General features: G+C 30.9%; 9 protein-coding genes across 12 annotated transcripts; 4 read left to right on the top strand and 5 right to left on the bottom strand.

Moving 5' to 3' along the window:
- Positions 1–1495: 1495 nt before the first annotated feature.
- On the bottom strand, positions 1496–7418 carry LOC126770538 (nucleolin). Its single transcript, XM_050489978.1, has 8 exons — positions 7322–7418; positions 6951–7171; positions 5738–5851; positions 5259–5657; positions 2625–2832; positions 2006–2486; positions 1801–1935; positions 1496–1677 (listed from the first exon to the last, which is right to left on the bottom strand). Exons 2-8 carry the CDS (start codon positions 7162–7164, stop codon positions 1540–1542), a joined length of 1689 nt encoding a protein of 562 aa, XP_050345935.1. The 5' UTR covers positions 7165–7171; positions 7322–7418; the 3' UTR covers positions 1496–1539.
- Positions 7419–42592: 35174 nt separating this feature from the next.
- On the top strand, positions 42593–82519 carry LOC126770484 (heme peroxidase 2). Its single transcript, XM_050489876.1, has 24 exons — positions 42593–42819; positions 67833–67997; positions 68589–68749; positions 70649–70815; positions 73229–73298; positions 73563–73692; positions 74665–74857; positions 74969–75106; positions 75185–75414; positions 76014–76139; positions 76247–76399; positions 76495–76670; positions 76774–76909; positions 77430–77701; positions 77805–77978; positions 78052–78228; positions 78444–78647; positions 78779–79021; positions 79340–79524; positions 79629–79897; positions 80257–80406; positions 80718–80864; positions 80990–81146; positions 81516–82519. Exons 1-24 carry the CDS (start codon positions 42803–42805, stop codon positions 81699–81701), a joined length of 4026 nt encoding a protein of 1341 aa, XP_050345833.1. The 5' UTR covers positions 42593–42802; the 3' UTR covers positions 81702–82519.
- A 1318-nt stretch (positions 82520–83837) lies between these two features.
- On the bottom strand, positions 83838–92115 carry LOC126770614 (serine-threonine kinase receptor-associated protein). The gene is made up of 8 exons (XM_050490100.1): positions 91903–92115; positions 90422–90556; positions 90119–90277; positions 89805–89926; positions 89061–89142; positions 88446–88613; positions 85646–85857; positions 83838–84122 (listed from the first exon to the last, which is right to left on the bottom strand). The coding sequence occupies exons 1-7, from the start codon at positions 92015–92017 to the stop codon at positions 85664–85666; spliced, it is 975 nt and encodes a 324-aa protein (XP_050346057.1). The 5' UTR covers positions 92018–92115; the 3' UTR covers positions 83838–84122; positions 85646–85663.
- A 301-nt stretch (positions 92116–92416) lies between these two features.
- LOC126770685 (signal peptidase complex subunit 1) lies at positions 92417–92838 on the top strand. The gene has a single exon (XM_050490196.1). It carries the CDS (start codon positions 92494–92496, stop codon positions 92773–92775), a length of 282 nt encoding a protein of 93 aa, XP_050346153.1. The 5' UTR covers positions 92417–92493; the 3' UTR covers positions 92776–92838.
- Positions 92839–92961: 123 nt separating this feature from the next.
- Positions 92962–109320, bottom strand: LOC126770487 (GPI inositol-deacylase). 2 transcript variants are annotated; one of them, XM_050489882.1, is made up of 17 exons: positions 108994–109320; positions 108821–108912; positions 108618–108748; positions 108201–108358; positions 105018–105296; positions 104567–104737; positions 103575–103696; positions 101849–101983; positions 100338–100494; positions 99107–99378; positions 98773–98901; positions 97952–98173; positions 96592–96780; positions 96315–96468; positions 95867–96177; positions 94685–94790; positions 92962–94391 (listed from the first exon to the last, which is right to left on the bottom strand). In XM_050489882.1, exons 1-17 carry the CDS (start codon positions 109144–109146, stop codon positions 93888–93890), a joined length of 3285 nt encoding a protein of 1094 aa, XP_050345839.1. In that variant the 5' UTR covers positions 109147–109320; the 3' UTR covers positions 92962–93887. The 2 variants fall into 2 exon arrangements, with proteins under 2 accessions (XP_050345839.1, XP_050345838.1); XM_050489881.1 differs by having other exon boundaries at positions 92962–94395; positions 94689–94790.
- A 2513-nt stretch (positions 109321–111833) lies between these two features.
- LOC126770656 (UDP-N-acetylglucosamine transferase subunit ALG14 homolog) lies at positions 111834–112686 on the top strand. Its single transcript, XM_050490164.1, has one exon. It carries the CDS (start codon positions 111957–111959, stop codon positions 112590–112592), a length of 636 nt encoding a protein of 211 aa, XP_050346121.1. The 5' UTR covers positions 111834–111956; the 3' UTR covers positions 112593–112686.
- Positions 112687–113761: 1075 nt separating this feature from the next.
- Positions 113762–115955, bottom strand: LOC126770660 (uncharacterized). Its single transcript, XM_050490168.1, has 2 exons — positions 115455–115955; positions 113762–114643 (listed from the first exon to the last, which is right to left on the bottom strand). Exons 1-2 carry the CDS (start codon positions 115788–115790, stop codon positions 114368–114370), a joined length of 612 nt encoding a protein of 203 aa, XP_050346125.1. The 5' UTR covers positions 115791–115955; the 3' UTR covers positions 113762–114367.
- A 441-nt stretch (positions 115956–116396) lies between these two features.
- On the top strand, positions 116397–126224 carry LOC126770554 (uncharacterized). Of its 3 annotated transcripts, XM_050490008.1 has the most exons (8): positions 116414–116635; positions 116758–116906; positions 117157–117310; positions 119275–119856; positions 121810–122100; positions 122368–122473; positions 123396–123563; positions 123750–126224. In XM_050490008.1, exons 1-7 carry the CDS (start codon positions 116587–116589, stop codon positions 123559–123561), a joined length of 1497 nt encoding a protein of 498 aa, XP_050345965.1. In that variant the 5' UTR covers positions 116414–116586; the 3' UTR covers positions 123562–123563; positions 123750–126224. The 3 variants fall into 3 exon arrangements, with proteins under 3 accessions (XP_050345966.1, XP_050345965.1, XP_050345964.1); XM_050490009.1 differs by having other exon boundaries at positions 116397–116635; positions 116761–116906; positions 123396–126224; XM_050490007.1 differs by having other exon boundaries at positions 123396–126224.
- Positions 126225–131685: 5461 nt separating this feature from the next.
- LOC126770592 (cathepsin B) lies at positions 131686–133266 on the bottom strand. The gene has a single exon (XM_050490065.1). It carries the CDS (start codon positions 133264–133266, stop codon positions 132157–132159), a length of 1110 nt encoding a protein of 369 aa, XP_050346022.1. The 3' UTR covers positions 131686–132156.
- Between the last annotated feature and the right edge of the window lie 3046 nt (positions 133267–136312).

The following is a 136312-nucleotide window of genomic DNA, read 5'->3' as shown; positions in this document are numbered from 1 at the left end:
TCATCAAAATCAATTTCGTATTCAACAAAGTTAAAATATACAGAATGACCGCGATATGAAAATTAATTATTCTATTGTATTCTCTATAATTTCAAATTTGCATTTTTCACAATGATAATTATTTAAATGGGAACAAGATATAATAATAATGCTACTTTTTATATAATTAACGGATAAAGTATAAAAATGTAATGTAATGTTTATATGTAAAGTCGTATACTTTTGAAACGGGAATGTAATAATAATAACAATATATTATTAAATACACCAGTAGAAGTAATAAATTTTATTATTTGTTAATTTTAATATCCTTAATATAATAACTTATGAGATAATTTAAATTTAATTATAACAAAATATCATATATTGTTAATTCGGTGACAATCGTTCAGTTCCCCGTTTTTTATATATGCGCGGGGAAAATTATTTTTTTTTTAACTTTATTTTACTAAACAATACCAATGACGTTCTGAAACCGATTATATTTTTATTAAATCAAATACAATATAGAAATATGTAATTATTAAATATATCAAATGAAGTACATAAATAAGAATTTCTAACAATATCTTTTTGTACAAAAACGAATGACATTCCGAAATAAGCCGATCGGGTATTAAGTTCTGTTGTCACTCGAATGTGACGCCAGTAATGATTACAGACGGGCTTGGTGGACAGTACCGGCTTTAACTATAGTGGCATGGCATGGCTTGGCTTGGCTTGGCTTGGCTTGGCTTGGCATGGTTTGGCATGGTTTGGCTTGGCTTGGCTTGACGTGGCTTGTCTCGGCCTGTGGCGTGGCGACATTTAGCGCAGCGTTGTTACATGACGTTAGACTTTACATATAAACTTTGCATAGTGAATGTTTAGTTTATTGGTTTCGCTCTTTCTGTCGTTATTGATTTGACATTCGAAAGAAAAAGATATTACGCAGCATTGTTTAACTAATCACTCGTTAAGCAACGTTTATAAATACAGTCGAAAATTTTTTTTTCAAACGATACACCAATTTACTTTGATGGGCGTAACACGATCAAAACTTCATAGCACACGTCATCTTATAACTCATTTGAGTCACAAAGTATGAAAAATGAATACCCAGTACATAAAAATAAAAAACTCGATAGCGTTGATAATAAATTAAATGGAAATATGGGGTAAAGAAAACACATATTTTAATTTAAATAATATAAATATATTCGATGATATATCTTAGCACCATTAAGTTACAATAATAAATGCAAGTTCTGACTATTCAGTTATGAGTATCATAAAATCTCATTCTGACGCACTTTGCGCAAGCCATCATAAACCCACCTAAAAAACTACAATATCCTAGTCCAGTCATTTTATATCCTAAATTCTTAGCGTTTTTTAATCATAAAAATGATTCTTAATATTAATAAAAAAGACAATTATTTGATTGTTTTGAAAATTGCATTTTTTAATACCCCATCAATTTCAATAAGGGTTCGGTTGTATGTTCATATTTTTTTTCGTATATTTTTATATAGTTGGATAAATTTCTTTACTTGTTATCTAGTGCCTTTCAACACTCTGATGAACAAACATTGGTTTGGATGCCGTTCTTAATTTCTCGGAAACGACATGAGCAATTCTTGCACTGCGTTGCCATGCCAACTCCCGCGTTCTTTCGTGATTGCTGTCCACACGAACCTAAAGTAATATATTCTAAGTAAATTGTTAAAATAAACATAAATAACATTTGAAGTTTACCACTAATTTTATTTTATAACTTTCAAATAATTGATAATAAATGACCATATTAATGTTGTTTACCTGTTTAGGTTGCAAAACTTTTATCGAATGCAATGACGCAACTCCTTGGTTGTTCACTCGTAATGTAAGTTTTCCCATCATTTCTGCAGTCGTTGCTGTGGCTGACTTAAGTTCCTTCTTAGCACCACGTCCAATCTGGCAAAAAAATACTATTTAATATTTGGTTTTACCTTATTTTAAACATTTTCGTATAAATTTGTTGTACCTCTTTTTCCACTCGTAATATTAGAGGGCCGACGACGAAATTTCCTTTAACAGTTGTTAGATTAGACATTATGCTGACTGCAACATCGCCGCTTCTCCTTAGGGATGACAGTCCGTACAATGTTCCTTTAGCTCTGGGCTTACTTTTCTCACTGGTCTTTGTTTTATTTTTGTTTGTTGGTGGTTTCTTAGTCGTAGACTTAGTAGGCGGTTTAGGTTTTGGTTTAGCTGCCTTAGTGGGTTTTGGTTTTACTGTAGTAGTTTTAGCTTTGGTACTTGCTTTCTCTTTGACAGCCCTCGACTCGGTTGTAAAATGCTTTCCAGCAATATCATTAATGACCTCGTCTTTTGCGACAATGTTTTGTTCGATTTTATTATTTTCTTCCAATTTATCAGTTATAGAAACTTTTAAGTTATTGATTTCGCTTTTCGTATTAGTCATTCCTCTACGTGCGGAAGTTTTCTTTTTATTAGATGTTTTTCTAAAAATAAAATTCTCACAATTTACAGGTTGTAAGTACGTTTAAATTTTCCTCGTTATAAGTATTGACATTTTATTATCACTAAAAAGTTTATGAAACAGGGTCGGAAATGTGCTTTCATGATTACTTATTTCTTACCTTTTATTAGTCTTGGGCTTATTTTTTTGCGGCTTGGAGGTCTTCTTGTTCGCATCAATCGGTTGCAGTTTGACGTTGACAGGATCATATGAGCGTCGCAATATTTCGTTCATTTTTTCGAGAATATTGTCCACAAATTTATTATATTTAACTATGTAAATTGCAGGAACAGTCGCTTGCTTCTTTGCTGGCTCCTCGTTTAACGCACCTGTTTTGAATATGTAATTAGATAACACACTTTGTTCAAATATAATCACAGCTTTTATAAAAGTACAAAATAATAGAAACAGTCTGCTACATCTTTGGCAACCATGAATTCATATTTTTACGAACAAGATTTAATAAAAAAAAAGTTATATTTTTATAAATGAATAATTCATATATTCATATTAGATTTTCAATACCGCTTCATTTTGTCATCACCTTTTTGTATGTTATGTAAAATTTTTATGTATATGCCTATTATTTTTTTTAAATTATACTTTTAACAATTAAACTATCAATTTCTTTATTCCATTCAATGATAAAATGATGATTATTGAATCGTAAACCACTCTACTACTGAACTGTTATACAAAATTGTACATATATGTTATGTTGTCCATAATAGTCTCATTTCTAATATTTCAATTCCAAATTTAAAGGATTATAATTATACCTCTAATCATGTTGTGTGCCAATTTTTATTTTTAATTTAATTACTTCCTTTAAAAAGAAATTGACTATTTTTAGAACAAGACAATCATATTATTAATTACAAATAGTCACGAAGAGACTAACTAGCAAAACTTTATAATACTTTTTTAAATCCAATGCATCTTAACAAATATTTACTCGTCCGTTCATGTTATCACGCACTTCAATTAGTGTCTATAATTAGGTATGCATTGGACTAATAATTCATACGGCAACGTGTTTAATGTTATTCACGTCAATGGGCACGCCAACAGCTAACTGTTTCTCTATCTGCGAGCCCGGTTGAATTCTAATCGCCAATAACAATTAATAGGACCAGTCAACAGTGGATTTTCTATTTTCCACACGTAAAAGAAACTGCGTGCCGAGTCTCGTACATTCAAAGAAATCTAATTATGGCATACATATTAAAGTTACTAAAACTTATGACTCGTAGCCTGTACGAGCCTTTTAGAATGTCGGAATCATATTTACATTTTACTCAAATGTTATATATCTATAACGAGTTAGCTTTATATGGGTCTTTAAAAAATTTCTTTCCCATGAAAGGGAACTGAGATTGAGTGCGCCATCAAGTTGCTTTAGGTATCGCTGGCAATAAACGAGTTTCATTTAGGTCGAATATGGCTCCTCACGACTCTCCCAGAATTTCTCGACAGCAAACATTTAAGAATTTCTCTTTTACCATCTCATTATGTTGTTTTCACTCGACACGCAAAATTTTACGGCTATTTCGTCATTTAGTGAGAGTAAATATTCGATTAAATTTACTTTCTACTGATAGCTTAACTGATTGTTTAGTTAGTCAAGGTCATTTCCTGAGATCTATCCGAGCAAGGTCAAAGAAAGTGTCAAGGTTGTAGAAGAAATCGGGTAAGTTCAACGAACTAGCTCCGGATGGGAAAGTACGCAGGCAACAGACGCGCTCCTCGTCGCCGACCCCTTAACATACATCGGTACTACAAGAAACTAGTTCCTCCTTAATAGTCTCTATGGCACACTACTCGTCCTTAAAATATATGCGCAAGATTTCTAGATTGTAATCGGGGGACACTCGCCACTATCTTTGATGGAACGCTTAACATTCATTTGGTTTTAGATGTTGTGGATATTACTTAGACATTAAAGGTGTAGGAAATGGGAGCAGAGGTTTCTTTGTGCGTTATACTACATAAATAAATCGGTCAAAAAGCTAGTTACTTTTGTGTTACATTAAAGTTTTATATGCAATATTAATGTATAACCAATATAGAAGAATTATAAAATAATATATAGTTATGAAAGTTAAGCAGTATACAAATAACGAGGATAATTTTGTTATTCTTGAGGAGGGAAATTTTATATAAATACATATAGGATTTTGACTAGTATACGTTTATTTTTTTACAAATAAAATTAAATTAATACAACTAGATAATGTCACTGTTATCTGACAATAAGAACTAGAGTTCTGACCGATAATTTTCTCTCCTACTCGTTAACATTATAAATTTTCCAGACGCACGATTCGCAACAAAGGTTATATTATATATGAAAGTATAATAAAATTTACACAGAAATTAGAACAAACAGATTTATTTCAAAAAACTGCCACGGAACTGTTGTGACATGATCTAGACATTAATTTAATTTTTAACTTTTGCCCCATACTTACACTTTCACACATCAAGCACGCACACTTAATAAATAAAATAAATAGAGTAAATAAATAGTCAATAAATAGTTAAGCTAAGGAGGGGACCGCGGGGGTCTCTCAGGTGGATGGTAGGGCGAGTCTCGCCCGATCTCCGGCGCCTTCTAACTATCTGAACTTTTTATGCTCGACGGCTGCAGCCGCGGCGGATGTCGCTTTGGTTTTCTTTACTTTGATGTGGCTGGTTTTTTTCCCGCTCTTTTTCGCATACGCCGCGACGTTCGCCTTCAGTTTTTTTGACTCACGTGCTTGCTTTTTCCTTCCAAGAGCATCAGAAATGTCATCGTCATCGTCATCATCATCGTCCTCCTCTTCGTCTTCATCATCATCATCATCTTCAGGGTCAAGTGCGTCAGTTATGTCATCATCTTCTTCGTCGTCATCATCATCAGCAGCGGCAGCAACTTCAGAACTTGCAGCAACAGGAGACTCTACTTCAGCGCTAGCTGGCTCTTTTTGTCCGGCTTCAGGTTCATCGCCATCAACGACACCTTCAGCGGCTTCGGAAGCTTCTACTTCCTCAGAAGCTGCAGCAACTTCCTCAACTGGGGCTGCAGGCGCTGGTGCAGCAGCAACAGTGTCAGCTGATGCTACTACAGGTTGTACTCCAGTAGATTCGTCATCGTCGTCATCGTCGTCTCCGCCTAGACAAAGCAAATTAAATTAGTAAATATACAACATGAAAACCTTGTAAAAGTCTCTTTTTACTTTCAACAAGTTTTACCTCCTAAGATATCATCGAAAAATCTTTCTAAATAATCGTCATCTTCATCATCATCAGCTTCATCCTCTTCTTCATCATCATCATCGTCATCGTCGTCGTCATCATCGTCGTCATCTCCTAGAAAAGGAAAAATTAAAACATGAGTATTATATATACCGTTTAACAGTCAAACACAATATTACTATGTTTACATATTTTACAAAATCATGAATAAATAATAATTATCACTCGCTCCCAAATATGATCTGAACATACATGTGACACTTTAAGGTAACGGAAACTATTTGCTTTTAGTTTGAAGATGTTTACTTGAAACTGTTAAATAAATTTGCTAATTTATTACTATTTACTGCATTATATCTTTGTACAAATGGTCTATTCAAACAGTTAATCAGATTCCGTGCTGGGGATTGGTGCGTGACGTCCTGAGCAAGGCTTTCGACTGTGGAAAGCAGAGTAGCTTCAATTTCTCTGATTGAGTTTTTATGTTTAAATTAATTAGCAAATGAGAGCACCTGTCACGCTGTTCGATTCACATTCCGTTGGTCCGCGTCCTGATTCATTGGAATTTTTATCGAGTGCACGTAACACTTTTAATAGTTGTAGCAGTAATAGTAGAAGTAATAATAACTAGTAACTATCATAAATGAAATAAATAACTTTTAAGTTATGCATTTTAAACAAATCTTTTTAAATTAAAACATAATTCAAAATAGCTAAAAGTTTGAAAACTGTTATTATAAAGAGTGAAATTACGTTAATTTACCGTAAAATAATAATAATAATGACTTGAATGCACTCATTATGGACTAGATTCTCAGGTGTTCATAAAATTTAAATATATCATAAATGATATATCGGTACAATAATTACTACCTCGTTTCAAAAAGATTGATTAATGTTCCTTTTTTAATAATTCTTCCGTTATTATTTTACTTCCATAAATGGGTATTAGTTAGACGTATAATTATTATTATTAATGATTACAACAATAAGAAATATGATTTATTTATTGCATATTTCGAAACGAACACGTTAATTATTTTAGAAAATAATTATGTCGGTCCAAATAACGTTTAATTATTGATTATTTTCTAAAGACAATTTACTTTTAATATAAATTTTTTAAATAAATTTTAAGAATAAGAAAAATGTCGTCCTTCCTTTAATTATTAATGTCATGCTATCGCTGATTTTTAGTTGCCTAACATACCTGATAAGGCATCGAGGCCAACGTCATCATCATCATCGTCGTCATCATCGTCATCATCATCGTCGTCAGAGGAAGCCGCTTGAGCAGGCGCAGCTGCACCTGCAGACTGCCTACCTACTTCTTTCTCCTGTACATCATCAGGCCGTGAAATGGGACTTCCATAAGTTGACAACACTAAGCAGCACAACGCCGCCAATAACAACAACGACCTCATCTCGTATCTGAAACAAACACAGGCCTTTAATCATCACCGCCAACATGACCGCGATTGCGACAGTGCCGATAAGTCCCGCCACTATCACGGTCACTGCTATCACGATAACACAGCACTAACACAAACACATGATCACTAAGTCCAAAGGGCACTTCACCTTTGACTTTCACTGTTGAGTCCTTTGTGGCTCTAGCGGAAGAGGTTCCGCTCGCGTCCTTCTATGTCGGTGAACGGGACGCTATGACCGAGGTTGGCGATCGGAAACGATATAGCGGCGGCGTCTTCACGGCACTCTCTTTTATAGCGTTACGTCACTCGCGGGGAAGGAAAGTGGTGATGGTATTCACACTGGACATAGATCAGCGACCGTGAAGACTTTCACCGCCCATTGACTTTACTTGCTTATCTAGCAATATGTTTACCTTTGAAACGTAACTAAAAAATGCTTACACAATTTCTGATAATTTGGATAATGCTCACATGTTTCTTTCCAAAGTTTATGTTAAGAACAAATAAGTTTTTATTTTTAAATAAGCATATTAAGTTAATCTAAAAGTATACATAAAATGCCACCTCTGTTTCCAAACTCTTCTATTATTTAGAATCGAAGAGGGGTTGGTTAAGTTTAATTGACTAATTTATTCAACTTATTTGCCGACTCGGTATGTCTGGTTAGAGAAAAGTGCGGTGGCGTGTGGTTTCGGAATCTTAAAACAGTTTTAAGCCATTAGTATGTGGGGACCAGCCCCATACTTTCACTTAAGGTTATGTATATAAACGCGTCCAAAGTGTAATTGATAACGTGACGTAAAATTGGAGGCAATCGATTGGGAAATATTGCCACTTTTACTCAGCTGTTATGATAATTTATTGGCCGATTGATCTTAATAGAATACCATCAACTTAAATTGGCTAGATTTTTAAAATAATATTTAAAATATGGAAATATCTTAATTTAACTAACATGGAAAGTTCAGCTGTAAATATTTGAGTTATATTCATATTTTTTGGCACTTTCTTTTCTTATATTTTTGAAATACATTACATAAACACGCAGTTGAGCTCATTAGTCTTGCCAACGTTTAAAATTTTAAAATGTTTTTGTATAAAGTTTTGAATCCGTTGATTTTAAATTTGTAACTTCCTGAATCCGATAATCCTAATACACATTAAACAGATGGACACATACATAAATATGTACATATCGATTACTTTATAACAGTCGTTTCAATTTTTATCTTATAAGCCTTACATTATTTGCAAGCAAAAAAGGCTAAGCTAGTATATACAAAAATCTGCAACTTATAATAAGTTCATGAAAAATCTGACAAGAAACTATCATTTTATAATAAAGAATAATAAAAATCAAATATTCCATCAAAACAACATTAATAAATAAGGCATATAGTAGTTGATGACGTAATTTCAATTTTGAAGAAGAGCAATTAATGAGTTTATTTTCTATTTCAGTTTTTCTATATAGAATTTTCATTTCGAACTGATTGAAGGTTTCCATTCAAATTTTTTTAAAAATAACGATGGAACCTGCTAAGAAGAGCCTATTACTTGCACAAAATATTTTTATGACATTTATATAAATAATTTCAAACTTAGAAATATATAAAAACGCGTACGTTTAAAAATTCTTGTATATTTAAATAATTGCAAAGTTTTATAATCGAACTGATAACAACATATATTGAAATAATCTTAGTATTTAGAAGTTATTAAAGGTTTTTCGGCGTATTCTGTGCTTTTCTTGAAATATTAAACACTATTTAAATAAAAATAAGATTTTTCAAATTATAATTATAAAATATGTTTTCGTTTAAAATTTTTATTTATAATATACCTGATTTTTACGTATATTCCCTATAACAATGCACAAAGTCGTATGATGTTGAACATATAAAAATTGTGAATATTACAATCGATAGACAAGATAAAAACTACAAATTAATATTATCTGTCTCTCATTGTTGGTTTTTACACGGAACCCATAGAATCCCAAATTTTATCGAACCTGGTTATTTAACTAAACCAAAACCATCATAAATTATCGACGTTCAATATAAAATAGCTATACATGAGGCATTGGATCAATTCAACAGGTTGATATCGCGATAGCTTCTAAACCGAGAAAGGTCTAAACCCGTTTTCGGTATTGTAGGCGGCTACAAATATTTGTATGCGGCTTGAGAATGGACCTCGAAGACTTTCTCTCGCACTGACTGAGTCTCTAACACTCACACATGCAAACCTTCCTGTAAACATTGTTATTTGTTTCGTAAATTAAAAAAAAAAGACTTTTTATAAAATTTCCATATTATAATTATTATAAAAAGCAGTTCCTAATAAACTTCATACATAATAATGATCACAGATTATACTCGTAATGTTTATATGCTTCTATTGGATGCACGCCAATGCACTGTGCGAATTAACAGTATTATCGGATAAAACATTGATAATAATCAATCAACGTTTATTTTTTAGAATTTATTTGAAGTTAAATGAAGGTTTTGTTTTAATCATTAACCATATTCGAAAGACCAAGCGCTATATTTTTTATAACCAAATGTAAAATATCGATTGTAATATTTTTTAATAAGCAGTGAGTTTACTGGTGGTAGAGCTTTGTGCAAGCTCGTCTGGGTAGGTACCACCCACTCATCAGATATTCTACCGCAAAACAGCAATACTTGATATTGTTGTGTTCCGGTTTGAAGGGTGAGTGAGCCAGTGTAATTACAGGCACAAGGGACATAAAATCTTAGTTCCCAAGGTTGGTGGCGCATTGGATATGTAAGCGATGGTTGACATTTCTTACAATGCCAATGTCTAAGAGCGTTGGTGACCACTTACCATCAGGTGGCCCATATGCTCGTCCGCCTTCCTATTCTATAAAAAAAAAAAAAAAGTGATTAAAGATTATAAAGGTTTTTTAGCAATTAATCTTGAACATAAAATACTGACAAATAGTCAAATACCTTATTTTCCAGTCGCACTATGTCTTCAAAGCGACGTCATAATCACACAAAAGAAAACCACGGATGCGGCCGTAAGGTCAACGTATTTGCAATACTGTACGGTTACTCTAAATATTTGTGTTACTCATTAACCTTTTCAAATTTTCGTAGACTGATTTAATTGTGATAAATATTGAAAACATTATTTATATAAATAATAAGTACCTGAACGAACGAGCTTCGAGCTCTTATTAAATTGGGTATATATATTTTTTAAAGTGCAAAACCTATAAATACCAAATTTGATCATTATATATAATAAAACATGAGGATTGTGGTTGTCTGGTAATTGGGTTCAGTCTAGGTTCACTTATTATAATAACGACAATTTTTCTTAATTAATTAATTCAATAAATGACACACTGCGTAAATACACATAAGTGCGTAAATGACATTACATAATGTAACTTACGTCATTTAGGATATATAGGGATCTCTTTCAGAAAACCTAGAGAAATTGGACACATTTACTAAAGATTGATCGTAGATCAATATTAATAAAACAAAACACCATCAATAATTAATTTAAGATAAAAATAATATCATATTTAAATAAACGAAATCAATAAAATATATCTGCATATTACAATGAAGTCTATACATATACTTGTTTTCTATTTCACTTTAGTGTTGTGTTAAAAATAAGAGAAATACATAACTCAACAAACAGTATAAAACCAGATGCCGACGTAATGGTTATTCGGTATCAAAAGATTTGCCAACAAAACAATTTCAAAAAATTGAAATTGTACACGAATATTATTGATGTTTATGAAAATTTTTTTTTTTTAGAACATCGAATGAAACTTGCGGTTTTAAGATATTAAGGTACATTACGTTTGTATGTTCCAGTGATACTATTAAATATACATTATCTAAACAGCTTTCATAAAACCATTTGAAATAAAAGTAATTTCTGAGAAAGAAAGCCAACATAACAGCGTCATTCTTATGTAACCAAAAAAATTTCTTAAAAGTAAAATTTCAAAAGACATAATATTCTCGATTCTTTCTTCGCGGATATTAAACGAAAGTCGTTCACGTTTCATTTATAATCTAGATAATAAATACGTTGAACGTTTTGTTTTTTGATGTCAGTCTATTACAATTTTAAAAGATAATATATTTTTTTAAATTAAGTTTAAATTAATTGAAGTATCACTTGTTACTAAGATTGAAAGTATTATGTATTGTAATTTTACAAATAAATTTTATTTATAATAATAAAACAAGACAAGTAACTGTGTCCTAGTGATAACGGATTAGCGTATATTTCTCTCACAAAATAAACTATATTTAATACCGTCAACTTAAAAGAACTTTAGGAATTTTAATATAGAACACGTTGCCCAAGGATATATTTAAGGTAACTTTGTGTGATAAGATTATATCTAGGTACATATTTCCTTTATACAATGATTATTATTTATTATACAAGTTTCTATCAAAATAAAATACATTCATAAGTTGCATTTCTAAGTTTCTACTAGCCATGTCATTAATTTACTGACATTAATACCAAAAACAACTAGTTTCTTCGTAAGTAATTGTAAAATATTACCATCGGGTCTATTCAAAAGACTTAAAAAAATGGCAATATGTTTCCCTAATTATATAATAAAATATTTACATATATATGCATAGTATTAATTTTGTGTTTTATTTTCTAATATAACATATAGCTTTGATTATATCTATTTGTTTTCTTATAAAAGTTGCTGATCTTGGAAGAAATATATATTTTTAAGGGATAAGGAAGCCTTGTATTTTTTTAGTTTTCTTTCATTAAGTTGTATTTCGATATTGTTTCTGGTGCACAATTAATTTTAAAATAAACAAATTATATATTACCTTGTTAGAAAATAAGAGTATACTAAATTCATTTCATATTAACTTTCAACATTATTATAATTAATTTACATTGAAAATTTAATCGTGTAAATAGTAAAATATTTAATTTCATAAACAAACAACAAAAAATAACTACTAGTAAGTTGTCAAGTATTGTACTATTGTAATAAATCAATTTCATCAAGGAACAATTTCAGTTCTCGTTTTTACGAAACCTATTACTTATTGAAAAACCGATTGAATGGAATACATTTAATTGTTAAAATTATGCTAATCATACGTTGTCTATATGCATTTCAAACACCCTTAATCTTAATTCTGCATTTCTATAATTGTAAATGTGTAATGTGATTCTCTCATTAAATGCAAGTACAGTTATCAGACTGTAATGGATGCGATTATTGCAGGCTTGTATTTATATATAATAACAATAGTCAGAAAAAAGTTGTAAATGGATTTTTTTTTTTATTTCAAGGAATATTTATATGTCTTATTTAGTTAAAATTAATTAGTAACAATCCATAAAAATAACAGCAGTATCTTTCTAATAAAGCAATGATGTCATGATGGAATTTTCAAATAAATTCGCAAAAGGATATGACCATTTATGGTTTCAATCCCAAATAAAAATACTGATAATTATAATGAAACAAAGGTTGTGTACTAAATACTATCATTATGTAAGACATAATAATATTAGATAAAACGTAATTTAAATACACTTTTTTCAGAAATGAGTTAAAATTACATGAGCGGATACGCGGATTTAAGTCAGTTGCTAATATGCGGTTATAACTAGAGCTCAAGTAAGACGTATAGTGTAATGCGTTATGTCAAGCTAACGTCATGTATCATCAGAAACATGTGTCAGTTCAATAGTGGTCAAGTTAACAGTAACGGTCTCGACGTGACTCGTTATGTACCAACACTGTACATACAGCTCACCCGTTTTAGTAATATGATTTCTAATATATATTCTCGTATAAAATACACGTTCGTGTTTTCTATTTAAAGAAAGCTCCCGCAAATTACGAATTATAGGATATTAATCATTTTTATTTATTTTAGAAAACTGAATAATTCATCTCTTCCAAAAATTTTGTTTTTTAAATAAATAAATACAAATTCGATTCTAATAGTAAAACAATATAAATTATATAATTAAAAATAAGTAAAAAAGAAATTGGGAGAAATATTGAAAACAGCTTTTGGGCTACTCCGAAAACTGGGAATCTGAAAGTTAGGGGATGATATAAAAGCATTCGATATTCGGCGAAAAATCGTCGGCATAATGGCCGAATACACCAAACAGAAGCCAAATATACATGGCATCTCTACTATTAATACAGTTTTTGTATGTCAAATATGGTATTGGTTCTTATAAAATCGTACTTTTTAAGATTTTAAATGTTATGAAGTATGATTATTACTAATATATATATGTATCAAGATTGTCCGTCGGTATTATGTACGACCTGATATTTCTGACTGACATGTATAAATGCGACCTTGATGTCAGGTACGTGAACTAACGGGGCCAAGAACTAGTATACCATAGACACAGACTATATGAAATCAAAAATATATATTTTTATTTAACAATTTTTACTGTTTAATATTTAATAGTAAATTTTATTTATAAAATAGTATTTACTATAAAGTAGTAGTTAGATTGTAAGGTAGCCTAACTCACAGCGCCGATGGCTCAGTGGTTAGAACACGTCTCGTTAGTGCTACTACATGTGTATCCATCAACTCGAGTTGAAGCAGCTTGGTTGAATGAAATCCAAGCCTTCTCAAAACAGAAGAGGAGGCCTAAGCCCAGCATTAAGACCTTTACAGACTATTATTTTCTACTTACTTGCATATTGACTTTATGAATAATAGTTTATGCTTCCTAACATATTGTTTATTTATTATTGAAGTAAGTTGTGAACATCGAACCTGTAATTCTTTACATTTTTGCACTTCATCTTCATACTTCTCAGTATAATTGTCGAGATTGACTTGTTTTTCTCCCATTTCGCTGACACATGCGAACAACATATTCGACGGGCCGGTTGGCGTGGTTGGTAGATAGTTGCCTTTCACGCCGAATGTTTTATTCGATTTCCACACAGGACTTTTTTAATAATTGTGATCATTATAGAACTGAGTCCAAAGTTATAATTAGTATGCTTTTTTACTAGGAAAAGTTTGGACTGTAATGGGGAAAAATCTGATTCGATAGAGACAAACCATATTTTAATAAAGTTTTTCTTCCAAAACTGACTATACATACATCATTTGATGACGTATGTACAAACCTGTACCTGCTTATCAAACGTAATCAAGTTCTCTCCTGAAGAATGAAAAGAAGTATGTTTAAAAATGAATGAAAAGAAGTATGTTTAATTTTCTGTTTATTTAAGTAAATAATATACATTTCGAGATTGTATATGCTTATAAAAAGAGGCAGGTTTTTCTAAAAATAATATTTTTAAATAAATAAGCTGGATTTTTTAATCTGTGGTGACACTGGCGCGGACCTGCCGTTGGCCCACTAACGACCGGTTGTGAGTACTTTCTTTCTGGGCTTCTCACTTCCGCCTGCGCGCCTCCACGCGCAAGGACTTGACCTAACATTTATATAAAGATGTAGGTACAAATGTTCACTTTAATCTAACAAAATATAATAAAAAGTTTTTTTTTCATAGATACAATCATTTAATTTAATTCAAAAATAGAATATATTTAATAATATTTATTAGATTTATTTAAAAGACTTGGGTAATGTAACGGCTTAGTAATGTCATACTTGAAATACACAGTCACAACTTAAAAAAAAAAATTATTTAAACGTACTAAACTTGAAACTTTTTCAAGTCCAACGTTGGCCCAACATTAAGGTTTCAGTACAACTTTAGTATACTTACGGCAACTCCTAATACATTAGGAGGTAAATAGGTTAATATGACATTGTTATATATTTCAATGTTTATCATTCACAACCATACACTATTATAAATAAATTCCGCACATGCTATTCGTTTATGGATTATTCCTCAGCTAATACCAAACTAAAAAGTAATAATATATAAACAAAATTACTATTAAGTCTTGTCATCATTATAAATAAATATTTAACCACAAAAAACTACTTTTTTACAGGACATATTATGGCGCACAAGTGTATGCACTCTGTTCCCTCACTCTCAAAATCCGATGGGCAATCTATCACGACCGGAAAATGTTCAGGACCAACGGCTTAACGTGCTTTCCAAAGCAGGAAAGGATGTACACTCTCGTACATCCTTCCGACTTCCAGATACCTACTGACACAGGGTACAAAAAAAACAATATTTTTTTATTGACCCGACTAATTAGGGTTTCAACCCAAGATTAAATCAATATTATTATATTATATATTTAATTTTGTACAAATGAATAGAAAATATTAAAATTGATTATATGATGATTATGAAAAAGTAATTGTTTTATAAAGTTTTAGAAAAAGTAAAATGAAAATATTTATAATAATATAAAAGCTGTTGATGATTCAATGTATTTTCTCAGATGATTCTGAGAAAATCACTCTCTTATATACAAAAGTACGAGGGAAACACAGAAACCTCCATATGTAAAGTAGGTTTAAATGTTTGAGTAGAAATTTCTTACCGAATTGAGTAGAAAAACGGATGACTTTCGTAAATATAAATTCGAATTTTGTATTTTTAAAGATATTTTCTATACCTGTATATTTAATTTATAATTAAATACCAGCTTCATGCTCGCGGTTTCACCCACGTAGTTTTCGTTCCCGTGTGAATACGGGAACAAAATGTAGCCTTTATTACTCACTGATAATGTAGCTTGCATTGGTAAAAGAATTTTGAAATCGGTTTAGTGGCGTAAAAGTGTAACAAACGACCAAACACACATTTGATTTTATAATATTATTTAGGATACATAAATAATAATAATCTTAAACCGCCATCTTCCGGCTATATTCAGCACTTTTAAAGCTCCATATTTAGAAGTTACAATCATTTACAGAATATCTAAAGGCAAAACATCGTACATAATCGTTCCGTCTACGTATCACAGATGGCGCTAATCAAGTATTACGTATTTTAAATTATGCTAACAGTTTTTGCCTTATGTACTTTTACACTGTTATATGAGGTAATAGACGTAGATGTAGCTATGATATTACATAGCTACATAATCAATTACATCTATGAACCGATATTATTAGTAATTTAATTATTATTGATGTTCTAGGATAATCGTAAGCTATTTAGTAATAATTAACAGAAGAAGGATAATTTCAAAGGCAACATTATCCCATTATTTAATAGAAGAAAGAAACAATCAATCAATAGCAACTAATCAATAAAATAACAAATTCAACCTGCAACAAAAGTATCTATATAAGTATTAATATGTAACACGAAAATTCAATCAACTATTTAAAATACGTAGGTGTACCTGTCGCAATCAATGATATTGCAATATAAAATAAAATTAATGCTAAATTTAATAATTTATAATCCTCAATGCACATTATTCCAAAAAACAATTTAACAAAATTATGATTTTTTTTTTATAAAATAATCCATATATCATATTTAATTTCTTCAACTAGAAAAACTTAAAATGCCAATGATATAAGAAGATTAAAGAAGTATTTTTGTCGTTGCAATAAGCAAATGATGCAATGAAGCATTTTTATTTAAAAATAGTCTATTAAGCAAACGGTACAAATGCCGAGATCTACATATTTGTCTATATCTTATTTACTCATCGCAAAACAATGACACCTCACGTAATAAAAACAAGGATGTGTGCGAATCTTTTTCATCGAAATTATCGGAATGTGGCGGTCGTTCCGAGTAATCGGAACAACATAAATATTTGTTAAACGTCGCTAGACTGAATTCATCTTTAATGTACTACTTGAATTGAACCTTATTATACAGACATTTGACAGTTGCTCGGGGTCCTACTTGGCACAGAGGTTGTCCATTGCCGAACAGCGCGGAAATGCAGCCTGCATTATGGGCAGCTTTGCGTCGGGTGGGAATCGGGAGAGACGATTTTAAATTTGACTAAAACAAAAATAAAATAAATTAAATTGACATAGTTATATTTCTGTGTTAACGTGTAAAATATTTTAACTTAGATATAATATTTATTTTTCAATGTAATATTAATTTATATTTATATTTATATATATATATATATATATAAATGAAATAATTCAAAACGTGGTGTACAATAAAAAGGACTGTCGATAAATTAACTTGTACCTGAGTACTGGCGTATATCAAATTCTAGCCCCTTAATAATTTTTTAAAGGTTGTATAGTTAAACAATGTTTTGTTTTTTTTTTCGGATGTCAAATGCAGATGGCAGCGATTGAAATCACTGTTGCTATTCACACTTATACGTGTATTAGGAAAGCATTTATTTGTAATTAATTCTGTTTGAGTGGATAAAAGTTTTGTGTGATTTTTCTAGTGACAATTACTGAGAAAAATTGAATCAATATAACTCAAATGAAGTAACTTCACGTATATGAATGCCTTAAGAGGAGACCTTAACTCAACGTATGACATTTGCTGTCACTTTATTACTGATTGTATATACAATACGCTCACTTACGAGCACAATATAAATAAAAGAAGTTACAAAGTATATAATATGTGATTTTTAACTTGTGACTAAATACTTAAGAAATATTATTAAACAAACATTTTTTTTAAATATAATAATAATCTTAATTTCATTTATTAAGCTTCATCTCAAGTTAGACAAGGAAACATTAGCGCACAGTAGCTTATCTAAATCTTTTATTATTATTGTTATAAGAATACAATAATTTGGAAGCATTCTAGCGGATCAAATCTGTATAAACCTCCAGCTCATGTGATTCAGTCATGTGACGGCGAGACAATGACAGCCTTGACATTTTCAAAGAGGACGATACCGAGCTTAAAGTTATTGCCATGCCTCATCAAAATAACTAATAGACCTTAATACTTTAATAATAAAGTCTACTTTTGTATAAAATCTAAATTTTTATGTACTTTATAAAACATGTTGATTACCTGTTCGTAATATAAAGAAAATCTTTTGTTTCCAAGTGAAGCGCCTGTGGATAAATGGGCTTACCTAAACACCTTATACGTTTAATACCGGATCTGCCTCAAACAGATACTGAATTGTTTTTTCGCACATAACATAAAGAAACATTTTTTTTACTATAGAATGAGTAAGTAATGTAACATTAAAACTTTTAATAATATAATTAATAATGAAATTGAAAAGTTGAATTAATAATTCAAGATTTTTTTTCAAGCCAATATGACCTATAGAATCAAAAATGTAAAAACTTTGCTGAAGGTTGTAAATTTATATCCGGGCATAAACTTCTAAGTTAAAAGTTTTTTAATTCCTACATACCAATTATTTACATGTTGATTTCCAAAGCAACATTGTGGTAAATTTTCAAATCCATCACAAGTGAAATATTTACCTTTACCTAACAATGACTTTGTTGAATATTCATTTTATATTTTAGTAATGGATATATTCTTAAGACTAGGTAGATATGTGTTATAATTGGTCACTCTTAAGAAAGACAATGCTGATCAATAAGGTGATTAAGTGGGACCGGACTGCCCTACGCAGGACACTATCGATGGTATTCCTTGCGCAATCATTAATAAACTATGTCAATGAAACTATTGTAACTTGTTTTTACAAATGAGTTAGTGTATGCAATTTTATGTTAACGACAGCTTAAATAAAACATTTATCTCATTTAAAATTTACAACTAATCTGTATTCTTAATGCAAATTTCTGTTCCGATTTCGAATTTGATGTCTAAATTTTAAATCTAAATTATTAAAGTCAGTAAATATTTTTCAGTTAGAATCACGATGATGATGTCCTGGCTGTTTTTGGCCACGGCTGTCATTCTCAAGAGGCACTAATCATTTGCGCATATTATAATGCACAAGTGTATGTGCAAACACAAGAAAGCGCTCTATTCCCGCACTGACTTTTTTTTTTATAAAACAGGTAGGTGGACGGACAAATGGGTCACAGGGGTCACCTACGGCCATAGAAATTGGAGCTGAAAAAAATATTAACCATTCCTTACATAGCAACCGTGCCACCAACCTTGCACCCTTTTTTTCGCTGGAAAAACGCAACCCCACATGAAGTGGGGGTGGTATGTGGGGCTCGCCGACGCTGAAGGTGCCGTAATACTCACTAAAAAACCAGCGGTACCCACACCGTCTTTTTGGGGGACGCCACGGGATCACTTGCGCATACTACCGTGACGTCCCGACGGTAGGCCCGCCTCTGCAGGCATCCAAATTCTAAGGGGTTCTCGGATTACAGACACCCCCTAGCCCCAGCGACACTTACGGTGGGAGGAGATAGGTATATAAGATGACATAAAGTGGCCCAAGGTGGCAACGGCGTTGATGAGCTTCGGGCAGCTGCCCGACGCTCCATCTTCCATCCAGAATCAGACCCAGATACCTCATCTGGGCCTGCACCTTAATCACCGTCCCGGATGGTGAAAGACGCTCCTCGAGGGAACCTTTTAACCTAAGATGTTATGTCCTATATATATACTATGTCTGTTGTTAAACTGGCTCACTCACCCTTCAAACCAGAACACAACGATACATATATTGCTTTGTTCTGGTTTGATGGGTGGCGTTAAAACCATAATCCGATGGGATGGGAATCCGAAGATGGATCAGATGCAGGACATTAAAATGCATTGCGAAGCATGGGAGTGTTCCAACGTCCTTGACTCAATAACTTTTTATGGCACCGGCTTAGGATTCAAATTTAAAAATTCGGAGGTTCGGAAGCTGCAGTTTATAAGCTAGGCACTGTCTATCACGAGCCAGGGTAATAACGGAACAAGGGATACGACAGTAACAGTCTGTTAATGTCCCACTGCTGAAAGTCGTTCATCAACAACGATAACATACATGCTTCCATAATGTATTATCATTATTAATAATTTTTTAGTGCAAATCATATGAATAATTTTGCGAGAGGCAACTTCTTACTCGTAGTCTTAGATACTTCTTTTATCTACATCTATGTTTGTCTTCAAGTTACAAATAAATACGCTATGATTAAATGTATATAATTTTATAATTGTATTACATAAAAAATCAACGATTGCGTTAAATTAAGTTACAAAATATTTTTGCAGAAACTCATTTTAGAAACAATTATATTAAAAATCGATATAAAATATTTGATATTAATTAAATATGCTAAATTATGTCACAAATTTTTAATAGCGATCGTTTCAAAACCATCTTCAATGTCTTTCCATTCGCGTGACGTGGACAAATATTATCTCTTTATTTCATAATCAATACAATGTCATTTGACTTCAGAATCATGATGCTACCCTTCCCAGCTTCGCACGTGCAGAATCAGGGTATACATATAACTTTTATATCGTAATACATGTAACTTTGTTGGTTTACACTGCTCACGTTGGTAAAACTCCAAGTTATCATGATTTCCCGATATTTTTAACAATTACCTTCATATTTCAGCCAACTTACACAAAACCTTAATGTATTATATACTTAAACCTTTCTCATTAATCACTCCGTTGGATATGAACATAAAACACCATGAAAATCAGTTCGATAGTTTTTGAGTTTATAGCATTAAGACAGTCAGACAAGGCGGGGGTCTTTGTTTTATAAGATGTAATTATTGCAGAGGATGAAATAAAATATGATTATTATTTTAATACATAATGTAATTCATTCAAAATATTACATAATTCTTTTTTTTAAATGCTTGTAGATTTCACAGTGCTGTGCAAAGGTGTCTAAGGTTTTAAGAGTATTTTATTTTGAAACTTAAACCACTGAGATGCACTGTTGCAAGAAAGAAAATATTTTAATTAGTAACCACTTTTTTTTGTTATTTTGTTTCATATGTAACTACTTCTTACTAATAAAATTACAAACTAAGATATTTAAGAACTCATTAATTTCGTAAATACAATTCGTTTAAACATTTTGAGTTATATTCTAAGTATTTATTTATTGGCCTATTTTAATAAAACAAGAATTCTAATAAATAATTTTACTATAATAATTAGAAATAATAAGCCGTTATGCCCATTACCTACCGACATTTACACAAGCCACCACTTTGTTACTATATTTTATCGCATAGAAACAGCGATGCGTGATCAACGTATTAAAACAAGCATTTACTCAAATCAATTAAATACAATATCTATTTTATGTTACTTCTTTATTAATTAAAAAAAAATATGGACTGAAATATTATTAGAGATAATGACGTATTAACAAGCCATAAATTTTATTTATCATTGCTTTAACCTGGTACCTTGATAAACCTGTATACATTCTCGTAAAAGCGTCTAAAAATAAATAAAACAATAATTGAATACTAAAATATTGGCTTAAATAATATAATTTGGACCCTTACAAGTTACGTAACAGTATCAGCCTGTGAATGCCCCACTGCTGAGCTAAGGCGTCCTCTCCTTTTTGAGGAGAAGATTTGAAGCTTATTACACGACGCACCAATGCGGGTTGTTGAAATGCACTTGTGGCAGAATTTCTCTGAAATAGACCCATAAAAGTGTAAATATTACTTTATTCGTGATTATAAAATAAATATTATTTTTCATAACATAACATTTGACACACATGAGTATGTATTAATTTCTATACCATATTATATTTATAAAAATTCTTATATATAAATATAATATAGGATGGTTTATTTACTTATTGTTTTCTTATAACGAATTTATTTGTGATATTTGTTACTTGATGTTATCCTTCATGAAATCGCCAGCAATTATACTATATTTTTGTATCGAGTGTTGCAGTAAAATATTGTTCTCTAAAAAGTCTCTGTAACTTTTGTCAGATTTCAAAATGCTCATTGTCAACATAAAATTTACTAAATTCCTAATGTGGAGAAGCACAGCTTTATTTTCCGTGTAAAAATACGTATCTGCTACTACGTTGCTCAAAGTCACTACGTATGTTTATGTTAATAACAAAATTTGGTTCAAGTCATACGGAAATATCTTAAACGTAGCGGATCTTCCTGCTACAAGCGACGAGCCTCCTTCTAGTATGATGCAATAACACGTACATTTGCAATGGATCTAATTATAATCGTGCGTTAAGTGTATTCCAAATATCAGTATTACGGAAAAAGAAACGATTTTCATTTACTTATCATAAAAATATTTTTACGAACAATGATAAGTTATTTTAATATTTACAAAACATTTGACTTATTTAACAAATAAGTTTGGCCAAGGTCAAGGCCAAAAATAGAGACTACCCCTAATAACGTAGTGTAGGCTAATTAAGCAATTCCCAAAGAAGTTAAGACCTTCAAGAAAAATAACTTTTATAAATTAAAGAATATACAACTAAAATATGTGCTATTAACTCGAAAAAAGCATAAATCACTTTAATTAATTGATTAAATGTGAGCACAAAGAAAGCCTTGTCTGGTGTTTTTGCTAAGTGTAAAATGAGCACAATAATTATAATCATCCATCAAAATATCTTAATTCTAAAATCTACATTGCTTGGTTTCTAAAACTAATTAAAAAACTTACGTATATTTTTTCACTGTAGGTATTTAAAAATAACATGCTAAGCTATAGCGTAATTATTAAGGTATCAATTTACAGTTACAAACATATGTTTATGCAGAAAATATTATTTAATATCTATTATATCATATTATTTACTATTATAATATCTATTATATATACAATAAAAAAATCTGTTTGTTCGAACATCACGCAAAAACTATACCGATTTGGTGAAACTTTGTATGATTAAAAACATGATCAGGCTTAAAAACTAGCTTGGGAGCTAGACAACTATAGAAACACTTATGATGTAGGGAATAAGCTGTACACTTAGTAAAACCGTGGTAGCTTGTTAATAATAAATGTAGATAAATAGAATAGGAGAAAAAATATTTCTTTAATGTATTAGCAAGTAACTAACAAAGGATATGCGCGGTCTAATCTCAACACCGCACACCGTGAGTGTGTTATCGACCATTAAAAGTTTTTTTTTTTTATTTCCATACGCGTCATGCGGGTTCGTATCGTCAATTACAATAATACTTAAATTGTAGTATGTTAATATAAGATATAAACAAGTAATTGAATATTTTTCAGCGGATTTAGAATATATAGATCAATACAAGCCCCTATAATAATAATATAATATATAATAATAAATGTTTATAAAATATCTACATAACACATGTATATTATTATTATTAAAATTTATATAATATATTATTATGCATAATAAAAAATGTGTAAATGAGATGCTTCGCTCTAAATTCGTACAAAAGAGTTCAACGCGCCTTCTACGAATTAATTCGAAAAATATTTAGTTGAATATTATTGTAAAGCTAAGTTATTTACCGCACGATACATACTATTACATATTAAAACGATTTTATATTAAACAAACTTTTTCAAATAATGAAATTTTGAATGTATCACATTATATTATATAAGCGAAAAGGATTCACTAAAATTAAAAAAAATACGATATTATATATCTAGAAACAACTTTTAGCTATACCACCTCTTTTTATATATTTCGTTGTCTTTAATTATTATTGCACTTTTATTTTTTATCTGGATCGATTAATAAAAACAACGATATTCTCGACGGTACATATAAGATTGATCCGGCTTGATTTGCACGTGCAAGGTTTCCTCGACATTAACATCACATGACTAAACTCCAACATCTATAAGTAATACACGCCTATATTATGTAAAATATGTAATTCGTAGAATGATTACTAGGCATGTTTCATCACGAATGCTTGATATGTAAATATAATCCCGGAAGAACTGTTGTATGGTTTTTTTATGAATGAAACAAACTCGTATTATTGATTTAAACTTCCTCTTGTTAGGTGCTATCTCCGACATTGACTTTGCTAATGTCAATATAAGCGAGAATCTATAATTGCAAACAATGTCAACCGCGAGATAAATAAACTCTCGTGCTCTTGTATTAAAAGTAAAGACTAATATTTTTTTTAAAGTTATTGGTAGAACGGGCAAATGATGTTAAGCAGTCACCACCACCCATAGACAAAAATATTAACTGCTTTTTACCAATGAGCCACCAACCTTGGGTAATAAAATGTTATGTCCTTTGTTCCTGTAGTTACACTGGCTTACTTACCAGATGGGCTTGCATAAAGCTCTACCCCAAATTTTATAGTAATAATGAGAAAATAGTAAATTAAAAACAAAAACTTAAGTTTATTAATATCCTTATTTTTTAAATTTATGATTATTGTGTCATAAACTCTTTGGTGTAATTACAATGACTAATTTTGATTATTGGATATTACAATTATATATATTTTAAGAATTTTATTTAACTATAATTTGTTACCGTTACCGTTTTTTAAATTAATTCGCTATTATAAACACACTCACATACATATTTTTTTCGAACAACAATTTAGAAGGAATATTATGGTGCCTAAGTTGAAATGAGACGCTAATTCTGTTTCACAGTCACGTCTTATATAGGACTCGTTGAGTTCATTATCTTATTTTACGTTTGTTTTATTTCTATTATTGCCCTATAATAGAAATAAAACATACTTTGTATTTGTATTTTTACTTTGCTATATTAATTAAGACATAAGCGCTACGCTTCTTTTTGATTTTATTTGGTCACATGCCGTGGTAACAGGCATAAGCATTACCTTGACTCTAGTATATTAATAACTATTTTTAATTATATATGTACATGTATAAAATATAAGACAATAGAACTAAATGATTACTCAATAAGGGCCAGCTGCCTCGTAAATTCAAAGGGTAAATATTAGACAATGTTATATAAAAGTCAAAAACGTTTGTAAGCCACATTATTCTCATGAATGTAAACACTTTAATTAGTATTGTGAAACCATTTTGTATGTCAATAAAGCACATGTTAGAAATACAAAATAACACGTAACGCGAACGTAACGTTAGCCCAGTTTACGTATAGTTTTCGCAAGAGTATACTACACCGGTGGTGTTATAAAAACAAAAGGTACACAGAAAAACGACACCTATTGTATTCGTCGTACGTATATGAAATCCGTATGCATATTCTGTTATTAGTAATCCGCCGTGTATACATGAGAAGCATTGTGTACCTCTCGCCCGCAGTCACATGAGCGGAGTCACATGCTCCCGCGCCGGTTGCATTTGCGGAAGCGTCGACTTTCTCCCGCCATTTTACATATTTGAAGGCCCCCCGCTCCTTGTAAAGGGCAAACGATTAGTCTGACAAAAATAACACTCGAATATATTTTGTTCAAATGTACTAATTAATTCTGTTTCATAAAACATAATCTAATCTACTGTAATCTACACATACACCCACCTACACATACACAAACACATACACAAACACATACACACACACAAACACACAAGTAAAATTCATTTTGATATAATGTTAGTTTACCTACTGATTGTGAGTTTTAGTATATAGTAAGATATTGTTTATTCTTTTTAAGAACATGGACAGAATTGTATGTTATGGAAGAGCGGGTCCTTCTGTCACGAGTATTATATTATACTCACTAGAGGGTCCCAACCTTTATTTGCTATGTACAACTTGATAAAGAATAAACTATTATTCATTTTCATTTTCATTTTTCATTTTCACTCGATGTTTATCATTTTTACGCACACTGAAACTAATATTATAACGTGCTATATATCTGATTCTTTGTCTCTCAGATTAGATCTCGGCGTTCTTAGCAAGTTTCTTTGTATTAAAACTTAAATAAATAAAAATGACTATTTCAAGATCCATGTTACAAAATAAATAAGGATTAATCTTTTTAAATATGTTATCATATATATAACATTATTATTATATTTAATACTATTTTGTTACGTTATTTATCGTAACCAATTTTAATATTGTTTTATTTTTAGCATAAACATGAAATTACATTTGACACTTCAACAGTCTACATTTAAAGTGGGTGAAACTGCAAATATATTTCTTAAATAATATAATATTATATATACTTCTCCAAAACGTACTGTTTTTTCTGATATAAGTTTTATGTATATTGATTGAGTCGTTTTTTAGTTAGGCATTACAAAATAAAGAACGTCTCGTCATTAAAGCGTTTGAGGTAAATCAGGTAATTAGCTAACTACTACTAACTAACTAACGAACGAAGTGAAAAATATTTAATAAAAAATTTAATTATTTAATCTAAAAGTTCGATAGAACCGAATTCGAGGAACAAAAATTGGTTATCACTGGACGTCCGGCAGTTGTGAAACGACGAAATTGACGGTTATTGAATATCACGTCACGTTATACGAGGCGGTTGCCAAAGCGCGTCATAAATTATCACATTAATAAAATAATACTATTGAAACAACAAGTGGATAGCTAAATAAAATAAATACAAATTATATTTCCTACAAATAATTATAAATTAGTTAGCTGGGCACTATTGCTCCTAGTCACTGGCACTGCTAGAAGCACATATAAACCACTCATTATTATTATCAATTCGGTCAACCTCGGGACCTTTATACTTATAAATACACTGGCTTACAGTTTAAACTTGGACTCAACAATGAAGTAGCTATATAAAAGAATATAGACCGAAAACGCGAATTTACTGTATAACTTAAATACAAAAAAAAACTTTAAAACAGTAGCAGTCAGTTACACGTCCGTTATTCTTAGTAGAGTCAAAATGTGTGTAACTTTACGTTGAAATAAGACGTAAACAACTATTCAAAAATAGCACAAGTATTATGAATACGAAATATTCTAAAACATTATTTTATTTTATAACTACAATAAATAAACTCAATAATTAAACGCATTTGAACTTCAAACTTTGTGATTGGTATTGAAAGGAAATATAGATATTTAATCTCACTCCCTTTAAGATGTTTTAACAAAGTTGGTATACTTACGGTAGCATCACAATATATTTCTAATGATATTATTTTTATCCATGATAATAATTTTCACATAAACATTAACAAACATCGTATAAACACATGAAGTAAGAAAAAACTTTTAGCACCAGGTTTCCGTCTCCGCAAAGTCAATCCTTCTTCAGTCATCCTTTATTGTGCAAGTGTTTGATTCTATAATGAAATTCCTCAAATACTTTTATTTTTATAAATTAATACATTCAAATCACACGATAAGAAAACTTTGATTAATAAAGAGTATTATTACTCGATAAAGGAGTGCATATACGATAAAAATGTTTCGAGTTAGTATTCGTCGATTTGAATTGTATTTTATTAAGTGTGTTTCTTTTGATGCCTACACCTGAACTCTTCCGTTCGTGTCGTATTGCCGTCCCATCGGATTATGAGAGTTATGGAATAGAGAGTGAACCTTTGTTTGCGCACATACTTGTGCACTATAATATGTCCTGCGCAGTTGGCTAATATCTCTTGAGATTGGCCACCGTGGCCGAAATCGGTCTGGAGGACTAACTTTTGATTGTCGCAAAAAGAATATGTACTAAGTTTCTTCTTTCTATCTGAAATTTAATCTTGTAAAATGACGATTCTAAGGCGCTGACAAGAGCCTACTTGAATAAAGTATAATTTGATTTTATTTTTCTAATTGTTTTTTTTTTTATTCAAATGTCTTCTAACTTTTCAACAAGACAATTTTCAATCTGCTAAAGAAAAGAATCAATTATTATTCAATTATTCGTTAAACAAGAATCATTAGACTATTATAAGCTTAGAACTATTATCTCTTACAATTCACATACCTAGAATGTGTTAAGATTAATAATAAACCTACTTACTTACTCGTCCGCGTCTCTTAATTGCTGTCTTAGCTTGCGTCGACTCGAATAATTTTATAACATCCAATTTGCATTGCAGTTATTTTGAACCGCGTGGTCTAAGTTACGTAAGAAATTTTTATCGTCACCTGGGAACCGGTCGAAATAGGACTCGCGCACATAATACATAAAATATAAATTGATTATTATTTACAATGATTAAGATATATATATTCTGATCAAATATTTTAATGTGCATATATTACCTTTATGTGACTTTATTTTTTTTATAATGAAAAAAATTATTAATCGAAAACAAAAAAATAGTACTGTTGTTTTTGATCGTTGAAAATAGATAGGCAGAGTTGCAGCTGGGCCACTTGACAAGTTGCTACTATCAGGTGGTCTAGTTGCATGTCCCCTGTTCATATATTATAAAAAAATATGTAAAATACCGTAAAATGAATACAAAAAATATTATTAAAACTAGGCAAGCACAAAGGAATTTGCACGATATACGAATTGTACCGAATTTGCATGTAAGATAACCTTACCTCTATTCAACCGCTGCTATGTGTTTACATTTGGCTGCTTTATAACAAATTTCTTCTCTCTCTCTGTTACAGAGCACTATTAGTGCTCTGTAACAAATCTTCTTACACGATATTATTTGGTCATTCTATTGACAGTATTATTTTATTTCGTCAAATATTACGAAAATTTTCCAAATTTTTTTGGCGGTCAACAAATCAGTCTTATTCGTGTAGGAGACCTTATTACGAGTCATAATAGAATCACATGGCTTGGGAAAAGCCGTTGCAAAAATTCTAGTTGTAACATTTCAAAAATATCTTCGAATTAAGCGTTAATATAAAACTCGTATCGGTCATCGATCGCTATTAATGTTTACCCGTTGAAGATTATTATTAAGAATAATAAATACCAATATCATCACATGACGGGTTTTTTAATAATCAGTAAGAAATCAAGTTTCAACTATAGCAAGATGTTGTTGTAAGCAAAACATTTATATTGAAAAAAGAATAAAGAACATATTGATTATGAGTGTTAGTAATTTATTTAAAATAAAAATTATATATTATTATTGCGTAATACATAGTTTTTGTGCATCAATATGATGACCGATTTTGGTCACTGCAGCGTAGCCAACTGGGCAGGAGATATTATAATGCACAAGTTTGAGCAAGCAATCATGCCTGATGGGAAGCCAAGAGTTCAATGGGGACCAATAGTTTTAGATGTCTTCCATTGATCTTTAAAGGCCTTTACAGATTTGATCATTATATGAAACTTAAATATATCTATTTAACAACAATGCTATTTTCCTTGAGCATACGCAAAAACTACGAGAGCGATTAACTTGACGTTTAAATTTAAAACATTTGATTATAACTCAGTGATTACCATTCATTGCCACCAATTAAGTACAAATACCTTATTCATTAATGTAGATAATATTTCTAACATAAGATTAAAATTTATTAATTTGCAGAGCTAAAAATATCTGCACAATTTTATTATAGAAGCAAACACCTTGTTCATGGAAGAATTTAGTAGCTTTGTGAAGACGGACTAGATGGCACGGTTCAATATTTGTCACTATTTATATCAAAAATAATCACTATTGATGTACATATATGTTCATTGAAAATGACACTTTCGTACAGAATGTATTATATCGAACTGATATATTAAAAGCTTTGCATTGTGTTGGCATTCTAATATGACCGGAGATAGATCAGCCGCAGAACCAATGCCTCATAATCATTTAACTAGGGTGTAACTGAAAAATTATTTACAATAAAACTCAATTACTTATATTGAACAACCCGGGATTTATAAGAAGAAATCTGCAAGCTTAGCAGTCAGTAATATAAACGTCATTTTAACCTATTTTAATGCTTGTATTAATATTAAAAATAATTCTCAGGATCTGTATACTCATTTTTAACTTTCATTAGTGTTAATTATCATCAATAGCGTAAGTAGTTTGACTAGAGTTCGAAGAGTGCTCACTTATTCCGTGACAATTGTAGTAAGAAGTGTAAGGTACTTTAATATTACTAAAATACCGACATGGCGTAGTGAATAGAACACGTGCATTTTAACCAAAGAAAGCGGATACGACTAAGGAAAAACACCATAGAGGTTCCTTGGTAATTATAATCATGTTTATAATTCAACGCTATTAATATGTAATATTTGGCGGTGAATGAAAATATTGTGATCACAATGACAACAGTCTGCCTGTATCGAATGAAGTCCGAGACATTAGAAAAAACATGTTTCCATAAACCCGCATTGGAGCAGTGTGGTGGAATGAACTCCAAACCTTACGAAGAGAAAGGCCAGCCATATTACTTTACTTTTACTTAAAGGACATTCTAAACCAGACATGGTTTCTTTTTAGGTGTTAAATAGCTTTTTTTGCCTCATACGCAAAATCTACTTACTACTATTTCGCAGAAAAACGTATACATATTCATATGTAAATTCCTGACAGTTGTGTGTGACTAGTCGAATATTTATATAATTAATTATCGTTACGTCAACATACTATAAGAAAAAAAAAATTGAGCCTAACAGTATTACATAATGTAGGCAAACAATTTTTAAATAAAAATTGTAGACTGCAAAATATCTCCAGAAAATAATGCAACAGTATTATCGCTATATCGGAAGGTTATTTTTTTTTTATTCTGCTGTTATTAATATTAATTATTAATTACCAAAATAAATTATCACCAATATTATTACAAATTTTAGTAGGTACATATTTCATATTAGGTAAAATTATTTATTATTTGTGGGAAATATACAATTTTTGTTTTAATTATATAATACATGATTAAATTACATATGTCAGTTAAAAATAATATAAAAAACATCATATTTATTTTTAAAATAAACTTATTCAGAGATCTCAATAAGTATTATATGATTTTTAATGCTTATAATTTTAATAGAAAAATCTGTTAGAAACAGAAGAAATTTCCAATGTTGGAAATACATATAATAATCATAGTTACGCGTATTCCTTGAGCATTATTATCGTAGAAGGCTTAACGATACTATCTCTAGAATCGGCCCGGGTTTTTGGTAATAGTAAACGAAAAACGCGATGCTAGCTACAAAGGACGTAAAATATCCGGGTTGATGAACCCGGTATGATGGCTAGTGAATGTTGTAAAATCATCAAAACTGGAATTTAAGCTGAAGTAAGGAGAGTATCGAGGTCGACCTTAAGAAAGAATGAAAACAATAAACTCTGTAGTTAAAAAGACAATCACTTATTTCTTTTGTGTTATTTAAAATTAATTGAATCAGTATTTTGAAAAAAAAAAGTAATGGCATAAATATAGTGTTAGTAAAAACACTTCTGTTATAAATTTACAATAATTGAAATGCATAAATCGTTTTACCCCCAGTAGGCTTTTGTGAAGGCCCATTTGGTATTATAGTATTTTGGTACTCATTTAACGGTCATTCCACTGCCAAAAAGTAATACATTGCTGTGTTCCAATTTATATGAAGTGAGCCAGTGTTTTTACAGTGACATAACACTCGATTTCTAACGTAAAATCTAAATCTATATACTTGGTTAGCAGATCTTTGACACGTGAATACAAAAAAAAAATACTTCCTACAAAGCTGTTAGATGCGCTTCGACAATAAATAGCTTACATTTTTTAAAGAAATGCTATCTCTTACAGTGCCAGCATCATTTTTTAACTAGATCCAATTTGCACAATAATAAATCAAATAAAAAAATGCGGAACCGTATTAAAGACAGACAGACATTTATCCTTCTAAATACTTCTAGCGTTATTTCTATTGTCATCCTTAATCCTTTATTTTAATATAATATATCATTAACAAGCCTGGCCTCGTCATAGTTTCATTATAATTATGATTATAAATAAAATGAATTTTATGTTTTGTATTATCTCTAAACAAACCTTAGTCACCTTATAATATAATATCTTCACTCGTATATTATAACACATCCCACATAATTACTAAGAAACCAAAGTATCTATATCGCAATGAGCCTTTACTACTTATTATATATCAGTAAATCATTTAGGAGCATTGATGCTGCGATCACGAATGCACGCATATCCTTCGTTATATAGCCCATTCTCCTATTGCCTGACCCTGAAGAATTACTTATTGCCACTTTGATTTTATTGCTAGGTCACATAATAAGAATAAGTACATACGAGTTCATCAACTCGTTGCCCTAGTAGTCTTTCTTTGTTCAATTCTATAAGTATCAATAAATATTAGCCTATATAAACAGATATTATCTAATTTTATTTTTGTTATATTAATATAAGTTTTTACAACAGGAATGATGACACGGTGCTGTTGAATATGTCAAGAACATTCTTTTAGACAAAGATTTATATTATATATTGTATGATTTTTTTTATATATATATTATATGATTTCTGACGCCGTTAAATTGTGATACTTAATGGTAACGGATGGTACCGTTCTGGAGAGACAGATCGAATTTAAATACTGGTTAGCGCCGACCTTAAAGACGATCACTTTCGTCTTATTCGTCTTTGCGGATAAGAGCGTGTATGATAGCTCACAGATTTTCGCGAACTTCGTTAGTATAATATTTTTATTAAAAACAGCCTAGAGGCGACCGATTCATTCTCAAAGTAAATTAGTTTTGTTTCAGTTCATTAGTAATAAGAAAGTAATGGACCCATAAAAGATACATACATCACTACATATTATATAACAAAATTCTCACGCCGCGTTTGTCTGTTTGTACGCGATAATCTCAAAAACTACCAAACGGATTTTTATACGGTTTTCACAAATAGATAGAGTGATTCATGAGGATAGCTTATGCGTATAATTCATTAAAGTTTTGCATACATTTGGATAAAATAGAACGACGCTTGTTGAAGATGTTGCTGCTTTACTGGTATGCGCCGTGTAAACTATATAGAGTGTATATTATAGAGTTATATGTATTACCATACTAACTTTTTAAATAGATCTTTATTTTAGCCGTGTAAAGCTAGAACGGGTAGCTAGTACAATACAAAAACAAAAGACACACATACCAAAGTCGGTAATGAACGAAAAAAAAAACGTGATTATATACGACAGTATACATATAGCCAAAAATACATTGTAAATGTCTGTTTTTTATGCTCTATACATTTAAAATATTTTTTAAATTGACATTCAATTATTTTAAAATCGTATATACATCCTACGTATAATCAAATAGCGTTTTTAAAATATGCGGAAATAGTTATAAGCTAACACGATCTATTACAACACAGAATAGTAAACTATAATGCTATAAACACAGCTTGTAACCGTAACGAGTTGTTTGATAACAGTTATTTTTTATTCACATTCAAAAATATAATCTGTTTAATGTTGATGATTTATTGTATGCAAAGGTATAATTTGAAGTTCCATATTGCTTACGAAGGCGTATTTCGAAGATAAAGGAGCCTTAATTCCCTTTCACCGGCCGTTGATACCTCGTGAGTACAGCGCTTCCAATTTTGTTGTTCTTTAATGGTTTCTACTCTGTTCACCTATATATTATTTGTGTAACAATCTTTCCATACATTAATGGATTTATTTTTAAGTACAGCAGGTTTGTTGTGTTAAAAGTTATTTATTTATAAGTTATATATTTCGATATACACGAAAAATATATAAAGATATTAAATCGAATCTATAGAATAACAGAAACGTCCATTACAGTGAAAAATAGATCAATGAAATATGCAACCTTCAACCTTCTTGAACCATTTAATCAATTGAGTAGAAAGTTTGTACAATTTCTGCATTAAGGTTGCAAGCATAGAACCATCAACGTAAAATAGGTGGCGCCTGAGTCGTATCAGATAAAAAGCCGATAAAAAATATTTTATATAAAATAGTCTTGTTAAAAGAAATGTCATTGAAGTTATAATTATTATTAACACAAAATAAAAAAATAAAATAAATACGAAATACGTTCTTAATATGAAATATAGGCAACAGTATATTTGTATTTATAAAAGGACAATATACAATACAAATAAAAAGAATAAAAACAGATGTACGGGAAATACACCAAAACATTATTTATAGTATGGGTCAAGAATTTTAATAATAATTTACCTGCCCACTAAACTGGAATGGACTATATTTATTTTTATATTACTATTTTAATTATAAATACTTGAGATGATGCAATGACTTTGTCATTTATGTAAAGTTTTTCTAAAGCAGTTTGAGAAGTTGTTAGTTCGCCTTTGTCTTCGGAAAGCACGTAAAACCGTTGGTCCTGCGCCTGATCTCTTTCCTTTCGTGTCCGATTTCCATCCTATCACAGTGTGAGGACATTATAATTGATAGTTTTAAAATATTTATTAATTCAGCATCTTTATTTGTTTAATTTTTTAAGATACCGTTAAGTATTACGAAACAATTGTATACTCGTATTTTAACTTATTCGTTGCTTTAAAATACCACTTGAGTTAAAAGTAAAGCTTATGTAAGGAGTGAATACCAAAATATCCCAAGTTAGGATCGAACGTCTGACATTTATATCGCTAGGCAGCCCGTATACCGTTGCTATTCTTGTTGTGTTGACTCGATTCTACTTAATTTTATAATCTTCATTTATACTATTTTAAAAAACATTAACATTGAGATATTTTAATGGAATGTTGAAAATATTTGAATATAGACAAACTTTGTTACGATGGAAACACGATAATACTTTCAAGGATACACACATTTAACTTGAAACATGAAAATTAATAAAATAAACAATAAATGTATATTTCATAATATTTCTTTTAGTATCATTGTTGTAATACTTGGCTAGCTTATAGTTTAAACAGATAATATGAACTTTAAATACTTTACACAGTTTTCTGGTTTAGTGGCAGATGAATTTTTATTTTATTTTTAATTTATTTAAGTGACGTAGTTTTATATTTTTATCACAAAAGATAATTACGCAATTATTATTATTACAAAAGATAACTATGTAAATTTTTTTTTTAATCAAATTTAAAATAGTTAGTCCCGATTCCCACCCGACGCAAAGTTGCCTATTACGCAGGCCGCATTTCCACGCTGTATTTATTTTGCTATTTTTAAATAGCATTTAATATTTTAATATCAAATTAGTCAACGAGTCGAACTATTCAACGGATTTTAAAAGAATATCAATAATTATGTTTTATTATTTCCTACAAATTACACATAAAATACATTTAAGGTCGAGATCCTCATCTAAGAAACAACACTTGTGTTGATTCGCTCCTTCATAGCGAAAAATTAAAATAATTTAAATTTTTACTCGACTTAAAATAAATGCGGTTTTGTGTTTGTTATTCGGTCAGTCAATTACTAATTAAGTATATTTAATATTTAATTAACTTTCTTGTTTATTATTTTATAACAGTTTCTTTAAGGTTATTAAAAAAATGATTTCTTACGAAAGTTTTCAGTTTATGTGCACATGTAAGTAAATTTTTGAAGTCAGTGTCATAGACACAACTTTTGCAGGATTTCGATCGTAGTTAGGGGTTGATGTCCTCCAGACCGATGTCGGCCAATCATTCACAGGGAGACTTGCCAAGTGCTCTTAGCGATTACCAATTCTAATAATTTATAACGACTACGATACTTTTCAGACTCAATTCCTCACAAAAAATCTTAATGATGTTTGATTGGTTTTTAAATAATTTCCCTATTTCAACAACTTATGACGATTTTCACATACTTTTGTATTAATAACAAATATTATTAAACGAAATATAATATTATTAACAACACTCTTACTGGAGAGCGTACTCACTTAAATATTCTTTTGTCAAAACCTCAACAGAAAATGCTTAACGAATTTCTGAATATGACGGTTGAAAGTGAAATTTTTGGTAAATATTTGACTTAAAGTCCATACAACGACAATTGGTGTTCAATTATGGGTTTTATGTCAAAGTGAATAAGGTTCAAAGTCTACAGTCATTTTGTTAGAAAGAATTGCAAAACAACTTGTAATATGCTTACTTAAACTTTAAACTCATTTGCTTTGCAATGGGAAAGTGCACGTCCTTTAATTATATTTTTTTTTATAATAACTGGTAAAGTAATAGTAACAGCATATAAATATTTGGTACTTATTCCACCACGCTGCTCCAATACAGATTTGTGGATACACATGTGGCAGATTTTCATCAGACACACAGATTTCCTCTCAATGTTTCTTTCAACGTCGATCATGAAATATATAAAGACAAATTGAATAATACTTTAATTTAATTGTTTTATATTTCAACATAATTTTGTTGGTCACAGATGCCCACGGTGTCTGTGCCTTTTTGAGTAACTTTTTTTATTGTAATTTTTGAGCTTTTATGGCTTCGATACATTCCAATTAATGAGATTAGTTATATACAATATAGGTATATTTATAGTAGATAACTATATGATAAATATTTTTTGATTTATCTATCTTATAAAATATTTGCTAATGTTTTTTTTATTATGAAATAATCTACACATTCTTATGAGATCGGAACAAAAACAATATATTTTTAAGCAAATTCAATCTTCTGTAGTGACTACAAACGGAACCGTATACTTTAAATACAGTATTAGGCAGGTTAGCTGCACGTGTGTACGTGACAAAATTAAACATCTATCCCGACTTATATATCTAACAAGTGACAGGTGTACTTGAGCATAAAAGCATGTAGGATCCTACACGTGTGGCAGCCATTATCGAAAGGTCTTAATCAAATTTTGTACAAATAAAAAAGAAAACATAACTAATAAATCTTATTAATAAATGACATATTTCTTTATCCCTATGCTTAACATACCATAAGTAATTGACTTCGAAATTATATAATTTCGTAATTGTTATAAGCTAGTTGAGATGACACGATGTCGTTGGACTGGTTTGGAAGCAATCTCTACTTTCACTGGATGTTCATGTCACCTCGCTACTTGATTGTCTCAGGAACCTCATTATGCTATCCAGATTACCATTACTTAAGCAAAACTAAAGGGCCCCTACAAACAAAAGACATAGAAGTAAATATATTAGGAAATATTTTTTTCTATTCTGTGTGTAGACTCTAAATAATAAAACGGTCCTGAGTACGACACGTGAATTTTAATCCTTATGAATCTGGTTCCAGGTTTAAATACGGAATGCAGCTTAGTATTGTGAATACAACATTTGTGCTTAAAATTTATTTCATCCTAAGCAAGAATTAAGAAGCAAGAATTTTATATATATAAACTCGAAACTGCCTATTACACATACATAATTTATTTCTTAAAATAATCAAATATTTCAACGAATTTATGTATTTAACCAATACGTCTTTATACGGGTACCTGCTTAAAAATAATTAAATAAAACAATAATCAAACAAACACTTCAATTTAATCAACAAACTAAATAGCTTAGATATTCCTGCTTCCCCCTTCCTTCTTAAGTCCACGCGAGCTGGTTCTCGATGTCACCGCCTAACTGTGACATCAATTCCATCGCGAACAAAGAAATTTGGCAACTCCTTTCTTTGTCGCACTTCCAAAAAATGGAATTCCTTACCAGCTCACGTATTCCCCTCCTCTTACAACCCGGGTTCCTTCAAACGAGGCGTGAAGAGGCATCTTGCGGGCCGGCAAGGCGAAGGCGGCTAGTGCAGAGCGTTTTTCCCGTCTGTACTGGCCGTCGTCGCGTTTGGACTCTACTACCACTTACCATCAGGTGGAGTAGAGTCATTTGCCCTCCCGGCGATATAAAAAAAAAAAAAAAATATTACATTATTATATTTACATAAGATCTGATTTGTGTGCGTGACCTACTTCTTAATTCCAATTTCAAATAAGTTGACGTTGATACATTTTCTAGCATGTACTGTATGTTTTATATTTCTTAGTTCAGTTGAAATTGTACCCTTTGATAAAAGCGGGCTTTAGGAAACAGGTAAATTTTAAGGAGTGACTTATGTTTAAACTTGTGCCCTTTATTATCATCAATGCAGTTATCTGTGAATCTGCTTACCCTGCATTTGGAGCAGCATGGTCTGCTGAGTAAGGCTCTTCATAGGAGAGGACGCCTCAGCCCAGCAGTGGGACATTAACAGGCTTAATTTACTTTATTTACTTTATATAGTTATCGTTGAAAATAGCTATCGTAGCCGGAATCAGTGAGAAGGACGCCCAAACGAACACATCTAATACACTTGCTTTAAAATGTATGCTTTAAATTTGATAAAAATATCTAAATATACATATATGTAGCGAGTCTTTAAAATTATATGACGTAATCAGTTACTAAATTCTATTTAACGAAATAGAAAATTATGCTTGGCAAAAACAGGGCCTGAAACATTTATAATTTTATATATGAATCACTTTATTTCCATAATACTCTTTTTAATTTAATGTAAATAAAACCCGACGAATTTACATGCCTATGTCTTAGTATCTCAGAACATACGATTAACTTTTCAATTCTGTAATATATGAATGGATAGATAGAAATGTACACATGTGTATGTTAGTGCATTATCACACATTTTCGCCATAGTTAATGTTATCATACCTGCGAAAGTGAAAGCGGACACCGCTCACAATCCAATAATATTTAACCCACGTGTTGCGTAACCGACGATCAACTTAATGACCGCTCTTTCTCCGATCCAATGTTTATATTTATGACGAACATCAGAATAGTGTTTTACTTTGTAACTTGAAAATAAATTATTTTATGTACTAGCCATGTACAACGCCCACTACTAGTATATACTTGTAGTATACGCTGTCTATGGCCGCTGATCTCAAGATAGTTTAGCCAAATAATATTATATTGTATAAGTATGTACGCAAACACTAGTGCACTCTCTATTCCTTCACTCTCATAATCCGATAGGACGGCAATCTGACACGACCGGAAATAGTTCAGACGTAGGACCAACGGCTTTACGTGCTTCTAAGACACACTTCCAACTTCCAGACTCCAGGCTGCTACTGAGATCCTTCGATGAAAAATTAAATAACTTTTTATTGGTTCAACCTGGGATTCAAACCCCGGGATCTGCAGCCTTATATCTAGCTAATAGACTAACGAGGCTCAGTCGTGATCGTATAACAAACATTTAGAAATACAAACTGTGCGTCCACACTGGCTTTGTCCCACAGTAATGCAACTAAAACAGCGTATTTCATACAATATATATATGTTTATAATTACTACATATCCTAGGATATGTACGTTAAGTTATACAGCCTTTTAACTTCCTCAATAAACGGATTATAGCGCAAAAAAATATTATTCAAATCGGCCTGGTATTTCCGGAGATTGACGCGGCAAATATATAAATTCTCCATAAAATAATTTTATTTTTAATTTCTAATACTGTTAGCGGAACAAAACAGTTATAAAGTATTGCTTAATTTATCAAACGCTCATACCTTACCACCTAACCCAAGAACCTAAGAACTTTTATCCGTGGATGATATATTACATAGTTTTATAACTATCCCCAAGTAATTTATCTACATTTCTTAGGATAAAAAATATCTCAATAAATACTATGATTAATAAAGATATAAAATGTCTTAATATTATTTTAATTTACAAAATCGCTTAGCTATGTGTCCAATTGAACCGACCCGATCCGTACAAGCGATACGTTCTGGCATGACACGTGTAAAATTAAGTTTTATCAGTTTTATTGAATATCAGTGACATACAGTAACAGCCTCTGAATGTCCCACTGCTGGGCTAAGGCCTCCTCTCCCTTTTTTGAGGAGAAGGTTTGGAGCTTATTCCACCACGCTGCTCCAATGCGGGTTGGTGAAATACACATGTGGCAGAATTTCAGTGAAATTCGACACATGCAGGTTTCCTCACGATATTTTCCTTCACCGTCAAGCACGAGATGAATTATAATAACAAAAGAAGCACATGAAAATTCAGTGGTGCTTGCCCGGGTTTGAACCCACGATCATCGGTTAAGATTCACGCGTTCTTACCCCTGGGCCATCTCGGCTTTTTTTCAGTGACATATCAATAGTAAATTTGATCAATAAATAATATCGCTTTTTTTGAATAAATCCTTAATTCAAATCCTTTATTAATTTTGAGCTATCGGTGCACGTCTGGCTAGGTAAGAACTCATCACAAATTCTACCGCCAAATATATCTTAGTGTGATGTTCCAGTTTGAAGGTCATTTGAATATACTGTATATTATACATACATGACTACCTCGTTGGTCTACTGGCTTGATGTAAGGCCGCAGACCCGGAGATTCTGGGTTCCATTCCCAAGTCAGGCCAATAAAATTTATTGGATTTTTCTGTCAGAAAATTCTCAGTAACAGCCCGGAGTCTGGAAGTTGGAAATGTGTATACTCGGAAAGCACGTAAAGCCGTTGGTCCTGCGCCTAAACTCTTTTCGGTCGTGTCGGATTGCGGTCCCATCGGATTATGAGAGTTAAGGAATAGAGAGTGCACCTGTGTTTGCGCACACACTTGTGCACTATAATATCTTCTGCGTAGTTGACTAATCTCTCTTAAGATTGGCCGCCGTGGCCGAAATCGGTCTGGAGGACATTATATTATACATATAGTGTATAACTATGCCGATTTCCATATTAATATGAATCTAATCAATCATATCTATAATGGTGTGATGTGGTATGGTACGGATTCTATGAATCAAGGTTTTACTGTAGCAATAACTGCAAACCGATTAGGTTAAGTTATATTCTCTTTCCTGTGGTTGCCCCCACTTCGTATTGATCTTTTCTACTTACAGTATATATTATAATTCAAACACAACCTCAAATTGTATTGATAAAAAAATAGAGAAGTTCCTTATCAATCATTCGTTATTAAGAATAACGGAAAATACAAACAATTTACTTTCGACATAAGTCACAAGTAGAAAAAGTATATTTCAATTTATTACTAATATTTATAAATATAATTAAAAAACATGGATATATTTTCTCAAATCAATATTAATTCTCAAATTCTTATTTTAAAACAAAGAATATTTTAACGATTCATTTAATGAAACAAAGCACATTTTAAACGCAATTAGATTATAAAAAAAAAGAACGACTAGTACGTTTCCAATTGTATGTGGTAAAATAATGATTCATAATGGTTTTACCAATTCGTAAATATTTCAAAAATATTTATAAAGAGTAGGTTCTAATTAAAAATACAGCTTAAATGGTAAACAAGTTTGCTTTTAATTTAAAAATACTTTTTTAAATATTACCACAAGAAAATTTCGTGAACATAATTGTCATAGTTAGAAATCGTTTTATTTTAACTGCACATGTTAGGCTTATATGGAGAATATAATTACTTGTTTAATTGTAAAGGATATAGAATAACATGTTTATGACATAGGTAGGTGCTAAGCAGGCTATCTGATGGTAAGTGGACAATACCACCCATAGATATTGGCGATACAAGAAAAATTAACCATTCCAGATATTAGAAATGCGCCACCAACCTTGGGAACTTAGCCGTTATATCGCTTTCAAACCGGAACGCAACAATATTAAGTATTGCTGTTTAGCGGTAGAATATCTGATGATTTGGTGGTACCTACCCTTAAATATACTCGTTAATGTTCTATTAAGAATCTGTGTTGTTTACTTAGGGCTAACATAATTAATACGAACCACTTAGTAAGCATTTCCTGTTTATTTTGAACTTAATGTCATAACTAAATAGAATGTAGACTTTTTCAGCAATTATACTTTGAAATATTTTCAAAGGATAGGCTTTTTGCCTTTTGATGTTTGAAAAAAAATGATTTGATCAATATAGCTTTTAAAAATCAATTTTTTTTTACAGAATATTATAAGTACTTTTGAATATTCAAATGTTGCCACCAATCACGGAATGTGAATTTACTTAGACCGATCGACAAGAAACTCAGTTAAAACTCTTTTTTTTAATTTATAAAAATACTAATTTATATTAATTACATACTAGTTTATCAAAAAATATATTTAGTTTTAAAATACTTGTGAGATTATAATGCAATTTATTATCAAAGTACGATAACTAACACTAACAAGCCTATTTTCAAACAAATAATTGAAAGTTGCTAAGATATATTGAATTGGCTTACGTGCAATTATACACGATGTCAGACTTCTTGATTGGTTTCAAGTAACATATAATAAAATCAACATATTAAACTACATAATAAATAGACGTTTAAATCTAACATTTAATGGTTAATTAATAAACCTTCTTTCCTCGATAGCAAAATATCCTGCTATTAATACGATCACATGATTATTCCGCGCCATTTATTAATATTATTTAAAGAATGTATTTCAATATTAAGTGTATTTTATAAAGATTAGAGGTGAGATATAGATAGAGATTAGATAATAGTAAACAAAACTAAAGTAGGGCTGCATAAACGGCGTCAGTTCACCGTGTCAGTAGCGCGTAAATCTCTGGGACGCGAAAATTTAATTTGTCACCGAATACGCAATCGGTGAAGATAGCGTCATCATCGAACGTAACCGCGAAGTTTGATAACTGCTAACTTTCTCTCTCAGCGCCTGTACAGTTGAAGGAAGGCTGCATCCAGCCTCACTCCGCGATAGTCGACGAGCCAGCACGTTCGTCGAGAACGGCGCGCGCTCGCACCGAACGCGTTCTAAAATTCAAAATTAGGACATTGGTTCAAAAAGCATAGTGACACAAATTTTCAGCCAGTTCTGTTTTTGTTTCTCATGATTATATTTTAATATTTTTAGTGACTGTTTGTCGTTGTTTTTTAAGACGACATGGGATCCTATAAAACGTAAGTTTTTCTAAAAAATATATTTATAAAGTAATTTTAATATTAACTATTTAATATTATATCTACGTTTAATAACCTTTGTCTACTTAATATATCCCCTCATTTATAAATGTAGGACAATGCCAGATGCAAGTTCAACTCATGTCAAGCTTTGTCTGAATAGCGTTTAAATTATTTTAAACACATTACGAAATATCAAAAGGAACGTTTTAAAAATATTTTAACAATTGAGTTTAAGTAGTCGCGGAAAGTAATCGACCTCGATGGTAACCTTCTAGACAAATATTCTTTTATTTTAGACATAGTAGATAAAAGTTGAAGAGTTGAAATATATGATGACTTGAGATCCTTATTCATTTGCATTACACTACACAGACTATTTTGACCTAGTTTCTAACTTACATAATATTGCAACTTAAATCAGAGGTATTGCCTAAAATACAGGTTTTCGTTACGTCTTATCAATAAGTTCGTACAATTTTATTTACTTCATGTTTCTATTAATATCATTTTTATTATTATTATACTATTCTGCATCAATTTTTTCTTGAACAAACATAAATATAAATTAAAACAAAAATAATATACAATATTCAAACTATTTAATTTAAATCTCCAATACAAAGTATTATTAATTATATAATTAGTTTCAATAATAATAATAATATAAAATTTTATTACACACAAATAAAGAAAAAAAATTAATTTTGAAACAAAGCATGCAAATGGAAGACTTATCATTATCATTAAAATAGTCATCTCTTCCAGACATCCCCATCGGTGATAGTTTAATAATATCCAAACAAATTAGGACATAATATTTTCCATGTATCTTTTTATTTTTACACAAAGTTATATTTTCAATTAATTTATCACACTCAATATTTATTAGTTTATGTTATATTGAAAAATGATTTAAAAATACAAGTTCTATTTTGAGATTATATAAAGTAATTACTACATAATTGTAATTCAACATAATAGACACTTTTAAGCCACAGTTACATCATCAACCGGACATTTAAAGTTTTTAGTGACAATCGCCTCTCGTTCAGACCATTCAAATTTGGAAATTAAGAATTCGAATTCAATTAAGTCACTTTAAGATTTAATATGAACTTTAACAAAAAAATAGCTATTTACTAAATATTTCGTTATCATTTTTAAATATTTGAGCAATTCTTTGATATTCACGATAGCACACCATATGATTGTAATGATCGCTTCCTAAATACCTATAAAATTATATTGAAAATCGTAAACAATTGCAAAGACTAAAAAAATTCTAAATTTCTTTCGTTGATAATCTTTTTAGATATCATTTTTCTTTTCTGAGCCTCTCGATTTTATTAACTTAAACAATCATGTTATTCTCGTACATTTTCTCATAATCACTAAATTTATTTTCTTACGCTTTAAGTAATAAAAATATTTGAAAATTATAAAGTAAAAATCAAAATATTCTTATACCTGTAGTTACACTGGCTCACTAACTCCAATCGGAATACAACAATACTAAGTATTGCTATTTGACGATCGAGCATGTGATGATTGCCCTACAACAATGTGCGTATATACATTTTTGTAGGGCAATCATCACATGTTAATTAGTAAGCGTAACGATTTAATTAATCACCTACTAATAATTCAATAAACTAGAAGTATGACTAAGGTAAGCCATGACTTTTCCGGTAACTTAACCGGATAATGTTAAAAGTATTCTGCATATATATGCAATTAACGCTTTATTTAAATATAGAATTACATTTGATAAAATCAAAATAATAAACTGTTATCATTGCTTAAGGTTATTATAGATTAAGTGTTGTTATTAATTAGTTAAAATTGTAAATTCGGTTTTTAAATGAACATGATTTTATTTTCATTTTAACATATTAAATATGCCCTTATATGCTCTTTGCACTTAATACTAATAACGATAGCTAAATTGTTGTTGTTGAGAACTAATGGTAAATGATGTTTGGTATTTGGGACGAGGTCGAGATTTAAAATTACCCCTTATATACGTAATATTTATAAATTTAAATGGTATAATATCCATCCTATTTAAGTTGTAAGTTTATTAAGTTATTAATATAGTTTACGACTTCGACGAGTGGGGTTCGTAATCTTTATTAAGATAATCCAAGATTATTGAATGCAACGTTTCAAATTTCATATCACTTTAAACGCGATTCGCTGTCTTGTCAAAATTAATCAATAGTCTAATTATTATTTATCGTGTAATCAATCAATCATGAAATGAACAAATACAAATTATAATTTCGTAATTTAATAATAGATAAAGCTTCGATAAAGCACTTGAACAACGCTTAATCTCTATAACTTGAAACGATGGGCTTAAATAACTCCGTGTTGATATCAAAAATAAATTTAAATAATTAATATATTTAATTGCAAAGTGGTTTTATCCACATCTGTATTAGATGCGTTAGAAATATTGTGTTTGTATTAAATTTTCAGTAGCATTGTGATATAAATGTTTTACATATGTAATGTATGTAACCTAATGGCTATACCAGAATCTATACTGTATAATCTCTATTTTGCATGTCTATTGGAATAGAACACGTACATCTTAAACATTGCCGGTTCAAATCCTAACACGAGTACTTGGTAGGACTTTAAGCAAATCCATCTGAGTATGTCCCACCCTCTCATCAAATATTCAATCTCCAAACAAAAATAGGCTTGAAAGGTGAACCAATGTAACTACAGACACAAGGGACATACCATCTTCGTTCTCAAGGTTGGTGGTGCATTGACGATGTAAGTAATGATTTATATTTCTTGACGCATTTGAGACAGTTTCTTATTATAACATATAAGAAAATGCCTCAAATGCGTCATTCACTATATTCGGAATATAATCTTCAACTTTTATTATGATACATACATTACGTATTGCTGTATTGCGGACTTTCCGAATAACGAGTTTATAATCAGCTATTATCTTCTAAAGATGAAAATAATCTTACAAGGAAAACAATCCCCATACTCGGAAACTTAGATATGGATAAAACCGTTGCTACATTCAATGCATCGTTTTTGTATTTATTGCTTTTTAACATGTATGAGAAAAGAAATTACATAAGTTAAGAACTCTTTTATTATGGATTTCCCATAGGAGTAACTAGCGCTTGCTCTAGAATTGCTCTTTCGTCAAAAAACAAGTTTTTTCATACAAACTTTCATACCCTTTATCATTTTAGAGGTTAAATTTTCAAAATTTTTTCATTTATGTTAATCTAATTGACGATCGAGCATGTGATTGTAAAAGGAAGGAGGATACCCGTATTCTCATGGTACAAGCCCCAGTGATTTGAGCTTTGCTTTGATGTGTCTGTTAGTCAGTTACATATTCTTCTTTACAAGATAGATTATTTTCAATACCTATACAATCATTTAAAGTTTTTAGTGACAATTCAGACCATTTATTTAACCTGTTTTATACCTGTTATTTATTTATTACCTGTTTTATAGAATTATGTATTTGTACAAATCTATTTTTTTACACGAAGTCAGGATTATTTCATTTGTTTAATCCCACACAAGGTTAAAGAGCTTATATTCTCTTAAACAGAAAATTTTAAACTTATTCTATCACGTTACACTATTATTGGTGGTTATACGTCAGTCAGAACTTCACCTGACACGTGAAGGTTTCCTCACGACGTTATCCTTGACCGTTGAACACGAGATTAACAATAAGCACAAATTATATACTCGATAAATCAGTGGTATAAACCACTGTGACTGGATTTGAACCCGTGATCTCATCATCTTATCTCTCTCATTATTATTTGTTTTTAATATCTTTTAACACCATCAAACAAAAATATAAAAACTTGAATACAAACTAAAGCCGACTAAAAACCATTTTTTTATCTAATTTAATTTTCGCCCTTTTGTCCTACACATACCTGTATAGTAGTCCGTCTCATTGTCCCTTTTATATGTTTACAAGATTAATTATTTATTGCTTTTTGATGAAAATCAACGAGTATTTTAGTAGATTCTTTAAAAGTCTAAGTATATTAGAAGGAACTTTAATAATGTATAATAAATATTATCCATTACCGATAACTTCTCAGTGCGTTCATTTGAAATAAACTTAAAACACAATAAGATTATATAAAAAACAATAAAATTACTAAGTAATAATTAATTTGTATCGTTGTTTATTGCATTAGTATTACAAGAATTTGTGATTACATTATGCAGATGTATAATTAGATGTGCAGTTGATAAACTTCCTCATAGCTTCTTGCATAAACAAGTATAGTATAGGAATACATTATACATGAAAATCTGATAATATATATTTCATGATGCGTATAATTTATATATTTAGTACAACAAAGCACACTAAAAAAGTAATACTTAAAAATAATAAGACTTAAATGAAGTCCTATCTCTGTTCAGAACAAAATCAGAAATATAAATGTATCGGTCACTTGTTTCAATTAATATAATCAACTAATATTCATATTTAGTAACAACACAAATATTGAAAATGTGAACAGTATAATTAATAAAAATTTTATTTATGTTCATACAAAACTGTAACGTGTAGTCAAATGTCTCTAATTAAATTAAATTGTCGTTAATTTTAATGCAACTGCCTGCAATTATAAGATAATTGTAATTAATTTTGATATTAATTTGATCTTCTCAATAGTTAATTTTTCATTACTAAAAATATCCTACACACATTAAGCATATACTTACAATATTATTAATGGAAATTACTAACAATTAAAATATGTAATTTGAAAAGGAGGTTGAATAAGTAGGATTGACGTATTTGGACTATCAATGTAAATGACCGATATAAAAATAACATTAAAAATATAAATATTATGAATCAAACAATTTTCAGGGCTTAGTAAACACTAGTATAAAGCGTTTAAATAATTAGATATATAATCATAGCTATAATCATTAATTGAAAATGTATGTAATCAGCGCCCAAACAAATCTGATGCAATAACACTAAATTGAAATACAGGTCGCCATTAGAACTTGAAGCACGTACCGGCGCCATCTTCGATGCGTCAAATCGCTTATTGCGTAAACGGTGGTCATTTGAATGGATTTTGCGTGACTTTATTTTTACTTTCCATGACCAGATAGACCCATATTGTCTGAAAGATAAAGGTATTCTTAAGTTTTAATTCAAAAATTACCTTAAACTTAACTAAATCGAACAAAAGATAAAACAGAACCATTGCCTAATTGAATAAGTTAAAGTCAGATGACTATATGCGAATATATATATATATATATCTAGTATGTAAATATAACATTTCATCTTGGATTAAGAGAGATATCGGGAGACAATCTACATGCAGTCTCAGAATTTCAAATCTTATCCTGGATATACTTTTTTAAAACGTGTTTAAATGAGGTGCATACTCTGTTCTTTTCAATACAAATATACTTTTACTTATGAATCATCAAACGCTACCTCCGGCTTAGAATGTGGCCAACCGAGAAGAATCGGAAATAAACTTAGTAGAAACTATTAAAATAAAACAAATCTATATAAATTAAATACACTTACGCGAGATCCCGCAATCATTTATTCCGTACATTTTCGTCAGATATATATTCAGAAACAGAGTAATGGGCTGATAAGATTATTTTTAATGACTAATTAAAGCCTACTCCAGTATAGCCTGCGAAATTTCTTTAAAGAGGCGTGTACCTACGCCTAGTCCTAAAAACGATTTATTAACTTTATTGTCTGAAGCTTTGACTGATTCTTTTATTTTTATCTCTAGTATTAAATTGATGTAAGTTAACAATAAGAGACGTAACAGGACTTGCTTGGTCTTTACGAGCTGTTATTTACTTTAGTCCTAGCCATAAATGTTTTAAATATATATTAATATTTATTTTGTTTATATTTCGGAATTTAATTTATTTTAACAACATCAATGTTAATACAAGCGAAAGTTAAAATCAATTGTAATTCTTTATTCTATAAAAAATAAATATATTAAATAGTGTTTTTTCAGCTATAGCATATACGGAAATAACATAGCAATTGATACAATAATACATAATAAGGCGTAATTATAACAATATAAAATACTACTAAATAAGGAGTATTTTGCTTTTACAATATATGTATTTCAACAGATACAAAATATAAAAGCAATATTCCAAACATGGAAATTTATTTACATGCCTTATATGCAAAAATGTAAATTACATTTTATTTACACATAGTCATGTAATTCGATATTTTGCATTATATTTTGAATATAATATAAGTAAGGCTTCCCAGTGTATGAGGAATTTAATTTCGTTTCGTTTGTTTATTTGTCTTTCTGAACATAATAAACTCAAAAACTACTAGTACTAGTTTTAAATACGGCTTTCACTATAGATGTATTGGTTCATAAGGAAGGTTTTATGTAAATTGGCTAAAATATAACTTTAATTTCTTTTATAGAATAGGTAAGCGGACAAGCATATGGCCCATATGCTCCCGACCTGGTGGTAAGTGGTCACCAACGCCCATAAACATTGGCATTGTAAGAAATGTTAACCATCGCTTACATCGCCAATGCGCCACCGACCTTGGAAGTAAGATGGGACAGGGACATACCCTTGTGTCTATCCCTTTACACTGGCTAACTCACTCTTCAAACCAGAACACAAAAATACCAAGTTCTACTGTTTTGCGGCAGAATATCTGATGAATAGATGGTACCTACACAGAAGAGTTTGCACAAAGCCACCACGTATTACGATCTAAACGTTTTGTATATGCTCATATTGTATCCGTACATAGCCGGGCCGGGTAGCTAGTTTTTAATAAATAACTCGACACAAAATAATTTTATTTTATATTTTAATTTTATGGTTTAAATTTAAAACAATCACAAAAAACAAGTTTGTATACCAAATTAAATAAATAAACATATTCAAGTAATTCGTATAAAACTGTAACGAAAAAATATGAAACAACGTATCTATGAGTAACGTTTTTATATTAAATATTTCTTTCGCAAAAAGATGGGAAAATAGATATCGCTTCCGTCACGTGTACTTCCACACGCTCTTTTTTTTAATAATTGATTATCGTTTGTGTTGAGACTATAATAGACATATTTAGTATTCTTTGATACTTGAATGGGACCTTTAAATGTACGACACACATTTCTGAGAGCAAATATCAAGGTTTATAATTCACTAATGATTGATGACGAATATCATCACAATATCCTAAAAGACATTAATAATTCAGCAAGGTTTTCATTTTATCCATGTCGACTAACGATAAGATAAAATTATAAGCAAAATAAATGTGAACGCAACTTTTCTGTTTGAATATAAAAAAAACAGTGAAACTGTATACAAAAAGCAAAAAAAGAAATTAAAATAGATACTCATTGTAAATATAAGTGCAACTTAAATAAATCCTCAAGCACGAATTATGAAATTAAAAAAAAACATGTACATATTTTAGTCATATGCACATTACATCTGTCCTGACCGGTAACACAACTTTACGCAACACGGGGACCTCTTTGCTTTCCGTTTACATAATATGTTTTCGATTTCTTCCACAGACAGATTCACTTTCGTTAGTGACACATGTAAATGAACACCTTATATTATTATTGCTATAGGGTTAAAATAATTAAAATTATAAACAACATTAATTACATGTACAATAAAAACTACTTGAAAGTTTGAAATATGTCAAAAAAACCGATTTTTTGTTATTGTTCTAAATTTAAAAAAGTGTGACACGTTGCTTCTAGCAAATAATTCAATTGTTTTAATATCTAAAAAGATAACAGTTAATAATAATACAGTTATTTTGTATTTCATAAGTTACTCATATTGAATCTCTTGTTAATGGTATTTCTATGACTATCTTATTACACTGCATAACTACAAAGAAAAATGAAAGGTTTTTGTCATAGCAAAAAACTTTATATTAAATCGTTAAAGTAATTGTTCATTATCTTTATTTCTAGTAATTTACCACTTCATATTGAACTTATAAAGTTATAGAATTAAACGATATACTATTCAATATAATTATTATTAATATAAAGCGTTACCATTTTATTAATCTTATTTCATTCATAACTTTTATGATTATTCGTTAAAATGATTCTTTCCGAAATGATAACTGTTATGTTGCTAAAAAGCGCTGAAGTTCGAACTTTTGTTACCAACAATATACCTCTTTTATTTTTTTTAAGTAAATCGATTAAACGAGTTTTAATAGACCTTGAAATATTTCATTAAGTCAATGTCTACGATAAAAGAAATGAAAAAACAATATAGTACAAGAAAATTGTACTTAGGTAGACAGACTGGCAATTGAATTTGATGGTAAGTGGTCGCTACCGTCCATAGACATCGAAACATCAACCATCTTATATATAACCAATGCGGCATCGACCTTAAGAACTAAGAAGTTATGACCCATGTGCCTGTGTCTTACACTGGCTCACTTACTCTTCACTGAAATACTAAGTGTTGTAGTATTATGAATGAAATGGTACCTACCCAGGCATGCACAAAGTCCTTTCACTTAGTATTAAATACTACAAACATATAAATTCCTTTTTTGTAACCCGTTAAAAAAATATTTCGTAAAACCTACACAGTTTAGTTTATTTAGTACAAAGTTTACTTTATTATTACTATCATAAAACAATAGTATAAAAACACTCAAAACCAGTTATACAGAGAAACCAGCTAGAAGGAACTTGGACAAATGTCAAAATTAAATGTATTCATTATACATATGTCGAAAAATATTTTAACAAATTAAAGGAAGTGCTTAGGGAACTAGTTCATGAAATTTGTCGACACAAATTGTCCAAGGTTTGACATTAAGATAAAGCCCGCAGACTTTTTCATTTGAATATCTATTTTTTGTACATTTTGATAGTGACAACTTTCGTTACCTTGAAATGATATCGTGAATCTACCTAAAAACATAACAATCATTATTACCAGACAGCTTAAAACATAAGGAAATTACATTCGTTTAAATAATTATTGCGAATGGAATAAATAAGAGCTACCAATAACCTAGCTCAAGGTTTGCATTTAATGGCATTTTTACAATCATCAAACGATGCAATTGATTATCTAACACTAGCTGCGTCTCACGGCTTCATTTGTTTTAAGTTCAAGTTTAACTATAGAGTTAAACACACATAGGTGTCTAAAATGAAAAAAAATAAAATGCATTAACATTAACTAAAATCCGATGCAGTTTTCCAGATTGTTTGACATTTATGGTTGTACGTTGTACCTTTGTAATTATTTTATCGCAAATTTATATATAGTCTATAAATATCATCAATATATGTATAATATATTATAAGAAAGTCAACATAAAATAAAATAATATAAAAAATAACTACAAATAAATCTTTGTATTAATGTCACAATAAAATTATTCTCTACTAGTATGAGAATAAATAACAAAATATTTGTACAGGTTAATAATAATATATACATAAATGCAAACATTTGTTGTGGTCTGAGTGGCTATTGACCTAATGTTACGAACACGTAGTCTTAGGTAAGTCCGCGTGATCAACATTACCGCATAACAACTGTTAATATTCTTCCTTCCTCGCCTATTACACAATATTTCACGCTATTACATTTGATAACACTTGAGCTCATTGTGCGTATTTGAATCACAAATTACATTACAAATTTATTTTAGTAACGAAAAAAATAAAAATTAACTACATTTAAGACCGAATTATTATATGAAATTCTCTTACTAGTGACTAATAAGAGCAGAAAGGTGTTGTTTAATTTTTTAGGTACTAATCGAATAATATTGCCTTTGCTTAAAAATCTTGAACGAGAGAGCTTGGAATTAATTCCTTCATGTTTGCAGGTTGGTATATATACATGTGGTAGAATTTCATCCGACTTTCCCAAAGAACTTTTTCTTTTTTCCCATAAATCATTTTCGAGCTCAGTGGTACCGACAGACACTGATGAGTCTTAATCTTATCTTACTTAAATTAATATTAATTGAATAAGATAGAGTAGCGAAATTAATTTAATTGTATTTACTTTCCATGGGAAATTATTATATCGTCGTTCCCTTGTCCTTTCAGTTGAGGTAGGCGCAACTTTGACAACTGCATGAAAAAAAAATTTAACTTATGACTCCTTGATCATTTATGCTTCTGTTAAGCGACTGCTTTCAGCCCTAATATCCACTATTGAGATGCTTTGATGTCGTGGCGACTGATGGATACGCTCAACAAAAAATCCATACATTTATAGGATAAATACTAACGTAAGTTTATTTGTTACGCTTTCACATGTTAATTACTGAACCAATTATCATGAAATTTTGCATATGCGTTATCAAGGGTAAAGAAAAGGACATAGGATACCTATCACCTCTCCTCTCTCGCACGCGGACAAAGCCGTTTGCGGAAGCTAGTAATATCACAATTTAACAACAATATACAAGGAAGTATAAACGTTACGAAAATATTGTACAAATATATTTAATTCATTTAAATTGGCGTTGCTTTCCAAAATATCATGTTACTAAATGTAATTCATGTAAGCTCCAATTATAAAAACAGCAGATAGGTGTTTTTTTTTTTTAAAACAATTTATATTTATAACTTTGTAAAAACACAGGAAATTATTACAATGACAAAAAATCGGCGGTACAGCTAAGCTATCTCCACTACCCAATACCCGGTACCCACTCGCTTATTTTACCGCTAAACAGCAACACGAAGTATTCTATATTATGTTAAGGTTTGAAAAGTGAGTGAGAATAAAATAACGGACATAATAACTTGGATCCTGTAGTGTTCAAGAGGGCTAATATCATCAATCCCAAACTTGACAGCCTATTCGCTCATCTGCCTTACTGTAATAAATAAAAATAAAAGACAAAACAATTTTTATAGATATATTTATTTTAAAAATATACACAAATATCTTTAATAAGTGTAATTAGATTTTTTTTTTTTTTTTTTATAGAATAGGAAGGCGGACGAGCATATGGGCCACCTGATGGTAAGTGGTCACCAACGCTCTTAGACATTAGCATTGTAAGAAATGTCAACCATCGCTTACATATCCAATGCGCCACCAACCTTGGGAACTAAGATTTTATGTCCCTTGTGCCTGTAATTACACTGGCTCACTCACCCTTCAAACCGGAACACAACAATACCAAGTATTGCTGTTTTGCGGTAGAATATCTGATGAGTGGGTGGTACCTACCCAGACGAGCTTGCACAAAGCCTTACCACCAGTATATATATGTATATATATATATATATATATATATATATATATATATATATATATATATATATATATATATATATACTATACCAGTGATGAGACAAAGTTCAAAAGAGACAAATTGATAAATGTTTTACATCAATTATAATTAACATGTATTAACAGTTTGGAAATTAGTAATCGTTTGATATGGTACTGCGACTGACAGATAATTAATTGATAACCATAATATACAGCTGCTTAAGTCATAAATTACTTTAACAAATTTCATTACGACAGAAACATACAACACCACCATAATCGGTTTTAATTAAAATGAATTTTATAAGAAAAATAAAAAATTATATAATTTTTTTTTTTAATTCAGTATTTAAAAGCCGAAATGCTTCAGTAGTTGTAGCACGTGAATTGAGAAACCAAGGTTTTCGGGTTCAAACTCATGTAACGAACACTGAATTTCAGCCTCCCGGCGTCGACGGGTTTCTAAGCCGAAGTTCGGCCTCATAGAAGAACTCCCTTAGGACACGCGTATTCTAAGACCTTAAGTGCGCTCGCAACATCCGGCTGACCATCTTTAAGATTAGCCTAAGAATTGTCTAGTGCTAGTGTAGAAAACTGCATGTGCGTTCACAAACAATTCATTTAATTAAATATTTAACGCATAATCTTATAAGAAAACCTGATTTTTCAATAAGTTTGACAGCGATAGTTTATTACACGGCATTATTTTATTATAGACAAAAGATAAATTACACCTTAGATCCTATGATTGCCGGGCCCTTGACCATTTAATGGTTTTGACTGTAATAACAACTATTGTGGTTTTTTTTTATATAGAATAGGAAGGTGGACGAGCATATGGGCCACCTGATGGTAAGTGGTCACCAAACGCCCTTAGACATTGGCATTGTAAGAAATGTCAACCATCGCTTATAGCCAATGCGCCACCAACCTTGGGAACTAAGATTTTATGTCCCTTGTGCCTGTAATTACACTGGCTCACTCACCCTTCAAACCGGAACACAACAATATCAAGTATTGCTGTTTTGCGGTAGAATATCTGATGAGTGGGTGGTACCTACCCAGACGAGCTTGCACAAAGCCCTACCACCAGTAAAAAGTCCGTCGACTTATGTAGTCCATATGCGCTTTACTATCCTATTCTAAAATAATACAGTTAAAAAAACATAATATATACATATAACGTACTTATTATAATTGTCTCTACTTTCAGATCAGATCTACAAAAAGATTCAGAATTACGATGTTGAAGTTAAAAGTTTGCAATTTAGCATATATTTTGTTAAATTTCTATGAACTGACTAAAATGTCCTACAAAATAATATAAACTTTATTCAAGTCGTTATTTCTGAATTTATCATCATAATCATTAGATGACATGTAGTTACAGCTATTTTGAAGTTAATTTACTTTGAAACTTTGACCTTAGAGTTATAACGAAGGCTTCTACCTAAACTGCCGAAGCGATTAGCTTAAAACTTGAAAACCTAAATTAAAACCTCAAATTAAACTAGCTTCGGTATGAATTCATACTACTACAATTTAGAATGACGAATAGGACAAAGGAAATACCTTTATCCTTGTGAATGAGTCACAAGGATATGATTTTGATAAAGTTCAACGGCATGAGATGACAAATATATTTCAATTTAATACAATTACAATTTTATTGAGTACAACTTAGACAGTATTTACATTTTAAATATTACCGATACTTTTATTGTCAGTTTTAAAAATAATCAATAATTATTAATACAGAATGTAATAACTTTGAAAGTTTCTACAAAATATTTCTATTTAGTTTCTTTTACGAAAGGTCTTATAAGACAAATTCACAATTTAATACAGCAGCGTTATACTGTAATAACTTACTTCCTAACACTCATGAAATGTTAAAAATAAACTTACAATATTTATACGGCATTTTAATGATTGCGTCCATTAAATTTATTTATTTATTGTAGTGAATATCACATATCACTTTCTGACATTTGAAGACGGTGCTCACCGTTGAGTATCCAATTTGTTCTTACAGTGAATCTCTACAAGACTTGATAGAATTAATATTCATAACATATTAACTTATACGAATCCAGTATACGATTTTTATACAACCAAGTATCAAGAATTAAATTGCTCAATAGGGTGCGAAGAAATGAAGTCAAATAAGACTTAATGCCACAATCAGCTAATACAATGAAACAATGCAATCGCTTCAAGATCTGCTTAGGCAACACTACCGTTTTCTTTTCGTATTAATGTCTGCAGCTTTATCTATTTGAAAAATTTATTTTTCACGGTAAATTAAAAATGAAATTCATTAGAAACATAACTACTAATGTTTAGGTTAGAAAATACAAATAAAAATTTAAAATTTAAGTGCAATGTTGTACAATTTTAGTAACTTGTTAATAAAAACTCACTATTATGCTATCTTATTAAAATTCATTTAATGCGAGAATATAGAATTTTCTAGAACATATAAAAATATGTTTTACGACAAGATTTCGAGTCGTTTCTATGTATTAATAAACAAAAATTTTACACATAAAACATAATCAACTATTTTTATGAGTTGGATTATTATGAATTATACATTTTTTCTTAAGAGATTATTACATAATTTTATTATAGAATGTTTATTAATAATTATAATTTTATATAATAATACATTTTAAATAAATTTGAATTGTATCAAGATTTATGAGGTGACTTCGTCAATAAGTCCCCTAAAATAAAGATAAAAGATAACAATTAGACATTGTACAAGCATTAAACTTACTACTAACTTACTTAATGATCTCGCTCTCCAAAGACGCAATATTGCAATAAGGTCAAAGAAGGAATGATTAATCGGAAATCATTTTCATATTTCACATAATATTCTACATTATTTTAATATAATTACATTTAATGTTGCTATGTATATAGCAAAAGTGTAAATAATTAATCATGGAATTGTTGTATTATTGTGATTTTTATTTGTAGCACTAATAACGAATAAATAATCAAAATATTATATACTGTTAATGCTTTACGGCTATAAGTCATTAAACAGTATCCGCCCCTTCTCCAACATATATGACGATTTTAACGATTTGGCTTAAATATCGTATATAAGGTTTTGCTTTTTTAGGTTTATCTATAATTATAATAATAGCGTAATTCCGTGAATATTTTGATATACAATTATCTACATCGACGTTGAGGGACCCTGAATATTGTTATATTCAATATATTACAACTTTTTCTTTAAAATTATTTTAAATATAAAAAATAAGATAAATATAAATGCGTAAGAATTAGGCGTTTTTATCAGTAAAACAAATAATGTTATTATATAAGATCGCTTTGTATCACCAAACAAGGATATCGACACCATAAAAGTCGTGCGTACGATTCACATGTTAGGAAGTAATTAGAGGGCAATCAACCTATCTTAGGTATTGACAAGTTAATTGCAAAGTCAGTATAAAAACTATAATAAAAACAGATAAACAAAAGAACGGAAATTACCTTGAATCATCGCTTTCTGCAAACTTAACGTTAATTTAAGATAAGTTTCTTACGTAAACTTCTTAAAAATGTTAAGCCGGAATCATATAACATTTTTTTTTAAATCGTTAAAATTATTAAAAAAAAATACGATGGTAGAACATACCCCCCAACTTAACTTTAATTATTCTACCACCAAATATATTATATATAATACTTTGTATTGCTATGTTCCGGACTCCGGTTTATTGGATGTGTGAGCCAGTGTAATTACAGGCTCATGGTATAGGTGGAAATAACTAGTCATCCGCAAATACCAAATTTGCTCGAGTATCTTATAAATGAATGAAAAAATATCGTAACGTATTTTCATAAATTATATACAGATGTTTATATAAATGTATATTAAAATGTATGTATATATAAATGCGTAAGAATTAGGCGTTTTTATCAGTAAAACAAATAATGTTATTATATAAGATCGCTTTGTATCACCAAACAAGGATATCGATATATAAACCTTTATATTATTTTAGTTATTCGTTTACTTTATTATAAATCACGTCCTAATTACTTAGTATATGCTACATGTAGTAATATGTAAATGCCTAATAATAAGCTTATATTACACATAGCATAAAACAAGCTGTTACCTCATGTAACGTTTTTCCTCGCGCCGATAGATTTTCGCAAGATACCGTTGCCTCATCTGGAGTCGCCATGTTAATCTCCACGAACAAAAGTTGTCCATTCATTATTCATTTTGTTGTTTAAAGATGGTATTTAATTCTGTCGAGTTATACCGTCACGTGATTTACAAACCTGCAATGGGTGAGCCAATCGAACATGACAAATCAGTAATTATCACCAGCTTACGTAGGAAATTCGATTTCAAATGTTATTTTTTATTTGATAAAAATACAACGTTTCTTTCTTAACATCTTTATAATAAAAACATGAATTACGTCATTGGATTTAAAATATGTTCAAATAATTATCCAGCCTATAAAAAATCATCGCCTTTTCTTCATCAAATAAGACTGTACAATCTCGAATCCAAAGATGTTATAATTATACAAAAACCAAAATACAAAAAAATAATCTCCGTTTTCTATTTCTTGTGCGTGAAATGTATTATTTCCGAATAGTTTTTTTATTACTACCGTGCTTGCATTAGCAGTGTAACTTAATAATTACTTAGGAAAAACTCACTAGCTAATTAAAAATAATAAACAACTAAAGTCAAATCTTATATCAAACATTGCGTGCGAACTCCAATAAAAGAACTTCATTCAATTTTTTATTCATTATCTAATCGTGTACTGATGGTTTTGAAAATAAGGATATATGAACAGTACCCGTTTAATTTGCATATATTAGAACGTAAACGAATGTAATCTTAACCAATTAACATGAATACCATCATTTTATATTTCGTAAGCAATTATTACCCAACGAAATTGTGTATGTGATTCTTAATCGAATTCAAATAGATTGTAAAGAATATTATTTGAAATATTACATTTCTTTTTCACTAAAAGTTTGATTTACTATACCCATTCATATATAATTCATACAAAAACAGAGAATGTTATTGCATAACGAGGCTTCAGCAAAGAGGCAAAGCAGATTTTTATTCGACGATTTTTTCCTCCACTACATAAATAAACACTGAATAAATACATGAAATTCAGTGGTGTTTACCTCTGTTTGAACCAACAATCTTTATATACGATTCCCGGTTCTGACCACTGGGGAATCTAGACTGTTACATACACCTGAAGACTTTGACACTGACAGTTTGTCAGTAATATAGCTTAGTTATTGCTACGCTCGTAAACGCCCCAAAATAGTTTTTAAAATCCCACTGGTTTTACCTAACATAAGTCCGTTCAACAATGTAAACTCTCCAGCTTGAATATATAAGGATAAATATAAATGAAAAATAACCTTTTTTTTATCGCTGGAAAAACGCATTACGCGTTTCCTCCACGGGAACAGTGGGGGGGTATGTGGGACTCGTCGGTATCCAAGGTGCCGAGTGCGCCCCGAACATCGGAATACCTACTGGAAAACCAGCGGTACCCTTTCCGTCTTAACGAGGAGCGCCACGGGATCGCTTTCGCATACTACCGTGGCAAATGAAAAATAACCTATTAGTTTTCAGGATAATTATATTATATATTTATATAAGTTACTAGAAATTAACTAATAATTATTATACAATAAAAACGAAAAAATAAAACTCAAATATAAATGAATTATCGTCTGAACAATAACCATACAGTGAATTCATTGGTTTTAGACCTAATTCACACATTCATAGCAACGAAAAACTTCGCAATTCTGCTGTCTATTACATAACATAATATGATAGATGTTAGAATACAATGTAAATTTTAATTGTCTATACAAAATACAATTCCTTGTAATTCTTATTAACTCGACATAAGTCGATACAAATATTTTTTTATTCTAATATATACTACGTCTAAAACAAAGATCCTCGGCCGCATCAAACCATCTTACGGATTTTTATTCGATTTTCACAAATGAAGATATACATCCAGTCTACTTATTATTTTTCTTTATTTCAAAGAATCCGTGTACTAAAATTTACTTTTTTAGTAATATATATTTTTCCATAAGAATTTTTTATTTACTGCACAAGGCATGACCGCGTAAAATGACAGCAAGAATGCTCTTAATATTAAGCCGTTGAATCGCAATTCCAATTCTATTTTTCCATTGATAGATTAATATAAATAGGCTTTCTATATAATTAGAGTAATTAAATGTCTTGTAACGATAATATATTATTTTTCATAATATGAGTTTATCAATTAAAGTCAGAATGTTAAATACTCTTATGAATTGATAAATTATTGTTAGTTTATTTAAATAAATACAAATATGTTAATGAAACATCAAATTTAATTATTTTTTCGATCGTAAATGAATAATGGAGTAACAAGACGTTTTTTTCAGAAAGTAATAGATGATCATTCAAAAACAATAAATATTGTAATGTATTATTAGTACAATAAAATTTAAAAAAATTATCTATATTAAAAACTTTTAAGCTTAACTTTAAACACGTATTTAACGCAATATATTAAAAAAACACTATTGTTGTTTGCTTTACCATCGTCAATCGTTAACCATAGTACCTTTGTATCTTTAACAGGAAAAATTTACGTAACTTTCACAAGCAAGCAAAAACAATGTGTTTTTAAAAAACCATACTTATATCATATACCATACCAAATCATAGTTTTTTATGGAGAAATTCCTGGGTGTAATCAGGTCATGCTTACCATAAAAAAGCATTGACATTGGAACTGAATTAACTTGTGAAATTTCAACTCAGTAGGAAAAGAAATTCTCTTAGGATCTTATTCAGTTTATGAAACAAATAAACAATGCAAATTGAATAAAGGCTTATATGCTCCATTGATTGGTACCATTGTTAATCCCTTATTTGGCTCTTAAAACAAATAGGGGTTGAGGTGATATCTACTATATTCTATCTATCTGCTGAAACCACAGAGTATATCATAAATACATAATAAATAATAATTACATATGTATTTTTCGGACCATTGTTTTTAATTGTTTTACACGAACACGTTGTTTACACCGAAATATTATAGTCGTATTCCGCCTCACGACAGAGGTCGTCTGGTCCGGTGTGAGGTCATCACCACGTGATTGGAAGGAGTTTTTTTTTCATCTTTACGCTTAAGGCAAATTGAGATCGTTTCTAAGTATCTTACGCTGTCTATTTTTAACCGAACGTTGAATTATTAATTCGTTTTGTCATGAGTAAATTTCCAAATCGTGCAAATCGTCGATGTTCTGAGATTACAGATTTGACGTTTTAATTTGGGAAATTCTAATGGTAATTCGTTGTATGTAGTAATAAAAACGCCTATCACGAACGGATAAACGTGTCGAATAAATTTTACATTGTTTGTTACGACTAGGTAGTTATAGTATAGTAATAACAAACGGAAAAAATGTTACATATGATTGAAGTATTCAATGAAACATAAGTTTCATGTTAACAACTTATACAATAGAGATTGAGAAAAACCTATAAGAATTTTAATAGAATAAAATGAGATTATTATATTGTATGAAAATAATAGTTGAAAATTAAAGGTTCAAATCCAGGCAATTGATGTTTGCAGTGATGGATACTAATGTGGTTTAATCGGATAAAATTCTGACACTTTTCACCAAGACACTAAAGAACAGCGTGCTGTAATAAACTCCACATTATAATTACGAATAATGATTATTATGACAAAAAAATACACACAATATATAATATTGTATAATAACTTCTTCAAATAAATATTACCTATGCTTAATTATATTGACGTTTATAATATAAAATTAATAATTTATTTGTAAGGCACAATTCTGTGCAAATCATTTGATTGTTTTCGTAACCTTCTCGAAATAACAAAAGGTTATCTTGAGAATCCTCGATCACGTTTACTTACGAACTACTTCGAAAAAGATTGCAATAAAGAATTATTTAGTTAACAAACCAATGTAAATTTGAAAAGGAGATCATTAAATGCAAAAATGTATGACTATATCTTTTATCTCAAATTGCGGATTGAAATACTTCACACATAGTAATACATGGTTTATTTATTAACAAGGAATATATAATATTAGATTTCTTATTCTTAAGTATGTAAAAACACTATACAAGAAAACAGATATACTCAAACTAACATTATTATTGTAGTTATTTTTATTTTATGACGTGTTTAAATGTAGAAACAATTATATATTTAAAATCGTGATAGTAGAAAACATCAAATATTTTAATAAGTTTTATGCCTTAAAAAATAATTCGATTTCATTTTATGATGCCATTTATCTTAGCAAACCTTTTTAAAATAGTCAAGCAGACGAGCCTCGTTGTAAATTGTCACATTTACCATTTCACCGTTGATGAGGTCAAAACCACGCGATCTACTGATATTCTACCGCAAAACAACAATACTTGATATTGTTGTGTTCCGGTTTGAAAGGTGAGTGAGCCAGTGTAATTACAGGCACAAGGGATATAAAATCTTAGTTCCTAAGGTTGGTGGCGCATTGGCTATGTAAGCGATGGTTGACATTTCTTACAATGCCAATGTCTAAGGGCGTTTGGTGACCACTTACTATCAGGTGGCCCATATGCTCGTCCGCCTTCCTATTCTATAAAAAAAAAAAGATCTAAGATGCTATAACCCTTGTGTCTGTACACTAGCTCACTATTTAAACCAATACACGTAAATACAAATAATTCCTCTTTAGCAGTAGCTAACTAAGCTGTTGAGTAACGCTAAATGAACCCTTACTACCGGTAATGATAACGTATTAGAACCTCAATCACCAATTTCGCGATAATTAGTAAAACATAACCATTACAGTTATCCAATCGAAATTTTCTTTTAGTTACATCACAGTGACCTTACTCAATACATTTTTATCCTATGGTATTCTCACTTTGGTCACGTAGTATTGGCGAATACAACGCACTTTCGTTTCACGTTGTATCAATCGAGGCTACTTATTCATTTCTGTTGCGTTTTTGACATTGGCACTATAATGTTAAGACATTCGGGTCAGTGCCGTAGACGGTTATAAGTAAGTTATTAGCTCTTTAAATGGTCATATATGTAGGTCTACTGAGTATTAAGTGGTTCATTGAACTTCATGATTGGACCATAAATAATGAATGAGTTCTATGTATCAGCTATGACGCAATTATTGAACAAGTTCTACCTTTTTCTCTGCAACCTGCGTTTTAGAGATCAATATATTAAACGGTTTTTATAGTTACTTAAGAATTTTAATCGCATTTTTTTGAGATAGTTTATAACCTGATTTAATTTTAATAAATCAATTACATGCTCTAAAGGTTAACAGCTAGAATGATTAAAAATAAATTATATGAAATATAACAATCAGTTACGTGAAAGTCGTAGGGTGACATTGCGAATGTCGAGGCCCTTGGTCTGAGGTCTAGCCTCAAGGATATGTGTATATTCGCATTCTTCATAACTTTAAACGTATTTTTTTATTATTTGACATTGAAAATATCAGAAGATGTTCCATATATTTACACTAAGTTCATGGCAAATCTAAGTAAAACCTGTACGTTGTTTTTAATTATGTTTTTTGTGATTATTTTTATACACATGTTTTACCAAAACGAAACGCAACGCCTATTACATACGTTAATAGTACTACGCGAAAAACGAAGACAAAATCATTTTTAAATTTAAAACAGTTTGGTTGTATATGTTTACGAAATGGGGAAATCGGGAAAGTATTTAGTTATTTAAATTAGACGCTCCCCATTTGCAATTGTTTTTAACTTTCTTTTCGTTAAATAGTTAAAACGCCTACTCTACTTTTAAATAGCTACAGCTACAATTCGGCTGCTTAAACCAATGACAAACCATAAAACAGTATAATAAATAAACAGTTCATTTTGTTTGTCACATTCATAATTAAAATACAACCCTTTTTTAACATAAGTCAAAATAATAAGAAACTTATTTCGCTTATATAATTACTAATTATTTAATACAATTAAACATAAAGCCTGGCTTTAAATATGTGAAAACGTTGTTTAGCGGATGTTTTCTTAAACACGGATTCTCTTTTTTCGGTTTGAGATTCAAAGAACACAAATCATAATTTATCTAAAACAACATGAATAGTCAAAGCCGTTAATAATTAAACCCTGTCTTATTTAAAATGTTTTAATATAATTATATTATAGTGATAAATAACAGAGCTAGTTTATATTATAAAACTCTAGAGTTTTGGTTGTGCACGCTAATATCTGAAACTACCTCGAAAGTATAATAACTGCTTGTAAACGACCCACAGTTGGGCTACTCTTTTTTGAGGAGAAAGTTTTGAAGTTATTCCACCACGCTACTCCAATAGAGGTTGGTGGAATAGATATCTGGCAGATTTGCATCCAACACATGCAGGTTTCCTCACGATATAGAATATAGATATAGAATAGGAAAGTGGACGAGCATATGGGCCACCTGATGGTAAGTGGTCACCAAACGCCCTTAGACATTGGCATTCTAAGAAATGTCAACCATCGCTTATAGACAATGCGCCACCAACCTTGGGAACTAAGATTTTATGTCCCTTGTGCCTGTAATTACACTGGCTCACTCACCCTTCAAACCGGAACACAACAATATCAAGTATTGCTGTTTTGCGGTAGAATATCTGATGAGTGGGTGGTACCTACCCAGATTATCACGATGTTTTCCTTCACCGCCGATCACGAGATGAATTATATACACAAATTAAGCACTTGAAAGTACGACATTGCTTGCCTGGCTTGACACTGGCCTATCTCGGCTCTGAAACTACTTCGCCAATTCGTTCGTATATTTATTATGCATTAGATGGTCTTTTTATAAATTGGTGAACGGTTTGAGCCATATAACTTACATACATGTATATAACGTTATAAATTATATAATTACGCTAGACGTATATTTTTGAGGCTAAGGAATGTAAAACACGAAAAGTTACAGCCAAAATATATGTAAAGTTATACATATATTTAAATTAATTATTATTTGTATATAAATAGCTAGGAATGTGGTCATAATATTATATAACCGTATCGTTGACATTGTTTTTCATAATAAAATATTATATATATAAGCAATTCGGCATTTACTAGCACAGGATTAATACTGAACGTGTAGGTATTAAATGCAGCGATATTATTCGAGAAACCTTATTTAATCATTCTTTTATTTTTACTTATTGACAATCAGGATCGAACCAGAGGCTTTAATATTGCTAAGCGACCTGTAAGCCGTTGCGCTGTTGCGAACTAAAAACATCTTTATTTTAATCCGTATTGATAAAAACAATATTATTTAAAAACATTTAATAAAATATCGAGTTAATTTTTTTGAGAATAAAAAAAAAACAAATCTACGACAGACACGAAAAACACGAAAGACACGAAAGAAAAAAATATATATATATATAACCAAATTCTGGTTTCGTATTTATTATCGACATAATAATTTTAATATTATATAAACGTAATAATGAAGAGATAATCTTAAATTTATATAAAGTTGGTGCTAGTCCGTTGTTTTGATAATATTATATTTAGGGTTTATTACGTGGGTGAGTGTAGCGCGTGACTAACCAGTATTTTGTCACTTCCTGAATCAGAACCAGTCACGTGGATTAACGGCAATCAATCTTGTCGCAATTTAAATTGAAGTCATAGTTTCATAGACTCTTGCACCAAGCCCTTAGTGTCGCTATGATTATGTAGTAAACAATATGTAATCCGTGAAACTATACGTATAATTAAATATATAACATCGCAATTATTTGTATAATATAATTTCTAATTATACTATTTAACTAAGTTAATTAATATTTTATTGTTTCGTATTTCTATACATATTACCTAAGCTAATTTGGAATAATTTGTTTGCACGATTTTTAATAAACAAAAACTTTAAGGAACAAGACTTTAATAAATTGCTGGCTATGACTTTTCCTTATGTATCATTGTGGACTTTTTTACACATGAGTTATGTAATGCTTTAATAAAATATTTTGCACGTTTTCTTGACCTTATCTAAATTTAAAAATAGTTCTTCTCTCCTATTATTAGAGAATTATATTATTGTTTTAACTAAAATTCTTATGTCTTTCAATTATGAAATAAATATTATAATATTAAAATAATATCGAATTTATAATGGTATGGTATTTCAATGAATAATAGTGCATTGACCTGTAGAAAATTATTAATCTATGTCAAATATAATCGTTAAGATTTAATAAAAACTAAATAACATTTTACTTTTTGCCCGAGTCACTTACATTAACTGACTTTGAACTAGGAAACTTTATATCAAGGTTTCGCGACAGTATACTTTTCCTTTAATCTAAGAGGTCATTCATCCACTCGTATCACACAAAGTAATATTATCGTTCCGGTTAAAACGTGTATAATTTAAAAAACGACCATCAAAATATTAATAATATTTTTTTGTCTCATTGTAAAAATACTATTTTTGACCATAATATATATTTGCTTTGATATTCACTATGAATAGAGCTGTGAAATGAAATAGCGAATTTCATTATAATACGAGTTAATTTATAATTTCAAAACTATACGTGTTAATAGTTAAATTTTAGTTAAAAACCTAAAATTTAGAGCTAGGTACTTATAAAGATAAAACTTTTACAATTACTTATAAAATGATATAAGAATAATTTTGTTATTCTTTGTTTTCTATATTTGTCTACTGATTTATTACCTATTATGATTATTATGTAATAGATATTAAGTTATCATGTCATTATTATTATATAGTAACAGCCTGTTAATGTCCCACTGCTGGGCTAAGGCCTCCTCTCCCTTTTGAGGAGAAGGTTTGGAGCTTATTCCACCACGCTGCTCCAATGCGGGTTGGTAGAATACACATGTGGCAGAATTTCAATGAAATTAGACACATGCAGGTTTCCTCACGATGTTTTCCTTCACCGTTAAGCACGAGATGAATTATAAACACAAATTAAGCACATGAAAATTCAGTGGTGCTTGCCCGGGTTTGAACCCACGATCATCGGTTAAGATTCACGCGTTCTTACCACTAGGCCATCTCGGCTTCTCATTATTATTGGGGGTCCTGGTCTCCTCGGTAAGTCGTATATACGTGTCAAAGCGTATATACGACATGAGATGATTTCACTTTGACCATTATTATTATATAACCTGGTTTAAATTGCAAATGCAGACATGTTTCGGTTTATTTTTGACGCCGTTATTTCAATGCATTCGACGTTGATGTGAACCGTAGTCTTTCTCAAAGTTCAAAAATTTTGTCTAAAAATCCTCGATAAATAACATAAATTAAAATGTATTATATTATCTGTATATAATATAATTCGTGTCTATGTCACTGATTTCATCCTAAGCGACTGAAACCCCTTTCCATGTTTAGATTAATCCAGGAATTTTTTTCAAAAAGAAATAATGTAAAAATAATTATTATTTCTACCGTGCCAAGTCAAGAAATAAATAAATAAATTAAATTATAATAATATTCTTATACAAAAATTCCAATAAGTAACTTTTTTTGTTGCAGAATATGGCGATGTCTTTTGCTATTGGCAATTGTATCGATAAAGACACAAGCGCAAAAAATTAAAACAGAAGACAGCAGTGTCCAAGCGGTTCCGAGTGATCTACGAAGGGCTGTCAGCGAAGCCTTAGCCTTAGAGAGGCGATTCCTTTTAGGAGCTAATGACGCGTAAGTGTAATAATAATAATTTATTATTTATTGGATAAACAAGAAACTTTAGTAATATGTTTGTTTCATTAAGTGATAGCTTACGCTAAATAGAATGGAGCATACGTAAGTTGTAAGTAGTTAAAACTATTTCAAGCGTTAAGGATATTCATAACATACATAGAAATCTATGTAATATATAGTTTCAAGTAGTAACAGCCTACAAATGTTCCACTCCTGTACAGAGGTACAAACTTTCCTCTTCAGTAGAAATTTTGGATATGTAGCTAAATTTCCAACGCGTGCAGATTTCCTTACAATATTTTCCTTCAGCACCAATTATTTACATAAAATTGCTTGCCCGGTTTGGAAACCGCAATATTCGGGTAAAATTCAATGCATGAAAGCATTCCATCTCGGGTCTACACTTAAATTAACATAACTCTTTGATATTTACGACTATTATTTTAGGATGCTTAATATTTTAGGGTGTGTTTAGATTGGATTATTTTTTATAAATATACTTAATATTTTCATACAAGCAACAATTGCATCTATTAAGCTACGTCATTGTGGATACTGATATGATATTGATGGTTTGTATTTCTTCAGGCATAATTGTTCAGAATCTGAAGAAGATGAAATAAGCAACACGCCATGTCCCCCCAGCAAGTATCGCAGTGCGAGTGGAGAATGCAATAACGTGAGGCATCGACCGTGGGGACGCCGGGGCGACGTATTCCTGCGACTATTATCCCCTAATTATGCAGATGGTAAGTGACCATTAGAACGAATCAATCTATAATTACATAATTTTTGAAAAATTCATAATCTAATTTCATAGTCTAATTTTACTATATTATTTTCAAAATGAATACTTTTTATTTTAAGAATAATATACTGAACCGTTTATAAACAGCTTAACCTAATTTCTCTAATTTTAAAACGAAAATTAAAAAAAAAATTACTTGACTCTTCCTTATTTTTAATCTGCATAAAACGATACTAAAAAGATTATACAGAAAAAAAAAACAATTTGGTAATATTAGTTATAACGTGAGTTTTTATTATAAAAAATTAATCAATTATGTATCGTCAGATCGACAAGATGATTAGTAAATATTAAAATCATTGATGTAAGAGGATATTGAGGTATTAAAAGTTCAATGTACTTTTACGTATATTAAGTAACTAACGAGGAATATTACGTTATGATAATAAAATAACTTCTTATAGTATTCCTTTATACAAATTAACATATGATTTATGTAATAAAGAATAATAGGTTTTTTTTTTAAACATAACAGCTATAAAATATTTATTATATTAATGATAAAACGAATCCAGTTTTATATCTTTAAAAAAAAATTGGTTTTTATATATATTTTTAAGGATTTATTTATTATTATAGAATCAACAAAAAATTAAATTGAAAAACTTAATGGAATTAAGCTCTGTTACTTGAATTTGGTCGATAGACGAAAAATAAAAATAGATTTTGATTATTTAATCATGCAGATCATCGACCGATATCGAAACGTGTGAATCTAAAACTATGTTTTAGAATCTTATAATCTGGTATTTGTAGTAAACGATATTCATTTGACCTCTAAAGCTTTATCTACGAGCTATCTTTATCTCGTATGTATTATTGAAAGATTAACTACAATTAATTGATCTATTAAATTTATATATATTTAATTTTCCTTTGTATATAATTATTTGAGAAATAGAAGTAAATATGTCAATTCTGATTTTATTATATTAAAATATTATAATAAAGTCTTAAGTTGTTACCAATATTCGATCTACTTATAATTTGCATATTAGAACGAGAGTCCGAGAAATATGTAGGACACTTGCAGGTCTTGAACTTTATTAACTATATTTTGTAACTAAATTGCAATGAAAGTGGTTGTGAATGCTGAATTAAATTGTAGCTATTATTACAAAACTTACCCTCAATTTCTATAATCGCCAGGCTGGTATAACGTTGAGATATTGAGCCTTCAAATAACTAAAAGTTATTTCGACAGTATTACTAATACATATGTTTTTTTATATATTATTTTACATAATATAATATAAAATAATATAATGTATGTAATTTTTTGCCTAACGAAACGAATACAAAATGAACGAAAACATTTTTAAAAAGTTGTAATTTTAATATCGTATGGTTTCCCTGATCTAACCTGATGTCCAGGCAATCGGATCTAATAAGCTCTACTTAAAATAAGAGACTATATGTTAAAATGACTTGGTCAAAGTGAAATCATCTCATGTCGTATTTACGTTTTGACACGTATATACGACTTACCGAGGAGACCAGGACCCCCAAAACCGGTGGTAGGGCTTTGTGCAAGCTCGTCAGGGTAGGTACCACCCACTCATCAGATATTCTACCGCAAAACAGCAATACTTGATATTGTTGTGTTCCGGTTTGAAGGGTGAATGAGCCAGTGTAATTACACACACACAAGGGACATAAAATCTTAGTTCCCACGGTTGGTAGCGCATTGGCTATGGCTATAAGCGATGGTTGACATTTCTTACAATGCCAATGTCTAAGGGCGTTTGGTGACCACTTACCACCAGGTTACCCATATGCTCGTCCACCTTCCTATTCTATAAAAAAAAGACTTATTAATTAATAATTTCTCATTAAACAGGTATCTACCAACCACTTGCCCCGCCTCGTGTTCCCGAAGCAGCACTCGCCATCCAGGCAGTGTCACAGTTAGCGCAGCCCGTGGAGCATGACTACGTGACAAGCATGCTCGCAGCTTGGGGACAGTTTCTAATGGATGATCTGATTGCAACTAATAATGGAAACAAAGTAAGGCTTTTATAATAATAATAATAGTTTTCCAGACCGATTTCGTGGGCAATCTCAAGAGATTAACCAACTGCGTAGGACATATTATAATGATTTTTTTGCAATATTACTACAAGGTCCATCGTTTAACATGCATTGGATTTAACCATATATATTTGTTTATATATGTGTATAGTTTGCCATTGTCTAAGAAACTAAATATATCTATCCTTTAACTGTCCTTCTGGTCTGTTAACTAAACTACGACTAAATGCTGAACTGATAATAAAAATATTTGACATTGAAGTAGCCTGAATACGATCATATAGGACCGGAAGAATTGAAGCGCCTGTGAGGAGGCCTATGTCCAGCAGTGGATTAATGTGGGCTGAATATGATAAATAAGATCATACATATTTACAGTGTTTAAATTACTGTGTATAGTTGTATAATATGCTATTGATGTTAAAAAAACGTATACTTTTCTGTCACAGATTGAATTTTCAGAAAATTATATAATACCTTATTTACTCAATCTTTACAAATAAATGATTTTGGTTTGATTTGATAGATAAGAATATAAATAAACTTTAAACACATAATTAATACATTTGTTCTTTTATCCTTTGGTTTTTATGGATATAAAAACCAAAGGATAAAAGTACGCAAAATATAGAAAAAACCCGTTGCTTAATATATATACACTATTAAAAATAATTAAAATATTTCTTAAATGAAACAAAAGCTAAATAAATATACACATGGAGCTTGTATTGCAAATTAAGCAACGACGAGTGCGCTGGTATTATATTAAATTTCGTATTTTCTATTAAATCACTACGACTTAATAATCAATTAGGCGTCTCGTCGCATCGTGTTTCACACGTCGTGGGCAGCGGTGCGAAGGTCGGCGGACGTAGTTTTTGTTGGGTACGGCCTAAGTTATTGTGTACATGCATAGGTTACGGAGTAATCATCCGGCTAATGATGCGAGCTTGAGTTTTAGGCTTGAACTTGGCCGAAATTATAGTAAAGTACGCATAATTATATTGTTATCTGCCCGTGTGCGTACCTCGAAATCGTTTTTTGAGATGAAAATGGAATAATTACGATAACCTATATATAACCTTGAAAGTGCTTGTTAAGTTTATATTTTAGGCAATTAAATTCATATGTATATAGGTATTAGATAAGTTATCTTATGTAATAAGTTCTTTATTAAAAGAACAGAATTTTATTCTAAACCAGGTACCAGGGACCTGGTAGGGTTTGTGATCAGTAGAAATAACACAGATACATACACTCGTATAATAAACGATCGAGTGCGAACAAACTGAAGCTTAAGATATATCCAATATTTTGTTTTTTTTTTTTTTGATTTATGAACAAACTTTTGAAATTCCTTGAATCACTCAAAAATCTTATATTTTAAATTTTTACTTAATCCTCCTGACATCCAAAATGCTTATAAAAACCAATTGTAAAATTATAAATACTACATTTTCTCAAAATAAAATGTGCTTACATTTCAAGCTCTTTAAAGAAGATTTTTTTTTTTCATCGAAATCAAGTTTTATTTTCAAGTGACATCTCATGGTTCGTGATAGTTCGCGAGGTCACGTGGGAAAAGGTTACAAGTTATTACCTGTCAGTGAAAGCCGTGACGTAATAGTAATCGTAGTTCCTAATACCACGCCTCGTAATAATCAGCTGACTGACATCTAATCCGATCGGAGATCGGAAATAGGAACTGTTGGTTCTTTCACATGTGGGTGTAGATATCTTTAAGTTTTCTATGAAATTACGTAAGTAGCGGAAAAATTTATAGGTATTAGGTATTGCTTCAGAAGATATAATGATTTCATTTTAAATTAAGAGCGTTTATTGTTTCTTTAAAAGTTTCATTTATTGCCAAAGATATTTGACGAGAACAAAGAAGATACAAAGAACTATTGACGATTTTATAGGACCTTGTCAAAGTTTTTATGATCTTACTAAAACTTGTATTCGTCAAACGCGTTTACGAACATTATACAATAATAAATGACGATTACGTCTTCTTTATGCATACATCGGTTGTGTGAAAGTTTGAACACGCCTTAAGACGTTATTTAAGGTAATTCGATGAATAGAGTTTTTTGTTCGAAGCGAGCTTTCTTTGATGACACTATGACAAGATGATTGTTTAACACTCATTTACACAATTATATCAAAATCAAAAAGAGACATATCCTTCGTATAAATGGAACTTTAGAATAACCACTAATTAAGTAAATTTTTATGAGTTATTATGGCTTTTATACATATCTGCCATATAATTAATAGTTTTGGTAAATATATGCTTAGTTTACGATGTATTGTCTCATGGTTGGGCTTACTGATTCACGCTTATTTACAATATGATGATTTTTTATTGTGACACCTTTTTTTCCAGAAATGTGAAGGTTTGAATTGCGACTATGTTCGTTCTGCACCGACTCGAAATATTGATAACTGTGGATTTGGTAAGTTAAATTTGGCACTTATAAGTTTCTTGTTTCGATTCGTGGGTAGAATTGTTAAATAGTCGCAGGGGAGTATCCCACCTGTTATTCGACCGCTAAACAGCAATATTTTGCGGTGTTGTGGTTTCATTTTTAAAATAGATTTAAAAAAAAACTAACGCGTATTATTAACTAAGTTTATTAATTTTAAAAGTTTTTTTTTAATATTTCCTTTTAAGAATTAATTACAATTATTTTTAATTATTACATACATTTTGTTCACAGAATACCGAGATCAAATGAATTTAGCGACATCTGTACTTGATGGATCCGGTCTTTACGGAAGCTCTGAAAAAGAATTGCGTTCACTTCGCTTGTATGATGCTGGGAAAATGGATGTTGCTTCCTGTCGCAAGTAAGTTGTACTACCATGCTAAGTGTTTTTCCTAACAGGCAAGCTAGGCGAAATCTTCAAATGCGGTTTGGTTTTCCGCGGCCAATTATTTTTAATTAATTGAATTAATTTACTATAGAAGTTTTTGCTGTATGTTTTGCTATTGTCATTATTAATATCTCACGTATTCTTTATTCTATTGTATGGTGTATTTAGTTAAGTAAGTTCCGAATGTTCGTGTGAATTTAGATCAGACTATAGATCGCACAATTGTAAAACAGCATCTGCAACTATATATTTATAAAACAAAACGTTTAACTTTCCTTATATTTTTTTTATTATGAACATTCTAAAATCATTAATATTTCATTTAAATAAAAAGTTACGATTATAAAAATAATAATAAAATTTTATGTATTATTATGATAACAATAAACATCTTACATTTTTAGGCAATTTTATCGCTTCGAAATAACCTCAGTCTTAACAAAATTGAACTATAATAATCTTTAAGAATTATTTTCATAAACCTTGAACTATAGGCCAAGGAAGTATATTGGCCATTAAGCAAATAACAAAACAACTACTTCTATAAGATATTTTCTACAGACAATATTAGATATGTTTCAAAAGATATAAACAGAATCAATGACTATACCAGATACCTTTAGTTAACTTGATGATATTGGAAGTAGAATTCCAACATGTCGTTACAGGAATGGATTGTATGCAAACAAGGGCAACCTTACCTTCACATGATTTGCATTCCGCCATAGATTTTGATCTAACTCACGCTTTAGCTAATATTGAGTACGAATCATGAAATACTTACTAAACGTCAGCGATTCATGATATCTCGTTTAAAAATTAACAACATTATTTAAGAAATTAATGTTTTCATCATTTTCCAAAACGTCTATTGGATAATATCTTCAAAATAATTATGATACTGAGAAATATTTTATACTATTTAAACATTTATTTCTCTTTTAGGTGCAATGATGGCTCTCCAACTGCTCCTGTTTACAAAACGTTATTAGCTGAACACAACCGTATTGCTGGTGAATTATACTCGATGAATCCCTTCTGGGAAGATAACGCACTTTTCTTGGAGGCTCGTCGTGCCATAGCTGCTGTTATCCAACATATCACTTACAATGAATTTCTCCCGGTTTTGTTAGGGGAGGTAAGTAAAATACACTAATTATTGTCTGCATTTATCTCCAAAAAGACAGATATAAAATTGGATGACTTTTAGTGAATTTAATAAATTAATACCCACATACTTTTATTTTAGGTTGGAATGGCTAAAGCTGAGTTGAAATTAACCTCCCTCGGATTCTGGCGTGGATATTCCAGTTCTAATCGAGCTGGAGCTTACGCTGAGTTAGTTTCAGTAGCACCTATTTTCATCGCAATGATGAATGAAAAATTGGTAAGATCATATAATCATTTTTGTCTTGTGTCTTCAATGTTTCTTATTTATATTCTTTACATGTTATTTTTTGTTTAGATAAACACAACGGTAACTCTAAAGGATCTTGTTAAGACAAGTGCACATCAAGTCTCCAGATTTACGCCGTCAGCTCAATGGGATCTTAACCGAGCTCGTGATCATGGTGTACCGTCTTATTTGAAAGTTCTTCGTATGTGTGATCCAATGGCTAACATTAAGTCATACGCCGACTTCGAAAAATTAGGTTTTGATAGGACTCATCAGGAAATGATGGCTGATATGTACAGGTATGTTATAATATAAATCTAGTTAGTCAAATTAATTAAGGCTAGTTGATATATTCCAGTTTGAGTTAAAGTTAAAAAAGCCGAGATGGCCCAGTGGTAAGAACGCGTGAATCTTAACCGATGATCGTGGGTTCAAACCCGGGCAAGCACCACTGAATTTTCATGTGCTTAATTTGTGATTATAATTCATCTCGTGCTTTACGGTGAAGGAAAACATCGTGAGGAAACCTGCATGTGTCTAATTTCACTGAAATTCTGCCACATGTGTATTCCACCAACCCGCATTGGAGCAGCGTGGTGGAACAAGCTCCAAACCTTCTCCTCAAAATGAGGAGAGGAGGCCTTTAGCCCAGCAGTGGGATATTCACAGGCTGTTTCGGTTCGGTTTCGGTTTGAGTTAACCAGTGTAATTACATGCACAAAAAACTTAATATCTTAGTTTCCAATTTTAACGAAGCATTGATTTCTACAGTGCCAGTGACTATGGGCCACAACTACGACTGTGACTACTATGAATATGGGTGACCATTTATTGTAACGTGGCCCGCCTTCCGTTCTATTATAAATTGTAAAAACGAAACTACTTTATAATTTTGCAGAAATGCTGACGATGTTGAACTGATGATGGCAGGAGCTATGGAAAAACCAGCATCTGGAGCTGTCATTGGATCTACTCTAGCATGTGTTCTAGCAATGCAGTTCGCTAACCTAAAGAAAAGTGACAGGTACCTAGTATTCTTTATGCCAAAGAATTTCATAAATCATTTTTTATTGATGTTCCTTAAATCATTTTTTCTAGTCTACGAGTTATAATGTTTCATAATTTCACCAGATTTTGGTATGAAAATGATATACCACCCTCATCGTTCGCTTCTGAACAACTAGCAGCCATCAGGAAAGTGTCACTCGCTGGACTTTTGTGTGCCGCTGATGATACCCTCGACAATGTTCAACCTAAAGCATTTGTCAAAGAAGATCCTTATTTGTAAGTTTTTAATTTATATTACCTTGGTTTTATGGAACAGAACCTTTAATATAAGAAAGTTATCGACAAATGACTAACTTTACCTGTTTTTTTAGAAACGCTGCTCAACAATGCTCTCAACACAGTCGTCTCGAGTTATCAGCGTGGCGTGATGAAAATGGCGCTAAAGCAGCTGAACGGCTCTCACAAGATATGCTTGCTGCTGCTCTGCACAAAGCCAAGCAGGAAATGGCTGACAGGAAGAAACTGGAGTACATGCTGTGGGAAGCACGTGAGTTTAATTTAAGAGCTTTTCTAGTTAATAATTGTTGTCATTATATATATTTAATAGTTTAGGTATTATTCTAAATAACAACTTAATAAACCATTTACAGATGGAGGAGCTGATCCCAAATCTCCAGTTGGTACAGCGGCATCCTTTTCAAAAGCAAATAAATACGCTTTGAAACTTGCCAATACATCGCTATTCTTTGAATTTGCTACAAATGAACTTCTTAATTCTGTTAATGGGTAAGAAAATATTATAATATTACTTCATAATTTCATAATTAATGTAATATAATACTATAATTCTTAAAACAGTAATTATAACAAAAATAGTTTATATGAAAAAAGTTAAAAATATAATAATATAATAATGTCCTCCAGACCGATTTCGGCCACGGCGGCTAATCTCAAGAGAGATTAGCCAACTACGCAGGAGATATTATAGTGCACAAGTGTGTGCGCAAACACAGGTGCACTCTCTATTCCCTAACTCTCATAATCCGATGGGACCGGAAAGAGTTCAGGCGCAGGACCAACGGCTTTACGTGCTTTCCGAGGCACGGGAGTGTACACACTTTCAACTTCCATACTCCGGGCTGCTACTGAGAATTTTCTGACAGAAAAACTCAATAACTTTTTATTGGCCCGACCTGGGAATTGAACCCAGGACCTCCGGGTCTGCGGCCTTATATCAAGCCAATAGACCAACGAGGCACTTAAAATATACTACTATTATAAAGACTAAATAATTTGTATGTTTCAGGCGTCGTCGCAAGCGTCAAATATTCGACGATTCACTTGGGTTCGGTACCTCTAATGAGTTCGTGGATTCATTACAATCAGTTGATGTGAGCAGCTTCCTTGGTCAGGACCAAGTTGGGCCAATAATTGAACCTCAATGTGATGATAACGGCAACTGTGATCCAGACAGTCCATTCAGAACTTATACAGGATATTGCAACAATCTTCGTAACCCTAATTTAGGCAAAAGTTTGACAACTTTCGCAAGATTATTGCCACCAGTATATGAAGATGGTAATTATGTAATCAGTTCAAGAATAAATTTTGATTATCATGTAAATTCATAAATTTTACTCAAATTGTAACAAATAATTCAGATGGCTTCTTTTAATTTCAGGTGTAAGCCGTCCTCGAATCAATTCCGTAACTGGAACTCCGCTGCCCTCTCCCCGTATCGTATCAACAGTCATTCACCCCGACATTTCAAACCTACACACACGTTACACATTAATGGTAATGCAGTTCGCACAGTTCCTTGATCACGAACTTACTATGACGCCTATTCATAAAGGTAATTTTTTTTTGTTAAGATAGATGCATAGACTTTTAGTACAGCATGTACTAATAGTTCTTAATAATTCCAGGTTTCCACGAATCCATACCAGATTGCAGATCGTGTGACTCTCCACGCACAGTTCACCCTGAGTGCAACCCGTTCCCAGTGCCGCGCGGCGATCACTACTACCCAGAAGTAAACATTACTTCAGGAGAGCGGCTCTGCTTCCCATTCATGAGGAGCTTGCCAGGGCAACAGCAATTGGGTTAGAAATTTAAATGTGATAAACGTCTGCAGGGATCGTGAAATGAATAATAGTCATTATTTTTCTTGAAAAACCTTTATTAAAAGGAAAATTGAAGCTACCACAATTTTAATTATAATATTTAACAACAAAATTATTTTTAATCTTAAGTTATTTCACTCTGTAATTACAATTACTAATATAAGCAATTTGTTGTTTTTATTTCTCATATACAGGACCTCGTGAACAAGTTAATCAAAACACTGCTTTCCTTGACGCTTCGGTCATCTACGGAGAAAATCCTTGTATTGTACGTAAGCTTCGTGGTTTCAACGGGCGACTTAATGCGACCGCCAACCCTCTGAATGGCAGAGATTTATTGCCACGTTCCGACAGCCACCCCGAGTGTAAAGCAGCTAGCGGCTTTTGTTTTATCGCTGGTAAGTCAACTGAAAATATAAAAAATATATAATTTGTCGCTAAAAAAAACATAAATATGTACTTGCAGTATCGAATATATTTTTATTTTAGAAAGATATACACATACTATGAATCATTCGTTTTTTCTCAGGTGACGGCAGAGCATCTGAACAGCCTGGACTGACTGCAATTCACACAATCTTCCTCCGGGAACACAACCGCTTGGTCGAAGGTTTGCGGGGAGTTAACCCCCATTGGGATGCGGACTTACTATTCGAACATGCTCGTCGTATTGTTGCTGCGCAGTTCACACACATCATTTACAACGAATTTCTTCCCCGATTGTTATCTTGGAATGCTGTAAATCTTTATGGGCTGAAACTGTTGCCTTCAGGTACATCTTTTTATTTTATATAACTACAATACGATTATGTTATCGGTATTTTTGCATTAGATAACCTATTTATTAAGAAAGGTCAACAAAGGTCACTCGGGTTAAACTGCGGGAAGTAGCTAGTCTTATACTTTTGCTTTTAAATTTATACATAAAAAAGTGAGGCGGACGAGTTATAAAGCATACATTTACTAATAAAACGCTCTTTCCCATTTTATCGCAGTGACATATCGAATGTACCTTAATGTCGTTTATTTATTTATTCAAATAATCACTTGGGTTATTACACAAATCACAATGTCTAACATAATCTTCCAGGTTACTATAAAGAATACTCTCCCACCTGTAATCCCGCTATCGTGACCGAGTTTGCTGCCGCTGCATTCCGATTTGGTCATTCACTATTAAGGCCACATTTGCCACGTCTATCACCAACTTACCAACCCGTTGATCCGCCAATTCTACTCAGAGATGGATTCTTCAGACCCGACATGTTTATGAACGTACGTATTTCAAATAATTATTAAATAATAAAATTATTTTTGGGTGTTAAATATTGTATGTATTTTAGTAATCAGATAATAAATTAATATATCATGCGTTTCAGCACCCACCAATGGTCGACGAGCTTATGCGTGGTCTAGCATCCACTCCTATGGAAACGCTCGACCAATTCATCACGGGTGAAGTAACAAACCATCTGTTCGAAGATCGTCGTATACCTTTCTCTGGAATTGATTTAGTTGCTCTTAATGTCCAAAGAGCGAGAGATCACGGCATCCCAAGCTATAACAACTACAGAGCCTTATGTAATCTTAAGAGAGCTACAACTTTCGAAGATTTAGCTAGAGAAATTCCGGATGAAGTTATTGCAAGGTAATTATTTGAAAGGGAAAGCAAGCAATGATTGTTGTGTTTTGAGTGATATATTGTTTGTAAAAGCTGCTGTTGACGGTATATACATACAGTGCAGTAGTTTACTTATTTCAAAGGTGGCATAGAAAGCGATCGCCTATTCTCTGCAGCTAACTATTTTTTTTGTTATTTCTATGGAGCAGATTCTTCAACAGTCGTGCATAATATATCTTACACTTAGTAAATATACATACCTGTTTTTTTAATAATTGCAGAGTTGGTAAAATTGTTAGACTAATTTTGAAACTAAATGGAACTAATCATATTACTAGTTTTTTTGAAGTAATTATACAGAGATTTAATATCATTAACCATTTCAGATTCAAGAGGATATACGCAACTGTAGACGACATTGATCTTTTCCCTGGCGGTATGAGCGAGCGTCCTCTGCAGGGCGGTCTCGTCGGTCCAACGTTTGCTTGCATCATCGCTATTCAGTTCCGACAGCTCAGAAAATGTGATCGTTTCTGGTAAGTTTGTTCAATTTCTTTTGTTTTTTAAACAAATATTATTGTTGTATTTATTATATATTAACCGATTCGAAAATTATAAATCAGTAGCATATTATTAAATCTTCCTGAAAAAACACACCAGTTATTTTGAACCCAGTCTATCAAAGTAAAGTGATGCACTTTACTTTGATAGACTGGGTTCAAAACTGGGTTAACTACATCAACGCATCTCGTACATTCAATTATGTAACTTTCCAATGATTTCTCTAGTTCTTATTCCAATAATTAAGAAAATTGAGATTATTTTTAACGTTTATTTGTTTCTATAGGTATGAAAACGATAACAGAGCGGCTCGGTTTACGGAGCAACAGCTCTCGGAAATACGCAAGTCGACCCTATCTAAGGTGATGTGCGATAACTTTGACATTGCCAGTGATATTCAACGCGCTTCCTTCGACCTTCCGAGCAATTTCCTGTAAGTTAATGGTTACAGAAAAATAAATTTTATATCCAAAACAAAAACAGAATAGTTATTACGTTTTCTTATTTTATCAGTCCCTTTTACTTATATTTATCGACTCATATGAACCTTTTTTACAGAAACCCCCGTGTTCCATGCGCATCGTTACCAAAGCTTGACTTGTCAGCGTGGCGTGAGAGTTCCACTCAGGGTTGTCTCATCGCAGGCCGCTCCGTACCGCTCAGTGATTCAGCTTTCCCATCCCCCTGTACTTCCTGCATCTGTACCGTTGAAGGGGTAAGATTTTATTGTGAATTTTAATTTTAAATCATTTTTAAGAGCAGTTATATAATATTTTAGTAAATAGTCATTTACTGTGTGATTACATTAGTTACAATATAATTACAATTTCGTAGTACTAATTGTAACTAAACTAATCCTTTTTATCCTGTATAAGGTAACTGACTCGAATGTTCATTTTACTTTTTTTTATGCGAATGAGACAATAGAAAGTCCCACTATATTAAATTGTGCATTATCGTATCTCCTGTGTAGTTAACTATTCTTTGAGATTGGGAGCCGTGACTGAAATATGGTCGAAACACGATAAATGGAAGTCGTTATATATTATAATTATTTATGTGTTGCTTTTATTTCGTTATCTAGGCTCAGTGCGCATCCCTCCGTATAACGGACTGCGCGCAGCTGTGGCGCGAGTGGCCGCGCGAGGCGGTGCTGCGCGACGACGTGTGCACGGCGCAGTGCGGCGCCGCGCCGACACAGCCGCGCGCGCCACGTAGACCGCATCTAAATTTCAAGTTCCCGGACTTAACACCTTTTATCGCCAAGTGAGACGATTTAAACGCGGCATATGTGAAATGTGATGTGACTTATAAACCCAGTGATGTGAATGTATGAAAACTTAGCAAAAACTTGTAATGATCCAATATCGATACCAACAATGCTGTTTCAAATGTAATAATAATAATTGTAATCCATATTTGAAATTTGAAGTCAAGTAAAATATTGACAACGTTTGACTGCCACAACAAAAAAAAAACTATAAAAATAATTTATAATAATATTTTTAACGGAACGATGTGAATGCAAGGGGCTATCTGAAATGCCCAATGACATTTTTATTTTTATAAGTGGTCATAAATGAATTTCTCGCGCATAAATAATTGTTGAACATTTCTATAGTAATATTAACGTAAATAATATCACTTTTAATATCAATAATTACACAACGCTTGTGTTACTTTAAAAAAAAATAACAAGTCATAAGAAAACGGTCATTTAAATGAACAATGACCCGATAATGCGCATTTACGGCCATCTTAAGCTTTAATTTAAAAAATGAAACGATACAAAATAATTTAAGATTACTATATAAGTCCCAAATGTCACAACCACCAATTAAATATTGTTATTTTTAACAGAATTTTACCAATAATGTTACCATTAAACGTACAAGAGAAATAGGGGTCAATTAAAAATTAATTTAATAAAAATAGTCCTTTGTAAAATAATAAAACTACTCACTGCCTAGGTTTCTATCTAATGTTAAGTTTATGTAAATTATTTTTGTAAAATATTGGCATAATTATTTTTTACTTAGTCTTAATTTTTACAAAGTAATATTAGAGAATAAAAAATCAAAAATAGTCATACAAGTGTTTCATTCCATGCAAATTGTAGTAACGTTACAATATGCATTAATTTTATTCGTACTTTAAAAAACCTTGAACAAATTATGATTATTATACACATTCGCATACCTATTTCGAAACTTAAAACAATTTGTTTGAGTATAAAAAAAACCTTCAATGACGACTTAAGGCAAATAATGAAAGCCCGGAATGGGTAAAGTTATATGTCGCGAAATATTAGACATTTTTCGTAAGTATTTACAAGAGGCTGCACAGGGCAACTAAGACATTGAGAAAATATGAATATCTTAACCACAATAGTATTCGCGAATTTCTTAAAAAGTATATTCGTCACATAACTACAGTCAAATCAGTTTGGAGAAGTTTTGCGTTTGTAGTAGTGCACCATCAGCAGATAAATAAATAAAAAAATACTTTTTATATAAATTTTTATTTTTATTTTATAGGTAGATACTTAATAATAATAAATAAATTACTAATAATATTATAATCATTATTTTTAAACTAGTCATTTCGTTGTCATCCTCATCCTCGCTTTAATTTAAAAAATGATGTATATATATATAGTAAATTTTAATGATAATTAGTTATGATATTGTATCAAAAGCTTCATCTCTACCCTGAAATTTATTTTTCAATACAATGTAGACAAACATTTCTCTTATTTCTCCATTCCTTTATGGTTATCTCCATAATATGGCACTACATTTTTCCGCAACTAATGTTATTATAGCATTCATATTCATCGTGACACTGTTTTATCATCCGCCAGATATTTTATTATGAGATAATTATTAAGAATAGAATAATAAACAAAATTGCATGACATCTTATGCGAGAATGCGAGGCACGTGGTAGCTAGTGCAAACTGGTTTGTTCCGAATCTTGTCACTGTGTGTATCGCACTATTACAAACGCAAACGTGGCTCAAAGCTGATTTATGTGTAATATATATTAACTATCTACATACAGAAAAATACTTGTACATAATGTCCGGCAGCTGAGAAAATACGTTTCCGACAGCTACGTGATAAAATGTACGATGTAAGTTTGAAGTAACTAGAATTTACGTTAATAATATTATTATCGTCTTTGCTGTACTAACGAATATCATTATCAATTACTCACAATGAATGTTATAATTTTGCTCTATAATTAGAAAACATAGATATTTTTTAATCCACATTGCGCTGTTACAAGGTTCCATCAACTGTTTATTTTTTAAATGTATGACGAGTCATGAACAACTTTCAGACGTCAGGAATACGAGGCATATTCTCAGGACTTTAATATAATAAAACAAGTAAAAGTGCAATTATTATTTACAAATCACTTTATTTCGTTTCATAATATTATCAAGTCTATTTAAGTTTCTTTTTACAATAAATACATTGCATTTGAGTATAAAAAAGTAGTGTTGCCGTATAAAATAAACAACACAAACACTGGACAATCGTTAAAGTCTTGATTTATACGTCCCGCACATTTCGTATGTACATCAAACACTTGGCCTGGTGACTATTACCGTCAGGTTCGTGGTCCGTCGTATAAACCACCAAGCGCTCAATTTTGATTGCACATTATCTTCTTCTCTTCACTTCTGAAAGATGTAATAAAAAATATTATATATTGTTATTTTTTTTTTTTTTATAGAATAGGAAGGCGGACGAGCATATGGGCCACCTGATGGTAAGTGGTCACCAACGCTCTTAGACATTGGCATTGTAAGAAATGTCAACCATCGCTTACATATCCAATGCGCCACCAACCTTGGGAACTAAGATTTTATGTCCCTTGTGCCTGTAATTACACTGGCTCACTCACCCTTCAAACCGGAACACAACAATATCAAGTATTGCTGTTTTGCGGTAGAATATCTGATGAGTGGGTGGTACCTACCCAGACGAGCTTGCACAAAGCCCTACCACCAGTGTGTTACTGGTAGTACAAAAGGTCGTATGCGTTTACAAGTTCAAAAAGTCACATGTTACCGTTTTTCATAATTTTTTTAATAATAGAAACAGTTGCAAAATATATTACATTAATTTATATACAAGCTTATTTGTAAAACACGAATAACCTCGCAGTACTATATTACCACCATCATAAGCAACAATTTCTGTTTTATGAATCAATAAATAATTAATATATATTTTCATACAAAATTAAAAATATTTAAATTGATGGAAAAGTACGACAAAACAAAAGTAATAGATAAAAACAATCAAACGAAAATGTGTTTGATAAATAAAATGTCATTCAGACTGACATTCTGTAGGTTAGGATTATCTCACAGATTATCTGAAATGTGTAGAAAGCGCGGGAACTTGTAGCACAGAATTATTATATTATGAATCACATCTCGTCTCATGCTTGACGGTGAAAGAAAACATCGTGAGGAAACCTGCATGTGTCTAATTTCACTGAAATTCTGCCACATGTGTATTCCACCAACCCGCACTGGAGCAGCGTGGTGGAATAAGCTCCAATCCTTCTCCTCAGAAAAGGGAGAGGAGGCATTTAGCCCAGCAGTGGGACATTCACAGGCTGTTACGGAATCACATCACACAAAAGATGTTATATAGCTATCACCTACAAAATACAGACCTAAAAAATGTGAGATATTGTTACAATAAATATTATATTTTGCCTACTTTAGAAAAATCAACCAACAAAATGCTATAGGTGACTTTCAAATCTATCAAAGTCACCTATAGCATTTTGTATGAACAGAACTATAATATAACTGGTGGTTATCTCATTAGTGTCATTAATGGAACTGAAACTTTCTTTTTAATTATTTTGAGTGAAATTCATTATGTTTTAAAAACAACAAAAACAATTCACTCATATTTTACAGAAGGGGTAAAGGTACGAAATCGAACATAAATCATCCAGCGGATAGATATGTTGAAAGAAGATCACAGTGTTAAAATACGAGCAGACCAGCGTTTTCATGTGCTTCGGGTGGTGAAGGAAAACATAATGAGTAAATCTTGAAAATGTCGAGCTAAATTCTGCCATGTGTAAACTTAACAACCCGAATTTGAAAAATGAGGTAGACCAAGCTCTGGTCATTTTCTTCGAGAGAAAATCAGTTTTTGGCAGTCAGTGTACACTCACGGGTAAGTCGAAGTGGTGTCAGTTGGCGGCGACCTCCTTGAAGCCGTTGGCGATGGGCGGGTGCTCGTTGCTGCGGCGCCACAGGCCGTACACGCGGCCCGGCACGGCCTGCCACAGGCGCACCGTGCCGTCCTCCGAGCCCGTCGCGTACAGCTCGCCGTCGGGCGACCAGCGCACGCAGTGCACCGGCCCGAAGTGCCCTTTGTTCGATTCTGAAATCATGCAACGAGACTATTAAAAAACTTTTAGTATCGAGGAAATTAACGCAATTAGTCTTTTAATAGGAAATTAAAACTTTTTTTTATTGATGATTGAAATAGTGAACGTCCGGAGAAAGTCCCATCCTTGATTGCGACATAAACAGAGTATATGTTTTACATTTTTACTTTATTTATTTAAAGTTTTCTTGGTGGTAGGGCTTTGTGCAAACACGTCTGAGTAGAGTAGGTACCATCCACTCATCAGATATTCAACCTCCAAATAGTAAATATTTAATATTGTTGAGTTGAGGGACATAACATCTTAGTTCCCAAGGTTGGTGGAGCGTTGACATGGTACGGAATGATTAATATTTCGTACATCGTCAGTATCCACTTAAGAACAGGTGGACCATTCGCCTACCTAATACAATAAAAAAAACCATTCAACCATTAGTTTTATAACCGTTTCGTTTGTTGATTTTTATGAACATGTATAATATAATATTTACTAATATATTATATGATTTAACCAATGTATATTTAGAGAAATATAATTAAAAGTAAAACAACCAATAAATATCCATCCCTCGAATGCCGGTTGGTGAAATTAGACATGCAGGTTACCTCATGATGTTTTCCTTTACCTTCACACGAAATTAATTATAAACAGCAATTAAGCACATGAAAATTGAGTGATGGTTGCCTGGGTTGGAAGCCGCTATCATCGGTTAACATTCCACCGCTACTAACCACTGGGTTTAGAGTCATTGATTAGAAAGTAAGAAAGAGTAGAAATATAGATTAAAAGTAAAAAAATAACCATTGTATTTAAAGGTAAATTAATTAATAGCAAATACACAGTAAAACAATTGAACTTAAGGTTAATGCTAATCATTATTCGTTTCCTTCCTTCTTAATTAATGAAAAAACGCGACATTATAACAATCTATCTTAACTGTATGTCTATATTTGGTCATGAATCTCAATAACTAACTAGTAAATGTAATCAATTGTAATAACAGGAAATCAATTCGACTTCCTAATGAAATTTCCTTATATTTTTATTTCTATATTAAAACACAAGAAATAATAACATTTTTACATACACCTGACTGTTGAAAAAGGCTTATCCAAGGTTACTGCATGGCTAGTAAATTCATTATTATCATATTAAGGGATTAAAACTAAATATATGTTTTTCCATAAACGATCTTGGTAGCCCAAACACTTCATTCACCTTAAATACACACACATTTCCTTGTAATTTTCATTCTGACACTCGACCTAATTACAACTGCCCCTCTTTAAGCCACGTTAAAACCATCAAGCATCTTGGTATCATAATTGATGAACATTTAAAATGGGATTCTCATATTTCTCTTATTTGTAGTCGTATTAGAAAACTAATTTTTGTTTTCAAAAACCTACGCACAGTGGCTAATTTTTTCTTACTTATTAGAACATACAAAACACTGGGAGAATCACTAATAAGTTATTGCATATGTGCTTGGGGAGGTGTTGCACAAATGCACTTAACCACGCTAGAAAGAGCTCAAAAAGCCTTATTAAAGGTACTTATGGCACTTTCAATTCGCCACTCAACCACATTATTGTATGATACAACTCAAGTTTTGAATGTACGTAAGCTATTCCAAATAACACGAAGATTCCATAGTAGCGAAGGTTTAATAACTCAGATTACTGATAAAAGACTAAATAAATGTCCTGATCCCTTTTTTTAGGTCATGATTTGCCTAAAGATCCTACAATTATCTGGCTCCTAGAATATATAAAATATTACATGCTAAGCTTAACTTTAGGAAATACACAAACAAACAACTAAAGCAAATCATCTTTAAGTACCTTTTCGAACTAAATGACACAAATATAAATAGTTTATTTACACCCTTAAAATTGAATTAAATGCAACACACACTCACCACACACACAAAGACTCACACACGCATACACACACACATTCCCACACACACACACACTCGCGCGTGCGCACACACGTACTCACATTCGCATAAGCATGGACATCATATTTGTTCCATTTTATATTTTTTATTATTTCTCACTTTATACATTTTTTTTTTCATACAAACGGGAGTGGAGGCCTGGTGTCTTGTAGAACAGTTTATCTATTGCAAGCACATTATTTAGCTGATATTTTTAAATGTTATATGTTAATTTGTAAACTTTTTGTGAAGAAATAAATAAAATATTATTATTATATTATAATCTGAAGATAACGAATAAGAGTGAGTTTATTGAATGCCCTGATCGCCCAGTGGCTAGAGCATATGAATTTTATAAAAAAATTACAGGCTCAAGCTCCGGCAAGAACCACTGATTTTTCATGTGCTTAATTTGTGTTTATAATTCATCTCGTGCTCAGAGGTTAAGAAAGAGCTCGTGAGAAAACCTACATATGTCAGTTGTAAACCCAACCTGTATTGAAGCAATATAGCTGAATAAGCTTTCCTCTTAATAGGAGAGGTGCTTACTGGCTACTACTTATATTTGTTAATATATTAAGTACTTATTAGTAAGCATTCAATTTTTTTTTTTGGTTTAAATTTTTTAACTTCGCTTACCAAGTTCAGTGCCAGTATTGTAGTCAAACTTGTACACCTTGAGATCCTCTCCGCCACATACAAAAGTCGCTCGACTTGGAGCCAGTGACGCAGAAAAACATTTAGTTGGCACGGGGAACTCGCGCATCTTACGCATCGTGTCTGACGAGTAGAACGAGACATTTGTACCTGAAATGAAAATATATATATTTATATAAAAAAATCTTATCTATTTGAACTTAAATATCATTTATTAAATACATTTTTTGTTCTCTTATGACCTTTTTATATGGAGTCCACAGACGTGTTGTCCGTGCTTTCTATTATTTGGATTTACGTTATTATCAATATACTTGCATGTTATTATTTCCAGGCATGATGATGCCTGTTGTCACAATTTATATTTAAGAATTATTGACGATTAAATAAATTTTAATTGACCACTTCAACTGCTTCATTGTCCCGGAATGTTGTGTGTGTACCAGTGTTCTTCCTTACTTAATATATAATATAATTTAATTCATATATTTTTAAGCTTTCCCAATTGTTACGCTATGTAACACACTAAAGCATTTTCAAATCGTACTTATAGTTCCTAAAATTAGCATCTTCAAACATACAAGTATAGATTCTCACCGTGTGCTACAGTCAATACAGCTCCATCTCTTGATAATTCTAGGCTGTTAGGTATTGTTGAGAACTCAATTTTATTGACCTCCTGTAAACGAAACATCATTAATATTTCTAGAAAAATATATTCTCTAAATTTTCATTATTTCAGTTTTAATGGTAAAACTTTAATTTTTACATTATGGAATCTGATCTATTCCATACGTCGTATTTTTTGTCGTTTATTTAAATATCTCGTAATATTTCTAAAATATTTCTGCAGGTCCGAATTGCAAAGGCAATAGTTATCTACATAATAAATTTAAAAAATATTTTTTTAATTATTTTAATAAGGTTTGTATTAATACTTATCAAAATAAATAACAAATTATTTTTAATTTGTAACAATTAAACTGAATTTGTCAATAATTATTGCCATTTTAAAAAAAAATAAACTTATTAGAACTATCTATATCTGATTACTAAATGCCACATATCTGTATAGTTCTTTGTATCTGTTATAGCTTTGCCAGTCTTTGAAAGTGCTTCAAAATCACTCAGACCGATAATTTTCACTTCGATTTCTTTGGCATATTTACACTTTATCTCAAAAAATATGCAACGTATTATCATACATATATAAACTAAATGACACAAAAAATCCTTATTAATAAAATAAATTGTCTAAAATCGGAAAAAACAAGCAAAGAAAACAAACTATTTATAATATTTTTATGAAAATTAATTAGTATATTGTTATGGAAATCTCACCTGGCCGCTTGTGCGATCCCAGACGCGCATCGTAAGGTCATCGCTAACACTCACTATACGCGAGTTGTGTAAAAAGACAGCATGCCTTATGCTGTTTGTGTGCGCACTTATTTTTTCAAGGGCTGGAAATTATAACAAAGTTTGATATTTAACCAAAGACAGTTCATTTTTAGTAACGTAAGTTAATCAAATTGCACACATTACAATACAATATAATAACAAACATAAAAGCTCTGAATTGAATTTGAACCTGTGATTTAAAGTTTACTAAGCATTTTGTCACTTTAATTAAAATATAAAAAATATATTCTTACATCCTGCTTCTGGCTTATTAAGATCAAATACTCGTATGATTTTCTCATTGCTAGCAGTGAGCAGTAGAGTGTCATCAGCATTAAAGTTGACGCTTTTCACTATGTGCTCGTGATCAAATGTGTGAACCACTTCACCATATCGTGCGTCCCATAATTTAGCTGTGAAACATATTTATATTATACAAAAATATTGTTCTATGATATAAATGTAATAATAAATATATATTTTGTTATTATTTATTCTAGTTTTGGTAATATTATTTTATTGTAATATATTCTATATTAATTACAAAAAAAAATCACCTGTAAAATCAGCTGCCCCACTAGCAGCTAAATTGGCATTTTCTGTTAAAGCTACTCCCCACACTGCACCTTTGTGGCCCTCAAATGTTCCAATCCAATCTCCAGTCTCACCTTGTCTTAACATAGGCTTGCCATCTACAAAGTAAAAAATTATGTGTAACATATGCATTATGTATAGAGAGTGACTTTGAAATACAAGTGAAGGCAATTTGTTACTATAAGCAAGGTTATTGTGAATAATGGGTCAAGCTAATTATAGGTAATATAACATCAATATTATGATATTGATGTTATAATAAAATCTACATATTTCCTAAAATGATTATTTTTAATTAAGATGAATATTTGGCAATAACGGGCAAAAACAACAAAATAGATGACATATATGAATATTATATATATGAAAGTTACTCTGTCTATTACACTTTCACAGGTAAACCACTGAACTGATGAGATTTGGTGGGAAGCAAACTTGAAGTTCAAGGCTACATGGGCTAATTTTTTATACCAAGCACCTACTGCTACCCATTAATCTGGGGTGAAGCCACAAGCAAAAACTAGTTCAAAATAAAATATAATATAATAAACAATAAGGCTTTCCAGGATATAATCAAAACATTTTATTAAATAATAATATGTTTAAATAAAATAGTAGGGTAATTTTGGATATAAATGGGAAGACATGGAAAAAGAAAATCGCTTTAAACTAGATTCTAATCAGACTATAATACAAGAACTATGAGTAGAAGATATTTTCAAAATTGAATATGTGATGATTCAATTGAGTCCATGATTCATGTTGTATATTCCTTTACATAATTTCAATATGTGTATCTTGTATATAAACTTTATTCATATAAATAACAAGTTGCTACCATCTGTTTTTATCATTAGACTTGTAAGGTCAACCATTGTAACTAGACATGAAATACAATAATTATAGTATTACAAATATTTAAAAGTCTTTCCTTGTATAACACAATGAAAGTTACTAATGTTTACTTAACATTCCATGTAGTAAACAATAATGTCAAGAACCAATTTATACCTTGCAAAAAAACAAGGTGACCCAGAATATATCCAAGAAATGTCAACAAGCTCCACAGGAAAGAAACGAAGGTTCGACCCTAGTTATTTTGTATTTGCAATAAGAATGTGAGTCATGTCCAAGCTACAAGAATAAAAAGCACAACTTGTCTATCAAGGTAAGCTACCCGCCGCGAGGAAATATACGAACGGAACCTCAAGGTACTTCCTGCAAGTCCGGAAAGAGAAGGTCATTATAGCCTTAACAGAAATTACACTTCACGAACAGACTTATACAAAATAAAAAAAGTGAAGGCCTTTCGAATATCTCTTAACGCCTAACATCTGTCACGCGAATCCCAAACATATACGCCCAAACACACTTGCAAGTCTTCCACCTACATATAGGCCAAGGCAAAAGGGCACCCTGAGTGCAAAGTAATAATTAAACTTACCTTTGCAGGCCGAAATCAAAAAATATCCATCTTTTGTAACGTCACTGAAGTCCAAATGTACAACTGGTCTAGTATGGCCACCACATGTGAGAGGAACTTGTTTGAAAGTTGTCATTTTTTGTTTTAAAATTTTTAGTTTGTTGTACTTTTGCAAAATAAAACTAGTTACTTTAAAAATTAACCTAATGAGTCTGATCGTTCTGAATGTTGACAATCGACTGACGGCAAAATGCAGTGTAGTGTTACTACATATCTCTTTATTATTCTCAACATATTGTTGGTATTTTTCTGTTCAAGAACAAATTTTAAATGATAGATTGATGAGATTGATAGATGATATTAATATATTGTTTATTGTAGAAAATTATGTTCATAAGATATTAAGACTAATATTGATATTGAGGCCACACTGAGATTATTTGTTATCTATATTTTTATTTTTCAGTGGGATGTACTCTGTGACTTGACTTATTGACGTGATATTTCATGATAGTAGTAGTACCTACTACCAAGTATTTGTCTACGTCGCCTTGTCAGTTGATCGTTTTTTTTTTCAAGATATAAAACAAATCAATTTTCTAGACATATAAAATGGATATTTTTACGTCTATCCCAACCCATATAGATTATGTTGGACAAGCGAAGGCAGAAAAACTGTATAGAGCTATTATAACATTATTCAGCATCGTCGGATTCATTTGGGGTTATATTGTTCAACAATTCTCTCAATCTGTGTACATTTTGGGAGCAGGATTTATACTAGCTGCGATTTTAACTTTACCACCGTGGCCGATGTACCGCAGAAATCCGCTGAATTGGCAAAATCCTAGGAATACTGATGAAAAATCATCTGGTAAGAAAGGAAAAAAATGAACGAGCATTTATATGACGTGTCGTTGTTATTGATCTTATTTGTAATAAATAAATAGCTTTTAAGGTAAAATTCTTTTATTTTTAAAGACAATTAATATCGGATTATAGTTTAAACAGGAAATTTCGCCTATATCTATATTACTGAACGACTATTAATATTATAAAGAGAAAAGTTTTTTTTTATATTAATTTGTAATGGATATAATTGAAAACTACTTAATTGATTTTAAAAATTCTTTCACTACACACATAGAATATAGTATCAACAAGTAACATAGACATATATTTTCAAAAATATTAAGAGATCCTTATGAAAATTACAATAATGTAACCAGAGATATTCAAATTTTTCTAGAAGTCATTATCTGGCGTGAAATTTGAATACTTTCGTTGATGTCATGATATTACTTATCCAACAAAATAGTTATAATAAAGGTTCCTTTTGTGCATGTAAAATATACAAATCTAACCTTTTGTTTAGATGTAACTACAGGTAAATAAATATTCTTGAAGTAAGAAAAATACCACAGTATGAGTTAACAGTACTATGCTTAAGTCTATTATTTACTAGAAACTGTTATCTTTCAGAAACAGTTGAATACTAGAAGTATGTAATGTTAATAACTTTTTATTATTTAAAATGTTCTATAAAAAATATAGTGGCCCATGGTCTGATGTGTTATTTGTACTATATAAATAAAGAGTATTCTCATATTTGTCAGTGACTTTCAACAAACACTTCCGGAGACGTAATGTATACTAAGACAGATAATTGTACAACCAGGACTATGTTGGGTCAGGCCACTGTTTTAAAATATTGGCACAAAAAATAGGCCATTATTATACAAAATTACATATTTTTTGAGATGTTTACAATATTCTTAAACAAGTTTTTGTTTGCTGCGGATAAAATGCATACATAAGACATCTACTAGTACTGACTACACTTTTTTTTTCAATTATTAATTCTTATATGGTACACTGGTAAAATATTGTTGGACTAGTTACATTAATATCTCTATTAAAATAGTCAATACATTAAAATATCTTTGTCAACATTCTACAACATATATACAAATAATAAATTCCAAAAATAAATGGACTTTGATTAATTATTGTTCCAAATTGTTATTGAAACTAAGCTTCTCTCTGAGATTTTTGAATATATTGTAAATCTTATTTTCGTTGGGCACATCACGTTCAGTGGCATTTTCTTCATTTTCATTGGCTTTTTCGTCGGCAACATTTTCATTGGCTTTTTCGTCAGCAACATTTTCATTGGCTTTTTCGTCAGCAACATTTTCATTGGCTTTTTCGTCAGTAACATTTTCATTTATTGGCCCTGTATCACAATTAAATTTTGTTTCGTCATTTTTATTTTTGGTTTCCAGATCCATTTTATTAGCTGTCTTATCATCATCATCCTTACTAACTCCTCTTTTCATGTTCTGTTCAGATATTACTTGGGCTAAATCTTCTTTACCACACCATTGATGTATTGTAATGACCGTAAACATAAATGTAACAGCATAGTTGACAATTGTAAGAGAAAATGGCCCAAAGGCTAAAATCATGATTGCCACGATGTAGAGCATATGACCCACACTTTCATAATGCTTCCTAAAAAATAAAGAAAGAAAAATGACATTTTATTCAACCAGTAATAAACTATTATTAAATAATATATATATTCTTTATTTATTTGATCTTTTTATATTATAAAGTTTATATTGTATTGGACTATTTATATCACAAATTTGGTTGCAAGAGTAAATAGCATTTTTTAATATAATTATTTTAAAGTAAAATGGTTTGCACGATACATTACTGTAATTTCAAAAATGTTAAATATTGTTTTTACATTTATAGAACAAATACAGTTAATACTACAAAATAAATTTAAATATACTAACAAAAACTTCTTGGGAGTATCCATCTGCCAAACAATAGCTGAACATGCTGACATGATGAAACCGGTGTAGTAGGATGTATCTGGTTTCAAAACCGTATCATACCTAAAAAAAGTATTTATATTAACACAATAATATCATTTTAGTTCATAGCGATAATTTTGTGAATATAAAACTGGTACCTAGGTGTAATTAGGTTTTCAATTAAAGAGCAATAATGGAGTTTTGTAGTTCTTATATATACTAAAATATTTTAAGTAAATATATAAGTAGTATATACCAAATATTTTATTTGAATATGTCGTTGACCTTGATCGTTTCGCCGTTACCGAAAATCATGCCGCGCAGAAAACTCACCCCCTTTGCCCTTTTTTAAGCGATACAGGGGATACATCTAGTTTCGATTTCGTAAAAAATATATATATAAAAACATATTCTGTAGAAATAACCGAATATTTCCCTCATATTGTGTTAATTATTTATGTAAATAAAACAAAAAAAAACTTGACATATGACTAAAACAATAGTAATAAACTTCTCCTTCAGAGGGTACTTTGCATAATTATTAACTATTACAAAGATTTTTTTAACCGAGAGAAATAAATTATATATATGTGGTTAACATATATTTTTTAAACTTCTCCTGTAACGATTACCCAGCAAAAAGAGAATCAATTATTAATGTAATACAAATTTAGCCCTTTTACATATAAACTTACTACGTCTTAAAGGAAATGTAGGGCGGAGTTAGATGTAATCAACTACTTCTGTAATCATTAATTTTGATTATAGTAATCAAGATTACAGATAATTGGTTGTTTTTTACGAAATATGTACATGAATTTTGCTTTTCTGCTGAGTTTAATATTTTCAATTAGAAATATTATAAACGAAAGTTATAATATTAATAATCTTTAATCTTAAGTGTGTAGCCGGACGCACGTTAAGTGTGCTGGAGATAAGATATGACCGGCCGGCGCGGGGATGCACGGAACGGTACGATACGGGCAGTACTTCTCAGAATCTATCCAAAAATAGTATTTGATTACAGATTAATAATAATCACAATTGCCCAAGTCTGGCGTAGGGTCAATGTGTTTAATCTGTAAAGCTTGGAATTTAGAATTAATATTGCTTGCTGATTTTTGATTATTAAAAAAAAACTTATAACTTATATTTACTTGAAGTTTCGTGCCCATGTCAATAAAGCCGGTAAATTAATAAGAGTCACTGCCATCCACATGAAAAATAGCATAATGTGAAAGTTTATACTATTCAAGTCATTAATATGCTTCCATTCTTCTAATAGCTTTGCTTTTTTATCTTCTGTAGACTCGGGCTCTTTCACTTTGCCTTTATCATTTGACGATGGACCTGTTGTTGTGGTAACTTCAGTTTCTTTGGCTTTAAACATACGACAGATCCTGCTGGCTGCTTTAGACATCAGTATATAAACGTAATCTTCAAGATATTCTTCGAGCATTTTAGATATCTAAAAGAAATAAACTATTATTACTGTACCTCAAATAATAGAAAGTATAAATATACCATAATTATGTGATGTTAACAATTTAATATAATGTTTAATTTTTAAGAAAATTTTGCATTGTAAGAAGTTCGATAACTGACCAAAAATGCATAGAATGCACCACCAACAGCCAAAGATGCAGCACCACAAGAAAGAGGCACAGCACAAATGAGAGCAGTAGTCATGATCATTGGCACTTTTTGTAGCCCCTCTGATATCCTCTCAGCTAGCCCTGTACCACCACGCCATACAATCCTAAAAAATAAAAGGTACAACATAAAATATAAAAAAAAATGTATTAACCTACTGTATTTAATCTACAGTTATAAATTAACTGAAATAATACAGAATACATTTTTAGAATATTATTTTACAAACCTAAATAGGAGTCGGTGAGCCAACTGCGATGAAAATAACATTACAAACAGTACTACAAAACCAAGAACATTTAATATTCCCAAAGCAGTCATATAAGTTGGCAACACTAGGAGAGATCGAGTGAAATTTAGTACTTCAAGATTATTCCAACTGGCATTCTCGAATAGAAATGATACAAACGGCACGGCCCTGGAACAAGATTCACATTTAAATTCCTATAAATTAAAAATGTTTAAACAATAACATTTTCGTAAACTAATTTAAAAAATTACTACAAAAAACACAAGCGAATCGCTACAAAACGAAAATTGAACTTAGCGTTATGTCATATACAAAGAATTTTGTACTTTTAAATTTTACTCATTGTGCTTAATGATACCTCATTTAACCTAGCGGTTTTATGCGATTAATGAAAGTGGTTTTACTTATCTTAAGAATAACAATAATGGCGTCACAAATTTTAATACCATATGTAAATAATGAATGAATAAATAATAAAGTAATGTATGAAACCATCCAGGAATCTGACTGAGCACGCACTAAAGGTAAAAGCCAATAATAACAATTAAGGACTAGTTACCCTACTTTCAATCTATTTTCTATACCGATGAATATTTAAAGTAACACATTTAGGACTGATATATCTTTTACAACTTATACTAAAATAAATTAAAAATTTACAAAATATTTATTATTCTCATAAGAATTAAATTCACGTATATGAGAATTGAATATTTAAAATGGACACCTATTATTTGTGAGAGAACAAAAGAATACATTTCTTATAATCTTAAAAAGTTAAACTATAATCGAAAATATATAATTGCAAAATAAATTATTATATGTATATGAGTAGTTCTTATAGCATCGTAACAACTTCGGGTAATTGAATGGCGGTGCTCAATAATGTAAGATAAAGTACACTAGTAAGTCGTAACAAGATATGAATTATGTAGGTGTCTATATATAAAATAAAGAAATTTATCTCTAAAAAAAATTAATTTTGTTGCCAGGCAACATCAAAATCATTAAATCCGGGTAAGCACCACTGAATTTTCAAGAGCTTAATTTGTGTCTATTATTCATATCGTGCTCACCGGTGAAAGAAAACTTCGTGAGGAAACCTGTACATGGCCCCGAGGAAAATCGGTCACGTGTATCCAATATAACCAACCAGCATTAGAGCGTGGTAGAGTAAGCTCTAAACCACCTCCTCAAAAAGTTAGATTTGCCTTACACCAGCAGTGAGACATTTAATAGCTGCTGCTTAAATGCTGCCTGTTAGTTTTGCAGCGGCGAGTTTTTCAGGACATTTAAAATCAATGTGTAAACAATCTTTAATTGTTTAAAATAAACTTACATCACCGACACACCAACAAATCTTCCAAAGACCAATACGTAATACGGTTGCACACCTTCACTCATGAAAGCACTGTGTATCGTTATACATGTGCCACGTTCTTTCAAGCTCTGCAAATTACTTCTAGCTGCGAGTAAAACTATAGCCACTACGTAGGGAACTAACACTGGAGTGTAGTTACGTGCGAGTTGTGCCAAGCGATAGTACCACGAGTTTGAGACACTGAAAAAAAATGTTATAAATGAATAGTAGAAAAAAGAACATATAAATAGTTCTCTCGATGTGTTACCATGTACAATAATGTCCATGCCATGTACTATAATGTCCATGCCATGTACTTATAATGTCCATGCCATGTACAATAATGTCCATTCCATGTACTATAATGTCCATGCCATGTACTATAATGTCCATGCCATGTACTATAATGTCCATGCCATGTATTATAATGTCCATGCCATGTACTTATAATGTCCATGCCATGTACTATAATGTCCATGCCATGTACTATAATGTCCATGCCATGTCCAAAAGGTTCATTTTCGTGTGACATGGCATGGCAGAGATTTTGTCGTGACAATGTCCTATGAACGGTAACGATTCTGGTTCTACAATTTGACCTCGGACTTCATTGAGAAACATAAAAGTTTGCGAATTGAATTATAATGTGAAGCCATCTTAATGGAATTTTCAAAACACCAGACATAAATAAATTTATTCGATACACCTTGGGTTGTGATAAATAATGCAGGACGGATCGTTCTTTATAAGTATTCCATCAAATACAGCATCCATTGCAACAAGGTTGTAAAGGTACTTACGTAATCTTAAATTGGCATTTTGGATCTAATAGAAGAGTAATCTTAACCCTTTCTGTGTTTGGACATTCTGTTGTTACATTGGGGTTGTTTTTGAATATGCGTAATTTCATGGGCGTATTTTTCAAATGCCTGTAAGAAAATTGTTACATAGTTTAAAATAAACACGGGTATCACGGGGGTTTCAGCGGAGACAAGAGTTCCACATAATCCTAATGGGGTACCAAGATCCTTGGGGGGCCCGGGTACTAATTTTTTCGATTTCGATTTTTAAATATGTCTGCATAAAATGTTTAAAAAAAATTCACGTTATAAATAATAATTTAAAATAACTTACGTAAAATAATGATACGATTCATGATTCTTCGCCCATGGTACGTGTAACTCAGCAGTCACGTGGTATTGTGTCGCTTGACAGCTGCTTGTCGGCTCAACATATAACAAATACGCTTGGTGGACATAATTCAAATCAGACAGAATCAATTCGTAATATAAACTATTCGGTTCCGTTTCATCTACTGCGACACGTGAACCGAATGATATATCTGCGGGTAGTTTAACGTATATTTCTCTCGATGCGTGATCGTTTACATCGACATTGAGTACTATCTGTGAAAATATCGTAACATTTTTAATTAAAATATATACAAATGCAGTGGAGTACACGTGACAGTAATACCTGTCTGTATAACCTTTTTGCATCTTAAAAATTATTATCAAAAGTTACGAATAGTACTATGGCTTTCAAATTTGACTTTAAAGTGCATTTTCCCCATCCAATGAACATCCAAGGCCGCAGATCCGGAGTTCCTGGGTTCAATTCCTAAGTCGGGCCAGTAAAAAGTTATTGGGTTTTTCTGTCAGAAAATTCTCAGTAGCAGCCCGGAGTCTGGAGGTTGGAAGTGTGTTCACTCCCGTGCCTCGGAAAGCACGTAAAGCCGTTGGTCCTACGCCTGAACTCTTTCCGGTCATGTCGAATTGCCGTCCCATCGGATTATGACAGCTAGAGAGTGCACCTGTGTTTGTACACAAACTTGTCCACTATAATATCTCCTGCGCAATTAGCTAATCTCTCTTGAGATTGGCCGCCGTGGCCGAAATCGGTCTGGAGGACATTATTATTATTTTTTATTTAGTAAAAAGGCGAACGTAAACATTGGCACTGTAAGAAATATTTACCATTCTTTACATTGCTAATGAACCACTAATCTTGGAAATTAAGATGTTGTCTATGTAAATACACTGGTTCGCTCACTTTTCAAACCGGAACACAAAAATACTAAGTATTGATGTTTAGCGGTAGAATATCTGATGGTACCTACCCAGACGGGCTTGCAAAAAACCAATTGAAGTGATCATATAAAGGCTCAAAAGGTCAATATGTGTCTAACTTTAATCCACCCTTAATATTTTATCATCTTTATAATCTATTATGGAATATGTAGAAGGAATATAGTACTAATTGTAATAACATAAAATAAACATCACTATTGGGTTTAAAAAAAACCTACGTAAATTCGGTAAATTTCCTAACAAATACATTTTTAACTATTGATAAAAGAACCTACCGGCTTTTTAGTCGGAGACACTTTGACAACAACGTGCGTCCAGTCCGGTTTCACTTCCATCAGTCTATGTAAATGTATCGTGGCCAGCTTCCTCTTGCCGAAGTTAGTAGCTGCACCGGTCCAGCGACTCAGTTCGCTCAGCGAGGTTGCTTCTTTGCTATAAATTGAAACCAGATAGTTATAACTGGAGACTCATTTATATGAGTTATTATATCCACAACCTTGTGACCTTTAATTTTTTTTTTAATTATTTCTTATCTTAATTTACATAAAGTCCGAACTGAAATACCTGGTTTGTATTTTATTACATCTCTATACCAATACATATCAATACTTACTAATATTATAAATGAGGAAGGTTTAGATAAGAGTTCTATCTAACGCTTTCACGGTTAAACCACTGAACCGATTTTGAAGAAATTTGGTATGGAGCAAGCTTGAACTACAAGGAAGGCTACTTTATGTAATACCCGCCCTTGTCCCCTTTCGCGCGAGCAAAGACGTAGGTGTAAACTAGTTCTGTATATATCAATATACATTATATATAAATTTAATCTAATGTTAGGGTCATTTACCCTTATACATTTAAAGGTTAATTTTGTGATTTAGTGATAAGTATAAAATACTTTTATTGATGTTTCTTCCACGTGTACACTAAATATAAACGTATTAATAGTGAATGTGACGAAAATAAACGAATTCTTATTTATCACGTCACCTTCACGCTGGAGGAATGCTATCAACGGGAAACGATTCTTTCATTTACATTTCGACAATATATGTCACCATTCTTAGCATCGCAAATCGCTTAATTTTAATATTATATTATTATTATTTTTTGTTAAGTTTAATTTTAATGTAGTTACCAAGTAATTTTAATATTTTTTAACTCTCATATAAGAATGTAATGTCCACATCGACAAGACTCAATTGTAAATATTTTGGTTTAATGTATTACTGTTTGTTATTGTTGATTATATACTGGTAGTCAGTTTTGTAAATATAAAAAAGTGAAAGATTAAAGTCGATTGACTTCAACATTCAATATGAACATTCGACTGGATAATGTCGGTTAAAATAGATAATTTATAACATTGCTGAATTCAAAACATTTTGAAAACATTTATTTATTACCAAAAAATAAATGTCACCTATGAGACAAGCATACCGGAAATGTAAGTGTTGATCTCATTTTGTGTAGGTAATGATTGCAAGTTTAGTCATTCTTGTCAATCATAATTAAATAATTGCTCCAATATGAAACAACAATACAGAAAGATTCCTTTAATTAAATAATCAAAGACATTAGGACGATCGCATAGACAATTACAACTTTTTAACTAGTTAGACATATTTGTAAGAATTATGTATTCGAATAAAATTACAAAACATGACACCGATATTAAACTTTTGTTAAAACTCAAATGTTCAAATTTTAATAGGTCCCTTTTCTAATTTTAAATTAAATAGAATTTATCTTTACCATAGATAAATCTCTTGTAATTTCTTACCAGTATCTGTGTGAATTGTATACATTCTTCGCGTTGCATCCAAATATCCAATCTTTATCGTCCACATTCACAGATTCGACTGCTACAAATCTATTTTGAGGGTAACTTATGAGTCTTATCATCAGGTGCGTTGTCCTATAAAGAATAAATAATAAATATTTCATTTTTACATAGCCTGAAAGTTAAAAATTGTCTATACACGTAAGATCTGGAATATCCTCCCGACCTCCGTTTATCCCACCACCTATAATATCGGTACCTTCAAGTCTAGAGTGAATAGGTATCTTCTAGGCAAGCGCGCTCCATCTCAGACTGTATCATCACTTTCCATCAGGCGTGATAACAGTCAAGCGCTACCTTATATATTAAAATAAAAATGTAACTCCATTGTAAACACATAAGGTAATATATAACTAAAAACTACTAAAAAATAGAAAACTATATTGATGTAGTTTTTAGTTCCACTTTTATTACAATAATATATTAAATTAATTAGTAATATTTTGATATGTTGTACTATTAAAATTACTAACATAAACGACACGGGCTTAACCAGGAAACCGCTGAGATGGAATCCCAGTGAAAATCTGAACATATCGTTAAATCGGAATGATCAAATATTACATAATAATATAATTTTTAGTATCACTAGTAAAACCATGTGCCCCCGCCGCGTCTGTCTGTGTGAACGCGATTAACTCAAAAACTACCTAACGAATTTTCATACGGTTTCCACTAATGGACGTAGTGATTCATGAGAAAGATTTGCGTATAAAATTAATATTTGATATAAAATTGCTGTCACCCGATTTCATCGATTGGTATACTTGAAATAGAAAAGCCACACTGGATATATGTGGAGAGTAGACTGGGGTGGGTAAATCTCCATCTAGAGCCATAAACACTATAAAAAATAGACTACCGTCAATGTGTCAACCTGTTGTGACTAGGTATGACAACCAGAAGGTCTTTGCCTAATTTATCCTTCAAATCGGAACACGGAGGTAGTTTTTCTACCTAACGAATTTTCATACGGTTACCACTAATGGACGTAGTGATTCATGAGAAAGATTTGGGTATAAAATTAATTAATATTTTTTGTAAATTAGCTGACATATGGCGATGACAATCATTGAATATGTTGGAAAAATCCAGAACCTCGACTCGACTGGAGATTTAATGGTGTACCCCGTGTAATACAATAGAGTTACATGTTTTACGTCATTAAGGTTTCGTTAGAGCCCTTATTCTATCCGTGCGAACCTTGGACGAATAGCTAGTTCATCATTTCAACTACAAGCTACATCTGACGTATGTAGTTTGTAAAATATAGTCTCGTTACTCCATTGACTTAAGAAAATACGTTAATGACGATGACGTAGCAGTCCTTGGTGTAATAATAATTATTACGAAGTCTGGAGAAATGCCAGCTATATTTGTTAGCACACGTACTCACCGATATAAATATAACAAATAAATTTCTCTCGTATAATGCAATCATTTTATGATCAATATTAAATTTTACTATCAAATTTTATCGTATCTTGACACAAATTTTGCTGAAACACTTATATGAAGATAAAAATAGCGATCAACTATAATTACTCGCTACTTTTTTTTATCAAATAAACATTTCTCCAGTTACCATTGTTAGATAAAAAATATAGGTTATTGAAATATATATATACAATGAGAAACATAACGTGAAAGAAGTTATATAAGTTACCTTTCGATCTCCGGCCGTGTTATTTGATAAACACGTCTATTATCTTCGTACCAAAACGAATCAGCTTGCATAATCATGTTGGGTCGTATTATTCCTGGATTTAGTGTCATTGATCGATTCGCCTATGAAGACAATAAATATGTATAAAATTGGTGTAACCCGATTTCATCGATGGGTATACTTGAAATAGGAAAGCCACACTGGGCATATGTGGATAGTAGACTGGGGTGGATAAATCTCCATCTAGAGCCATAAACACTATAAAAAATAGACTACCGTCAATGTGTCAACCTGTTGTGACTAGGTATGACAATAGGAAGGTCTTTGCACTAATTTATCCTTCAAATCGGAACACAGCATAAAATGTGATTGTTGATTGATGATGTTTGAAAGTAGAACTGCTAAATAATAATAGTGTGACAAACACATTATACGCGCTAACCTACCTGATATATTAATATTTTACATACAATTATTAATAATTATAATATATATATATAACATATTATTATCATTTAGTTAGTTTATTTACTTGTTATGCTTTTACGTCTAAGCTACTCAACAAATCATCATGAATTTATGTATATAACAGTACAGTAACAGCCTGTTAATGTCCCACTGCTGGGCTAAGGCCTCCTCTCCCTTTTTGAGGAGAAGGTTTAGAGCTTATTCCACCACGCTGCTCTAATGCGGGTTGGTAGAATACACATGTGACATAATTTCAATGAAATTAGACACATGCAGGTTTCCTCACGATGTTTTCCTTCACCGTCAAGCACGACATCTCGTGCTTGACGGCTCGTACAATATAATTCATCAATTATAATCACAAATTAAGCACATGAAAATTCAGTTGTGCTTACCCGGGTTTGAACCCACGATCATCGGTTAAGATTCACGCGTTCTAACCACTAGGCCATCTCGGCTTTTATTATGTATACAAGGATACAGATAAATACATAGGATACGGGAATTAGTATGGAATAAAATACCTCAAAATATTGCTTAGCACTAGCTGCTATTATCCGACCATTTTCCGTAATTTGTGTAGTATGTTGATCGATTATATTGAAGAGGAAACGGTTAATGACCATCACCAGCTGCTTACACCACACCATGCTGACATGATCTGGTGATGTCCATACACCAGGAATAGCAGTAGCCTATTAAAATCAAACAATATTTTCATTATTCATGATACTCAACAATCTACAATTGGTTGTTGTTTTTGATAACGGATTAAACAACCTTAAATTTGATTGTAAATAGAAATTGTTTAGCGAATGATTAGTTAAACAATGCTGTCTTCTTCATTCGAATGTCAAATCAATAATGTCAGAAAGAGATAAAACAGTGTTTAACTAAACAAAGCACTTCAATCTTCAATGCATCTGCAAATCAATATACATGATAATTTTTTTAATTAATTATTTAATGAAGTACCAAAGCAGTAGTGTGGCTGTGTAGGGAAGAGGTCAGGCCGGATGGAACCAATACATCACGTGGTCCACTTCCAATGCTTATTAAAAACTTTTTTTCCTCTATCTCCTTATCTTTTTCGACATTAGTTTTCCATTCATAGTCCATAATTGTATAATATTCATTTATTTCTAAATCAACGTTAATAACAGGAGCTTCAAGAGGCGTTGCCAATGTTATTGCAACATTAGTTGTATTGATTGTACTCGGATGTGCCATAAGACGTTTAGCAATAAGTCCTCCCTAAAATAACAAAATTTATTACAATCTTTTGAAAGAACATTAATACGAAGAAATGCAGGATAAATTATTAACACTTTCACTGCCAAGCTCAGTTATTAAAACTACGCCCCAAAATAATTTTCAAATGTACATTTTCGAGTACATCAAAGCCATAAACGTGTAACGGTCGGGCGATGCCACTGTGTCCGAAACCAGGTTCCCGCACCAACGAGTAGGGTTGTCAAAATTATTGCTAGAATTTTATTCTGTTATTGATTGATATAATATATGATATTAAAAAGCATAGATATGTTATACTCTAAAAAAATAAATGAAAAAAAAATCTGTGACAGCACACATACGCATTGTTGAACATTACTTATATTTCACTAATGTAACTAGTGCGTATTTAAACTAGTACAAAAAAAAAGACAGCTAGTAAATAAAAGTAATTTATACGTAGATCAAGGTTCCCTACGCCGACTATACCCGGACCTAAGGCGGAAAAATTGCTGACATTTTGTTTTAAGTCGCATCTACTGTGAAACCACGTATCGACGTTTAAAAACAAAAATAAATGTATCCATAGCATGTAGCAAAAAATTTACCAGTATGACAATTCCGATTACTAAAAAATTCAACTCAGTAGGAAAAAAGCCAAGGTATAATATATGTAAATTTAAATATGTCAAGTTAGTCGATATTGATATGTCGAAACTAGAAAATTATTTCCATATAGTTATCGAATTGATACATCTCTTTGAGAGTGTTGTGAGTAACTCGCGTGTTCCTTACACGCCCACGATGACATGTCTACGCTTTTTCTACATGTAACGTCTGGCATTATTGTATTATTTTTTTCGTGTTGCACATATTTTATAAATTAGGTTATTTGTAAATATAATTATCAATATATATATAACATATATATATATATATCATTATCAAGTTTTTGTATCAAAAACACGTAGCATTACGAGTATAAATCAAAGAAATGTAAACATAACACATTTCTAACTTTAATAAAAAAAAATCAATCAAGAAAATTTTATATTTTCTATTTCTAATCTGACAATTCTTGAAAATTTTATATAGTTATACATAAAATATATTATATTTTAACTTTGAACTAGAAAATTAAATAAAATATTAACAATTTTGCTTAATACCCCTTTCAGTGGCGTAGGAAGGTGGAAGGCGAAGGGTGTGGTCCGCATCGGGCGGCATTTCAAAGATGGCGGTAAAAAAAAATGTTTACCAATACGCGTACGCAATATTATCAATGAATTTCTATTTGTTTTTTTTACAAATATGTTATTTCATATGCCAATGTAATTGTAATTTTCACTTATCAGGTTAATTTTTTTTAATAATAATAATCTTTTCACAATGCCCCATATTTATTATAATCAATTGCAAAAATAAGAGGGCGGCAAATATGAGGCCGTAGCAAAGGTCATAGTCTCCCGGTGCACTTGCACCGGGTGCACCTTTGCTACGCAACTTCCCCCACCCCTATCAAGGTATTGGCTGGCACTGTGAATTCAATCAATAAACTTTATGCTATTCAATGATATTATACATATTTTTCAGACAACGGTAGTAAAAAGGCAATCAAGTTAGGAAAAGTTATTGTACACAAAAATAAAACATGATAGAAATTAAAATATATTTATTTTGTATAATGTAGACAAGTCTTTTAGTATTTAAAAAAAAAAGTTTATTATGTAAATTGAAAGATACCTACAAATTTCTATTGCTTTTTGATAGCATCCAATCTAATTCTTCTTTGTTGCCGTACTATTGCGATCCAATCTTGAAAGCTGACTTCATTATTCGAAAACCTTATATGTAAATATAAAAAATATAGGGAACTAATTTAAAAAATCATGTATATTCAGCCATCAGATAACAAAGAGCAAATCAAGTCCACAACTGATTTCCTCTTTTTTATCTACGATAACGCATCTTCTGCACGTTATAACCTGTTTCGATGTCTTTAGAAAAAAAAAACTGTTTTTAAATATAAATACACAAATAATTATGCGATACTTACGTGTGATATGAGATCCCTTTTGTTTTATTTATTTTGACGTCATATTTGGTACAGTTTTTGTATACACAGGACGGCATTTTATTATTAATATTATTTATATTATTTTATTGTTTATCACACTTGTCGCCTTGCTTGATACGGATTGAACTAAAAGCGTCTATTTAAGTTGTCAAATTGCGCGCGCTAGTAAATATATGCTTATTTTTACATGTATCATTGGTTATTTTATTGTTAAAAAATTTATTAATAACATGGTAACTACATCGTCCTTTGTTTAACTATTTAATTCGCAATGCTGGATAAAATTATAAATATTTAATATGAGGTTTATTTAATTACACTCATAAAAAAATATGGTATACATACTTTTTTTTGATAAAAACTAAAAATTATTAAATTTGAGGCACAAACAATTACCGGTAAATGTTTTTTTAATATATATTATTATGTAGTAGGATACATCTAATTATTTTATTCTCATTTATTGTGTGAAATAAACTAAAAAAAACATTTAAAGTTAACCGAAAACATTTTAATTAGCATTACCTTGTCATATCTGTAGTTGATTCGGAACCGGAATTGTAGTCGAGAACCATAGTAAAATATGTTTGTGTATAGATTTGGCAAGACGGCAGTGAAAGTATTAAGAAAACTATAGATAAAGAAGATTACACATAAAATTGACAAAATAAATAAATACTTTTCGCAGTGTGATTTGTCATATTGATTCACAAAGTCTAAGAATTAGAAAGAGGTTAATATAATTAAGACGAAGATAAATATACATAAAAACCATTAATAATATTATAAAAACATTATTAAAAAACAAATTTTTAGTCAGTTTAAGAAAGTAATGATAATACGCTTACCATGGAATGTCCAATAAGTATTATCGAAGTAGGAACTGACTTTGTAAATCCATTGCTTTTGTAAAGACTCAAAATTTTTGATACACAAGCAGCAGCAAACTCTGTTTGGCTTTGTAGTACACCACCATACAAACCCGAGAGCTCTTCATTATAACTTACTAAAAAAATATAAAAATACCTAAGTTTTTGTAACATTAGAAACAACTTTGTATGGATACAATATGTGGTATATAATATAGAATCACACAAGTTTATTTTGCAATAAATATATTTTACGAAACAATCACTTATTGAAAATTTTAAAAAGATTTTTCCCTAAATTAATCATATTGATATCAATGTATGTTTATAAATCTATAATTTTAAAAACTTATTAAATAGAACATGTATCTATGTACTAGTCCTTTGTTTACTTACTAGTAAAATAATCAAAATGGTATTCATATTTCGATGATAATGCTTTCCTCAGAGCTACAGATGCCAAAGATCTAGCCTGCATGTGACTGCCTGAATTTCCTGGCAGGAAAAGTACAGGTATACCATCAAACCTGAAAGAAAAATAAGTTTTTAAGAAAAGAGATTGAGAATTTCTGTTAACATATTTCACACATTTCTCTTACCACATTTTTCTAGCTCTCTCCGTGAATCTTCCCTCGCTGTATGCATAAAGTCCATATTGTGGAAATATTTTGTTTTCATCCAGAGCTATACGCTAAAAATATACAACATTTAATTTTTACAATACCAAAAATCAATCATTTAATGAAAACATTAAAAATTAAAATAAACTTACCACAAACTGAGGATACTCAAACATATATGTCATAGCACAATAATTATTTTTGTCACTAAAATAAATATTTAATATACCGAAAAGATAAAAAACAACGAAAATTAAAGATATCACCTGGAAACCGTTTACACCATTAATATTAAAAAGCCTCATTTTTATTACGTTTATCGTAGGGATAGGGAATGAATACGTATTTTGATATTATTTGGAAACTAAAGTCAATGAAAATAAATTATTACACATTTCGTTTTGCGACAATCAATTAATTATTGAAATTCAGATTCAGACATGAACATAATAACAATTCACGTCAACTGTGAACTGATCGACTGACACAATTTTATACTATTTGCTCAATCAATAAATTCTATGAGTGTTGCCAGACGTTTGAAATTATCAGTCGTACGATAGGTAAATAAAAACTTATTTAAAAAAAGTACATTCTTATAAACTTTATATTATTGGTTCTACAATGTTCTCAGTTTCCAAGAGCATATAAATAAGAATACGTAATCCATATTACCTCTATATAGAGTTTTACTGTTCAAATTCAAGCATTTCATTTGTCTGTAAAAATTACATCCATTTCGTTTGATATTTTGTTTTGCCAAAAGTTTATCGTCCACTGTTATTAATCGGTATCTATCCCGGTTTTGGCAAATATGAAGAAACATGTACGATATCTGTTTTATCTTTTGATCGTACATGCATATAACGCCGTACATCTGGTAACAGACCACTCCCCAGTAGAAAGACGTCAAATGCGCTGTGTGTGGTGCGCAACCACATATCAATCGATACATTTGCACTGATATAACTCACTGTTCGAATCAACTCACTCATCCATTTCCAGACATTAAAGCTATGGTGATGCAATCTATTTTGAAATTTAATGCTTTAAAAAAATAGTTCATAATAATATATTTTCATAAAATTGACTATGCAGTTAAATTGGAAAATTATCCAAAACCTCAAGCTATAAAAATATGGAATAACATTCCATCGGTAAACAAAATTTGTCATTCGTAATAAAATTTCGTCATATTAGCAGAGCCGTAGCGTCCGTCCTTGATATCTTTCACTCATTACATACTATATAGTTATTATAAATATGGATATATGGATATTATATAGTTTTCTTTTTCTCACAAATACAATAATGTTATGAAAAATGTTGTTCAGTTCCGCTTTATAAAGTCACTCTACATCCTATATTATAGCATTTATCACGGGGAATGTTCTGAGGAATTCTTTGGATTAGTCTTGGTCGCTGAATTTCACCACTGGACATCAGTCCAGAATTCCGAATTCCATCCTCACCACCCGACATCATCGACATCGACAGACATCGAGGTGCAATGTCTGGAAATCCACAACAGCGCGATTTTTAAGCCATTTCCTGCTTCGCACAACCACTCTGTAGAACCAGCTTTCGCCGACAACTTTTCCAAACCGATATGACATAGAAACCTTCAAGAAAAAAGCGTACTCATTCCTTAAATGGCGGTAACGCACCTGCAAGCCCGCGGGTGTTGCAGATGTCCATGGGCGGTGGTAGTCACTTTCCATCAGGTAAGCCTCCTGTTCGCTTGCTTAACCCCGGGGCTTACATAAAAATGTTGGTTTTACGTTATTGGAGTAGCATAGTTTGTTATAAATAAATATACTATAATAAATAATATATACAAGAAAGTATAATTAAACATTATTTTTACACTGCTAGATTTAAAAAAGGCGATCTAGTTATTGTGTTAACAAATATTTACAAATGTATCTGAGTCTACTGTAACGCGAATTTTGAGGCAAGAAAGAGAATCCAGTACGTCTTCAAATTAAGGAAGACCATCAAAAGAACTCCTGGAAAAAAGCGGCCGAAAGGGGAGGAAAAGAGGAGGACTTTAATATTTCTGCCATTCCTCAAAAAATGATGTCATTTTGCGCTGTTAGAAAAGAAATCCTACATTAAGTAAATTTTTTATTAAACTGCGGGATGACTTACATTTTCAAGATGAACGTATGACACGATGGAAAATTATAAAGACTCTCGGATATAAATATAAATATATGCCTAACAAAAAGAAAAATTTTAATAGATAGTAGATTTCTCCATTATATAGCCGCCTGAAGATTTAATTTTCTTAATAAAATTAAAAAGTTCTGAGAAGATTGGCGGACTATAAATATTTACTTAGATATAAAAGTTAGTTAGAAACATATTTCATAATTCTTATTCTTTCATAATTCTTCCTTTGGGGTTAAAAAGTGCTGGCAATTGTAGTTTGAGGAAGGTGTTTTGGTCCGAGAATATGGTACAGTTAGACGATGGATTATAACGCTGGATGGATTATAACAAAAAACGTGTTACATGAATTAATTAAACATAACATCCAAGGACCTGTATATAAAGCAGTCCGATTAATAGAGAGTAAAGGTCATAATGTTGTGCGACTTCCTCCATATCATGTAGATTTAAATCCCATCAAATTGATATGAATCCCGTCATGAAGAGACGGTTTGCAGAGAAAAAAACACTGCTAAATTAACTTCTACCAGCCGCGTCACACGTCAGGTTATTATGAAATATGAACGTACAATACACTATAATTTATCCTGCATTTAAAAAAAAAATTATAATCGGAAACAGTTACTTTCCGAGGCAGAAATCAAAAAGTGAATAACCAAACGTTAAACGTTATTTACAATGGCCTAACTTTAGGATGATTTTTGGTTTTCTTTTTCTGGCGTGAAAATATTAGGACCCTTCCTATGATCTTTTTAGTGATGCCATTGCTGTCACTGTCAAGTGTCAGTCATAACATCAAAATATCAAATGATGTTAAGACAGTTTTTTGAAAATAAAATTTATACGGTTTAATGATGTTATTTCATTATTATTAAATTAGAAATAATAAGCGATATATTGATAGCTTAATTACTGATTAATTCTAAAGTCATCGGTCAATATGAGTGTTATCTTATATGTAGCAACGGGTATAACCGTGGCGTTCACCATGAGAGTTTTCTTCCTATTTTATAAAATATTAAGAAGTGATTGCCAGTTAATTAGTCCAAATAATTCATTAAGAACAATTTACTGCATCGGGTCTGGTGGTCATACGACAGAACTATTGAGACTTATGTCTCATTTAGACTCCAAGAAGTTTCAGCCACGACTATTCATTTTAGCGAAAAATGATACCAGTAGTGAAGTAAAAATACAAGAAGCGGTGAATGGATCTGATGATTATACATTATATAGAATTCCCAGAAGTAGAAATGTTAAGCAATCATATCTGTCATCGGTATTCACCACCATTTATGCAACTCTTTCTACTATACCTATTTTATATAAATTTAAGCCTGATGTTATATTTTGTAATGGTCCTGGAACATGTGTACCAGTTTGTTTGGTTTCATTTTTATTAAGATGTTTGTTTATTTTAGACTGTAGAATAGTATTTATAGAAAGTCTTTGTAGAGTCAGAACACTTTCTTTATCTGGCATAATATTACAGTTCTTTGCTGATGTATTTATAATACAATGGCCACAGCTAAGGCATGTATGCTTTAGAGCTGAATACTTTGGTAGATTAACATAAATTATATTGATAGAAAAAAATACCAAATTAATTGTAAATTATAAAAATGGCATGCCACTTTTAATTATTCATAATAAATCACAACTTTTTTTAACAATTAAAAAACATATTTTGTAAAAAAAACATTTATTTTGTATTTATGAAATAAACATTGTAAATCAAAAGCCTCATACATATTAAAATGTATTTTCCTTTTTAGAAATTTCTTATACATAGTGATATTTAACAGTATGAAAATGTACAAAAGAAGTTAAAATGATAATCCTTATTCTAAATTAAATAGTAAATCCAAAATAAGAAATCACAATGAAAATAATTTGTTACTTATAAATATAGATCTACTTTGAAGTAATATCCATTTCAGATCAACATTAATCTATCTATAATATACAATAAATATTATGATTCCTTTATAAATTGCCAACAATGTAAAGTGTAAATCCTTCAGTCTTCACAATAAGTATGTGCATTTCCATCACCAATGTTAACAGTCAAAGGGAATTTAATAATCTCCTTTCGATACTAAAAATAATGAAAACTGCATAAATACATTTGATTCATTAAGTCAATAATTTGTGTGTATCTATGATATATAAAAACAAAATTAATTTGCACATATAGGAACCTATTAGTAACTATAAACAAAGCTGCTGTTGCTGCTTGTATTGTCATATGTAACATAAATAAATAACAGTGACAATTTTGTCTTTAAAATGCAATATTCTGCAATAATTATAAGCTTTTTAATAAGTCAGAGATTCCCAATCCTTTTTGTGTTAAACCTCCTATGACTATAAAATTACTTCACTCATTTTTACATTTGTATGATACAAATAAATTACATTGATTTTGGAGCACTGCTCATATACATATTAAATCATTGCGACTTGCCCTCTTTAAAACTTAGTATTCTCTACATCTACATAACCCCTAGGAAGGTATGTACTATTGGTTGGAAACCCCTGATTTTAATGTTACTTTTAACATTATTTATATAAAAATAAAATGCATAAAGTTTGCACAGACTTCATTTTGTTACAATGAAATAAGGAATACTGTACTAAGAAAAAATAATTATTGGCATTGATCACATTTTCCTTCCTTAACTGGATATTTGTTGACTTCTTCATGACTATTAACTACATATATAATATATATGCCCATTTATACATTGATATAACATAATGTAATAATCATGTCTTTTATTAAATATTTGATTTTTAAAATTGATTATTGTAATTATTATAATAAATTGACAGCATTATAATTACAAACTCACTTTACTCGACTGTGGCTGGAACTGTTTTACAGATAAATATATGTCTATATAACAATTATTTTTTTTAGTTTAATATTTTTAAAAACATTGGCACATAATAAATAATATATATAAAAAAATTTAGAGATATTGTTCATTAATAGTCCTTTAAAAATTGATTAATTAGAAATAATATTCGAATGAAAAGTCCTTATTAAAATTTAGAGTGGGATTAAAGTATGTCTTATTTAAACTTAAGATTATAGAATTAGACACACAGTGACATATAGACCAATGAACACCAGCTAAAATGAAATATTAAAATCACAAATACATCTTAGCCTAGATTAAATTACAATTGTAAATAAAGGACACCTTATAATGATATTGCCTACAAGTAAATATTTTAGGCACATCAGAGAATACTAGACAATCTGTGACTTAAGTAAAATCATAAGTACAAACGGAAGAATTAAGTTTTGCTTACATATCTAAGTTCAAAATATAATACAAGTTCTTAAGGTTTGTTGACATCATTGTTGGAATCCATTTGGTTACTAGTTTCTTGTTTAGCGCTGTTAACAGTTTTATTGTCTAGATGGTATTTTTCCTCATCAATTAAATACATAGCTTCATCATATGTTGGTGGTGGAATTTCTGAACTGGAAGGTTGTGGTTTGCTTATTACTGCACTTGATATTAGAGCATCATAAGAAGGAGGTAAGGTAGCACTTGAAGCTGTTCGAGGCACTTGAGCTCCATAGGCTTGTTCAGCTTGTACAGTTGCCATATCCTATAAAACATATTCTCTACTTTATGTCATAATGTAAATATTAATATTTTGTAAAATAAATAATTATGTCCTCCTGACTGATTTTTGCCACACAACACAGATGCACTCTCTAAACACTCTCACAATCCCCCTCAACCGGAAAAAATTTAGGGGTGAGACCAAGACCTTCACATGCTTTCCGTGGTACGGGAGTGTACTTACTTACAACATCCCATCTGCTGAGAATTTTCGACAGAAAAAACTAAATAACTTTTTATCGGATTAATAATAATAATAAGAAATAATCTCAACTGAATAAATCAACAGGTTCTCCAGACCGATTTCCAGGCCTTACATCTAGCCACTAAGCTAACGAGGCAGTCAATAATAAATCATCAACTGTTTATATAAAAAAATCATTTAATATATATTTGCATTTTAAATTTTTAATCAATAAATAAACATAGTTTGAATAACAAGTTTATTAATAAATTAGAAAGTATAGTAAAGATTTTTTGTTATATCTTGTCCAAATGGTCCTATTTGTATACCGTTAATTATGGAAAATTCTTTTTACTTATATTTCAATTTCAGTAATGATAAATTTGCATAAGTTTATCACACATCTGTATTGTATTCAAAGAGATAAAATAAATTAGATTTTTGGGTTAAGGTCATAGAATATTTACTTTTTGAGATAAATAGAAAATACCGTTTATGCACAAACCACAGTTATCAATGGCCTTTATTTATATTATCATTTTGCACGTGAACGTAGCAAAATAATTAAAAATAAGCTGATAATTAAAAAACAAACTTTCACACAACTTACCCTAATAATTGCACGTTGATGCAAAAGCATTTGAATAACACTTTTTCTCCTCAAATATAACATGCTTTTAACAGCCACCATCATTCCAGAGCATATAAATATAGGTCCCACGAGCCACATGTGTCCCAAGTTACTGAGAATATATCCATCAGCATCTCCCAATGCTAATACTGTGATAACGGTACCAACTGAAAACAACACCATGGACAGCACAAAATAGGAATAACTCGTACAATCACATCGTCCAAATCTTTGATCTTCCTCTAACTCGAAATCTCGCTGCCGCAAACGATGCAAACGTTGTCGAATGAAAGGACTATCAAAAACGGTAGCCATTTTTCTATAAATTTCTTTACTCTTGTTAATAAAATTAAGTACTTTATATTCACAACAAAAACATATTTGGAAATGCTAAAGGAATTGTTTAGAAAAATGTTAAAAAAAAAATAACAAGTACAACTATCACAAGAAGTAACTTTTGCTTTTCTTGCCCTTCAGGCACAGATTAAATTAACAATAATTCTAAAAACTATTACGAAGAAGTATATTTATCTATTGCAGTGTTACCATAATGTTTTTTTATTTACATGATAATATTTACAACACTTAATAATTTTTTTACGGATTTATCACGTATATTTTAACATTTTTTATAAATTTCTGAGTTTCAAACACTGCAGTGTCCGTGGTCACAAGCTCAAATTTTCAAAATTCAAATTATATAGGTGTTAACAGAAATTGGAATTTAAAATAGTTAAAAAAAAGTAACACCAGGCGGGCCAACTACAGATGCATCTTATTTTTAATTAAATATTTATATAATATTTCATATATTGCATACTCTTTACAAAATTATTTTAATAGCACAAGTTTTCTCAATGTTTACATTCTACTTCTGATTGTCAATCTTAATTGTCACTTACGTCAAATTTTAGACAACTTGTTATATTGTGTAAAAGTGTGTAGAATAGATGATGACGCAAAATATTTTATTCATAATATATTTACCTTAGTTAACTTAATAAATCTTTAAATTTTTTATTAAATCTAAAGTAATAAGAAATTTATCTTATTTCATATTTAGGACCTATTTGTTAGTGCTTTATAATCCTTTTTTTGAGTTAGATATATCATGGCTCGTTTCTTTCTGCTGTTTTGTTTAATGTTTATTTTTGAGAAAGGTATGCTTTTTCTTATTTTTTATTTTTATAACAGTCTAACTTTTATTATTTTAATCCAAAAAATTAAGGATAATTACTCTTTACTGTTTTTCCTGTCATTGATAAAAAAATTTTTTTTTCAGAAGTATCGGGATTGAAATTAACTATTGAAAGCGACGGTCCAGCTGTACGTGGCTCTAATGTAACATTTACAGCAACTGTAAAAGATTATGAGGGAGAGAGTCTCAAATTCGTCTTCTGGGATGATGCACAACCCCAACATACAGCTGAGGTGATAACCATATATTTGCATACAAATCTAATTATAGCTATAAATACATTGCACATAATTTAAAGCTAGTTTTGAATTGATTAAACTAATATTAACTAAATATATCATTTCAATAATACAAATAGCTTGTTATTCGCTAATTATTATTACCCATAAATTTTAAATTAGCTTAATATCATTTTGGTTAAGAAAATTAAAAAATGTATAATTTATTTAGTCTGATAAAATGGTGATATATATAAATTTTCAGTTTATTGAGTCAGCAAATACTTCAAAGTGGGTAGTCGAGTATCATCGTGACCTGTATGAGTCTGGAGATTATACTGTCAAAGTTAACCTTATGAAGAGCTTTTATGGGATATGGTATCTGGTTACAACATCCAGTACATCTTTTGAATTAACAGGTATAGTACAGACTTACCGAAGTACTGAAATGTTTTAAAACATAAACATTTTTAAATTTTTAAACTGATCACTTATTCTACTGCTAACCAGCATACTATGTAGTAGTATTTTTGTGTTCTAGTTTGATGGGTGAATGAAGCTGTGTAAGTACCACTACACACATCAGGCACAAGGGCCACAATATCTTATATTTAGTTTTTCAGGTTGGTGGCGTATTGGCCATGTACGAAATAGTTAATATTTCTTACATTGCCATTGTCTACGGGTAATGGTCACTAAACAGTAGCCAGTTCGCCAACATGTTTTTAAAAAAAAGGATATATATCTACAGCTACAGATTTTTTTTTATTTGGTAATGAATCTTCAAACGTAACATACATAGTTTGAGTTATGTATTATGGTTTTACTGGAATTTTCCTGAAAGTTATTTTAAGCCATGAAGTTTGTTTTATATTTATAAATAATTATTATTAATACAATTGTATTTATATATAGAAGTTCTCAAGGTTGATGATTCAAGTTAGATGCATAATTTGAAACAAAACATAGATTACAGATATAAAATTCACACGTTTTAACTATTAAGGCTGCACTTTACTTGTAACGTTTCCGTACTTTGTTTGCTTATTAGAATGCTATTCTATTGTCATGTTAGAGTTATTTGTGGGAATACAACAAAGCAATAATCTGTAATGCCGTCTACAAAGTTAAGATGCTTAAACGAATAATTAAACTCGAGAACCTACATGGTTCAGAGGCCTAGATGACCTCGATAGCGCATGCTCTCAGCATGTGCATCTTAACCGAAAATCGTGGGTTCATACCCAGGCAAGCACCACTAAATTCCGATTTTGCTTAATTTGTGTGTAAAATTCGTTCGCTCGGCGGTGAAGGAAAACGTAGTGAGGATACCTGCATGTGTATTCTACCAACCTTAACAGCATGGTGGATTAAGCTCTAAACCTTCTCAAAAAAATGATAAGGCTTTAGCCCAGAATGTACAGGCTGTTACTAAAGTTCTAATAAAGGGTTGTGAAACATTAAAAATTCTAATAGTACGAATCCGAAAGTCATCAGATGGTCACACTGGTGACATTATGTGAGGTTTCGTAGTCTAGATTTAATAGAAGTATAAATATTTTTTGTATATTTATTAATTACTAAGCAAACAGCAATGCTTAGTAATCTTAGTAATGTTGTGTTCAGGTTTGAAGTGTGAGTGAGCCAGAACTACAGGTACAATATTGGTGTAATGTGTTCCCACATTTAATTAAATACAAAAGTTTGTTCTACAACACAGGATAGCAGTTGATAATTAATTTTTATGTTGTAAAATCTAGCTCGTCCGGTCTTTCATATCATTCTGGAACGCAATCAGCTTCCTATTATAAATTCAGCTTCCTTCCTCTGCTTTATTACGAGAGTTGGGCGCACAAATTTTTCTTACTTAAATATATTTCATAAATTATATATCATTAAAATTGGTTTACAATATGTAAAGATATGGTATAATATAGTATATAATATGGCGCCCTCCAGCCAGGTGGATCGACGACCTTAAGGTGGCGGGCACCAACTGGATGCGGAAGGCGGATGACAGGGAGCTTTGGCGCACCTTGGGAGAGGCCTATGTTCAGCAGTGGACAACGATTGGCTGTTGATTGATTGATTGATTGATATGTGAAGATATCGAGTAACATACACAGAACGCAAACACACTAGTTGATATAAATTGATATGGAACCAGTCGAGATAAAATCGTTCAATCCAAATAAATAATCGGCTAACAATCGGCAAAGCTATCGAGGAGCATACAAACAATCAAGCATCGATTGATTACCTCCTTAAAATCGGCCATCGTATATCTCATTCATTTTAAGAAAAAAAATTATATTTAACATCCTTATAGAAAAAATATAATGGGATATTGAAGACATAATTCATTGTTTTCTTTTTTTTTCAGATTCATTAAATGGTAATTTAGTACTTAACCAGAACGACATGGACAGGCCAAATAAGTTCGTTGCTGTCAACAAAACTGTACATCATTATATTAAATTGCCTGAAAATGAGATACAATTTCTTAAGAAAAACGCTTCCACGGTCATCACATATTGGTTCATCGATTGTCAATATATAGATCAAACTGCAGATTTTTCATTAAACTATACGTACCAGGATGTCATGAGTGATCATTACATTGATGCCTTGGTTGTTGCAAATAACCAACCATTGCCACCAATTACCACTACAACCACCACGACGACTACCACTACGACCACAACAACGACAACAACTACTACAACGACCACAACAACAACTCCTAAACCAACAACTGTTGTACCGTCAAGCACGATACCATCGACAACGATCAAAGATGTGGCAAGTGGAAATGTTACCCATAAACTATATAAGAGAGCACTCTCAAATAAAACAATTAAAAAGAAGAATGCTATCAAAGATTTTATATGCCATAATTCAAGCATCGTACCAATTGGAGATACCTACACGTATGGCCATTATCAAGAAACAATCAGTATCAGAGGTACTTTGAATGCACAAGTATTATTTAGTCAATAAATAACACGTTGAAGGAAGAGTTTGCGTTAATCATCGATCATGTAGCTAGACTAATTGAAGACACAAAAGAATCTTACTATTTAACAAATGTTCGAAAAACGAAATGTTTTTTGATGATGATGATGTGGAACTTACACTTGTAAGTTCCATATCTTTCCTGGTTTGTGGCGTAAACACTTTAGTAAACCACAAAATTATAAAAAGTTGTGCTCCTCCAAAAATCTTATTAAACTCAAAATTAATTACTGAACCTCACGAAATATGTAATGCATTTATTGAATATTTTTCCACAATAGGACCCCTTTTAGCACAAAAAATACCAAAAATATTCCATGAAAACATTAGCAATGCCTTACCAAACATCCATGAAACTAATTCCAAATTATCTATTTTTGATCCAACAACTAATAACGAAATTATTAAAATTATAAATAATCTCGATTCTAATTGTAGTGGTGGGGTAGATGGGATAAGCACAAAGATTATAAAACGTGTAAAATTATCAAAATACTCTTTAATTACCCATATTTTACTCTAACCATTAAAATCTATACCGAAACCAAAATAATGAATATTCGACAATTATATACTTACGATATTTGCATCTGTATCAAAAAAACTCTTGAAAAAAGCGTCCGTACCAAACTAACTTTTACTAAAATAAAACAACAGTCTAAACGCAGCACTCGTCGAGCGAGTTTCATTGTTCTACCAAAGATAAGATCGAACTATGGCAAAAAAATTATCACATTTGAAGGAGTGCAACTTTTTAACAAAATACCCTCAAATATAAGAAATGTAAACTCGCTTAACACATTTATGACACAACTAGCCGACTATTTTACAAAAGATCATTCACTTCGAATAATGTAATAATTAATTTTAAGTCTAACATTGTTCTCATATAAGTGACGTTAGTCTATGGGAATAAATATTCTTTAAACCTAAACTTAATCGTAAAGCTTTGCGAGTCCTTCAGGGCTACGATGCACTCATCAATTCTTATACGAATATTGATAATCATGTTTTCCCGACCGATTTCCATCACGTATTCTCAACGGAGACTAGCCAACTGTGCAGTTGATATTCCCTCAGTTGTAGTCTTATAATCGAGTTTAAGTCTCATAATCGATGGAATGGCAATTCGACATGAAAAGAGAGAATTCCAGCTCAGGACCAAAAGCTTTACGTCATTTCCGAGACACTGAGAATTGCATTACAAAAAAATCCAATGACGTTTTACTGTTCTAACCTGGGTTTAGGGCCCTGGACCTTCTGATCTGATATGATTCGTTTTCACTGTAATCATTAGTCCTAAGGATGTCAGCGCCTTTGTTGGGTTTATCATGGCTTACAATCATATTCAGGGATAAAATTGCACTGCTAATATTATTCGTGCTATTGATCAAATAATTTGTCTAAAGTGTATTTATTGTAAACTGAAAAGACGATTCGTTTCGCTTAGTCTCTAGTAGACTTGTCTATTTGATACATTTTTTTTTATTGAAACACTAGTAACTGTCATCTTCATACATTTACCTACCCTCCTATTTATATATAGAAGCCACCGTAAGAAGCCAACGGTGGCTTCTAAATTACACCTCATAAACAATTCTACTAGCCGTAAGTAAAAGGAACTACGCCTTGAATATCTAAATTCAGATTGATCACGTCACTAAACACTTTGTAAAAATATTCTCTGATGGGCACAAATGAAAATCAGTAATTTATAATTCTTAATAAAAACATTACAGCTTATATGACAGCGTGACGATAGCGCTATTTAAAATACTATTAACGCCATCTAGTGGTGAAACATATTAAACATATATGAATATATTTAAGAATAAATAAATTAATAACTATTATTTGGTGTAAATAAAAAATACTGTGGCATTAATACTGATTGATATTTCAGAATCCATATCAGTGATAAACATAACTGGATTGAACTGGCTTCAGCATGGAGACTTACTTAATTTAAAAGTTAAGTATACAGGGTCTCCACCATTCGACTATTGCGCTATATACAAGCTGGGACAGTACAATGTGACAGGAAACGAGACCTGTTCATACAATACTAGGACGTCGTCCAATGCATTTCCATTAGTCCATTACTTCTCTGATAGCGATCAGCATACTGTTGTCGTTGTGATCGAAAACGAAGTCGGTAAAACAGTTTCGAGGGCAACCATCAATATTTATAAAGGTATCTAGTATTTTTTTATTTCTTTAATTGTCTTTCTTTTACTAAACATTTAGTAAAGCTTTTTACGAGTTCTAGTTTAATTCTGAATACGACCAAACTTGTCTCTATTATTTTGTCCAAAAGTAAATAAATTTGTAGCTATAAAAGCAAAGGCAATTTTTTTTTACTGGCCTTAATGTGTGTGTAGAACTTAAGGTTAACTTTATAGTGTTGTTCTTTTGTTCTAATAGCTATCCCACAAAAATAAAAAAAATATATTTTTCTTAGCTTCGGTGCATGCACAGCTGTCAGTGATAGTGGTACCGGTGGTATTCTGTCTGGTTGCTGTTATTTTGGTAGTCTTCGGTATCGCGTACTATCAACATCGATCGAGGTTTGTATTATATTTATATTATATGAAAATAAAATGACCGGAAAATTTATAAAATATTGCAACAAAGATATCTCTCATATCTCCTCTTAAAGTTGCAAAACTCCTTATGGTTCAAAATTCAGGCTTCAAGAATCGACACTCAGTAGTTTTGGCTGAGCTTTGATAGTCAGACAAGACGAACGGTTTTATAAGTATAGACTAACCTTTTCTTGGCATGCGTTAAAATGTCGCTCTAAATTGTTTTGAAAAATATTATCAAATACGACTTTACGACTAACTACATTAGAATAAGTGTTAGGATATAACGTAATAAAAAATCATTAATAATATTTCGTATTAAATGTTTGGTGTTTTATCTTTCAGTTTATTTCTCAACTGTGAAGTCTTTGTCCTTTAATCTAATCTGTAAACGAAAAAAAACAACATTGATAACTTTATAAATTACCTAGAAAAGTATAACGTTTATTTTAAATTTAAAGATATCTTTTTTTCATATTATGTATGTATAAGACAATAATTTTGTCGTTCCAATTGTTTACCGCAAACCAGCAGTACTTGGTATTGTTGTGTTCCGGTTTGAAGGGTGAGTGAGCCAGTGTAATTACAGGCACAAGGGACATAACATCTTATTTATCAAGGTTGATGGCACACTGGCGATGTTAGCGATGGTTAACATTTCTTACAATGCCAATATATAAATATGGGCGTTGGTGACCACTTACCATCAGGTGGCTCGTCCACCTTAGGTAAGTTAGGTAGTTCTATAGAAATAGATCTTTTTCTTAAAGACCAAAACATATGAGACGTATCTTTAATAGTAATATTTTTTTTTGTATCATGTGCAAATGTTTTTTATAAAAAAAATCAATGTTATGTGTAATCAAACAAATTTATTTAAATTTTATCCACTTATTAATTTCAGATATACCGTTGAAGTGGCCGATTTTGATTTCGGACAGCAAGCCAATCTCGACTACAAAACATTCACCGAACGCCTCAGAGCCAGTTTCCGAAACGCGTTAAACTTCAGACAACGCGACGACACGGAACCTCTGACGTCAGATACGAGATACGACTCAATGACATAAGAGTAAGTATTTTATAAATGGTATTGTACATATAAGGGCTAAACTTCATGTGAAAACTTTTGAGATTAACCGACCAATAAACATTGATTTGAAATTTAAAAAAAAAAAACTTTAATTGTTGAATTCGATTTGCCAAAGTTATATTTTATTGTTATTATTATTAAACAACTTTATTGCACACTCACAAGGAAAAAGGAAAAGACAAACACAAGTAAAAACAAAAGAAAAAGAAAAACAAAAGTTCAAGAGAAGCCATGCTATATAAATAATTTTTTTAGTTTTATTTTTGTTTACAAAAGTGTATACGTGATGAAATTAAATACTTTGTTTTATTAGATGATTATATTATTCGGATTTATATAACATTAATCGATGATTAGTCGGTTAATCCATTAGATTCAGGATTTAAAAAATAGATTCACACTTTCCACATTTGCTCAGAAATTGACTTATATTTGGCACTTCTCATTAGACGTTCGTTACTTGTTTTTTGTTTGTTATTTATATGAAACAATCATTCCATTTACCACTATGAAAATTTATGTGATTGCAATTTGTAAAGATAAATTATTGCACAATAAAAAGCTTAATCCAGTATATTGCTATAGTTCCTAACCCTAGGCGCTAGCGTTTTAGAAATAATTTCAAATTGATACTAATCATATGGTATTGACTTCAATATATTTCGATTAATAACGACATCGGTAATTTAAATAGTTTTTATTGTAATTAAAATACCAGTTATCAAAGTTATTAAAATCGGAATTGTTGCTTTAGAGTTTATCATATTTTTTTTATTGTTTTTGTAATTGTTTTTTATAGTCAAGATAATGCCGCGTTGTTTTTGCATTCATATGTATGTAAAACATTATCGTATAGTAATTTTTACTCGGCTTATTTGAAGATGATTTTTTATATTTTTTATTTGATATCGTCATATAACCTCTTTAGATAATTGAATGCAGTAATGTTTATTTATACTATCATGTCATGTTATATTGAGGTTACATGTATACGCGATATAATTAAGAATAAAAGGGTTATTTTTCATTAATATGAATGTGTATGACATAGCAAGCTATGGACTAATTGCGATTCACCAATCGAGAAACGGATCTTTTTAATCCAAAATTGCATATACTTCACGATTGCTACAAATCATTAATGATATATATTTAATCTTAGCCATAGACACAATGGTGGAATACGAATTATGCCACAAGCCACAAGAAATTGACCATTATCGGGATATTGACGAAGCATTCAATACCTGTCTCTTTTGTGAGGCTGTGTTAACAATAGCTTTGTCTCTCTTCCACATTTACATATTCAACATCCCATATACTTAACACCGATTGGAACGTTAAATTTTTTGTCTATGAGTAGCAGAGTTCGATGGTTGTCAATTGATTTTGACAGTTCAATTTTGGTTTTGATTTTCGATTGAGTGAATGACAATTAGCAAGAACTTGTATACAAAATTATAATCGTCATGGTAAAATAAAAGGCCAAAATTAGTTTATATAATTCCAATTTTGTGTAAAGATATAGTATTATTGGTAATCTTATAGGATTTAATATCTGTCCTTGTAAATGAAAAAAAAAACACTATTCATAAGAGATGCGTTTTGTAATTTTCATAATTAAATCAAGCTTTATTGTAGGTATTATATAAATAAGCTTTATATTATAGACTGATATATGCTGGCATATGTACGCGTTATTATTATATTTTTGTTTAGGTATGTAACATTGACATAGGTTAAAAAACGAGTTATAAAAAAAAACATTCTAATGTGCAACAAACAGACGTGAAAATTATAAGTTTTAATCATCTGTTGTCATGTCAAAATGTAATTATAAATCGAAATGTTTTATTAATAATTATCATTAAATGATTATCTGTGGTTTCAATTAAAATTGTATCGATACTATGAACAACACGCATGTACATTCAAATATAAATCTTAACTTGATATACATAAAGATCAAAATATGATTTTACAAAATAATATGTTATTGTTGTTCACTGTATTGATGAAGTATAAACAAAGTGATCAGTCATGTTTTGTGATATTATAGGTTAAATTAAATAGATTTACTTGTATTTATATATTAGTTCTAGAACATTATATATAAATCATATTTCTGTATTTTAGAAGCAAAGTTACTTATAATTATCTTTCCCCTAAAATACTATTTATGAATTATCGCAGGTGCCATTTTATTGTAAAATAAAATAAAAAACAATAAGAATGTATTTCGTTCGAGCTTCGTAAATAAGTGTATTTCGTACAAGTGAAGCTTAAGTAAAAAGTCTATTGAAATGTACACAAACCGTGTTCAAATACAATAAATATTTTTTTTTGAAATTTCTTAACTAGTTTAAAAAATAATTTCAACCTTAATATATATTTATGTAATATGTTGATAATATTATTGAGTGTAGGTTTTCTAATTTAAATCTAGTCGTAACCTTATGTATTGTAAAAATGTAGGTAAAATTCCTTATATAAATAATTGATATATATTATAAGACGTGTATTATCAACAAAACACCTCTGACCCTTTTATCTTATATATAAATTGTGAGTTCTATGCCTCTAAACTACAGAATGTGTAATTAATTTGTAGTTATAATAAAGTGTTAATTGAAAATAAAAGTTATTTCTTTTATGGAACCCTTTTTTACTTTGAGAAGAAGTTGAATATTAAATAGATGACAAATATACTTCGTGAAATTGTTATAGCGCTCTAAAATATTCGCCAAATTTAACTATAACACAAAATTATAGCAGCCAGTCGGGAATTTAGCAAAAAAGTCGAATCTATTCCATGAAATGAAAACTTCAGTGACTTTTTAAAAAAACTGCATAAAGAATTGAAGTGGTACATAAGGGCAACGTTGTAGGTCACGCTCAAAACCCTCTCGTAATACAAACCTCGCGGAGTTACATGTGAATGTGTTACTTGATGAGATTCTAATTTAATTTTCCATGAATTATGTGTTTTTCATGAAACTTTTCATTCCATTTTCATAGTGAATTTCGTTATACTCATTAATTTTTATTTTTTATTTTTATTTTATTTATTTGGGAAACATACAGCATAATATAATACATAAAATTTAGTAACAAAATAAATTTCACTTAAGCCAACAAAGTTTCCACTTATACAAACAAACATGGAGTGAACCTAACGATAACAAGTTATTTAACAATTTATTAAGATATATGAATAAAGTATTAAAAATAATTTAAAACAGAAAAAAAAAAAACGATAAGTATATTACTGACAAATACAGTTTTTTAGAGCTTCTTTGAACTTAAATAAATTTTCGTTAAATATATCTATACTAGTGTAGCGTTTATTATGATTGTCACATGCTCTTACTAAAAAGCGATTTTTAGCATAGTTCGTTCTACACATTGGGACATAAAAGGTATGTTTTGAACGGGCAATGGAATGTGAGCACTTGATATAAATGTTGTTGACTAAGTACATTGAATCGACAAAATTATTTACAATTTTGTAAAGAAAAACCTGATCTTTGCATTCCCTGCGTTTCTCAAGCGATAAAATATTAAGCTTATTAATAGCATTAGACCCAAATTTACGCGTTAATCTTCTAATAAATTTATTCTGAACATTTTCGATAGCCATAACATACTTAGAGTATTGTGGATTCCAAACCGTTGAAGCGAATTCCAAATTAGATCTTACATACGAGTTATACAACACATTATATGTATTGATATGCTTAAAGTCTCTTCCCTGGCGAAATATGAAACCCATCATACTGTAAGCTTTTGCGATAATTTTATTCACATGCCTGTCAAATAATAAATTAGAATCTAGAAGCACTCCTAGGTCCCTAACCTCGGTTACCCTCTTAATTAAATGATTGGAAATTGTGTAATCAAATAAAATTGGATTTTTTTTTCTAGAAAATGTTATTACATTGCATTTTTCAAAGTTAAGATGTAGGCCATTAGATGAACAATATTGCACTAAAATATCCAAATCATATTGCAAGTTTGAGCAGTCATCACTTCTTTTTATGATTTTAAATAGTTTTGTATCATCGGCATATAGAAGTATGTCAGGATTTTGAAAATTTTTTAGTATATCATTAATGAAAATGTTAAACAATAGGGGACCGAGGTGAGAGCCCTGAGGAACCCCAGATGTTATGGGGACAAAACTAGAAATGTGTCCCTTGACAGCGACTGCTTGAGTTCTGTCACGGAGATACGACGTTATCCATCTTAGCAAATCGCCGTGTATACCAGTATATGCAAGTTTTTTAATTAATAGCGTATGTGGAATTTTATCAAATGCTTTTGAGTAATCGGTATACACAGCGTCAACCTGATGTCCTCTCTCCATGGCTGAAAGAACAACATCGAGAAACTCAACAAGATTAGACTCAACTGATCTTTTATTTACGAATCCATGTTGTTGGGTAATGAGCAGAGGTTTTATTAAAGGAAACAAAGTATCGTAAATAATCTTCTCAAATAATTTAGGTATGATAGATAACATTGATATTCCACGATAATTTTTGACAATATGCTTATCTCCATTTTTAAAAATGGGAACAACAAGCGATTTTTTCCAAACAGGTGGTAGTATGCCTGAATATATGGATTTGTTAAAGAGTAAATGTAAAGGGATTGATAAAGATTTACTGCATCGTTTTAAAAACATAGGATGTAATCCATCTGGGCCACTGCCTTTAGACGAGTCAAGTTTTGAGAGATATCTTTCAATGGTACGGCATGATACATTAATAGTACTAATTAAGGACTGACTACTATGCTTGTTTAAATAATCAACCTCGGGTTGATTCACTTCTACTTCAAAAACTGATTTAAAGTAGTTACTAAATACGTGTTCATTATTATAATTAGTAAGACTATTTTAAATTGATAATATAAATTACATAAAAATTTAATAACGAAGATCTCGGGTTCAAACCTAAAAATACCGTTTTTTCATTTCCATATGTTTAAGGGGGATGCAAATTTTAGTCCCACTTCCAATAGCCACGTGTAATCGTTGGATAGGTATTTCCGAGCTGAACAAAAGTTATTATGGCTCCAAGTTTGAAATGTTAGTCCGTTCAGAGTTATGCTTTATTAAACATGGCAGTATAAGTAATAGCCAAATAATGCTTTTTAATAATCTTTTGGTACCTAGGGTTCGCCAGGCATGAGGGATTTGTAGGACCAGCCTTATTTTTAAATGAGATCATAATAAGCGCAAAATAGAAATAAAAAGATGTGATTTTTTATAAGCCAAAACGTTATTAAATAAATAATGGTAACCTAAAAATAGCTTATTTTTATATTATTATATGTATATATATTGTATTTTATATTTATAATGCTACGTATGATAACTGGCTGATGATAACGGTAGAAAGGTGGTTGCTATTATTTTTTTAATAATTTGACAATGTCGATATAAGAAATATTAACCATCGGTACATCGCCAATGTGCCACCAATCTTGGGAACTAAGATGTTATGCCAATTGTGCTTGCAATTACACAGGTTCATTCATCCTTTAAACCGAAACACAATAATGAGTATAAGTACTGCTGTTTTGCAGCAGAATTTCTAATGAGTGGGTGGTACCTACATCAACAAATCTGTAACATTTCAGCAGCGTGGTGGCAGGGGAAGTCATTGCCCGGCTTTTGCAGTTTTTATATGAAACCATAGCAAATATATTAAACTAAGTGTTCGTATGTACGATAAGGAGGGAAAAGTTGGTATTTGGGTCGGTTATAAAAAAGGAGTCTATGACAGACAGATTTACATCGCGTTTATAATGTTAGCATAGATAATGGTTCACATAATATAAAAATGTATACTAAAAATTATAACGTGCAATTAAAAATGTTCTTTTTTAACGCTCTCCGAAAAGTAGAATGATAACGGCTGCATTTTTATTCGTAATACACTCGCAAGTTTGTTAAAAGAAATGAGTTTAATTTTCATTTAACAACGAACAAGGGAAGTTGTGGAAAAAGAAGGAAGCGTTTTCGCAATTAATTAAAATTTCTACACACTAAGCGAAGTCTACCCGTTTAGCGGTCGGGTTAAATCTCTTCAATCGCATAGCGAATACACCACGAGTACAGTTTAATAGCCTACTTTGCTTAATAGAACTAACTTCCCGCGAGCCATAATGCCTTACTGTTTAACTTTACGCGCAAATAATAAATAAATATTCTTTAACTTTTTGCAATAATAGTTGACAATTTAATGCTTACAAATTGAATATGCATCAATACGAAATAAATTTTGGCAATTTAATGCATCGTTATTCCATAGTTAATCTTAAAAGTAGCTAAATTAAAATTTGTGCTTAATAACATTTTAAGTTACTTTAAGTAGGAATATATTATGAGTATAAAAAAAAGTAAATATATCTGATATCTATTAATTTCATAAAATTGTAAACGTGTGAATAATTGTTGAATTATTTCGTTGGAAATTAGTTGATTTGAAAATGCTAATTAGTAGCATATGCGATATAAACTTTTTTCAAGTAGGGCTGTAATTAGTAATTGAGATTTGAGCATCGTCATAATATAAGTCATATTAATTCAATATGATGGATTATGATGTAAAACAAGCGTGTGCGTAAATACAGATCGGTATACACAGGTAGGCTTAGTCTATGCAAACACGATCGGAGAGTGATCAGTCGCAGAATCTACACACGCCTTACTTGCTTTTCGAGTTACGGGTGTGTAACTGTACCAATTTTCTTTAACTTATGGTTGTCCTGAGATTTCTCGTCAGAAACACCTAACTTTTAACGACCCCAGTTAACTTGAACCAGGGTCTCATGATTTTCTCGTACAAGCTAGCCACAAGACAAATGCAGTTCAGTAAATGACCGTAGAATCAAAAAGTCTACGACCAATTCAATGCACTGAAATATGAGATTCATTATCCAAGTTTTTATTAGTAAATAAATAAGTTCAAGTATGAGAGTGAAATCAATAAAGATTTCTTAAAACACTTCAGAAATTGATATGTTTGCTAAAATTCGTCTTCTTCTATGGTTTTAACTATTTTAATGTTTTACTCAATCTGAAGTACCTACATAGGTATATAGTATAAGATATCTTAAAATGATTACCAAATTGTTTCTTAATATTTACAAACTTAGATTTTTTATTACTATTTCACAATGATGGTAATAATGACTCACCTTTACTTGGACACATACCTATTTCTACTATTTTTGTAACAAAACAAGTAGGTACTAACAAAAAAATGAGGTTCAGTGTGACGTCACAAATATGATAACTCAGCTTAAATAAGTCGGCAACCTAAAAACCAAACAGATTTTTCCAATCAAAATCAAAACAATATTTAATTAAAACAGATTAATAATTAACAGATAAATACTGGCTACATTTGTTAATTATATTTATGTCAATTATAATATATTCAATTTAAATAATGAGAATAAATATCAATGCAATTATAGAAGCTAAAGTTAGGTACAATTTACAATATGCTTGTCATGTTCAATTTCTATTATATTGTATTGTTTAATCCGACAATAAGTCGTATGTAGTAAATACAATGCATAAATATTAGTTTGTATTTTAAGATATATCAAGGAAGAAATATAATATAAAAAAATTGCATGTTTTCATATTATTTATTTACTTACGTGTATACCATAAATTGTTTTCTAATGTTAATTATAATTGCACAATTGAAAGGAATCAATATTTTTTTTGTTTATGATGTACTCATGAGATGTTGCTGAGTTGTGCGAGAGTTTTTTTTTAAATTATTAAGTCTATGTTAACAAATTAAATACCAGGTGAATAAAACTGCAATAGTAACACTAGTGCAATAGTACACTATATGCATATCTACATACATATATAAGTTTTGTTAATTTCTAAATTTTGACGCACGAAGTCTTATTTCTTTCTAAATTGTGAAAATCGTATCCAATTTTTTTTATCAGTTTTGAAAATTAATTTAAACGAAAGGACTGACAAGAAACAAGAATTTTATAAACTGATAGCTTTTTTTAATAAACGTATCAGTAACAGATAAGGCATGTTATTTTAAAGTCACGGTCAAAATTCAAATTAATTTATTTGTATTATTATTGAGTTATTGTTTATTTTCTTAATTAAATCTAATGCTTGCTGACCTAACGACGTCTCAAATAGTATACAACACACAAGTACCTATCTCTGTTACTCTACTCTAATTATAATGAGATAAATAACTCTGAAAACTTTAATAATTATGTAACTCAATCGTTAAAGAATCTATTTAACAAGAAATATATTTCTTTCAACTTGAAGTATAAGTATTTCCTAAGATTTGTAAATAATAAAAATCAATATAAAATATTTTCATATATTCAAAGATTCATCAGCAGTAGTAAATTAATTCAGATAATTACATCAACAAAAAGTTGTTACGTTTATAATCGACGTTTTTAAAATAAAAAAATCAACATATTTTTCGAACAAGAAATATAAAAACAATTTATCAAGCACAAAACTTATAAAAATCGTTTATTTTAATTCACATAATAATTATTCAAATTGTGGTTCGCCAGCAATTATAGAACTTTCAATGCCACATTGATCGTCTCCGCGAAGAATTTTGAAGAAACCATTGTCTCCCCAATCGGAATTCCAAGAGTTTGCAATAAGCCAATATTTGTTACCATTATCGACTCCCCATCCCATAATTTTAATAGCGTGGCCACCGAGGGCATCCCCTGCTACATGTTTGTAAACACCACTTTTATATGAAAGGAAATCAGCATACACAGTGAAAGCAGCTTCAACAGGGCCGTTCTTAAATATCTCAGCTCTTATGTTACCCTCACCACCTCTTACAGAGTACACATGTTTTCCGTATCTTTTGTCCTTTTTGTATGGAACGTTATAATTAGGTTGGCATGCTCTAAAGCATTTGGGCGTCTTGGTATCTCCGCTACACGGCATTCTATTGCCTGGAACGTGATGTTCGCAGGGAGCTATTTCGTATGGTCTGCAACCCTGAGTAGAATTAAAACTACCCCCTGAAACTAAACCGAAGTGCTTCCAGTATTGCCATGCCATTGTAGGTATACCCCCATTACAACCGAGGCCGCAAATAGGACAACAACTTAATAAATCTTCAGCGGAGAAATGAAAATGCTTTGTTCCGTTTGAGTAAATACAGTATCGGTCAGTCATTGCTTCTACTGCTCCGAAAGCCCAACAACTGCCGCAAGAACCTTGATCTCTTATTTCGTTTAATGTTGGACAATTTGGCCATTTATCTCTAGGGTCGAAACTGTCGGGCAAACTCGCTATGAGCTCTTCGTCATGCTGCACATTCTCCAGTTTTGAAATAAAATCATCTTTAAGGGTCCCCATCATTTTTATGATCGTCGTTAATGGCATGTGAGGTGGAAAATTCTGACCAGCTTTCCATGAGTTTTGTTTGGAATTTATTATATTTATAAAAGAATCAGAAAGTGGATGAGGTTTTTCTAAGTCTTCCGATGAAATGGTCACCGCAAGCAGTAGCACAAAACACGGAACGCGAAGTATATTCATGTTTGCATTTATTATTTTTACTGAAGTTGAAACGGGTATCGGGCGCACAATTAGAGCGGTGCGCGTCGACTGAGTGGAAGTGGGGCTACTCATACGCCGCGTAATTGCGATGTACATGAGGGGCGAGACAGAGTTTGACCGCGCGTGTCGAAGGTTAAAACCGTTCATATCTAGAATAAATAAATCGAAGAAATTATTTACTTCTCGGTAGTATCAATAAATTATATTTACCGAATGATAAATATAGTATACCTCTTGACGATTCTTATTTTTAATTGTATTATAAAAATATCATATTAACACTAACTGTCAAATTCCTTTACTAAAATTAACCATAAAATAAAAACGGATAAGCAATGCCAATGTTTCATTTAATTAATATATAAAATTATATTTTTATGAAAGATTACTTAAATAATTAAATATATTTTAGCTATATATATATAGCTAATATATCCTTCTATAAACGAATTCATTTCAAAAACCAATTTGGCTTTTTCATTAATCCTGACGAAACAAAAAGATGGATAAAAAGGAAAACCATTACAGCTTACATTTACATTACATTATTTTTGGTCACTTTTATAAAATTCGAAATTATTCGAATTTCGAAAGCTTAGTAGGTATAAATCAAGTCGTATAATGTAATGACAGTAGTTCGTGCTTTAAAAAACATGTCTCGTTGTCGTTGAGAAAGAATCATTAATTTCCATCTCTCGTATAACGAGGGCGGATCTCGGAAAAAACGTATTAAAAAAATGTGCAGATGAAATTTTATAAAAAGTATGATTAAACGTGAAAGTTATTTATTTTTAATTGCATACAAAAAGTCCACATTCGTCTTGTAGCTGTAATTTATTTTTGTTATCGAATATGGCAAGGTAAAATACACCTTGTATTTTTGTAAATAATGTATAAATTATAAAGCTGCCTCGTGCCTCGCTATATAATGTAAATAGCTTGTCTGTGTATGAAAGTACTAAAAATTTAGAGAATCGTAATCTTAATATACAATCTTTACAAAATTATAAAAAAAAGAAATAGTTATTTAATTTCATTTAAATTCATATTCATTAATCCATATTAATTCAATGCAAGCGCCTGCGTTTCGACAACATGGACACACTTTTAACCCATAGAGGTTTATCTCATATATTAACGACCAATACACTCGTTATCCTCGATGCTAGTCTTTATCCAACGCAGGGAAACTTACTTAATCCTGATTGGTGATATTAGTGATAATGAGGGTGTTTTGTACGTTGTTCAGCGATTTTAGCTCGTTTCGTTAGGTATGCTATTTTATCTGCTATTATTTCGTCGATGTTTCGAATTTAGGTCTTTCGTTTTGAAAATTTAGGATAACTATTAGTTTATGTGCTTCAAAACTCCAACAAGTGTAAACACATATAATATTATATACTTAACATGTCGTTAATAAATCTCAAAAATAGTTATATATCTATTTCAATGCATAAAACACATATGTAGGTGTAATATATTTTATAAAATGTCCACACATGCATAAGTATGTTGTGTTGACATCAACCCGCATTGGAGCAGCATGGTGGAATAAGCTCCAAACCTTCTCCTCAAAAAAGGGAGAGGAGGTCTTTAGCCCAGCAGTGGGACATTCACAGGCTGTTACTGTAACCGTTACTGTTGACATTTATGTACAAAGTATGCTATAAAATTTAAAAGACATAAAAAAATTTAAGCCTTTTATAGATTTATATTAAGAAATAATTTGTTAAGACGTCATTTGTATTCAAATATTTTTAATTATATTAGTATTTTCAACAGCCGATAGCTCAATAGCTAGAACAAGTAGATGTTCATTGAAGGTTACAGATTCAAATTCGGAACGGATAACCGGATGCGGAAGTTTTCATGTGCTTAGTGTTTATAATTTATTTAAGCTTGGTGATGAAGGAAATCATCATAAGGATACCTGCATGCTTCGAATATCATTTTATTGCACGTATATTCATATATCTCAAACCGAAGTGAAGCAGCATGATTTAAGTTACAAGCCGACACCAATATGAAAAATGGCTTTTGTGCAGTAGTGGTTTATTTACAGGCCGTCACTGTAGTATGGATGTTTATTTGAAAAACGGAACTAAAGAATTATTATATAGATTTTGTTTGTGTTATTGTTGAATTATTTTGAAGGAATAATCGCTTTTTTTATCTTGTAAGAAGATTAAGGGATAAGCGTGTGAATCAAAGGCAAGAATATACACTTGAAAAAATAGTGAAAGCAACGTCTTATAATTATGCTCCAATAATTTAGTAGGAGGTTAAGGGTATATATAAATATTGATGCCGTTATAGAGACTAAACCTTAAAATAACTGATATGGCCCCTATTTTAACAGAGCATTAATTGGCAAAGATCAAAATAATTGAGGAATTTTATTATAGAAGCGTACTCTGCTGATGGAAGGATGAATTGATTTTGCAGAGACAGAAGCCTGGCGTTAGGTACAAGTTTCTCTTTATTTGTTTCTCTCGCGTTAATACATTTTTTTTTCACTGTTTCTATCAAATTAATTATTATTGTTAGGCATAAATTTACATTATATTGTTGTTAATATATAGTGATGCCACCGTAAGTACGCTAACTTTAATATGCACTCTATCCTTCTCTATGAAAAAATAAATAATTGGGCCAACGTTCATGGTGACCGGCCAAACATTTTTAAAATCTATTAATCTGAAACAGATATACCACGATCCATTTTTAAATATAAGATATAAGATATTGAATTCATCTAGAAAATTTCAAAGATGAATAATATATTCTCAAGTGAATGCAATACTCAAAGGGCGAATTCTTCGAGCATTAATGTTTTCGTGACACGAAACAGGCGGTTCTGACCGATAGCAATACTGTAATGAATTTCCAAACGTCTCGACATTCTGCTTTCAACGGCTTTTAGTGTAGTTTATGTGTTTCGTGTGTATTTTGCCCTGATAATATTTATTTATACCTATATATATGATTAAATTATAACCTATTTTATTAAACAACTTAAAAAATATTTTCTCTAATAATATTGTATTTTTTTTACATTCTTAATCGGAAAGCTGCAAAAATTAGTTGCAATAAACATATCTTAGATAGTTTTAATCTA

The sequence above is a fragment of the Nymphalis io genome, chromosome 9, assembly GCF_905147045.1.
Source record: "Nymphalis io chromosome 9, ilAglIoxx1.1, whole genome shotgun sequence".
Classification (NCBI taxonomy): Eukaryota; Metazoa; Arthropoda; class Insecta; order Lepidoptera; family Nymphalidae; genus Nymphalis; species Nymphalis io.
Note: the sequence above shows the minus strand (reverse complement) of the source record. Positions and strands in the feature narration are given on the sequence as shown.

Coding starts and splice junctions, on each gene's coding strand:
- LOC126770538 (XM_050489978.1), bottom strand. CDS start 7,164: ATGAGGTCGTTGTTGTTATTGGCGGCGTTGTGCTGCTTAGTGTTGTCA. Junction 1,936..2,005: donor TATTACGAGTGGAAAAAGAG/GTACAACAAATT, acceptor TTTTTTTGCCAG/ATTGGACGTGGTGCTAAGAA. Junction 1,678..1,800: donor AAGTTTTGCAACCTAAACAG/GTAAACAACATT, acceptor ATATTACTTTAG/GTTCGTGTGGACAGCAATCA.
- LOC126770484 (XM_050489876.1), top strand. Junction 76,910..77,429: donor CTTCTTAATTCTGTTAATGG/GTAAGAAAATAT, acceptor TGTATGTTTCAG/GCGTCGTCGCAAGCGTCAAA. Junction 77,702..77,804: donor GCCACCAGTATATGAAGATG/GTAATTATGTAA, acceptor TTTTAATTTCAG/GTGTAAGCCGTCCTCGAATC.
- LOC126770614 (XM_050490100.1), bottom strand. CDS start 92,017: ATGACAACTTTCAAACAAGTTCCTCTCACATGTGGTGGCCATACTAGA. Junction 90,278..90,421: donor TGGGGCAGCTGATTTTACAG/GTGATTTTTTTT, acceptor TATGTTTCACAG/CTAAATTATGGGACGCACGA. Junction 89,143..89,804: donor GGGATCGCACAAGCGGCCAG/GTGAGATTTCCA, acceptor TTTCGTTTACAG/GAGGTCAATAAAATTGAGTT.
- LOC126770685 (XM_050490196.1), top strand. CDS start 92,494: ATGGATATTTTTACGTCTATCCCAACCCATATAGATTATGTTGGACAA.
- LOC126770487 (XM_050489882.1), bottom strand. CDS start 109,146: ATGAGGCTTTTTAATATTAATGGTGTAAACGGTTTCCAGGTGATATCT. Junction 108,359..108,617: donor CCATTTTGATTATTTTACTA/GTAAGTAAACAA, acceptor ATATTTTTTTAG/TAAGTTATAATGAAGAGCTC. Junction 104,738..105,017: donor ACAGCCACACTACTGCTTTG/GTACTTCATTAA, acceptor TGATTTTAATAG/GCTACTGCTATTCCTGGTGT.
- LOC126770656 (XM_050490164.1), top strand. CDS start 111,957: ATGAGTGTTATCTTATATGTAGCAACGGGTATAACCGTGGCGTTCACC.
- LOC126770660 (XM_050490168.1), bottom strand. CDS start 115,790: ATGGCTACCGTTTTTGATAGTCCTTTCATTCGACAACGTTTGCATCGT. Junction 114,644..115,454: donor ATCAACGTGCAATTATTAGG/GTAAGTTGTGTG, acceptor TATGTTTTATAG/GATATGGCAACTGTACAAGC.
- LOC126770554 (XM_050490008.1), top strand. CDS start 116,587: ATGGCTCGTTTCTTTCTGCTGTTTTGTTTAATGTTTATTTTTGAGAAA. Junction 116,636..116,757: donor AATGTTTATTTTTGAGAAAG/GTATGCTTTTTC, acceptor TTTTTTTTTCAG/AAGTATCGGGATTGAAATTA. Junction 122,474..123,395: donor TACTATCAACATCGATCGAG/GTTTGTATTATA, acceptor TATTAATTTCAG/ATATACCGTTGAAGTGGCCG.
- LOC126770592 (XM_050490065.1), bottom strand. CDS start 133,266: ATGAGTAGCCCCACTTCCACTCAGTCGACGCGCACCGCTCTAATTGTG.